The sequence below is a fragment of the Corapipo altera genome, unplaced genomic scaffold (assembly GCF_003945725.1).
Source record: "Corapipo altera isolate COAL_440 unplaced genomic scaffold, ASM394572v1 1, whole genome shotgun sequence".
NCBI classification, from domain to species: domain Eukaryota; kingdom Metazoa; phylum Chordata; class Aves; order Passeriformes; family Pipridae; genus Corapipo; species Corapipo altera.
Genome location: NW_020884873.1, coordinates 16,144,992 through 16,280,588, shown reverse-complemented (window position 1 = coordinate 16,280,588; position 135,597 = coordinate 16,144,992). Strand labels below are relative to the sequence as shown.

The window sequence follows — 135,597 nt, the reverse complement described above, 5'->3', positions numbered from 1 at the left end:
TGACATACAGCATCCATTGGAGGCAGATGGCAGTGCTTGGTGGGACAAAGTGCCCACTGCCCGTTAGCTCTTGGGAGGCTCATCACCAAGGAGTGAGTGTCCAGAGATGCCAGGCAAGGATGGTGCACCAGGGCCATGGGCATGCACAGCTGGAGTGGCTGAGGCAACAAAGAGGTCAGCACTACTGCTCCTCACGTCAGCTGGTGTGGCTCTTGGGGGAAAAATGGGAAAAGGTAGGTAAAGCTGAGCAAACAAGGATCATGCAGCCACGCTGATGTTCCAGCCCCTCCATGTGTCTGAACCTGCTGGCCCTTTTCATGTCGTGTTTGGCATCACAGTGGAGAAGACACTGAGGTATTGAGGAATATTCAGTTACCTGCTGTTCACAATAAAATTGTGAGAAACCTTTCAGTGCTGTCAGATCGTTAGAGAGGAGAGAGAGAAGGGGGCTGAGAGGAGGGGGCGGAGGGAAGGAGAGGAACAGCCAGAGTGCAAGAGAACAGAGATGATGGGTAAATCTCTGCCCACCAGACACTCTTCACACAGCTGTGCTGATGTTGCCGCACACAGCTCCTCCAATGACATGGTGCAGTCACTCCAGGGACTGTTTCTGCAAGTTGCACACATGTCCACAGGCTTTGCTGATGCACAGCTTCTGCACAGGAACTTCTGCACCTGCACACTAAAATCACAGAGTACTCATGTCCAATTACACACTGCACGTACCTACATGTGTGTGCCACACAATGGGGCATAATCCATCCTACACCACAACTTCATCCCATGAACACCCAATGACATACAAAAAAATGCCACACAGCAGCAGCATCTCAACAAAAGTCTTCTCTTGCTGTATGCTGGGAATTCTCTTACGTGCCTGTGAAATGCCACCAGGATAATCCATCTTGGAAGGCTGTTTGCTACAGAGGAGACTCAACATTTTTAAGGATTCTTCAAATCAGCACTCTATCCATAATCATAAACACACCAAGTATTTTATCTTTTGCGTACAGTATGTGTAGCATCATCTTTCAGGTAGATGACATCTCTTCGCCCTGTGCTCTCCAGAGAAGATATCTCTATTGAATGACAGAGCATGATGTCCTCCAGCTTCCTCCCTCCTCCAGGATCTGATGGAGGGACCACTTTCTCAGGCCCTGCATCTAATCCCAAGGGGCTGGCAGCTTGCTTTTCAGGAGGAAGACGCTGCTTCTTTGTTTATTCAACCACAATCTATATTTCTTTCCTGTCTTCTGAACTTCTTACTTGGCTCATTATTGAAAGCTATTCAAATACCAGAAATATAATGGAGAGAGGAAGGACTTCTTCCCTATGAATAAGATCCAGGCACTGGTTCAGTTCCTCTACCCCATGACAACTAACCAAGCTGTTGCCACTCTTGCCAGCTTTTAAATGAATGTTGTTGTTTGAAATGACACTTGAGAAGCTTGTTTCATGTTTTATTTTTGGTGACACTTTTGGACAACCCTTTTAAAAAGAAATCATCATTGGCACCTTTCAACTCACACAAAACTTGCTCAATGAAACATTTTGATACACACTGCAACTAAAAATATTTTCAAGAAACAGAACAATAATCTCAACTGGGGAGAAAATGGGTTTGGATTTCCAAGATTAGGAAATGGTGTTGAAAATGTCTGTGCTACTGAACAAAACACGTTAGTTTTCAAACAGCTCGGTTTCATTCCGGTTTTGCCCAGGAGTGGAGCAGGGCACAAGGCACTGCCCCAGCAGCTGCACGCAGGCTTGTGTCCTCTGCAAGAATGCCTCCTCTGTTTGCTTTGAGCTTTAGCATCTCTTCTTTTGGCTTTGCAGGAAGGCCTGAGGTCTCTCCCAGCTTTTGGACAGTGGCCACGGTTTTAAATATCACCCAAAAAAACTCCAACCCAGTCAAAAAGCCTTACCTTCCCAGGCCATTAAGGGCTTGCTCTTACCCCCGCGAAGTCAATGGGACTTTGGCATTGCCTATGATAAGAGCAGAGCTGGGCCCTAATGGAGCACCGCTATTGGAAAACCCCGCGGGCGCCGGCCCTGTGCTAAATCCGCAAAGCCGGGGCGGACTGTTGCTGCACGCGCAGGAGGGGGAGAGGAGGGAAAGCAGCCTAGTGGGATGCTGAACGCATGGGGTGGGGTAGGGTCAGCTGGGGCAGCCTCGCTGGGGCAGATCGAGGGGACAGCAGAGAGATGAAGAGGCAGGGAAGGCAGTCTGTCTCCGCAGCCACCTGCGACACGGGATCCAACGGCCAGGGATGTCACACCAGCAGGAGATGAGATGGTAGCCAGTTCTTGGAAAGGCTACACAGGCTTCTCCTCCTGCCATGGTCAGCAGGGTGGGGGTCCTTCCCTACCCAGCCCCGGTGTTTTTCCGCCTGTAGGACGAAGCACAAGGAGAGTGAGTGGTACTGAGACTGTAGAAGTCCGGGCATTGCCTGGCCTCAGAGCACCACCTAGAGCTGAAAGCAAGGCTGGCATCCCCGCGAGTCCCGGCGTCATAGAATCATACAATTGCTTGGGTTGGAAAAGACCTCTAAGGTCACCGAGTCCAATCGTTAACCCTGCACTGCCATGTCCACCACTAAACCATGTCCCTAAGTGCCACATCTACACGTCTTTTAAATACCTCTAGGGATGGTGACTCCTCCACTTCCCTGAACAGCCTGTTCCAGCGCTTCACAACCCTTTCAGAGAAGAAATTTTTCCTAATAACCAAACTAAACCTTCCCTGGTGCAACTTGAGGCCATTTCCTCTTGTCCTATTGCTTGTTAGCTGGGAGAAGAGACCGACTCCCAACTGGCTACAGCCACCTTTCAGGTAGTTGTACAGAGTGATAAGATCACCCCTGAGCCTCCTTTTCTCCAGGCTAAACAACCCCAACTCTGTCAGCTGCTCCTCATAAGACTTGTGTTCCTCCCTACAAGTCCCAGTATCCTTGCAGCTCCTGACCTCCCGGGCTCACCCAGTGCTGCTTCTGGCCCCAGCACTGGGGCACTGTGGGACTGGGGCTGAGCCTGACTCCCCAGGCAGTGCTGTGGGGCACAGCTGGGGGTCAGGGGAGGAAATATTTGATCGGGAGGGAAAGTAGTCTCTGAGAGGACCAGCACCCACCATCAACGCTGCACCCATAACCTGCAATAAGGGTCAGCCCACCTGACAGCCAGGCCATGGCTTTCATAGAGCAGCCACTTACTCTGAAAACAGTTTAGATATGTGCTACCACTTTCATTTCTTCTTGGGGAGAAGCCTACAAAGCTGTGCCAGCCCTGGGAAGGTAGCCGGAGATGACCCTTGTTCAGAGTCAGGTCCTTCTGGTTGCCACCTTGCTGCCTGCCTGTCCTTCAGTTGTCTCTCAGCCCTGCCTGGTTGTATGTGCTCAGTGTATGAGACTTGCTCCCCTTTTTTCCTATTATTCAGTCCCTCGATGGGACACGTACAACCTATGGCTGTAGCAGGGTGCTGCTGTCTCTCCCATGCCACAGGCCAACATGCTCCCATGGTGGAAGAGGGGCAGTGAAACTGCATGGAAGTGACAGCATGAGGGCTGTCAGATAGAGGGTTTCCAATGCCCCGAGAGCTCTTTGGGCAACCAACCTTTTCATACCCCCTTGGGATATTCAATAACAGCAACCTGGCTTGCAAACTGTAGGGAGCCTCAGCTCCTGGACTTCTTCCAGTTCCCGGGGAAAGCGACACCAGCAGAGCAGTCAGTGGGCTATCAGAATAAAGCTAACCTTTGACCATGTCCCCTCCAGAAGGGTGCATTTAGTGTGGGAGATGCCTCTGCCTTCTGGGAAGCCCAGGCACACAGACCCCAAGTGACTCACTGTCAAAGTCAGGTCAGCCAGAAAAGAGGTAAAGTGGAGTGATGTGATTTCACTGCCCTGACGCCTGCAAAGGAGTTCAGGATGAACACAAACACCATCCTGAAATAGTCTGAGAGATACAGGATATTTGAGCTTTAAAAGTTTTTTTTGCCTCTGAAATTAGCAGGATCATTTTGGTGCCGGTCCCAGATTTGAAATAGTATGTCTTGAAACCTGGGACCTGGTAATATTTGAGTCCCTGGCTGTAGTACATTGATAGAGTTGTTTGAATGTCCCAGCGCTGACAGAGTCAGCTGAGGGCCTGTAAAGTACAAAGCCTTGTTACAGAAACTGTGCAACCAAGAGAATGAGGAGCTTGAAATTGCTCCTGACGGGTGATTAGATGCTCATCCAGCAACAGCCTGTGTGTGTCTATCAGGGACCCAACACAGGCCTGCGCATCACTCCTGGGGTATCGAACAGAGGAGGACAGGTTGACGCAGGAACTCCAGAGAAGACTTTGAAGATATATATAATGTGACCTGCAGCCTGCACGTGCTTCTCTCAGGGATGAAATAATGAATCAGTAGGAGAGTGGGTACGAGCACATGACAGGCGAGGCAGACCTATAGCAGAACACTTGGTACCACATAGAAGGATCTGATTAAATGCAAGCAGAGCAGAGCCACGAGCCTTCTGGGTTATACGGTGTGCCTTTTGCTTTCCAGGATACAGTGTTGGGCTCACTAGCAATGAGGCCACCTTGAATAGAGAAATTTATGTGACCCTTCCAGTGTTGCATGAGGCTGTGGGGAAAGCAGGGAAGAGCAGTGATGAAAAACAGCTGTGGAGTGGAAGGCTGCAGACATAGGATGACTGGCTGTACCCATCGTGGCAGGGTTAAATAATAGGGTGCCCTGGAGTGCCCAAGGAGCCAGGAGTGCTCAGCAATCTGATAGGTGCTGATGGGACAGGGCAGTCTGAGGTCAGTGGAAGAGGCAAGTCAGGGTGAGAATAACTGGTAGGGGTTGCTGCAGAGGAGGTACAAGGTGCACTGGTGGAGTTGTACTGGCCAGATGAATCTGTGTGTTCCCTGCTCCTCTGTTTGATACACAGCTCTCCTGTGGCAGCCTCATGAGCTCAGAATGCATTGTTCATTGTTAAAATGCAAGAGTAATTTGTGAGAAATGTGGGATTTTCTGAGTCCTTGTGATTATTTGGTGCTTTGCCCCACGGAGAAGCCTCCAGAGTCATGTCTTTTGTCTCCATTCTGCTTGCTGCTGCAGTCACAAGAGAAAGGACAGCTTCTGTTCTCAGCCAGAAAGCAAGCAAAGGGGAACATAAGTGGCTGACAGCAAGGCAAAGTGACTTGTCCAAGATCACAAAGCAGTCAGTGGCAGAAGGACAAATTTAACCTTCTACTGTGGGTTGAACCTGTCACCTCCCTGTACAGCTGAGGATACTGCAAGTGATAAATGAACCAAGAGCAGCTCCTAAACTCAGTCTCTGCCCATCCTGCATCCGCAGCTGCAGTGAGGCCGTTGCCAGGACATTGCACTTTCCCTGGGTGTGTACACAACACCCATCACCTTTGTACCACTGCCCACAATTCCAATCAGCAGTTCTGACGGACCAAGTGCCATGTATATTCTCAACTCAGACACCCCTGCCCCCTAGATGTCCAGGTGTAGGAACTGGGAACCATTAGGCCACAGAGCTTCCCCAAATATAGCCTACATGGGGCCTTATAGATACAAATCATGACTTCCAAATCATAGCCAGAAGTGAATAGGAGGCCATGGCAGGCTCAGATGAGCATGTCTTTCGGTCCCTGATGAGCAACAGCACAATATGAGGCAGAAATGAAAATCCACAACCTCAGTCCTTACAGGGAATGAGTCCCAGCTGCCTCTCACCCTTCTCTGTGTGGGACGGGTGGTGAGATGGCCTTTTGTTAATTGGTGCCCTGTGCCTGGTGTTTAGCTGGCAAGGACAGACTGTCCCTTCCAGAGAAACCCCTTGCATAAGAATTAAAGAGGAGCTGGGCTGAGATGCTGAACTAATCCACCAGGGCATGTCGGGAAGATGCATTTTAAGGCATTCTCCCTGCCCTCCCATCTTCCAGTGCATTGTTTATCTCTCCTGTCCCTTCCAGAGCAATTTGTGAATTATTCTCACTGGGCCAACTGGTTTCAAAACTGCCTGTGTTACGTCCCGTCCCTTCACCCCCAGAGTCCCCATGGGAGATGCTCATACATGGGAGGCTTTTTAGCTATCACTGGTTTGTGCTGCTGTGAATAACAAGCCCACACAAACACTGCTCCCCCCCAGCCCACAGCGGCTGCATGCTGCACACACATTTCACTACTATGGCCATGTATTCTCTCCCCTGGCACTTGCATGCATGCTCCCACCGTAGTCTTACATGACAAGCTCCTTGCAAGCTCACTTGTGATGCCCGGTGAGCTCACTGGAACGCACAAAAGTGGCACAGTTGCCACAGGTGTTTGGAGCTACTGCCCCAGCTGCTTCCCTGCCATGGTGTGCCCCTCACCCATCACCCATCATATCTGTGATACCTTGTCCACCGTCAGCTACACCCTTCACATAGAACTCAGGCTTGCAGCTCACACTTGCCACGGACATGTGTGTGTAGCACATACCTACCTGGCACATGCCAAACACACACTGTACACAAATGGGTCACTGCATGTCATAGGATCAAAGCATAATTCAGTTTGAAAGACCCCAGAACATCTCTAGTCCAGCTTTCTGCTCAAAACAGGGTCAGGAAAGAGGTCATATGAGGTTGCTCAGAGCTTTATTTGGTCTTCTAAAGTACTAGAATGGAGACTGTACAGCCTCTCTGAGCAACTTTTTCCCACACTTCCCACACTGCCTTTGAGGACAGAAAGATCTTCCTTTATTCAAGCTGGACCTCTTCTTTCAACTCATGTTTGTTGTCTCTCATCCTCCCACCACGCATCACTGTGAAGAGCTTGGCTCTGTGTTTCAACAAGATTTACAGGTCCTTTCCCATACAGCTGCTCTGCATCTATCAGGTCCCCAGCCATATTGTGGCCAGGGCCTTTTCCTTCCCAGGTACAGGGCTGTGCATTTGCCCTTGCTGAACTCCCTGTGCACCTGCAGGCCCATCCCTCCAGTCTACTTATATCCCTCTGATAGCAGCCTTGCCCTCAGGCATGTTGACTTGTTTCCCATCCAACTGTCACCTGAAAGCTTAGTGGAATTGCACCCCATCACCTTCTCCATGTCATCAATAACCATGTTAAACAGGACAGGTCCCGGAACAGCCCCCTGAGGCACCCCACTTGGTACCAGCCTCTAGGTAGAGTACAACCCATTAACAATTAATTACTCCCTGTGCCTGACCATCCAAAAAATTTTTTTGCCCATCTGCTTGTTTACCTAATGAGAAACACCACCTTTACTTGGATATCAGAATGTTGTGGGAGACAGTACTGAAAGCCTGGTTGAATTGGAGATAAACAACTTCCACTACTCTCCCCTCACCCATAAATCCCATCATTTTATCAGAGAAGGTGATCAGGTTGTTCAGGCATGATTTACCCATGGTAAGCTCACAGTGGCAGTTGCCAGTCACCATCTTCTCCTTCATGTGCCCAGAAATGTGTTTCAAGAGGACCCCCTCCAGGGCTCAGATGAGTCTGACCAGCCACTATCAACATTTTGGCCTTTTTTAAGAAGAATGGAGGACCTCCTCTGACCCATAGTTCTGTATCCAGCATGTCCTCCAACCAGCCTTCCAAACATAAGTAATTTCACAGCGGCATTGCCTCCCACCTGACCAGCCCAGGAGAGCAGTGTTTGTGTGGGCTTTTTATTCACAGTCTTATATTTCATTTAGTCTGACCTGCAAATCTCCCCAAAGGGGTGATTGTGGCTTTTCAGTTCTCCACTGCTGTTCCTAAGAGAGAGAGAGAGAGGGCTGTGGCTCTGAGCCTCAAAGTTGTTTCTCTCTTCCTTGGGTTGCACATCCTCTCACTAGAGGTTTTGAGAAGGTCTCAATACTGCCTAAATCCATCCCAAGTGCCTCACAGAAAGAGAGGAGGGTACAGAGCAGCCTGATCCCACCTCCTCAGGAAGATGGGACAGGGCTGCCCTAGCTGATGGCTCTGCCACATGATGTTGCCATGGGGCAAAAGCCCAAAGATACAGAGGGACCAGATCAGCTCCTTTTCTCAAAGAAAAACCAAACCAAACCAAACCAAAACCAAGGGTTGGAGTATTTTAGAGGGAGATGTGCTACTTTCAAGGTAAGGAAGAATCCACAAGACTTGGCAAGGCAGTGGTGCCTCCCCTGTGACCCTTCATCTTGCCCACACTGCTGGGCCAGGTTCTCCCACCACCCCGTAGGCACTCAGGTGCCGTGGTGCCCACTGAGCACTCAGCATGCAGGCGAGCAGGATGAGGTTACGTGTCTTCAAGTAAAATCCTGCTGATTCAGCCTTGAGCGCAGCTCCTCCCAGAGAACCTTGTCCCTGTCCTGTGGTTCTCTGCGATGTCTGCCCTGGCCTGACACAGCTGTGAGGGTGCACCTAAATATCCCTTTTCTTTTCCCATTAGGTCCATCTTTTTTTTTATTCCCTTTTTTCTTTTTTTTTTTTTTTTTTACTACAGCAAGCCAGTATGGGTATAATAAAGAGAGTCAGTTGTAAACTGACAGAGGCTGGGAATATCATGAAGATAAAAAAGGCAAGGTATATGGAAAAAAGCAATAAATACCCTTAATTACAGGTGTGGCCAGGAACAGCTCCTATTATTAAGGTTGCTGATACTTCCCCTTATAAGACCCTGTTTTCACTTGCTTAAAACTTTGTCAGAGTTTCACTGTTGGAGCAGAAATTTTTCATGAAGTGATTGCCTCAGCTGGAATTGGGTACATTTATTTAGTTCTTCTTGAAAACATGGACCCACCACTAGGTTTCCTGGGCTGGAGGAAGTATCTTTGAGGCCCAGAGGATGAAAGCTGTGGAACTTCTGGGCTTCAAGCAGGGGCTTGGCCTCGGGCAGGATGTTGGTTTTTGTGTCACAGAGGCTGTGTTTTCCCAGCTCCCTGCTCTCCCTCACCAGTGTGGACAAATTACATGGTTTTGTTAAATGTGGAAAGAAGACTCATCACAGCTACAAACTTTTCAACCTCTGCTAACCTGCCCAACCCTTTCTTGGCTTCTGAGGCTGGCATGACAGCATATGGGCTTTCCCAGGTAGGAGTAATGCTGAAGGAAACTGGGAGGGCTTTCCCTTCTAAGGAAGTGACAGTCATGCACTGTCTGAATATTTCAATGCTCTCCCTTGCCCTGTACTTCTGGTCACCTCTCTTGCACCTTCTGGGAAGCCTAGTGGAGAAAAGTCCCTGATTTGAATAGGGAAGGGAAACCCAAAGTCTGGAGAAAAGCAAATGAGACTGGGAGGCAGATGAGACTGCAAGCTGCAGGGAAATGCCAGGTCTGGTTTGCAAAGGGGCTATTGCGTGAGAGCTGCTGGGGTGACTAGGGATAGCTAACCAGGAGAACCAGGAGCAGGAAGCAAGGCTGGCTGGGGCAGTGAGATGGGGAATGGGAAGAGCAAAGGCATGGTGATTAGAGATGTGGAATGGGAAGAGCAGAGGAGGGGTGATTGTCAGTGCAATAGGAAGAGGGGATGGAAGGGATATGGGCAGCACTCAGACTGTTTGCCTGGGGAGTGGGAGTTTCTGGTAACAGATGGGGACTGGTGATGGAGTGGAGTTCCCACCAACCGTCTACGCAGGAAGGCTTGGACTAGAGATAGGGAGCAGCTTGTGTGGAGGGGGACAGCATGTGGTGGGAAGGCTGCGGTTGACTGGCCAAGGACACACAGCTGAGCCAGCCTGGTATGTCTGGGCAGGAGACTCAGCCTGGGCATACAGAAGGGGAAGAAACAGGGAAGGGCAGGTGAGGTGGACCTGGGAAGGGGCAGTGGCTGAGCCCAGAGCCTAGGGCCGTGTGACAAGCCTTAAGAAAGGAAATCAAAAGTGGGAAACTTAGAGGGGACAAGGGAACAGGGAGGATGGCTATATCAGCTTGTGTTTCTCTGACCAGAGACTTCTCCAGTGCCTTAACAAGGGTCTCCTCCCAAGTCTTCCTCCCAAGCCTTACTGTTCCTGTACTGTTACCCTAAATGCCACCCAACAGCATGTCTCACCTCTTTCTAGTGCTACTCCTTGCTAAGGACAACAAGCAATTGCTGCTCTCTATCAGAATACACATTTCTCATCACTGAGAAATGTCAGCACCAAGGCTGGCTGTGCAACTGCCCTTAAATGTCCTCATGCATATGAGTTATGGTTGAGTCTTTAATTATGTGGCTAAAGATTTATTTTCCACAGGACACCTGCAGCACACAGGTTAGATGGTGCTCTGTATGAGTCTGGGCTATGTCATGAAAAAGGCTCTTTGCAGGGACTCAGTATAATTTGGGTTTTTGTTGTTTTTGTTGTTGTTGGGTTTTTTTCCCCAAAAAGTGTGAAGAAAAAGGAGTGACTCATTGTTGAGCCAGTTGTGTTTTGGCTTGGATCCCTGCCCCTGCTGCGGATTTCCTACCTGATGCTGAGCGAGTCACTCACAGCAATCTTTTCAGAGGTAGCTATTAGCTATGTTTTATTTATTTTGGCATTTTGCTTTGTTTTTAGCCTTGTGCTATCCTAGGATCCTGATGTCTCATTTGCGGGAGTATTTATTTCTCCCTCCTTCAATGGGGACCTGCACTTGACTCTAGAAAAGGCTTTAAAATGCAGAGCGTTCTGGCAAAGCACTCAGATCAGCATCCCCACCTTGTAGACTGCATTTGACCTTCCCTCCAGGAGTGCTAGGTCTTCTCTAAAATGCTACTCTCTTGCTTGGTATGAGTATTGAAAAGACAAATCTATTATTATTTGGAAAGTACTGAGAAACTAGAGCGTATATTGTGTGAAGAAGACCCTATGTACATCAATCATTTTTTTTGGAGTGGGGGGCTGCATATTCTGAATGAACTGTGAGTTAATGCTTTGAAGAACTCTGTCAGCCCTGTTGGATGTGTCAAGTCACAGGTACCTGCCTCCTCAGGTACCTTTGCTCTTGAATCGCAGGTGGCAATGCATTTGTTCTCACTCCTCATCTTTTCTTGCTTTCACTGGCCTTGCAGAAGTAGAACTTCAGCACAGTGTCAAAGTTTTCTCTGCTCTTTCCCTGATTACTCACACTTCCCTAGCACAGGCAAGTCTCCCTGTGGCGAAGTGACTTAGGTCTTCAGAGTAGTATGTCCTTCTCCAGATAGTGGTTGAAATGGGATTCTGCTCACTGTGGATCAGGCAGAGCTGCCAAATGCGACCTGGCAGTTAGCTGAGGTCTGCTAGGTCACTGAAGCTCAGCTTTCCCACGAGTTTTACTAGGTACTATGAATATCACTACCGTGATTCTGGAAGGCCACCCAACCATAACACTGTGAATAAACAGAGCAACTTTAGTCTTTCTTTTCCTTTCCTACCTGAGGAACGACATGGTGGGCAGTGGTGAGGCTGGCTGCGTGCACAGTGAGGTACAGCCCCCCTGGATACACCAGCCCACAAGACTCAGCTCAAGACACGTTGCCATGGGTTCCGTCTACAGTGCTGTAGCTTGACTGCTGGGGACAGCTTAAGGACCTTCCCCTGTTCCATGTGAATAGGACAGCAGCCAAATGTAGCCCCATGTAGCCCATCTTCGGCTTGTCTGCCTTCAGAAGCAACACTCCCTGTATCATCTAGGGATGCTTTGACCATGTCTGAACCCTGGGAAAGGTAGGCATGAGGTGTCCCAGGTGCAGGTCCCCCAGTTGCTGAGCTAAGGGGCTTGGACTCTCTTCCATGCTCTTACAAAGATCCCTTCCAGGCAAACCAGGGAGACAGGATGAGGTAAGGCCTACAGGATTTTCATCCTGGGATAGGGTTCTGAGTGTAGCTGTGTCTCACTGCTGGGTCTGGGAGGTTAGACAGCCTTCCACATGCTGCTGTTCGAACAGTCTTAGTGTAAATCGGTTGTTGTATTGTGGTGCTTCATTAGGGCTAAACCTGAGGGGGTGTTCATCTTTGGAGAAGTGCACAGAGGAGAAAAGATGCATGTGACTGCAGCTGCACACCAGTTTAATTACTGGAGAGGAACAGAGATGACCCAGCACAGATTGTGAGCATGGATTCTGCTTGTCCCACAAATTTCTTCCCTCTCCAACCGAATCCCAACCTCTCTCTAGTTGCGTTTCTGCTGCTTGTGTTTTATGTAACACTTCCCTTTTTCAGACACTGGGGCAGGAGTTACCTGTTGCATCACTGGAACACTGACATCCCTGACGCAGACAGGGTCCCCGCAGTACTGGCTGCTACACACATTGCCAAATCAGCAGCACCTGGACCGGGCTCCCTAGTAAAAATTACTCTATAAGAAGAGGTGTAACTAGGCAATACTTGAAGAAAGGTGGGTGTTATTAGATCGTGTGGTTAGCCAGCACTAAAAACTTGATTACAATTCAATTAAGGGAATGTTTCTAATTAAAGAGTTCTTATTTTAAGCTGTAAATGATTAAAATAAAGGTAACTGAAGTGTCCATGTGCACACTCCAATTTCATCCCCCAGGACTGTATCTACATTTGAGATTCTTTCAAATTCCTTCCCACTGCCTCAGCCAGCAAGAGGGGGAGAGCTGGCATGGCCATTGTCCTCACAGACATTACACTTGCCTGCCAGTCAGTATCACCCCAAACTCTGCTCCCACCATCCATACTGAGAGTTGCCTCTCCTGGATTCCGATTCAGATCTATCCTTCCAGGCTCTCTGTCAGAGCTCACCTCGCTCAGTGCCTGCATGAGCCTGCCACTCACAGCAAAATCGTGAGTGATGCTGTGCTCCAGCAAATCCCCTCTCGACTGATGTGCACCCACCCAGGGAAGGAGGGTAACCCAACCCTTGGCTGGATCTGGCAGTGGCTCATACTTTATTACCTGCTTTCCCATCTGCTCACTGTTACATAAGCTGTGAAACGACAGAGGTTCAATGGAGCATGTGTAAGGAAATGTCATTACTACAAAAACTCAATTAAATTTTAACTTCTCCAAGTGGAGGCAAAGTTCTGTGATAAAACTGGCCCACCAGTGAGAGGGAAACACCACTGGTTCCCAAAGGCTTGCATAAGTGAGGAACTACGCCCAGGTCTCAATGGCCCAACAACTCAGTGTGGGCATGAACTGGCAGAGAGATATAGGTCATTGAAGTCCACCATTTTGGTATGGCTTGAAGCAGAGACTGCTTTCTGTAGTGCAAGGTGCCAGCACGGCTGCAGCTTGGGCCTCTCGGTGCCAATAGCCCGTGCTTATGTTGTGTGTTTGGAAGTTGACATTGGGGTCCTGGCTTAGATGCACCCAAGGGCTGTACTGGTATGGGGGCTCCTGAGCTCTTCCCTATCACACTTATCTCCTCCTTCAGGAATCGTGGTTCTTGACTTTGGGATGACTGTGCTGAAGCATCTCCTGCACCGTGATGAGGCATCCCTACCTGTGAAGTTGGGCATCATCTGGCTCTAGCTGCAGGTCCTACTGCTGTTCCCTTTCCACTCACCCTACATCGGCCTCCAGTCTCTCCTACAGTCCTGCTCCCAGAGCTCACAACAGCACTTCCATCCTCCTTTGTCCATCCAGCCCCAACCTCCCAGGAGCCTGCAAATACTTCCCTGTCCTGGGGTCTGCTCCTACACCACCATACAGGTCTGATGTATGGCTGCTCCCCTAAATCAGCTGGCTTTCAGAGATGCTCTGGGGCTTGCTGTGGCCACCTGGCCTCCAAACACCCTGGGGGCTGTGGGGTACTCCCAGCTTTGCACCTATCTGCTGGTGGGTGCCCCATGGACCTTGTCCATCCAGGTTAGGGTTTATATGTGTGCTTCGTCATTCGCGTGGATTTGCAAGTGCTCCACCCAAGGTTTGTTCCTGCTCCTGACGGGTGCGGTCTGAGGAGCCCTGACCCTCTCTGTGGGGTTAGGGTGGTTCTGATGCCTCACTGGCCTTCCTGGTGGACTCCCGCTTGGCATCCGCCGCCAATGCAATGGTACCCAGCACCCAGGTTTGATCATCCCCATGTGGGGCTACCCTGCTGTTGCCCCAGTAAGGAGAAAACTTCAGCGGGGTCGCGCCCCCCAAAGCCCAGCGTGTGTGCATGTATGTATGCGTGTGTGTGTGTGTGTGTGCGTGTGCGTGTGTGTGTGTGTGTGTGCGTGTGCGTGTGTGCGTGTGCGCGTGTGCGTGTGCGTGTGCGTGTGTGTGTGTGTGTGTGTGTGTGTGTGTGTGTGTGTGTGTGCCCCCGTGTGCGTGTGTGTGTGTGCCCCCCTCGCCGAAGCCGAGGGCGGCGGGCGGGAAGGCGGCGGGAGCGGCGGCGGTTGCGCCTTTAACGGCGGGCGGAGGAGGAGGCGGAGGAGGAGGAGGGCCGGGGCTGCGCTGGGTGACATCAGTGGGTTTGGCTCCGGGGCTCAATGGAAACTGGGTGAGCGCCGGGCTGTGCCGAGCACACGCCGGCTGGAGGGGACGGCGAGCGGGCGGGAGGCGGCAGGCAGCGCCGCGCCGCGCCGAGCCGAGCGAAGGAGGGACGCGCCGGGCACGGCCGCCACCAGCCCTCCCCAATCCTCCGTCATCCTCCCCGCCGCGGCCGCCTGGCCCCCTGACAGCCGGCGGAGCAGCATCCCCACACGGCCCCCTTCCCGTCAGGGTGGGTATGGGGGGCGCCCGCCCGCATCTTGGGGCGCAAACCCCGGGGGAAAGGCGGCCCCTCCGGCTCTTTGTGTGCGCGGAGGGAGGGGGAGGGGGCGGGGGAGGGGAGGGCAGGGCGCGATGCGCCGGGCCGGGGGGGGGGGGGGGGGCAAACCCCCCCCCGCGGGGGGGGGGGGGGGGGGGGGGGGGGGGGAAGGCTCCCCCCTCTTCCCTTTCTCCGCCTGCCGGGGCCCTGCCTGGCTGCCGGCGGGGCCGATCGGGGAGGGGGGTGCCCTGTGTTCTCGGCGGGGGACTGCGGGGGTCCCGGCGGGGGGCCTCCCCCCGGGTGATTTAAACCCCCCACCCCTTCCGTTCACTGATGCTCCTTGTCTCCCTCCCCAACCCCCGTCTTTGCTTGTTTCGGGGGAGAAGGGGTGTCTGCGTTTGGGGGGAGGTTGTAGGGGTCGGCGTTTCGTCTTGTGGGGGCTCGGTACGGGCGGGGGTCGATGGCCGCGGCCGGGGCCGAGGTGGGGGGGATGAGGAGAAGTTCAGCGCCGTTCCCGGGGGTGGCAGCTTTTTGTTACCTACCCGGAAAAATAACAGCCCGGGTACGACTGTCTTCGCGTAGTGTTTTGCCTGTAGGGGGTGGGGGTGTAAGGGACATTTTTTTTTTTTTGTATGTGTCCCCCTCCCTCCCTGTTTTCCTGTTGCGGCTATTTCTTCCTCAGATGTAGTCCAAATGCTCTGTGCATGGCGTTTCTTTTCTCCCCCCACCTTATTTGCTGCTCTCCTTATTTTAAGTGTGAAAGGGTCTGGAGGGGTTTGATGTTTTGCATTTCAATCAAAACGGTGTTTTTTTCTTTTTTACATCCCATTTTTAAGCCAGTTCAAATTACTGTTTTGCCAGTCTTTTCCTTTATTTCCTCCATATACCCAGCCCCCCCCGCCAAAAAAAAAAAAAAAGGCCGTGTAGAGCCTCCATGGTCTATGAGCAAGCCAGCCCCCACTCCCCACACTTCCACTGAAAGCCGGAGCCGTGCTGGGATCGGCAGCCTCCATTATGGAACCGTGGGTTTTGTTTTGCGTGGCTTTTGCTAGACAGGGCATCTTCTCATTCCTGACCCCCTCGGGTGGGACAGAGGTGGCCCTCCTGTTCCCCAGCCCACTCCCCCCCGCCCAAGATGTTGCCTGCATCTTTGGTCGCCATCGTATCTGGCACAGCAGTGTGGTATCAACTCTTATCGTGTGTTTATATAATGGCCTTTGTGCCTGTACGTGGGTATTTTATATTATATAAAAGGGGCTGGTGCAAAATGGGGTGTGTGTGTGTAAGCACTGCTGACGGCTGGATAGTATTATTATTTTTCTGAGGCTGTGTAGTATTGGATATTCACGTATGCAAACGCTCATGCAGAGCACACACTCGCTTTGAGGTTGTATGTGTGTTAATCCCTTATGGAAAACTAAATGGTTTAACTAAATGATTGCCTTGCAGCCCCTGGGAATGCTGCCTTGGCTGTAGAGTGCAGGAAGGGTGGCAGGGCTGGGGGGGTTAAGCCTGCTGGGGGGGGGGGTAGGAGGGATGTTTTAGATTTTACACATATAAATAATATATAGGAAGTAATATAAACGTCACATATAAGAATATATATTTTATATGTAAAATTTTCTTTATAACAGTAGACCTGAAGATCAGATTATAGGAGTGGAAGCTGTAGATGGTGGGGGTACGTGTGTGAAGTAGAAGCAAATATGATAGGTGTTTGAACTCCTGGAGCAGCTGTTGAGGGGGTGGGATGTGTGTCCTGCCCCATGACCACGAATCCAGGCTGTTGCTCCCTGGCTATCCTCCACCCAGGTTTTCTACGCACACTTGTATGTGTGTGCTGGGGGGGAGATAAGGCAAAATGACAGCTGTGCGAGACCATGATTTTTTTACTCCATTATCCTGCTTCCCGCTTCCACCCCCGCGCCCCAGAGCATTTTTTAGATTCCCCTTTGGAGCCTGTTGCTTAATCAGCTAGAAGGGCTGCTGCCTCCATGTGTGAGAAACTCTTCTTAACCTGGCTCCTGTCTGTCCCAGAAGGGTGGGACTGAATTTAGGCTTGGGGCTGTGGTGTTGCAGAGCAGTATCCACTGTGCCCTGGTGCAGAGGAGACCCCGCAGAGACCTATTGCCCAGTCTCTGCCGTGTGCTCGGTTGTGCTCACCCCAGCTGGGAGTTGGACTCAAGTGGAAGTGTTCAGGGTTCACAGGCCTGGGTAAACACACCATGAAGGAAGGAGGTTCGAGAGCTGTCTTCTTGACAGTGGTGTGACAGGTTCCCGGGGACACAGACCTTTGATCGTTTATTGGAGTAGGAGTGTAAGCAAGTCTGATGTATGTTAATGTGGTTATACAGAACAGCAGGCAGCGGATAAAAATCATGTCTGTTTGCTGTGCCCTCGCCCAGGTCCTCCTGCCTCCTGGTTTGGTTCCCAAGGCTCTGCCTACATTCCTTGTAGTAAGAAAGTCAGAAATAGCCACAGGGTTTTGTAGACTTTAGATGCACAGAAACCCACATGCATAAGTAAATACTAGGTGAGGAGACTCCACCTCTAAGTGTTTTGTGTGTGGTTTCTGATGACTGGAGCTCTGCTTTCAGGGTTCACAATGTCCCCTGAATGCCTTGATAGGATTATTTCCCTGTACATCTCTACAGTCCGTCCATTCTTCTTTCTGTAATCCCGTCTCCTGGGGCAGGAGAAGCAGCTCTGGGTTTATAGTATGCCCAGAATCCTGTAGCTGGGATTATTTTTTTTTGTACTTCTGTCTCACAAGGCCGTTCCTCCCTTCTTTCCTTCAGTGATGCTTCCTTCCCACCAAGCTCCAGCAAGGGAAAGTTCCTCTCACCCACTTGTGAAAACATGAATCATTCCTCACCTTTCCTGTCCCCAACAGGCTCTGTGTCTGCATTTTGTATGCTAATAATGTGGCATTGCATAAATTAGGACTGTGGCAAATCCCTCTAAAAGAAGACGCATTGGCTGTCTTAGGAAGAGATGTGGTTCCTACAATAAATTGGTGGCCATAAGAAGGGGCGAGGGAAAGTGGTCTGCTAAGGGTGAACTGCTGGAACTGTGTTTGGGAGAGGTGTTTAGCAGCAGAAGTTGAGGTTGGCAGGGAGAACAATCTCTGGCTGTGGTCCTTCCACCTAGTTGGTTTTCTGTGGAAGGTGAGGAGGCTAAGCCTGGGCATGTTGATGGGGTATATCAGGTCAAAGGGTTAGCTAATCACCTCAGGTAAAGGGATGAGGAAAGGCCCAAGCTGCTAAAAACAAACAGCCAGCACACCTAGGTAGGCAGCAGAGATGGAAAGGCTCACGTAGACCAAAGGAGGCTGTGATCCCATCAGCAGAAGCCTGTGGAGATAAGCAAGTGCTGTTCCGAGTCAGTGCCTCGAAGGGTTCGGTTCAGCAAGATGTCTCTTCCCTGTCCCTTGTGCCAGCCTCTGCCTACGAGTGATACAGTCTGTCTGTCTCTTGCAGCTCTTGAGTCCTGTGCTTCACCACCACTGAGTGGTGGTTGGATTAGGGCTGGGCCAGAGAGCAACTTCTTCTCATAGGGTTTGTTATGCCTGTCCTTTTTGGTGTCTCATGAGGTTACTTCTGTCCTGGTGCCAGGTACTGTAGGGTACAAGGAGCGGTACCTCTTACAGTGGTGTGGCATGATCACCCACTGAAACCTTCTTAGGGGAGATTTCCTGATCCCTTCCCCAGTCTCTGAACAAAATGATGGGGAAGAGATTGAATTCTTCTTTCTAATAATGGGAACATGGAAAACATGCTTGAGAGGGTTGTGTTCCTGCAGCGTTTCTAGCTCATGCTGTCCCTGGATGTTCAGGAGATAGGAGAGATGATAGAGGCCATGTAGAAAGTGATGTATTTCAAGATTTAAAACTGTACTCAGCCTCTGGGTGAAGTGGAGAGGTCTCTTCTGGAGTGCTACATGATTCACTTCCTGTTTCTGCTCTGACACTGTTCTTTCTGTGCTTCTTATTCTCAGCACGACTGAACCATGGAGCTTCGAGTAGGGAACAAATACCGGCTGGGCAGAAAGATTGGCAGCGGTTCGTTTGGAGACATTTACCTAGGTGAGTGTGAGAGTCCGTCCTTCTACCTGACAGGTTGTTTTTCTCAATTGCATCATTGTTTCGGGGTTGTTTTTCTTGCCTGTTGGTATTTGTGGGCACCATGTAAGGTTGGAGGGGGTGGAGAAGAGATCTTCAAGGAATACTGCTAGTTGCTGCCAGTCTTCTGATGGCAAAGAAAGTGGGATGAGCTCAGCTTTGCCTTGCAGATGCTGGAGACACGGTGGTAGTTGATTAGACTGATTTAGATTTGGACTGTTTGGGACATATTTGACATATATGCTACTCCAGCATTCTCACTTCCTTTTCTTGAGCTTGGGTGCGTGTGGGTATTAACTCTGTAAAGAGTGGGTGGTGGAAAGGGAGGGCATAGCTGTCCCTTCAAGGGTAGAAGGAATAAAGTTTTGGGAAGATTAGTAGTGGAAAAAGTGATCTGGACCTTTAAGAGAGAGGTCAGAGACCAGGAGCTGTAAAACAGGTTGGAGAGCCTAGTGTGGTTGAACTCCTGGGCTTTAGATCTGTTAGATCTGTAATGGGATTTAGAATTAATGTCTGGAATGACCTGAGCTGGGAGCTCAGTGGACGGAGCCCATGAGGCGCTGGGTTTCCTGTTACTGCAGCAGGTTACCTGGGTAGAAGTTCTTCCAACCCAGTGTGCTGCTGTGTGCTAATGTTCCCTGATGCTTTGCCTGCTCATGTTTTTATTGGCTCAAACCATGTGGGGCCAGAGTGGCGAGACTACCCAGTAGCCTGATTGATCCCTCCATGAGAGTTGGTGTGGCTTTACCTGTCATCTGGTTCTCCCCACTACCTTTTTAGTTGTAGTCCTGCAGGCCAGCAGAACAACTGCCCTCTCCCTTGGTGTCTGCAAACTTTGGGGACTTACGGATGTGTCATGTGCTCCTTGACTGTTAATTTGCTTGGTTGAATTGTATTTTGCTTCCCAGTACATCCACCACTCCTCACTTTTGCTGCTCCTTCAGTTTTTCCTAGTTTGTCCATCTGCTGAGCAGCTTGGAGCCAACACTGCATTTGATGTGTGGCATTTCCAGTGCCTGGCAATGAAGGACTAACCCTCGAGTGATCTGTAATGTGATGCCTCCGCATAGGCTTCTTTGGGTCTCCTTGGCTTCCCCCATCACCAACACTATCAGGTTGCAGAATTGGCCTTAGCACACTGTCAGCTATATTGTAGAAGATGTCTTCTAGGATCTCCAACATCTTCCCATCCCTCCCTGAGTCCCTTTTGTTGAATACCTCTGGTTCAGATTACTTTTTCCTGTGCTTGTAAATCACCGTCTGTTTTCAGCCTCTGGCTTTTACCTCCAGTTCCCTCTTGCTTTATTATTCTCTCTTGATTGGTGTTGGCAGCCTCTCTTGATTAAGTGTCCTGTGGGAATCATCAGTAACAGGCTTTGTTGCCACCTTTATCCAGAGCATGAACAAAGATGATAAATAATGGATCTGGGATCCCAATTCCACTGTGTGCTGCCTTACTGCTGCCTACTCCTGTATGCCACTCCTCTGTGACCCTCCAGCCAGTTAGTGTCTGATAGCCCAGACACAGTGTTTTCCACCTATGGTAGTGCTTGAAGCCTTCCAGACCCTCTGTAGGACAGCATAAATTGCCAGGATCTTGCAAAACATCTGGGGGTACATGTGGGGTAAGAAAAGAGGTACTGAATGGAAAGGCCTGATCCTGTGTTCCTCTGCACCACGTAACAGGTCATCCACCTGTGCAGAGCAGGCATGGAAAACAGGCTCTGGTGAGGGGATTGTGCCCGCCTTGCCTGTAACCAAACAACATGAGAGGCAGAGGAAGCCCCAGTGCCCTAGTGTGGTGAGCACAGAGGGATTCAACCAGGTTACTTGAATGCAGTATCAAAGCCAATGATGTTCATTGAGGTGCAAGCCAGCATGTTTTGAAGCAGTGATAGCGAGACTTCTTGGAGCCTGGGTGACTCCCCAGCCTGGAGGGATCGGGCATGTACTCTCTGATGGTGCGTCTGGAGGACGCTTGTGCTCATGCTGTACTCTCGTAGCCTGCTCTGCAGACAGAAGGACTCATTCACGAGGACTTCTCTCCTGCACTAAATTCACCTCACAGTTCTCTCTCTTGATAATGGTGTAGAGACAGAGCAAGGACAGACAAGCCTTGTTTATCTCTGGGGATGAGCAGGGGCTGTATGGTTTATCCTCAGCTTCTCTCTTTCAGGATGTTACTGCCTTCACCTGCTCTGTAACCAGTGGGCACTGCGTGCTGTGCTCTTTGGGATTTGTTTTTGTTTTTTTTTTCTATCAGAAGGAAACTTGGATTTCTACATGGGTAGACACAAAGGATGGACTGTGTTACTGCTCAGCTGAGGCTTGAAGCACAATGCCTTCCTTCCCTGCATACTTTGGGGGATAGATGTGCTGCGGGGATGTTCTCCCTACATTGATTTGGGAGGGTGGGAAATGAGATCATACTGCCGAGGGGTCTTGGTTAACCCATTTACCTCTAAAATTGCTCATTCAGAAGAGCAAAATCAGTTTGCAGAGGAATTGCCAATACTTTTAGGCTGTCGGAGGGAGGTGCTTTGTCAGAGGTGTTGGCCAAGAGGCAGGGCAGGGTAGCTGGACCTGGTAGGAATCGTCTGGCCGGGATGCACACTGATGGTGAAGAGGAGCTGGGCAGACAAAGCATGCTGGGACCTGCGCTGGCTGGGGACAGTTCCTGGTGGCAGGCTCCTCCCTTGCTGGGAGGGGAGTGCCTTCCCTTTGTTTCCTGGCCTGTTAACTCTCTCTCGCCCTATCTGCCTTCTTCCATCTGTTCCCAGCCCTCCATTCTTCCCTCGACAGGCTGTCAAGAGGGGAGCGGGTGGTGGGGAGAGTGGGGGCCCCGGCCTTTTGCCACTGTGCACAGGGAGGGCGGTGTTTATTGTATCAAACATGCAGTCAGGCTTCCACTCTGAAAAGATCCTGTTCAGCCGGTGACATCCTCTGTCCCCGGGGCCCCGTTTCAAAGAGCTCATGATGAATGAGTTGAATTTGTGCAGCCCCCACAGCAGAGCGAGACTGGGGGTGGATGTTAGGAATTATCCCCGATCCTACATACGTCTCTCAAGTGGCTGAAGCTTGCAGGCTCTACTGCATTTGTCTGAAACACGGTGCTTTCCAGTCTAGAAAGAGAGCAGAGAACTGTTGCTTTTGTACTTGTATCCTTAAGAAAAGATGGTGGTTAAAGCATGGAACAAAGGACCAGAGAGATTCCTGCCCTTGGATTCCCTCCTCACTTGTGGTGGTCTCGATCTGGGTGGATCTCTAGCAAAGAAATGGTAGAGGGAGCAACCTGTAGACACAGTGGGGTTTGGGGATGGAGCAAGCCTAAAGTGTTCAGTCAAAGAATAGCTCCTCAGTAGGTCTGATTGGTCCAGAGAAGGACCATGAAAATGGTTAGAAGGATGGAGCATGTCTCCTATGAGGAAAGGCTGAGAGAATTTGGATTGTTCAGCCTGAGAAGAGAAGGCTTCAAGGTGACCTAATTTTGTCCTTCCAGTACCTGAAGGGAGCCTACAAGAAAGATGAGGAGAGACTTTTTGCAAGACCATTTAGTGACAAGACAAGAGGGAATGGGTTTAAACTGAAAGAGAGCAGGTTTAGATTAGATACCAGGAAGAAATTCTTTACTCTGAGGGTGGTGTTGCAGTGGAACAGGTTGCCCAGAGAAGTTGTAGATGCCCCTTCCCTGGAAGTGTACAATGCCAGTTTGGATGGGGCTCTGAGCAGTCTGGTCAAATGAAAAGTGTCCTTGCTTATGGCAGGGGGTTGGAACTAAATGACCCTTCCAACGCAAACCAGCCTATGATTCCACCTTTGCTTTTCTAGGCCACAGGGTTGTCTCCTCTTTTTGTTTGTTTGTTTCTTTGTTGTTTTGTTTTTTTTTTTTAAGTTTGGGCTATGGAGAGTGTGGGGCTGAGGGCCATCTGAGCACATATAAGTGGCATGTTCACATTTTGAAGAATCTAAGTCTTCTTGATGCCTACCCCTGCTTTCCCTTTTCGAGCTTTATGTGCCCACAGATAACACTCCCCACCTGCAGACAGCCTAGTAGATGGATGCATCGTCATCTTCCTAAACACCCATGGTAATGTAGAGATGAGAACTCATTCATGTTTCTACTGTTCAACTTCTGGGGTAGCATTCATTCAAAATGGTAATGCTGCCAAAAGTCAGAAAGACTCACCAATATTTGTGTGTCAGCAAATGGATTAGGAGAGGGAAAAATTTCCCCTGGGAAATGAACAAGGGAGCTGCTTCAGAGGATTTGGATGAAAGTCTTCACAAAAGCAGGGTAAAGAGAAAGGAATGAGGGAAGGAAGCACTCTTACCTTTTTTGGGTGTCCTGGGTGTTTCCATGCTGACTGAGGGCCAGTGATTGAACACTAATTTAAAAGACAGATACTAGTCCCTTTTCCTGCTTTTTTCCTCCTTGCACTCCTGATGCTTATAAGAAGGGTCTTGTGGTGCAGTGAAGGAAATGTACAGACTTGTTTTTCTGGTCAGGAGTTTTTAAGTGGAAAATGGCAGCATCTTTTCAAAAGTAACCATTGGCTCTACCTCTGAGGATGGCTTTTTGGCTTTCCCTTCTGCTGAATCCTGTGTTAAAATCCTTATTAAATTAATCCCATTGCTCCTCCTTCCCCTCCCTTATAGCACCCTAAATAATTCCTCTCCCTCCTTAGTGTTTACAGCCTTCAAATATTTGCAGACTGTTGTCATGTCCCATTCTTCCTCCCCACCCTTCTTGGTTGTATCTCTTGTCTATGTTACATATTTAGCTCTTTTAATCTTTCTTAGTAAATCAATCCCTCTAGGCCCCGAACAGTTTTGTTGCTCTCTTACAAATTCCTAGCAGCTTGTCTGTCTCGACTCGGCACTGTAGCATCTAGATTATGTCTTTTTGCTAGCAGGCAGCTCTTGGCTAAATTTGTGTACAAGCCAGAACTCTTCAACAGGAGATCCTTAGGATCCAGGGGGAGAAGGGATCCAGTTGTGTGAACAATTCCATTTTTTTTCTTTTGGTCCCTGGCTCTGGAGGAGGTGTGGGAAAGAGGATAAATGGAGAGATTTATCTGCAGCTGTCCTTGTGGACTCTTAAAATCTTATCACAGGGTTCAGGAGGCACAAATTAGCCAGACCTACTAAAACTAGCCATGGGATATCTACAAAACGTCACCTTTGACTCCAGCTCATGTTTGGCATGCGTGTTCTGGAGTAGTTTATTTTATGACAGTGTTCACAAGCTGCTCATGATCAGAGCAGCTCTCTGATTTGTGTTTGAGTGCAACTTCTAGTAGTTCCAGATACGAGGAAGGGCTTGTCTGTGTGTGTGTGTGTGTGAGGCCGGCATGGCGGGATGGGGAGAGAAGCAAAACTTGAGTGTCATTCCCGTGACCTGTGTACAGATATTCATTCTTTCCATTTTAGGATGATGTGAAACATCTGGAATCCTTTCAGCTATTATGAGGGAGAGAGCAGCCTGTTCCTTCTTTGACAGAGCACTTTGGGACCAGAGTGCTGGCTTTCACAGCTGGCAGCTCGGTTGTTTTTAGAGAGAAGTGTGTGGGGTGGTGGTTTAGTGTCGTCACAAAGTATCTAGCAATCCCTTCAACAGAGGTGTCTGGGCAGCTTAATTCAGGACTGGATTCAGTTTATTTCTTCACGCTTCTAATTTAGGATATAGCAAATGTTTCTGTGTTGGCAAAAGATAAAGGTATTATTGAAGCCCTCAGGAGAGGGAGAAGCTGGGGACTTAGAAATTGTCTGTATTGAGCAGGTCAGGGCTGTGGAGAAAACAGATAGCTGGGAATGTTAGTAATGTCTCCTCCTGAACTAATTGGCTCTGTTGAAATGATGTAACTGAGGTAACTAGTCATTTTGCTAGGGAAGAGATACTCTGTATCACTGCCTGGGGGTGACTTGCATTCAGGGTCTGGCTATACGATCAGAGGCAGCTACAACTTCCACTTAGCTTAGGTACTGTTGATAGGTACAGATTGACCTCCCAAAGTCTGGTATTTTTTGAGATAACAAAGCAGTTAACATGTTGCAAGATTGTTGTTCTAGCCTGGGTTGCAGGGTCAGACTTGATTTCCTATTCACATGCCTTTCTCTGGCCTTGCGTTTGCAAATGGCAGCGCTGGAAACTCTCTATGAAATAGCTGAATCTCATTTCTGTCACAGAGAATAAATTTCAGGGCAAATCTTAAGGTTTTGGCATTTTTACAGGCCTTGTTAAAAGTGTTTAACTTCAGTGGAAGCTTGCGCAATCTTCATTTCACTTCTCATTTCTATGCAGGAGCCAATATTGCAACTGGTGAAGAGGTGGCCATCAAACTGGAATGTGTCAAAACCAAGCATCCCCAGCTCCACATTGAAAGCAAGTTCTACAAGATGATGCAGGGAGGAGGTGAGATGGGGAGGAGAAGATGGGACCGGGGGAGTGGTTGAAGAAGGAAATTATTCTGGAGGGCCTTAGGAAAGAAATGATTTGGTGTTACATATGATCTTCTCAGCAGGGGATGCAGCATCTAGTCTCTGTTCCGAGGGCTTAATCTTTCTCTTTCCCCAGTGGGTATCCCCTCCATTAAGTGGTGTGGAGCAGAGGGGGACTATAACGTGATGGTGATGGAGCTCTTGGGGCCCAGCCTGGAAGATCTCTTCAACTTCTGTTCCCGGAAATTTAGTCTCAAGACAGTTCTGCTCCTGGCAGACCAGATGGTGAGTTTCCTCTGAAGCATTTGTGCCTACTCTCCTTTTCCATGCCTTTTTTTTTTTTCCCTCCCATCTCCTCTGCTTAAGAACTGCTATATCCCAAGCTTTCTTCATTTAGTGACAAGTGGCTGCCAGCTTTCTATTTCTTAAGGAAGCTGGGGGCCTGGAACCTAGACACTGATGACTTTTCCTGATCTCCATCTCTCTTTCCTTCCCCTGCTGCTCACCCTGTGTTAGTGTTGCACACATAGATACTTTTGCCTCTGCATGATGAATGATTGGCATCACTACCTATCTCAATTCAACTGCCCATGCCCTGTGTTTAAGATCCTTAGCTCTTGTGGATGGACCCCCTACCTTCCCAGCCTGTCTAAGTTTGAAAACTGACAGCTGTCAATGCTGAAGCTCAAAGTTTTAGTTCATGCAGATTTGCTTCCCACCCTTCCTTGTGGTGTTAACGATGACCTCCCCAAAGTGAGGACTGGGCTAGTGTGCAGGGTTGAATTCCATCTACAGATCCCACAGCCTCCAAAAGGTGTCTTTTCCTTGGCCGTCATCTCTGATATTCTCTGTGAAATGTCCTTTTCCCTACTCTGACAGGTCAGTGTCCTGGACAGGGTACTATTTTTAGCAGATGCAGTTAAGGTAGGTTTTTTTCTTGCTTGTCTCACTATTTATTTATTTATCCCCCACTCCAGATCAGCCGTATTGAGTACATTCATTCCAAGAACTTCATCCATCGGGATGTAAAGCCGGACAACTTCCTTATGGGCCTCGGCAAAAAAGGCAACCTAGTATACATCATTGATTTTGGTTTGGCCAAGAAGTACCGAGATGCCCGGACCCACCAGCACATCCCTTACCGGGAAAACAAGAATCTGACTGGCACAGCCCGTTATGCCTCTATCAACACCCACCTGGGAATTGGTGAGCCTGCTGTTTCCCCTTGGTGGGGCTTTCTAGGGGAGGTAGTGTCCCCAGAAGGAGGGAGTTGGGTTCTGTGCCTGATTCCGCTACTGACCCGCCTTGAGATGGTGGGCAAGTAACTTCAATGCTAGACCTGTGTTACCTGTCCTGCCTTTGGTGGCACTTCGAGCTTCTGAAGACAGAAATTGTCTTACCAGTATATGTTTGTGCACTCACTGCTTAGTGCAGTGGGGCCCTGTTGAGCGTCAAGGCTGTGACCTCTGTGACTCCACGGCTACTGAATCTGCCTTGCACAATTTTTGCAGGCTGATTAAATGTGTAAAGGAGACATTCACAGGCACTGAGCCTTTAGGAATGTGTGCAATTGAAACCTTTCTTGCTGACTCCCAAGCACCTTCATCAATGAATATTCTGTAGCTGTCAGAGCTGGAGGATACAGGCCTGCTGCAATATGGTCCACCACTGAAGGTGGGGCCAGCCATATGCTGAAAGTGTGCGGGAAGCTGGAATGAGGGAAGGCTTCCAGCTGGCTGGACATCCAGGTTTTGTGATTGAGAACTGGCTATCATGGTTCTTCAAAATACCTGTGTGTCTGTGAACCACACTACCCTGTTCACCACTGAGGCAGCTTTAGGGAGGTAGGGCTCTGCCCTCAGTGTCTATGGTTAGTACTGTGGGAACGAAACTAGGCTGGGAAAGCATGCTGAGAGCTCAGCCAGGTCTTACACTGGTGCTGACCATCATCCCAGGTTTTGTAAAAACCTCGACCAGGTTAGTGCCCACTGTGCTCCAACCTCCTGGAGTCACCCAAATTCTTGTCCTGGGAATCAGCCCCTGGTGGCTGTGAGGAACATAGTTGAAAACCTCTTGCAGTTTTCTCTTCTGTTCTCTGACCAAAAGCTTCTTTCCAATGTTTGACCTCCTTCCTCTGCTAAATTTTTGCTAAACTTCGTTCTCAGTATGAGGCTTCCTTAGTTACCATATGGTCTGTTCTGAGCAAGGCTGACTTGGTCCTGCTATTAACTGGCAAATCTGAGGAGCAGAAACACTGAAGCTGTCTTGCCTGTGAACCCAGGAAAATAGCTACTGTCTTTGCAGCTCAGTTTGTGTCTCTGGGAGACCTTCTTCTGAAATGTATAACCTGAGAATTTGAAAGTCAGAGCAAGGAACTCAAACCTTTTAAACTAGCAGCTTCCACAGGATTCCATAACCTCATTTTTCCTGCACTCTCCCCTCTTGCAGATATTTCTCAGATATCTGGAGTCAATACTTGACCTGCAGAAAATAAAGTGGTTTCCCACTGTCTTCTTTGTTTAATACTATATAGCTGTAGGTGGAAAATGCTTTATTTATATAAAAATGGGGAGTGTTGTATGTTGAGAGTGGGCTGTGATCTCCTGACCTCCTCCACGCTGTAAAAATACTTCTTGTAGAGCTTTCCAAGTTGGCCTTCTGTATTTTGGCTTGACCTGCATATATATAACTGACTCTCCATTGAATTCTCAGTCAAGATTTCCACAGCCATGGAAACTGCCACAAGGAGACATGCACAAAATAATTATCACTACTCTGTCTGTCGATTCTTATGTGTGTGCCTGCTCTGCCTGAACTGATCACGAGAGGCTAAATGTCTGGTTGTGGTTTTCAAATGACTTCATTATTCGTCCCACCCCAACTTAGCCCTTTACTACTGGCGCTTGGCTTGTGTGTCAGGATGAACAAACAATGTCTAAACCGTAATCCTAGGGCAAATTGCATATGCCATGAGTCTGAGCACAGCCACCACTCTCTTCATGCCCTTTGCTTCGGGAAAGTTTGGGTGTGAGTTACTTGGCACAACAGGTCTCAGATGTATTATCTCCACGTTGCAGATAGTTCCCCTGAACAGCATAAAGGTTACATGACTTGCCTGGAGGAAAGGGGATGAAGGTGCTGAGGTTTCAGCTAGAGTTCCTGTTTCTCAAGACCTCGCCACAGGGTGTATGACAGACACATTTGTGAGTTAGCAGCATTGCCATGGGAACCATGACTCTGAAGTTTTTGACTTTTCAGAGACTAAACTCTCTGTCTTAATGTTACATTAATGCGCTCTAGGGAGAGGGAAGGAACCAGGTGCTGGGGTATTTGTGTGACAGGAATAGCAAATGAATAAATGCCTTTATTTGAATGTGCAAGCTAAGGGTTGGACATTCCAATGTCTGGAGGAAACACATTCTTTTCCCAGTGACCAGGGAAAAAAGTAGGAGGCGAGATTGGGGAGGGTTTCCACAGCTGGAGACTTGCCGTTGGGGGAGTCACTGGTCTGTGCAGGCTTTAGTTCACACATTCCAGTCAATTTTCACATGCTCTAGGGATGAGAGTCCCCTGCACCCACTGTAGCTTGTAAAGTCTGAAATAGATGCCTGGGGTGCCCAGGAGACAGTCTTGGAAAAAGCCTAGTGGACTCTGTCTGGGTAACAGGAGGTGGGAGGCAGGGGACAGTGCCTTCCCAAGTGCGTGTCCTAGATGGCATCAGTGTAGGCTGTGCAGATCATAAAGTCCTCCTGCTCATCCTGCCCTCTGTCACCCATTCCAGATCTCTGTGTGTGTTTTTAAAGGCTGTTGCCATGCAGTGGGGAGAGAAAGGGGAACTGTAGTGCAACTTGTGCAAGATCAGATGTAGTGAGAAAAGCATTACTTGATTAAGTCTGCTTGCAGAGCTGGGCTGGCTCCAGGGAAAGCTAATTTCTAGGGAGTCCTGTATGGGAGCAGCATCACTTTGAACAGAATCAGAGTGGAGGGAAACACTGTCCGGACAGAGGGACCAGAAGGCAGTTTAGGTTGCAAAGAAACATGTTTTGTCAGGAACTTTGTGTCCAAGACAACCAGTCCTCAGTCTTCCGTCTTTGCCCAAGCATGTCTTTTCCTGTCCTGTTACTCACCCCTGACTTGGCTTTTGAGGACCCTGCTTTGTGAAGGGAGTGAGGGTGTGGGCTGGCTTGGATCCTCACTGGGAGTGGGAGGAGGGAACTGGCAGGAGATTGCTTGCAGAGTGAGAGGTTGGGTTTGAGGGGTTGTGCTGGCTTGTGTGGGAAGATGACCTTGTGTTTCTATTGGAAGAGGTTTTGGGAGGGAGGAGGGAAAGGATGAGTGTCTTATGAAAAATACATTTTCATAAAATTGTCTTTCAAACCTTCCCCCCCCCCCCCGTTGTAGGAAAACTGAGAGGCTGAAATAAAATGGAGAGAGGAAGTATCATAGGTCATGATTGTAATCCAGCTTCTGGACTAACTTGCTCTGAGCATGCGTTCACGTTACTTGTATTTCTCTTTCTCTTTTCAAACTGCAAAGTGAGATTTTTTTCTTCCTGCATCCCAGGGATGGTATGAGTGTTAGTCACTGGTTGTCAGACTTCTAAAGGTGGAAAGTAGTGATACTAAATAATATTTCTTTGGTGCGTTGAGGTAAAGTTTTATTTCTAACTCTTTGCTATTTAATGTTATCTAATATCCTGGGAATGTTGGTATATGAGGCCAGGGAAAAGAAATAATTAAACTTGGGAGCTGTGTAATAGTAACTGAAGATGAAACAAAGAAGCGGGATGTAGAAACTGTTGTCCTTCACAATCATCCAAGATTTAAATCAGGATCTTGTAGTTAGGGTTACAGATGAAAGACTGCTACAATGTTTTGAGGTAGCTGCACATCTGTGACCCATCGTGTTGGTACTTCAGGCCTATCATAGATTTGAATCTCAGTGAAATTGTTTAAGTGGGCTACAATTGCCACAGCATGTGAGGTACTAAACATTGGGGCTGCAACGCAGTCAAACACTTATTCATTTGGAATCTTAATAATTAGGTGTTTTGCTTGCAGTTGTTTTTCCTTGATCATGTTGCTGTATTAAGGCACAGTTAAGGTGTGTTTGCATGCATGTAATGGATACTAGTTAGCTTCCCAGTTTGGTTTTGTAACCCCTCTCATGGCCTTCACTAAGGCCTTGTAGCATCTCCCAATGACTTCAGGCTCCCTAATCTCAAGTCTTTAATTCAGGCCTTCCCCAAATCACTAGGACTGTGCCCAGGCATATGTTCACAGAACATATCCTGTTCTGGATAGGGTTGGTGACTGCGCTCAAAACTGCTGTGCTTCACACAAGTAGAGGTGTGTTATTCAGCCTGCCTTAAGCAGTTTGGAGTTCAAGCAAGATTTTGGAGGCAAAAGCCTGATTTATTCCTGAAAGGCTGATTTGCTTGTTCAGTAGGTTTCTCTGGTCCCTGCTCTGCCTTTCCTTACTCCTCTTGTCTAGAGCACGGTAGACGCTTTAAAGGTACAGCATGGATAAGTCAAGGGCTGCCAGATTGCAGGACTGAGATTACCCTTGTCTCCTGTACTTTCAGACCCTGGGTGTGCCTTCTGACTCCACATGCCTCCTGTCTAAGGATGTAGGTCATTACCAAATATTGTTCAGTTTTGTTTATTTGATATGCATGATGAGTAATTGCAGCCCTCTAAGAGTACACATATCCCAACCTGAGGCCAAATGCAACCTCAGTTTCTTTTCTCTGCTCCCTCCATAGCATCTAAGCATCTCCCAGACAATCGTGTAATTATCCTTGGCAGTAGCCTGATAAGATAAGGACATATTAGCCCCTTTAAAGTGGGCAACTTGAGGCAGTAAGTTAGTGAGGTCAAAAAATGCTGTTGTTTCTGCATGCTCAAAGTAAAACACTTTGGGGATCTGCAGGGCTGCTTTCTCCTCTACTTCTGTCTTGGAATGTGGTTTTTTTTATGGTGTTTCATGTGCTTTGACCCAAAGGCTCTCTCCTCTCAGTTATGAAGGAATAAGACCCTTTTCTTCTGCAACCCTTTTGCTTCCTTTTTTTTTCCCCCCCTCTCAGTAGTTTTAACTTGCCAAGCCTCGAGTTCTCAAAACCACTAGGAGATTATGAGAGAGATGCAGAAAGAAGAAAGAGCCATGTTGACCCTCAGGAGCTGGACATCTGTATCTGTGACCTGCTACAAGCTAATCTTTTGTCAGGGTTTAGCTCAGCTAACAGAATAAGGGGTAGCTGTAATGATCTACTGGCCTTTGAATGGGGCAGGTGGTAGCATGTAACTGATACTGACAGTTAACCCACAGACCAGCACATAATCTGCAGCATTTTCCAGGATGTAGCACTGAATCCAGCAAAATGTGCTGTAGTAGTGAATTAATCTAATAGGTGATTCTCTTTAGCCTTTCCTCTATCCCTGTGCTCTCCCTCAAGCCATATTTTGCCTGCCTGTTATCTGTGTCAGTGGTTGTTCTACTCAAGATGTAAAGTACTTTTTCCAAAATGTTTATTTTATTTGGGAGGAAAACAAGGGCAAGAGCTTCTTGGCAAGATTTATAGATGAATTTGCAAGCATGTTGGAGGAGCTGGGAGGAGTTTCACAAGTTAACCAGTCAACATTTGCAGTTGTTGAGATTCTGCATCAAATCCATCTTGAGCTAGCTTGAAACTTAAAATGGCTTGGCCATTCCAGAGAACAAGTTCAATGTGAAAGGGTTTTTTTTTTTGTGAGGCAATTTTTTTTGTTCCATAAGTAAGCATCTAAAAGCGAGCCCTTACAATAAGGGCAACCCTTGCTCTTAGTAGAGTTGGTAGTGCTGCCATTTACACAGTCATTTCCTATTTGGAGGGAAACCTTTTGTTCAAAGTATGCCCCTTTCCTCCACAGCTTGAAAAATGCCACCAAGCTGGAAAGACATCTTTGCACAGTATTACATGTTAGACTCCTCTAAACAATTAACAAAGTTGTTTACTACTAGAAGGGGTCCCTAGTTCCTTGTTTCTGCCCTGCCTAAAGAGTATCAGCAGTTTAATTAGAAGATGTGTTTGAAAGGGTTGTGTTGGGCTTACCTCTGTTAGACTTGTCTTTCTGTGACTACCTCTGTCATGACTAATCCCTGGGTTGAAGAATCATTCTGGGTGGAGAAGTGTAGGTGCCCTTCCTCTGGGACTGGAAAGAGCAAAGTAGGCAGTGTTGCTGCAGCACTTCTTGAGCTGTTAAATTCTTGTGTGAATTAAGGCTTGTCCAAGTGAGGAGGTAGTCAGAGTCATTAGTTATGAAGTGGGTGGGGCCATATGGGGAGAGGAGCACTTTAACTCTTGTAATATGACCGTCCTCACAGGAATTTGCACTGGAATGTCTTCTACAAGTTTGTCTATCCATAGAAATGTACCAAAGAAGAGAGAGGAGTGATTGTTCTGTTCTGTGTTTAGCACCAAAGCTATGTGATTGCCAGAGTACTTTTGATTGCTGCTCACTCCTTGCTGCTTTGTATCTTCTCACAGAACAAAGTCGCCGTGATGACCTGGAGAGCCTGGGTTATGTGCTCATGTATTTCAACCTGGGCTCGCTGCCCTGGCAGGGCCTCAAGGCTGCCACCAAGCGCCAAAAGTACGAGAGGATCAGCGAGAAGAAGATGTCAACGCCCATCGAGGTGCTCTGCAAAGGGTACCCTTGTAAGTGCTCTCATCTTGATGGCTGTCTTGTCTGCTGCTTGGCTTGTTCACCTGCTGAAACCCCATGGAATCTTGAATCCTAAAGGGCAGTGCCCAGTACCCCAGACCAGGATGTGCTGTTGACACCAGTGATGAGAAGGATAACAGGTGGTACAGTTCTGGTTCAGAAGTGGGAAATGTGTTTTTGTGGAGAGTGAAACCTTATGTTAGTAAGGGCGTGAGAGTCCTGAGGGGGATAGAGGGATCTTTAGGACCTCAGTAGCAGTTTGGAAGCAGGATGGACAATGAGCTGAGAAGGTACGCTGGTGATCCTGAGTTTTTACTGGTTAATGAAGAGTCCCAGAAATAACCAGGCAATGAAGTGGCAATTGGAGTTCTTTGTAGGTAAACATGGGTAATGTATGTGAGAACAGAGAGAAGTCTTGGTCCTCACATCATTTGCACAATAGTAGACCCCGACTGACCGGTGCCACTCATCAATGAGCTGTTGCAATTACAATGGGTGATTCTGTGAAAACAGAAATTTTGTGCATGGCAATTTTGTGCAAACAGCATGCATAAGCCCATGGCCTATTTGCACTTTGTGTGCACTGTGTAGCTCTGGTCCATCCTGGATGTGTTAGAACTGAAAACCGGTCCAGGAAAGGGCCAAAAGGGTAACCGAGGTGAGGTGATTTCTGCACAAGTAACAAGTTTGCTGGAACCTGGAAAAGAGGTGAATAGAGAGATGATAGAAGTCTATGCACTCGCTAGTCTATGCAGAAGTCTGGGTGGGAGACAATTATTTGGTGGCCCCAGTTTTTGTATTGGAAGAGAAACAAAGCTGGTTTCTGCTAGCTTCAAAACAAAATGATGCAGTTCTTCACACAGCCAGTAGTAGACTGTAATAGTAGTAGTGGAACTCATTCCCAGAAGTTGGTGTGGGTACTTAAAGCTTACTGGAGTTCAAGGAGAGATGGGACAAGTACATGGAAGAGAGACTCGTGGAGGGTTACTAAATAGTCAGAAACCACATCCAGATCAGGAAATTCCTGGAGCTGAAAGTAGGTGGGAGCTGGGCTAATGTCAATAGAAGTGTCAAACATGCTTGCCTCACGCTTTCTCCTCTGTAGCTGTCTACTTCTGGCTACTGCTTAAGATAGACTGCTGAACTAGGAGGACTTCTGATTTGAGCTGAAATTCCCAAAGCTGACCTCCACCTCTTCTTTAGGCCTGCATTCTTACTGTCCTTCAGCAGGCTCTGCAGGACTTGCTGAGTCTTGCTTGGAGAAACCGACAAAGAGAGATGCGTGAGCATTTTTCGTGGTAAAAATAGGGATGGGGTTTTCTTAGTGGCCAAAGCACTGCAACCAAACCAGCAGGCTCAGTTTTTGTTATACAGCTCTGTGTGTGTGCTGTCCTGGTCCAGCAAGCCACTGCTGAAATGCTGCAGTGGCTCCATGGCAGGGTGTGGAAGGTTGGATGGTGTTCAGCAGCCAGCTGTTCTCTGCTCTCTCCAGCTGAGTTCTCAACATACCTCAACTTCTGCCGTTCGCTGAGGTTTGATGATAAACCTGACTACTCGTACCTGCGGCAACTCTTCCGCAACCTCTTCCACCGCCAAGGCTTCTCCTACGACTACGTCTTTGACTGGAACATGCTGAAATTTGTGAGTGTGTGTGTGTGGCAAAAGGGCTGGAGAGGAGTTGGTTTTTATCATGGGGAGGGGAAGGAAAGTTGGAAACTGCCTGCTGTTTGTACATAGCCTTGGTGAACAACTTGAAAGAGGGGACGGGTAGAGTGAAGAGAGGCAGAGTTACTTGGTGCAAACTGGGGGTATAGCTACTCTTGTATTAGTGAGTATGTCTGATCTGTAGCTATAGGTAGGTAGAGATAATTTTTCAGGAGAGGACTATAATTGGAGGTGGGACAGTGGATTCCAGTAACAGCTGTAGTACCATATGCTTTCTTCCCTGTTTCTTCATGGAACAGAATGAGGTCCTCTCTTGGTGCAGTGGAAGATAGTGGGGGGAGACCATGTTTTGGGGATGGAGCTCCACTTCCTTGGCACGATGGAGTACCATGTGCTTTCTGTCCGGGGCTGCTGCTGTCTCTCCTGCCTGACAGCCATGTGTGGCGTGGGGGTTTCTCTCCTCAGGGAGCAGCCCGGAACCCTGAGGATATGGATCGGGAGCGGCGAGAGCATGAACGAGAGGAGAGGATGGGGCAACTCCGAGGGTCAGCCACACGAGCACTGCCCCCTGGCCCGCCTGCTGGAGCCACTGCCAACCGTCTTCGCAATGTCACTGAGCCCATGGCCTCCACCCCCACCTCCCGAATCCAGCAGTCCGGTGAGTGGGATGGGAGAGCTTGGGGAGGGTGCCACCCCTGCTGTTGGCTAGAAACCAAAATCATTGACTGATATTCTTGCCTCGATGGTTCTCTGCCCTGACAGGCAACACGTCCCCCAGAGCAATCTCAAGAGTGGACAGGGAGCGGAAGGTCAGCATGAGGTTACACCGAGGAGCTCCTGCCAATGTCTCCTCATCTGACCTCACAGGGCGGCAAGAAGTGTCACGGATTTCAGCATCACAGGTGAGTCCCTGCTGCCATGTTCATGGCCTTGGACTGGATATTCCAGAAGTGCTATGGGCCCCAGAGTAGTTTTTAGCTGATCTGTTGGAGCTGACATGAGCCTGAAACTTCTAGTGTGGTGAGGGGAGTGGTACCAAGTTACACCTTCACTCTTCAGTTACATATTTTCTGGAGGCCATGCTCGGTACTGTCATCTTAGCTCTGCTTTGCTTGGAGTAAGACTTTGTCTGGGTCTCTTCCAGACCACAGTGGTTTGGAGGAGTGGAATAGTAAACTCTTGGGAGGGGGGATGTCCTGAAAGAAACGTGCAGCCTCTCTGTTTTGGTGTCTTCTTTTTCCTCTCCAACCTTAGCAACTCTTTTTCTTTTGTAGACAAGTGTGCCATTTGATCACCTTGGGAAGTGAGGAGCAATTGCCACTGGACCAGTGTTTGCTTAGGTGAGCCTGTCCTCATGCCTGGGAACCCCCAAGGGTGGAATTGCTGGGAAAAAAAGCCTTAGGTTAAGACTTTGCTGATGTTGTGGGGGATTGGTACATTTCCTTTCCTTTCATCTTACTTTGAGATGTTTTTGGCTTCAGAGGGAAGAGTAAGGTTGGCTGCCAAAACCTTGAGGGGATGGATTGTCTTAAAGTGTGAAGGTAGCTTCCATTTCTCCAGGAGGGTAGGGAGGGTGGATAAGGTGCTGGGCTGGGGAGCCATTTTGTTAGTTCCTCATGAGTGCTTTTCTGGCAGTGTGATAGTGTTGGGGAGGAGGGTGCTGAGCGTGTAATCAAGTGCGTGAGACTTTGCACAGCTAGTGAGTGCCTCTTGTAGAGGAAATGACAGTAGCTGGGCAAGGTAACTCCAAGGGGAGGCAGGAGTGTAGAAGAAAGGGCTGATATGACTTGTGATGCTCCAGCTGGCATTGGAAGTGCTGGGAAGAATCTTTTCTCCTAATGTCTCTTCTCTCTTTTGAATTCTCTTTCTAGTGTCTTCACTGTATTTTTCTTTTAAAAAACAAAAAACCCAAAAAACAAATAAAAACTAAAAAAAAAAAAAAAAAAGACAAAAAAAAAGAAAACACCAAACAAAAAAACCCAACAGAATTTCTTTTTGCCAACGATGAGGAGTCGAGCTGTGCCCCCGCGCTGGTGTGAGCCGTTTCCGAGAGGGCCACCCGCGTCCTCCAGCGCGACGCCTCCGAGGAGCTGACAACGCGGGAGCCGTGCGGGATCACCTCCACTGCCCCCCCGAGCCCTGACCGCCGCCCCCACGGGCTACCCCCAGTTCCTTCTCCTGACTCTCTGCTCCTGGTTTTGATTTCTCTACTTTTTTTTTTTCTTCTTGGGTATCTTCCCCTGCTTTTTTTTTTTTTTTTGTTAAATATTATTTTGAAATCATATGGTTTGTAGCCATATAAATTTTAACTTTGCTCTCCTTTTTATCTGAGGGCAAGGGATGGTGCAGGGTGGGGGGTGAGTTTTTTGTTTGTTTGTTTGTTTGTTGGGGTTTTTTTTGTTTGTTTTGTTCTTTTCAGGAGCCTTGTGGGCCAGGAGCGAATCAGATTCCAGCCACACTTGATGGTAGAAGTCTGATTTTTATTATTATAACAGAATTTATTTTCTTGAGCATTAAACGAATTTTAAGCTGTGAGGGGAATTGTGGCAACAGCCTAATCATTGACTCGGGCTTCCTTTCCTTGGGTGGCTTCTCTGCGGTTTCTTTCTTGGATGTTGGGAGAAGTGCCAGCCTTCCCTGAACCGAGCAGTCCTCACACACGGAGGGATCTCTATGGAGAGGCACCTGGTGCCATGGAGGATGGGATCGTTGGAGCTGGAATACAGGGAGAAATATACTTCTCATCCCTGCAGCGGGGTCTTTTTTTCGTCTGGCTGTGCGTGTTTTTCTATTTTTATTTTTTAATTAAAACTTGTTTTAATTCCTGCGGAGAGAGTGTGGGACTTGAGGAGAAGAGAGGGGCGCACAGAAACGGGAGTTTGGAGTTCTGTCAGAGTGATGGCTCTTGCTCTCTCCTTCCCTCATGCAACCCCAAGTAAGATCCACCAATACATGCACAATCCCTTCCTGCCCTCTCCCATCCGTCTCCCCCCCTTTCCCCCCCACTTTAGTTGTTTTTAAATATAATTTAGGAATACTCAAGCTGCTTTGTGGCACTTGGGGCTTTGAAACACAATGATCACCACTGCGACCTATGGCCTGTAGCAGACACACTGTCACTGTAGTGTGGAGCCGATGGGTTGTTGGCAGGGCGGGGAGGGTGGGGTTAGTCTTTGTTTTGTTTGTTTTTACCCTTTCTATTTAACACTTCATTTTTCCTCCCTGTTTTTTTCCTAATTTATTTACCCCTCTTACTGTCTCTCTCTTTTTTTTAATTAAAGAGCAAAACTTTTTATTACTTTGTAATTTAAAAAAAAAAAAAAACCTGAAGAACTTTGGGGGGGATTTTGTACTTTTTTCCTGTGTAAATATTGGACTTTTTTGAGCTTTATCGTGGTTGTTAATTTGAAGTAATAAAGTAGAAAATGATAAAGTGACGCCAGCATCTGTCCTTTCTTCCTTCACTGACCCTGGTATCTTTGCTGGGAGTCACATCTTACATGCAGGAAGCACTGTCTTGCGGCTGAACCTGTTTTTGAGTTCCAGGAACAAGTTTGATCAGAATTACTGGAAAAAAGGCACAGGACTGGAGCGCCTAAAAATAAACCTGAGCTGATCTCTGCAGTTACAGCCTTGGAACAGGCAAGAGTTATGTGAAATCTGATTCAGGATCTCTTGGTTCCTGGATTTGAGCCTCTGGCGTCCCGTGCATCTGGCCTTCAGCAGGAGAGGGATGGGACTGTCTGCGCCGTTGGCTTTGGGTGTGCAGTGACTTCAACAGACGTGGACTCTGGATTATGTGTTTTCTTGCTTTCTTCTGTCTTCTAACTTAAATCCTGAAGGAATGGGAAGAGGAGGGGCCCGAGTATCAGCCCTGAGCACCTAACACCACCACTGTGCCTGATGAAAACAGGCTGAACTCCCTGTGAAGTGGCACCTGCTGCTTTGGTGTCTCTGGCGGTGTGGTTTGTTTGGGTTTCCCTCCTTGGTTGTCTGACCTGTCTGGCAGTAAATTACTGAATTTTAATACTGATTTACTTCTAAATTTCTGCTTCTGTAGTTGTGCGTCCCTGCATTATCCAGATGAGAGGCCTGTTACTGCCAGGCTCTCTAAAACTCTTGAAAATGATTTTCAGAAACACCTGCTAGGAATAAATGGACGGATCTTGGTGACTTCGGAAATTCCTTCCAAGCCTGTTCTCTGCCAGCTGAGCAGGAAGAGCTTCTCCTTAATTTCCCTGCTGTGTGAGGCTTCCAGCTTCTGGGATGAGACAAGAGCAGGAGGGTAGGGAAGAAGAGGGTAGTTCAGGGGTATTGTACTGCTGCCTCTAAACTGCATTTGTCCTGCCTCCATTTTGACTGTGGTTGTGATGGATCAGAATGAAACTGGACTTTTTTTCTTTGTAAATCCTGTTTTCAGTGAGAAAGAGGAACATTGCCTGTGTGGAAGACAACACCCCCATCACTGCAATGTGGTGCAGGCAGCAGAGCCATGATCTGGCTGGATTCAGGAGTGATTGCTGGGTTTCGGGTAGGAGTACTGTCCTGTGACAGAGGGGAAACATGCTGCCATTTTAGGAGGTGTGAGGTAGCAGCTCCACGGGTGCACCTGTGTTTCGAGAGGACAAGTGTCCTAAAGCAGTAGGAGAAAAGGAGAAAGTCATCAGGCATATCTCAGGCAGGATGTCACCTCCTCTTGCTCATGCAGCCCTCTGTGCAGGCACTTTGTGGGTTTATTAAAGGTTTTAGGGCTTGGTTCGGGGTTTTTAATTTTTTATTTTTTTAGATTGAAAATGCCTTGTTTTGGCTCGAATAGAGGCACCACTTTGGTTTCCAACACCCATACCTATATGTATGTTTTTTTCCTTGGGGAGTCTGGGGGACGTTCCCAACAGCTCTATGTTTGATTTTTTTTTTTTCCCCTCGGAGTGTGGGCGAAAACAGCGCTGAGATAGAGGTGGAAATATGCCTCGGGGGGAATCTTTCTCAGGGCAGTGCTGTCCTTAGCCGGCCTGATGGGGAAAGAGCGCTGCTGGAGCGCCCATCTCCGGGAAGCTCATCCCTCCTCCCGGCGCTGCGGCAAACCCCGAGTCACCCTCCCGGGCGGCCCCCGCCCCTTTAAGAGCGGGGCGGTGACGTCACCCTGCCCCCCTGAGCGCGGGCGGTGGGCGGGGCGCGCGGGGCCGTGCGCAGGCGCGGAGGGAGGGCAGGGCCGGGCCGGGCCCGGCGTCGCCATGGGCTCCTGAGGCCTCCGCGCCCCCGCGCCGGTGCCGGCGCCGCCCGCGGGGCAGCGGGGCAGGGCTCGACCCGACCCCTCCTCGCCCCACCGGGCTGGGCCGCACCCGCCCGCCCGCTGCAGGGTAAGACGTGGCGGGGGCAGGGTGGCCGCCGAGCCGGGGCGCGGGGGCGGCTGCGGGCGGGCAGGAGGAGCCGCGCTGGTGGGGGGGTGGCTCGGTGCGGCCCCCACGAACTCGCTCGCATCGTCCCGGCGTGGACGCGATCTCACTCCCGCCCCGATCCCTCCTCCCGCTCCCCGGCGTCGCCCCCCGCGATCCCCGCCGTGCGCTCCCCCCAGCCCTCCGCCCGGTTCCCCCCGGCGTGTCCCCCCTTCGTCCCAGGGTCGCCCCCGCCGTTCCCCCTCCGCGCACATTCCTCCCGCACGGTCTCCGTGCCGACAGACACGCGCGTGTCCCCACAAGCTCCCAGTGCAGCCCGCACAGCCTTCTCCGGATAGTACACCCCCGACGGGATAGTCCACCTCCCCCAGTGCAGCCCACTCAGTTCCTTCCCCCGCCCGCCACGTGTCCTTGCTTCAGCCCACCCGCCCACTCCCCCTGCACACACACGTACTGGCACAGCTCCCGCGCTCCCCGGTGCTGCCACGCTCCTGGGTGGCATTGGGACGATGTCACTGTCCTGGCGCTGGGTGGGCTGGGAGCACAGTAGCCCAGAGCAGGGTTGTGGGCAACAGGTTTGTTTTTGCTGTGCCTCCTGTGGTTCAGGCTGAACGGACTGACAGACACGGTGTGCATGTGCTGGTGTGGTAGGTGTGTGTGAGCAGACTGTTGCTGTGCCTGCGTTCTCTTGCGTCTCAGGTGAGTTACAGTGGGTCTTGTTTGGATGCTCGTGGTGTTTTGAAATTTCAGTTGCTCCATGAGGGCTAACTCAGCCTTGACAGCTGCAGTGTGTAGTGGAAGGAGGGCTTTGGAGGAACGTGTGCGTGACTGGGTTCTGATGAATTGTGGAAAGGGACTAGAGTGGTTTCAGGCACAGCTTTATGAAAGCTGCCTGGAGCTCTGTGAAGCTGTCAAAAGTGGGAGGACAGGAGGAGTGGGAAATCTAGAGGAAATACTGAAGATGGTTCCTGCTTACAGAAAGTTTGAAACTGTTCTTGCCATGTAGGGAGCTTGAACAGGAATAATTATTGAAGACATAAAGACAGGTTTCCCCAGAGAGAAGACTGTTTACCTGTGTCAAAGATAAAAATAGAAAGTATTGATCAATAATGGAGCGAAGGCTAATAGGATGAATAGAAATGTCTTTCTTATCCTGCAAGAAAAAGAAAACAATCGATGAAAACGTAATAAAGCATACATCCCACTAACAAAGACTCGCCTCTTTTAACACAGCAGTTAACTGTGCCTTTGAACTTGTGTTGCTGGATGTTACCTTTGACTCTAAGAGCTTAGCAGCCTTCTTTAAAGGGAACACAGATTTCTCTAGAAATGTTTATGTCATTCAGGTTTCTAGTACTAAAGGTTTGTATTTGTGTGGTGCTGTTGAAAAAAGTAAACTCTCATGCTTTTAGGATGTTGGCTAAGTGCCAAACAATAGGGCTTTAGGGAGAGCTTTTCTTACGGTGGGTGCAGGTATTCTCCAAAGGCCTACTTCAGGCTTTTTAGCACCATTGCCCCCAAGAAAATGGGCTTCAAATCTGCTCTGGTCTAGTGGAGCACATTTTTAGGTCCTTGATACCATCATTGTTATGGTTGTGCTGTTAACCCTAAGTGGTATGTAAGCAGCAGGTGGGTACCTCTGCATCTGGAGCAGGAGTGATGCGGTCTTGCTGTAAAATGATCGGGAAAGCTTTACTGCTGAAGTCAGTGCTTGTAACCAGCTCGGGGGTGTGGGCAGATGTTTTCCTTTGTATTCTGTGCAGGTTTCTACAATCAATTCAGAGCGCTAGACAGGTGGTGTTTTGGAAATGTGGGGCAAGGGGAAGAGCACCTTCCAGCCACTCAGACAGCTTTTGTACTTTTGCTTGTCTGTCTCCTTGGGACGCGTGGCAGTTAAAAGAGGAAAGTTCTTAGATATGCACAAGCCGGTCAGAATATGAAGTTCAGTGTGACTGGCTGGTTTGGCATAACGAAAACATTCTGAGCTGCCTAGTCTCTAACTATTTGACAGAATCTAGCTAGAAATCCGCCTTATTCTCTGTCAGCTTGTTTGCCTGTTTGCTAGTAGCAGGCTGGGAGGTGAGCTTTTGCGGTTTACAGTTGTGGGATTAGGGTTCTTCTCATGGATAAAGGAAGGGTGTGGTGGTTTCTTTTCCAGCTCAAATTAACTTTTAAAACACTATCCCTCTTCCAAAAAAATAAAAAGGTAGTCCCTAAAACTAAAACATCTAATAATCACAGATGACAAACCTTTAATTTCCATGTGACCCTTCACTCCCTCTCCCCTCCTGTTTTTAGTTCATGTTTAATTGGCTTATGTTTGCTGTGATGGAGATAAACTCTTACCTGCTCCTTCTAGCAGAAGTGCCTATTTCATTTTCCAGCAGCTCAAAGGATATTCTTTGAGCTCTTGCAGCTGTGGGTGGTGGGTGCAGTGAATTCCTCAGGCAATGTTTATTGTTTGGTCCTAGCCGCTTCAAGAACCCGGTATTGTATTGTTCAGAGTACTGAAGGTTGAGGTGAAATACGAAGTTTCAAATCAGACTTGTTGATTCTGAAGAGCCACTTCTATGACTAGTTTTCTCAGTGTTTTCAGCCTAAAATCGAGGAAACCAAGGAAAGCAGCAGTGAATGTACAGGGTGGCTTTTCTACAAAACGATGAGGATGGTGCAGCCTCAGAGAGAAATTGCGCTTATCCTTTGTACAGTCGAACTTTTCTAGTCCAGGACTGCTGCTGGCTCTCTGTGTAACAAAGCAGCTGTGTATTATTGAACGGCCAGGGCTGGGGGCAGAAGCTTTTTGCTGTTTTAGTGGTTGTGATTGATTGTGCTCGCCGAGGCCCTGGAAATTTAAGGTGCTGTAGAGAGCAGCATTGTGTTTGAGTTTTGAGTGCTGACTTGCCCAGCTGTTTGCTTGGAGCAGTGTGTGTGTTGTGTGCTGTTCTCAAACTCTTCTTCCCAAACTCTTTGGGGTTTGCTTTCTTGTGGTGGAAGAGTGGTTTCCTGCCAAGACGTTACACCCCACCAGAACACCTGAGACTCTGAAAGCAGTTTGACACTGATAAAATGGATTAAAACACTTAGCTAAAATAACTGTAAAATATTATTGTGAATGGACTGAAAACACCCTTATGGAAAGGGTTTTGATGGTGGGGGTTTTTTTATGGACTACTTTTGGAGAGAGCAGCTGGACATGCTCTCAGAGCAGCAATTCCCTGGGATGGTTTTGGAAGGGAAATTCTGCCAGCTAAAGCAGTGAGTTGCAGCCACCCTCAAGGAATCTCACCTCAGAGTCTCCCTCCTTTAGGGAAAGACAGGGCACTGGAGTACTTGCTCATAGCCAGGTTCTGTCTAATCTAAAAGTCAGCTCAACTTCCATCGGGTTTTTGAGACTGTGTAAGTAACATGTCTGGAAAAGCAACAGAGCAAGCTGTCTCCAGGGAAAGTGCAGTGTATAGGCAAGCTGTTCAGGAACTGTGCTGGATCTGTGTTTGACCAGGTCTTTATAGCCTCTGAGGGGCATAATTGACAGGAAACCTGAAAAGGGAAGTAACTGACATGCTCTCCTTGCAGCATTAACCCACAGAGTACCTGGATATTTGTCTCGCCACTGTCAAGTGTGTCTCTGCATTGAAAGGATGGGAATATTGCTATTATTATCTTATAGTCACAGTGCCTGGGAGTATGATGATGCTGAAAGGATCAGCCATTTGAGGATGTTGTATAATGGAGGGTGACCAAGAGCATAGAGAGATGGTGTCATGGCCTCAAATTTTTTGTGTCTAACTGGTAAGTGTTCCTCTCTGCCCAGGTATGATGTACATATGGCCCCTGATCAACTCTGTGGCAAAAAAGTGAAAAAAGGTCCTTCTGATTCAGCAAAGAAAATGACTGCAACATGTTATGTAGTGCAGCAGTGAGGCTTCAAGAAGATGAGATGAAATAATACCTTAAAAGCTGACCTTGCCAAGCCAGTGTTCCCTCCTCAGGCTGCAGAACATGTCATGGATGCGATTGGAGGCTGCTGAGCTGATTGCTGGGAGCCTGCAGCTGCCTGGTCATCTCCAGCACAGATACAGCCTAGGCAGCAGTGCTGAGCATAGCTGTGCCTCTGTCCAGGTTGCTTAAAATGAACCTGGACAAGTCAATCACCTGAAGAGGCAGATTGGAAGAGTGAATTTCTCTTCATGGCTCACCACACCTTGTCTCCTTGCCAGTTTTGCTAGGAAGGGCTGGTTAGTGGTGGGTGAAGCTATTTGCAGCTAATTGTCCCATGGGAGCTGGGAGTGACCTCACTCCTTCTCCAAACTCTCCTTACAGACTTCCTTCCCCCCTCCCAATGACTTTGTGATGGTGCTGATTTTACAAGAGTCTTAAGATAGAAATTATTTATATAAATTCCCATTTAGGCAACTTCCTGCAATTGGGTAATTTAGTATTTCAGTGTCTGGAAACATTGGGTTGAAGTTTCATTTTTTTATAAGTGCACCCTCTCAGTTAGATGTGTGGAGTATTTCTTTCTGTATAGAGAAAATGCCTTGCTGTTGATGGCTTTTGGGATAGAGAGGGCAGATGTTGGAATCACCTTGAACTGTGTTTTAGTAGCTGTTGACATCTGTCAGCTTCTAACAGTACCGGTGACTTCTCTACAAAGCTCTGTGGTCAGCTTTGGTGCTGAGTCAGGAAAGGGGAGCAGCTCCTAGCCACTCCTGTGCTCTAAGTAGCCTTTGGAAGACGATGCTGGGCAAGGTTTCCCCCTCTGATGCTGCCTCTTCTTCCTGTGCTTTAGCATCAAGGGTGAGAATGGTTTCCTCCTCCAGGCATTGCCTGTGAACTTCCAGAGGTAATCTTTCTGTAAGAGAAATGCTGTATCTGGGCTTATTCTTCTACTAGCAAAGCTGTAATGCTGATATATCTAGGACTTGGCATTTTTGTGTGGGGAGGAACTCTCCCATGAATCCAGGAATACAAAGGTTCCAATCTTGCTTTCAGAAGTTTGCCTCTGTAGGATTTTTATTTTTCTCGAGGGAGTAGTAGGACACGAGAGAATGGAGGGGGTAATGTCAGACAGGAACCATGAGATTATGAGTCCATGATTTTTGGGAATTGAGAAGGATATATGTGCCTAATGGTCAGAGTTAAAAAAAAAAGAAAAGCAACAACCCATAAACAAAAATAAGCCAACCAGTTGTTATTTTAGCAATAACAGAATGGCTTCATAGAGAGTCGCTTTGGACACTTTGTTGAGAATCACTGTTTTTACAACACTGCTGCATGTCTGCGTCAGAGAATGATTGTTAGGGAAGTCAGATGTGCCTCTGCCCTCAGTGCACCGCTGCACAGTTGCCTGGGCCTGTGATAAGATGTCTGGGTTCTTCCAGCACATTTGCTTGGTACATTGAAGTATTGATCTAATCTGAAAGATTCTATATGTTATATTCTGTGTGGAAAAGTATACTTCAATATATTAAAAAAACTCCCTTTGCATGTGACTTCCACATGTTTAATACCTTTCCATGCTGCTGTAGAGTTTGACTTCTGATTCTTCTTAGTGTAACTGTATACCCTGTGGCAAATTCAAAACTGTTCTCTCCTCTGTCTTGGCATGCAGAGGTGGGGAACAATGAATGCAAGTGGTGGTGGAATAAGTTCTGATTTGACTTTGTTCTTGAGAATGTTCTTGGAAAATGAAAAACCAACTTCCTCTGTCATGCTGGACACAACTGTTTACAACACATCCTTTTCCTGTTGTCTCTTTCCCCTCTGCCAGTTGCAGAATATCTTTGTAGGCTTACTGTGTTTCTCCACTGGGAACAGGGGGCTTGACTAGTTTGTGTGGAGTGAGGCTGCTGGGAGTATGGGAAAGGGATGCAGTGCACAGCCCAAGTGTGTTTGATTCTGTTCTCAAAGGAGCAGTTGGAAGGTTGGGGAACATGCCTTCTCCTCATCTCCCTCCCCCTTTCTCTCTTTTTCCTGTCCCCTTCCAAAAAAGGGACTGGATGTTGGATGTTGACCCATCACAATGTTGGTCAGTCCAAAAAAAAAAAAAAAAAAAGAGGAGGAGGAGGATGGGGAGAGGAGGGCTGTGCTAATACAGTGAGACAACAGAAATTAATAGAGCAGAAAAAAACTCTGGAAAGAAGAGTGCATGGCTCAGGGTAAAAGGGTTTTATTGTTGATTCTGGGTTTTTAAATGGGCACATGGGGAGGGGAAGCTGCTCTCTCTTCGGATGACTACAGCTTAGCAGAATGGGTGGGGGCTGTGTGAGCTGCAAGTGGAGAAGATTTTTGTGGTATTCTCAGATATTTATTTCCTCAAAATGAGAAAAGAAGTATGACCTTGTTGAGGTTAGATTGTTTATTTGTAGGATGTGCTTTTATGTGCATCGGATCATCTCTTGAGTATGGCTTAGTGGGTGTGTACCTTGCCCTGGAGTTTGGTCTCCCTAGTGGACTGACTCCTCTGCCTTCTGCTTCTGAGGCTAATGTTTCTGCTCGTGCTGATGCTACTGGTTTTATGTCCCAGTGACTCTTTTCTGTTGTTTCACTGACTGTACCGACAGCTGTGAAAATTGTGACTGGGACATCTCTTCAGCGTTCAGACTGCTCACTCCTCTGTAGAAATAACATTGACAAGAACTGCCTTTGGATCAGAATTTGTTGAGCAGACAGAGCATGCCATGAAGTGCAGTGACTGTAGATTCAATCACTTCGTATGTTTGTAAGTCTTGCCTGTCTTCTGGCCGAGCGCAGCACAGCTCACATGCGTTCGGAGTTACCTGCGTGTGCCTTTGTATGAAGTGTGTGTTGTGGGGTGACTTTCACTGCCTTGGCGTTCAGGAAGCTTTGCCCAGCGTGAGTAGTAAAATGTAAATGAGTTGTACTAGTTAAAATTGCATGCCAGGTCACATACTTAACTCAGATTGTTTGGGGAGCGCTACTGGAGAGCTTAAAAATGCACGGTTGGGACCTTTTCATGTCTCATAGCTAAGTAAACTAGATGCCACCCCAGAGAGCAAAAGCAATTTAAGAAGTAATAAATGTAGAAGCATTTGATTTTTCTTGGATTGCTATCACCGACTTGAGCTGTGCCAGTGATTCTCTTATTGTGTAGAGTTATTTTGTCCTCTTCTCCTTTTCTGCCTTTTGCCATATCAGCTGGTGATGCCATACCTTTGGGTGTTGAAAAGACCATAAATCAATTATCTATCAATTACAGAATTTATCATGGATGCCTAGCACAATGGAAAGAGTTGATCCCAGTTGGCAATTCTAGGCATTTTTATAATTAAAATAGTCTAAAATAAACCTTGAAACATTTTATCCTGTGGTTTTTTTATTCCTTGTGAGTCTAGGGCACATTCTGAAAAAACATTAAGCTCCTGCTTTCACTAATATAAAGCTCTTGCTCGTATCCTAATAGATGCAGAAAGTTTGGACATTGATTAAGCTACTGCATGGAACTTCTGTGTTGGTCTTTTTGGATCCAGAATAAGGATAATTTAGTGGAGAAACTCTTGCAGGAATAAGGATGGTTTAATGGAGAAACTCTTGGAGTACTAAGAACTTAAGAGGGGAGTGGAAAATGGTTTTGTGGTATCTTAACAGAAACAAAGGTCATCATGGTGGATATTTAAAGCTCGGGTAAGTGTGGAGTAGGTTTTAAGGAGGAACATTTTCTTATCTTGTAGCTCTCCAGGAGAACCTTGCAGCCAGGCCGTGTGTGTTTTAGTGGATCGTGTCTTGTACAGCAGAAGGAGGCTTAGCTGTTAAGACTCTTTCATAGGATAGCTTTGTGTATCATTCTTTGCTCTCTCAGCAGTTTAGAAATTAAATACTTTCAGCCTTGGATGAGATGATCTATTTTAAAAACACAGACTGTGTTTGCAGATGGGACAGAATGGCTTCAGAGTCATGTTGTTTGGGGTTCTTTTGCTGCCTGCACCACGGTAGGTCTTGCTCAGAGCAGCCAGCCACCTCCTGCTTTACTAGACTGTGGTTGAATATGTGTTCAGAAATACTCCACGGAACTGAAGGACCAAGCTGGAATCTTTCTTCCCTCCTCTTACACCACTTTTGTTGCGTCAGAAATGAGGTTTCCGCATTTATGTTTGTTTATGTAGAAATAGCTCCTCCTCAGTGGTAACATTTTCCATGCCTTTATGCAAGCCAGAAATGAAGTTTTTTGTTTTCACTTGTGCCACATCCTGTCTGTTTACTGTTCTGAGTTTATTTTCAGTGGAAGAAGCTGCCATGTTAATGTTGAAGACAGAAGGTCTCTATTTCTAAAAGATACAGGACTGGCAATCTGCTCCTGGTGGAGAATTAGTGCGCTGTTGTTCTCCTGTGGATGCAGGCCATGTGGACACATCCCTGCTGGCTTTATGTCGGTTTGCTGTCTCTAACAGAATCAGTCCCCATCCAGTTTAGAGCCTCTTCTCTGTCTAGAGTCCTAATAACAGTGTTTTTCATCTCTAGGTTTTTATCAGGATAGTTATCTTGATAGAAATAGCACATGCTTTGTTTTGTTTTCTTTCCCCCTTTTTGCATGAGAGCAGCCCCTAATACTCCTAAAGTGCTTTCAGAAGATCTGTTAGATAAGTTTAAGCTGGTACTAAGGTTGATGTTTAAGCTAATGCCCTGGCAGTACAAGGTCCTGTCTTGCTCTAATGTGCATAATTTGTAATGACTTCTGGGCAGGAACAGGTAACAGCTTGTAGGGGATGGGAGTGTGATCTCTGCCTTCCACGTTCGAGGTTTTTGGGTATAGACCTCACACAGACCTAGGCACTGCCTGAAGCTCATGTAACCCACGTAGAAGAATCGTACAGCTCTGATCCAGGTTTCCTGTGGCCATCCTGAAATACACCTAAGCCTGTGTCTGAAGGCCCTGGGAGTGCCTAGATGTACTTTTACGTGTGCATGTTTCCAGTTTCCAAAAGTTTGTCACTTTTCCTGGCTCTCTGTTCTCCTGGTCCTGTTATATTTCAGGTTACCTCCGGGGGGAGCAAGGTAGTCAGCTGGAAATGGGGAAAGCTCCAAGAGTGAAATTTAGAAGTGTTGAAATATTTTCCTTTGATATATTTAGGAGTGTTCTCCAGAGAGGGAGAATAAGTGTGCAAGTAACTTTATTCTCCCTTGAACTGGAAGCAATGAGGTAGAGATGAAAGAGTGGGCAGAGAAGACAGGATATGGCAGAAGAGTAAGGAACTCTCCAAAATCTATTATGCATTAGATTGGTTTGTATTGCATTGGTAATTCATGTTTCTAAATGCCCCTGATTTGACATATGGTAATGTCAAGCGCCTTCCTCATGATTTAGTACCTTGCAGTGCTGGGAACTGTATGGGGCAGAGAACAAAAAGGCAGTTGTCCCAGGGAGCTTAAAATGCGCAAGAAACAACAGAGGAATACAGCCAGCTGGGAGAAGCACTGGAAAGAGATCACAGCCAGGAGCCTGACTGATGTCAGGTCATTGCACAACTGGAGTAGCAAAGTGGAAGAGTGGAGAAGATGGAGGTGAATAGGGAATAGCTTTGTGGCTGTTGGGAAGTATCTTTTTACCCAGGTGTGAGAGGAAGCAGGAAGGTATATTGTGGCACTGATTTGGGCTGTGATGGAGGTAGGTGTCCAAGAAACAAGTGCCAAAACACGTTCAGAGGGAAGCTGTTTATGCCAAGGTGCTTGATCTGTAGCTTGTCAAGACAACATGTTTGCTGTGATGTGCTCGCAGGCACCACCTCTATTGGAAACCTGTTCTAATGGTTTGCTAGACTTGTGTCCTGTTGCACAGGGGAAGAGGCCTCTCAGAAGAAAGGCCTGTTAAGTGAGTTAACAGCCCACCCTCGTGATGTTCTTTTTAACAAAGCAAAAGAGGAGCTCAAAGGCTGAGCTGGTGGTAGTGAATGAGCTGAAATCCACTCACCTGGTTAAGGCTCTATTTGTCTGTGCTATTAGCTGTTTTTCTTAAGTATAGACCAGATTTGCTCTCACAGCTTCAGCTTCTTGCGTTCGGTAGCCTTTTGTAACAGCTTTGTGCACTGCTTATACCTGTCACTGTAGCTATGATGTGTGGGACTTGAGAAGATTAGAAGGGATAATTTGGAAGGTGTATGTTAATTTTGCAGATTTGGGAGTACAGCATTCCATCATGTTTCACTAGCAAGGAGAATGAACTGCCAACTGATGCACAGAACCAATAAAAAGTATCAAGTGAATAAAAGGCTGTCCTCAGGGGCGACCCTGAGGAGCAGGGGGGGTGAGGTGAATTGGGTTTTGGTGTAGGAGGAATGTAACCCTAGTTTGTAAGAAAGTTTGTATGTTTTCTTTCAGAACACAGTGCTGGAAAGAGTTATTAATTTCAATGACTGTGTCAGTTAAAGTGGGTTAGATTAGGAATGATAGACAATCATGTAATTAATGGTGGTTGATGTATAATCACAAGGGGGCAGTGTTAAGGTTACATACACAACTTGAACTTATAAGTGACCCTGCTTCTGAATACATAACCCTTGTCATGTCAAAATGCTTGTTGATCACTTTTTGCTATTTCCACTTCTTTTAAAATGAGTGCAGAGACGCAAAAGCATTCCCTTTCAGATCTTCACGTCTGCTGATCTTACTGACGCTGCATTTGGCTCTATGCTATTGATGTGGTTTGATCAGCTGCAGTGTGAATGTCCAGGTCCTGTTCCTCCTGCCACTTGTGGTCTGATGTACAGATCCTCTCCCCCATGAACTTTAGGAAGGGCTTAGCAGCTTCCCCTCTTCATATCTCCCAAAGTGCACTAGGATGTGCAAGGTTGCAGCTGGCTGGACTTTATTTAGACCTAGGTTAGCCACAGATGCATCTGCTCTGATTTCATTCTAGATGTGCCCTTTATGAGCTTAGTGGAAGCACTCTCTCAGCACTGTGAGTGTTCAGTTGCTACCTTGTGACATCCTCATCCGGCCTTCATCTCTCCAAATTTTTAGATATAGTATAGGTAATGAAGTGTGCATGTGTGTGTGTGTGTGTATGTATGTTTTGAAGCTCAAAACTGAACAGTTGTATTTCCTGTACTGATCAGGACTGAAAAGGAATTACCCTGCTGTACATGTGGTTATGGAAAGTTGTAACTCAGAGCAGAGCTATTTTGGAAAAACAACAACTGGAAAGAACGAAGAAAAGCCAAGTTTGACAATTAGTTTGTAAATTAAACTACAGCAGTTGTGCAGTCCATGCATAGTAAGATAATATCTGCTTAAAAAAGTCTGGGTATTTCCCTGGATTTTTCTCTTTCCCCTGTGGAAGAAAACAGAAATGGGGTAGACTGTGGCACAAGTAACATCAGAGTGCTGCTCACCATTAATGCAAGTGTGTGTTCTGTAAAAGCCTGTGCTGGAGGGGCCATTTGCACACCTTAGTGTGCATGTGGAATGGACTTGCTACTGGCCCTCTGCTTTTACTGGGTACCTGTTCCCCAGTTTGTGCTGTGGCTTCAGGTGAAGCAGAGCTGGGGCAGTTCATCTGCAAGTGTATGCTCTTGTTTGTGCTGTGTAATGACCTGTCAGTAAATGACAGATGTGTCCTTCCCTGCTGCAGCTGCAAACTGTGGTGATGGATCCTTGGCCTTTCTAAAGCCCTTTCCATCTACCGATCATAAAGGCCTGTGTAAGAGCTATGTCTTGTGCTTTTACAGAAAGGGCATTCCAAAAAGTATTAGGAGGTTATCAGGAGGAGGCAGCATTATGCTGTTCCCCTTGATAGGCACGTCTCTACTGCAATCACATCAGGAGCAGCTCTTCTAATGGGTAGAACCAATGGCTGCCTGCTTGTGATCTTGGTTTAAGTGGATTATCGTCCTGCAATCCAGAGGTCACACTAGAGCCTGCTTACAACCAAATTGAAAATAATAGCTACTTTAGATCTTAGACCTTCAAGAATTTGTTCCATTGAAAGAAGATAGCTTTTTATTCAGGAAATGGCCAAGGGTCATGCTGCTTTGAGATCTTGCATGTTCTGGGTGTTTTCATGGGTCAGCTGGCTTTTAAAAGCCAATCAGGTTAAATTCACATTGTGCAGAAAATAATGCTAAGTTAGTAGAATTACTAACAGGCTAAGTATACCATGCCATACAATGTTTGGTAGAAGCATGACTTCCATGCTCTCAAAGCAAGGAAAGCTTTCAGTACATATCCTTCCAATGAGGGTGCTTTGCACTGAGTGTGGTTTTCAACATGGCAGTAGGAGAAGGGTATTGCTTGCTGAAGGAATAAGGATACTCTTCCCCTTGCCCCCCTTGCTGCATAGTGACACTGTGGCACATGTTGTTGTTGCCTGTTGCTGCTTGGCAGGCTAACCATAACACTAAGACACTGCAGAATAGCCCATACTTTTATGGAAAGCAGAGCTGTTAACTTAGTTGTGCCTGTCATCTTCCAGTATGGATGATTTAGATACCTCCTTTTTTTTTAGATATCTAAATTTTTTTTAGATATCTTTTTTTTAGATACCTCCTTTTTAGATATCTTTTTACAAGGGCATGCAGTGATAAGAAAAGGGGGAATGGTTTTAAACTAAAAGAGAGTAGGTTAAATTAGATGTTAGGAAGAAATTCTTTACTGTGAGGGTGGTGAGGCACTGGAACAGGTTGCCCAGAGAAGTTGTGGATACCTCATCCCTGGAAGTGTTCAAGGCTAGGTTGGATGGGGCTCTGAGCAACCTGGTCGAGTGGAAGGTGTCCCTGACTATGGCAGGGGGGTGGAATGAGATGATCTTTAAGGTCTCTTCCAACCCAAACCATTTTATGATTCTATGATCTCAGGTAAATGCTCTATTCATCTTGTGCTGAAATTATTGCAGTAGGGAGGTGACAATAGTGGTGGCAGTGTTTCAGGATGTCAGGGAGGATGTGAAAGGTTCCTGAACACCACATGATTTGTTGTGTCACGAGGGGTGGCACTGGCAGACTTATCTAGGTCCTGTTCCTAAAACATGTGAGCAGCCTGGTGAAAGGCATGTGAGAGATGCAAAGCACTGTTACTGTTACGCTCCTGACTCCTTTCAGCTGGGTTCAAATGCTTTTTGGTCCTCTTCCTTGGCAGGTCTTGGCTCGTGGGCAGCTCTTCAGCAATCCCATCTGGAACCTCACACCAAAAGGCACCATGATAATGATGACTGATGTCACTGCAGCCCCCAGATTGGGGTCAACTGCCACCACTCCAGCTGTGGCTCCTAACTTCTCCTGGATGCCGGAGGATGGCAGCCCCACGGCTGTGGAGCAGCCAATATTCCTCATGACCACTGCTGCTCAGGCTATCTCAGGTTTCTTTGTATGGACAGCTTTGCTCATCACCTGCCATCAGGTAAAACCCCGTCACTCGTACTTCTCATCCTTTCCTTTTCCCCACATGGAGGAACAGACCATTTCCACAGTATGAAAGGAGAAGAAGCACACTCTGTAAAACATTTGGCCATCTCTTGAATGTTTGCAGTAAGGTGTGTTATCTCAGGCCATCCTTTCACAGGTCTTGTATCTGAATCCAGCCATTTTGTTATTGTGTCAGCCGTTGGCTAAAAGATTGTAGTCACCTGTTGTTTGACATTCTTCCTTTGATCTCCTGTGCCAGTGGATTCCAAAGGCTGAACTCCACTGCGGAAAGGAGTAGCAGGAAATGTTTTATTTTAATTTTTCTCTTCTCCCCGCTTTCTGGGCCAGTTGTCCTGGGAGCCAGAACAAGTCAAACCCTGCATCCTGTTCTGTACCTCCCTTTCATGCAGTTGTCATGTGAACTAAAAAACACAGTAGGGAAACAGGAGCCCTGTTATTTATCAACCTGTGTTTTGTACCTGTTGGATCATAGATTCCAGAGTGATGACTGGAATCTAGAAAACTACAGCCTATTGATGGAGTACAGGGGCTAGTGAAGTTAAAACATGGATTAGTCACAGATGAATAAGAGTAACACCTGCAGTTTCACCAGCTTGGGTAACAATTGCAAGTGCCATGGATCCTGCTGTCAAATTGATTGCCTACTGAAGGTAGGAAGAAATTTTCCTCCGCAGTATAGCATTGCACAGTTAGGCATTAATGTCCTTCTCCAAAGAAACTGATGGAGGTCAGTGCCACAGAGACACTGTTGATTGAAATGTGCTGTTGTCCTCTCACACGGCAGCAGCTCCTGTGCTCTCGTAGGCACATGGATCACAGGGCTCTTTTGACATCCCAAGGGCAAAGCTTAGAGTCATCTGAACTCCGGTATCAGCTGTCCCTGTGCTGGGTGAGATGTGTCACTAGGATTGTCAAAGGGCAAAAATATCCCTAAGGTTTGTTAGTTTATTTTCAACCTGTTCTCCCCAGGAAATGAGGTTTTTGTGAGCTCTTCATGGGTTAGGGAGAGGAAACGGAAGTATTTTTGAGCCCTTCAGTCGATTTTGACCCGATCTGGCCAAGAGGCAGGGAGGGATAAGCAACAGACTGCTGAGGAGAGAGAGACAAGCCCCTCTCCCTTACGAGGGAAAGGTGAGATCATCAGTGTATGTTTTGTTAGATCCTGCAGAATCCTCACGACATCCCCAAATGCAGGGTGAAGCTTCAAACAAACACTTGTGCCTCTTCAGGCAGCAGAATCAGTCAGTCATGAGGCACGTATGTAATAAACTAGCTGTTACTCATTCCAGCAGTTGGGGCAGCAGCTCGATGAGAATTGCCATTCAGAGGCTTTGCCTCTGTTGACTCCATGGTCAACAGAGCGTACCCACAACTTACACTGAAGCTCTGGCTGTGTTATTAGGCCATTGCATGAGCTGTACTTATCTTCAGGGTGTGGTTGTGGTCAATGCCTTTTTCAGGAGGTGGGTATTCTGTGAAAAAGCATCTTAGGTGTGGGGTTTAATGATGGCTAACAAACTGTGAGGGGTGGGAGCAGGTAAGGTGGGGACACTGTGCTCCCCCAGCCCGTGACTTAGGGGGATTGGCATGTGTGCAAACAGTCAGACAAAACAAACGCTGTGGCTCTGTGGTTCCTTTGAGCACGTTGTGTGACCTCAGTGCTCCTTTGATGGCTGTCAGTTTGTAGCTGGGCTGTCACCAATGTGCAGAATGACACTTTTTGAGCGTATAGGCTGTGACTTATCAGCTTTTTGGCTGTACTCTGAAGGGCTCTCTTAGGTTGTTTCAGGTGAAAGTCTTGAAAGCATCCAAAACTGCCAAGAGAGTGAGTGTTCACAAAGAGCATATGCTTAAGCGCATGCACCTTCCCTCTTCAGAGAGAAGCAGCCTGCAAGTGGTGTGAATCTTAGGTACTTAAAAGAGGATAACAGGAAGGTAGGACTGATAACTGGAAAAAAGATGTGAACAAAAGAATGTGGGCAAGGTAATGTAACAGTAGATTAATTCCCTATAAGAAACTAGATTAGAAATGCCTCCATTTCCTTTTCCTTCTCCTTCCCCCTCTCTGCAAACTAAGGGTTGCTGTATCAGTGTCTTATGATAACAGTGATTTATTTTTTCTTTTATGTTCATCACCTTGAGGCTGCTGGAGGCAATCAAGAGGTGATTTACTGAGTTTGTTTTTCCTGGCCCAATTGACTCTCCAGTTCTACTTTCCCTCTCTACTCCATATTCCGCTGATCCTGGTCTCCCCTCTCCGTCCTCTCAGATCTACATGCATCTTCGCTGCTATAGCTGCCCAAACGAACAGCGCTACATCGTTCGGATCCTCTTCATTGTGCCCATTTATGCCTTTGACTCATGGCTCAGTCTCCTGTTCTTCACCAATGACCAGTACTATGTTTACTTTGGCACAGTGCGGGACTGCTATGAAGGTAAGGAGGGGTCAGACAGAGGTGGGAAGTCTCTGCCCTGAGAGAACTTTGTTTCTGGTTGAGAACATGGAGAAAGCATCACTGTCACCTACTGAAGCAAAGTTTTGTGGTGTGCCTAACTGGATGACCATGGCTTGCTTAGTGACTGAAAATCAAAGGATGGTTTGGGTCAGGAAGGACCTGTAAAGATAATCTAGTGCAGCACCCCTGCCATGGGCTAGGACAGGTTTGCTCAAAGCCCTGTTCACCCTGACCCTCTTCCTCATTGGCCTCTGAGCAGGACAGGATATGTTGAACCTTCCCTTTACAGTGTTCTGTAAAGACCAAGTTTATGGTTTTCTTGGGTCCTTTGTTTCAGGAAGGTCTAAAGCCAAAGAGTCTGATCGTATCCGGGTGTTAGAAAGCGAGGTGTTGCTTAGCTCCTGGCTCTTCTGACAGCACCTACTCAGCAGCCAAACGCTTGCTTTGTCCTGTTTTGCTGGTGCAGTGTGTTAGCAATGTATTCTTCTGGTCCCATCCTGTGGCCACTTGTGTGCTTGCACAGGGTAGCACAGCCACCACATGCTGAGGCTGGTCAGGTGTAGTGCTTTGGGGTCCTGCAGGAGAGAGGATGCCACGTTCAGGATGAGTTACCAATGGCTTGGTTTTGGTTACCTGCTGCAGATAACATAATAGCAGTAATGCTGTATGTGAGGGAAGCGGTTACTCTCCAGTAAATGCTACCTTAACTTCCCTCCTGATCTTATTCTGAAAGAAGCCTCTACCCACCTGGCAGGAGAGACTGCACTCAAGCAGTGTATTTTTGAGGACAATTTATCACCATCCCCTCATTAAATCATAACTCATTGGTACAGTTATTTTGGTGAGATCTGCATTGCAGAGAGGTGCCCCTGGCCATGTGATCAAGTTAATCAGCTGAAGGGACCAGAAGGCCCTCCTCACATCCACAACAACACTCTGAGATGCAGCAGCAGATGGCAAACGTGCACACGTGATGCAGGAGGCATCTTTGTTTGGGCCTGGTTTTATAGTTTCCCTGCCCTGTGTGCGTGTAGGTCTAGCAGGAAGCCTGCTGCTCTGGGAAACTCCTCTCCTAGCAACAGCCAGTGTCCCTCTGCCTTGCTTGCTCAGGGAGTTTGCAAACATTTGAGCATCTGCTCAGGAGGCAGCCCGTGCACCAGAGTTCACCTCGGCGCATTGGCCTGTGTGAAAACTACAGGTGGAGGTGAAAGCACCTTTGGAAAGCAGGCTCTGTCCCTCACTTTTTCTGGGGATCGCTTCAAAACAGCCTTTTTGTTCTGTTCCCTCCCTTGACATCCACCTTATCCTTTCTTTTACTGAGAAGGTTTTAGGTTGTGAGGTGGGGAGGAGCTCTATTAGGGAATGGGAGGAGAAGACTCTACTAATAAATTTTGAAAACTGTCTTGAGCCATATGTAGACTACATTTCATAGTGTTTTGGTGTTGCTCTTTCCTGTGACTCTGTTTCTGTACAAACCTGAGTGTCAGTAACACTGACACAAGTAGATTTTTTTTTTCTATTACGTCGATATCATGAGTATCATCTAATGACTGTGGATCAGGAATGGGAGAAGTGTTCTTTTGCTGATGTGATGAGTTTTGATCACTAGCACTTACTTCTTTTGGGGAGGGACAGGCAGATATTTCTCCCTCCCTTTTATTCCTTTTGTTTTGTTTTGTCTTCTTCCTCTGATGTCATCTCTTCCCTAGTGCTTGTGGAATGGCCTGGTATTGTAATGACCACATCAGAGGGCAGGGGTCACTGGAGGAAAAGCTCAGCTTTTCTTCCTCTGGGTACTGGGAGCTGTCAACTAAGTTGCAGCAAAATTGAAGGCAAAAGGGGTTACCACAGTTATTTAAATGAGTTTTCCGTGGTTGGTGTTTTGTCTCCTAATTAAGGCTTTGGTAAAGTAGTTACTGTGTGAACTTTGTTCAATAATAACGATTACAGGTGGAGTAACAGTATACCAATTACATACGTAGAAGCAGGTATACCATTTGCTTTTAGGTGCCATAGCATTCTTGCCAGCTAGACACATCTACAAGCCATAAATACAATGTTTTGAGACTATGAGAATTTTGGGAAGTGTTGAGTACCTCTTTGCCAGGGCATAGTTTGGATGCTTGTAGAGGAATTAGAGTTGATGTCTGACTTCAGAAGTTCATCTATGTGGAAAAATTGACCTCAGGTCTAATAACTGGCTGCTTGAGGAGATCAGCGTCTCTGTGCTGTATGTTATTAGGCTTCTGTTCTTATTTCAGAGTTCCTCGAGACTTCTGTTTCTATCCCAAATTGTTTGAGGCAAAAAGCAGGATTTGGGTGTTGTCATTCCAGGGAATGTCCGGGTACAGATGACCGTAGAAAACAATGTTGAAAGAAAGGTCATCTGGTCTGTCCTTTTGCCCCAGGGCTGTATGTAACAAACTCAGTAGTACAGTCCTTGCCCTAAGAAATCTCACAACTTTGAGGGTCCAAAGGCAATTTTAACAAGTCGAGAGAGTATCAGACAGGGCACATGCAGGCTTACTCCATGCATTAAAGTGGGTTTGGATCCCATGAAAAGGAAATACATATGTAGTTGTGGAGAACTGAAATGGGACAAACTATTAATGGTCAGTTCAAGAAGGCTGTTTGCTGTCAAGAAGGCATGTTGCTGGGGAAGGCAAAGTGGGCCAAGGAGAAGTTTATTCAGTAGACAAGAAATTTCATCATTCTGAGGAAATGAAGCACAGTCTGTTTTTCAAAAATCTCCACTAAACATGAAAACAGTGTTTCACTAAAACCCCTCTGTTTCTCCAACTTTTATGTCTGTAGTCTGGTTACCTGGCAGAGAGAAACTGTGTTCATCAGCTAGAAGGTTAAATACAGGAGATAACATATATCTGATCCATTAACCGTATCTCTCCCAGATTATTTAGTACCAGCGTAATGTCCTAGAATAATGCAGAGGAACCCTGTAAAGAATGGCATCTTACAGATGCCAAGTAATACGGAGACTGACCACAGTTTTAAATGGTTCTGTGACCCTTTTGGCATGAGTCATGGAACTGGCGTGGGACCATGGCCAGGCTCCAGTTCAGATAGTCTTGTGAGTGCTGAGGTAGAATGATAAATGCAGTGAAAATAATCTGGAGTGCTTTGAAGGGGAAGGTGCTGCATAAGCAGTCCCTGCTAATGTTTGGTCTGTTGCCTGTACTCTTGGTCCTTGCACCTGTTTTGAAGTTGGTTGTCATTTTACTCTGATTGATGTCTTTGCAGCCTTTGTAATATACAACTTTCTCAGCCTATGCTATGAGTACTTGGGAGGGGAGAGCTCCATCATGTCTGAGATCAGAGGGAAACCAATTGAGTGAGTATTTATTGTGCTTACAGCATGACTCTATCCTCCTTCTGAGCCCATCCACTTTTCCTCTTATCCCTGCCCTGAAAAACTGTGTCATGTGGCAAATGTCTGCTGGGACTGGGCAGTGTGGATAGTGATGATTTACCAATACCCTGGTCTGAGACAAATCAGGGTGATCACATCCTCTTAGGCAAGCTGGACTGATACACAACTTTTCTGGACACCTGCCTACTCATTTGTTTATTTTCTTATTTCCTTCTCCTTTAAATCTTTTCTATCTTTAGTTGATTGTGCTTCCTTTAGGATCTGTGTTTCTCCCCATGCTACTCGGTTAAAGGAAAAATATAACTGGAGTGTATAGTCAGGATGTTGTTTTAGACATTTCTCTGAAAGAGAGTATGGCTGTAACTTTAATTATGGTTGGAGGAAGCACCAGTCCTGCAACTTTGCTACAGAGAGATAGATAAAGAGGGTAGGAATCTTGCACTCCAGCCCAGATCTTGCTTCTAAACCCTGTCATCTTCTGTTGGCTCTTTCAGGTCCAGCTGTGTGTATGGAACTTGCTGCCTGTGGGGAAAGACCTATTCGATTGGATTCCTGAGGTTCTGCAAACAGGTATGGGCTGGAGGGACTGTGCCATCCTGCAGAAATGAATGAAGTGTGTGTGGGTGGCAGTGGTGCCTTTTGCTGCTGAACTTCTGAGATGAGCACTCCTTTGAGGGGGATCATAATAGCATTTTGAGAGGCCTGCAGACTGCTGAGAAGAGGAGGCGCTTCAGGGCTTTTTTGTTTTGAATGATTTTAATGTTTTCTACTCAACCCTGCATCAGGAAGGCCTTAGCAAAAGATGTACATTATCTCCTGGAACTGATGTTAACTCTGAGAAGAAGCATTTCCCTTTATGGATTGCAGAGATCCCAACTTTAAGAAACTGATGTCTGTGTTGCGTTGCAGACACCTCAGTTGTGTAACAGCCTCCTGAATTCCCAGAGCTGCTGTTGTGGTTTGGAGTTGAGGAGGAGGTGGAGGTTAAGCATGACACACTGCTTTGTAGGAGGAACTGAATATTGCTCATCATGTGTGTCTGTCTGTGCTGAACTGGGTATGTCGAGTGGGAGGGCGGGAGCGAGGGAGATCTAAACCTCAATACAGCCCTTGTCTGCTCATCCCAGGTCAGTCACCTCTGGCTGTCACCAAACAGCAGGTGAATGTCAAGTCTTTGCTCACTTGCTGAAATGAACACACAAGGTTTCTTTGGAGACAGTGTGAAGCAGGTCTGGTTCTTTGAAGAGGCTTAGGTCATTGTAATTCCAGTCACTGGGTCTAGATCTTTGCCCTGGCTTTTCCTGTACATCATGACCTGTCTCCTGTGTTTTAGCAATGTGCAGAAATATCAAAGGTAAAATGCTGCCTCAGTAATATCCAGTGTAGCACAAGTGACCATTTCCAAAGGATGACATCTTTTGCTTATCTGTTCTGTTTGTCCCTGCCCCATATTTTGTCCTTACAGCTTTCCTGGATTTTTCCCCTGATACTTTATTTTCTACTCTGCAACCATTATGCTGCTTCACCTGTTTCTCTTGGGTTTCATTTGGACACCCTGTGGTTGATTCACTGCATTACCTATTCTTTGTGCTTCTAGTGTTAACTTTTACCTTTCAAAGATGTCATAAGCAAATGTAACACCCATGAAAGGTGAATGAGTGCTGGAGAAATAATTTCCCTTAGACCTCTTGTTTCTCATGTCCCACGGCCTCTGGCAATTATCGCCACGTGGGTTTGGCAAAGGCCGTGTTTGGAAAGTTTGTTCATCACAATGAAGACTAGAAGCATTCTTTGGGGAGGGGGAGGTGTGTTTTTTCTGCTGGCCTCCACAAATCCTAGCTCATTTGGTAACTCTGGCTAAGGTGGATAATTTGCTTTTCCCTTGCTGCTATCTAGCAGCATTTCTTCTAGTCAGGCCTGCCCTTTGCTAACTGCTAAGACTGCTGTGGAGGCTGTGAGGGAGATGTCTTGCACATGGATGTTTAAATACTTCTGTCCTTTTTGGCTTGGTGAGAAATTGTTGATGCCAAGACTCACTTTCTGGTACTTCTAGACTTCCAGGATTGCCAAGGAAGACTCCTCAAGGCAAATTCATGGGAAGCCTGGTGCAAAAGAGCAACAGAGCACATGTCAGTGCTGATCTAGGCAGTATCCATCATCATGATGATCAGGGGGAGGAATGTGCTGGAAGGAACACCTTGTCCTTTTTAGCATTGTTCTCAGCATCTCTAGCACTTCTGTTGCCTCCCACCCCACCTGCCCGTTTTCTGCTCTTTCCAGCCCCTTTCATCCTGAAGGAATCTGTACTATAACCATTCCTTTTTTCCATCTTCACCCCCACTACAAGCTTTTCTCAAGCAGGTGCCTGGTTTGGGTCAGCGAGTCTGCCTGTGTTGCCTGTGGCCCTTCAGCAGTGTGGTGGCTGCAGCATAAAATCCAAACAGCTTGTTTCCTTTAGGATGTCTTAATTAAGATTCTTTACTGGGCCTGTGTCTGATGACCCTCACACATGGGTCACACACCATCCATGTGCTTCCCATATGCTGTAGCATCTTCTAGGGAAGCAACTAAAAATAGTACGTGGTGGTTTGGATTGCAGGGAAATGGTTAAAACATCCCAGATCGGAAGAAGGGGAAGCTCAGAGGATGGAGTTGTTTACCAATTAGCTTGACCTTTTCCAGTTCACATATTTACAGTGACTCACTAACTGGCATGTGCTGGGGTTTTTAATCTCCTTGAAGTCTTATGACCACTAACAAATTGCATCGTATCCAAAGCAATTATTACTGTTTGGTTTTGCCTTCTTTCTTTACATAGCCCTCCCCACATGTGCACAGGTCAGCACCTGCCAAGGCTCTTCCAGCCTCCTTCAGGGAGACATGGATCGTGTCTTTTCAGGGAAACATTTTTTAGGGTCAGAAACCTTCACTCCCTTAGGACTTTGAAATTCAGCATCTCCAGAAAGTTGAAGAATGGAGTGGCTTTGAGAGAACATTTGTTCCAATAGGAGCAGTGGTTTATACTGGCAGAATGGATAGAGTTGATCCCAAGTGCCACAGAATCTTTGGGGAGATTCAGTAAAGGTCACATGGATGACAACAGAACAGGTCTTAACTTCTGTCTGTCAACACACATCTCTGTGTATACAAAACACCTTAATATTGTGGCAGCTGTCAAAAGTTCCTCCTCGGAGAACTAAGTTCCCCTCCGATCCAGGGGACCTTCTTGCCTACCTATGACAACTATGGATTGGAGTTTGCTTTCCTTCCCCAGTATGCCTCTGTTAAACTTGCTGTGTCCATACCATAGCACAGTGTGGGATTTTTTGTTTTTCATACAGTTGCCATGCATAAGTGTGCTGCAGCACAGCCTGTGAAAAGCAGCTCTGGAAGAGAGGACCTGAGCAGCTTCTAGAAGCAACCCTCCAGAGATGTTTTTTTTCCCATTCTGGACAAGTAGATAGCACACATACTGCTTCTGAATCTCCTGTATCTCCTTTTGGGTGTTGCAGTCATCAAGCACAATTGATTAGGAAGTGACAGGATCAGACTCCTTGTTGGTGCTGGACTGTGTTGCCTTGCTGAGTTGTCCTAGTGGACACTACATCGTGATGCTGGTTTGGGGACTTGGCCCCTTGCACCTCCTGCCTTATCATTCTTCCTCTCTCATTCCTGTAGGCTACCCTGCAGTTCTGTGTGGTGAAGCCCCTCATGGCAATCAGCACAGTCATCCTTCAGGCCTTCGGCAAGTACCAGGATGGTGACTTTGAGTAAGTTTATTTGTCTGGCATGCAAGACTTGGTTGCCTGTTCTCTGCCTGGCTTTGCATATTGTCCGTGTGTGTGCTGGGCCATGGGAAAAGATGGAACAACATGGGCTGATGCACATGAGAAAAGAGGGCAGGGGTAGCCCTCTTAGTTTCAGGTTTTTTCTACCTAGTTTTGGGGGAGGGAATGGGACAGGGAGGCAGGAAGGAAATGGACTCTTTGAACTCCCCAGTGACAGTGGCAAGGGGAAAAGATCATGCTGAAGTTTCAGGCATTCATATATCTTCTCTTTTCAGTGTGACCAGTGGCTACCTCTATGTGACGATCATCTACAACATCTCTGTCAGCCTGGCACTGTATGCCCTCTTCCTTTTCTACTTCGCCACACGTGAGCTACTCAGTCCCTATAGCCCAGTCCTCAAGTTCTTCATGGTGAAGTCTGTCATTTTCCTGTCCTTCTGGCAAGGTGAGCTGCTTTTCCCTTCCCTTGGTAGGCACAAAGAGCTCTCTGCAGGGCCTCAGACACTAGAGTTAATAGAGCAGATGTTGATGAATAGACAGAATGTATTTCTGTATTCTATTTGTTTTATAGTCATTCACTGCTTTTCTCTGGGAAACCTGTTTTGCTCATTTTCATTTTGTTTCTATGCTCCTGAATCCTCACTATCACTGTGTGTGTGTGTGCCCATGCATATCTACCTGGCAAAATCAGCTGATAGGGCGAAGAGTCCTTTGCATTCCTGGAACAGTCATAAAGCACAATCTGCCAGCATTTTATCTCATGCTGCCATTTTATTGATTAAAGCGGCACATCTAAAAATTTTTAGTACTTTTTTTAGCGCTCCATAAATAAAACTTTAATGGTATGTCTGTGATTTATGTGAAGCAGCAAGCTGGCTGAATGCGGTGTGTGCTGCCACAGACCCACCGCTGAGCAAGACATTCAGAATTCATGCACATGACGCAGAGGCACGTTCAGAAAGTTGAAATTCCACCTAAGCTTAGTGCTTCTTACTAATTGGCTCTAAGCATTTCCCTGTTCAGTGTCCTACTTAGGTTTACTGAGTTGCACTTCAAAGACTAATTGAGTAGGAACTTGGGTGGAATTTAGGCTGTTGGAGTATGGCCCATCCTCCCTGTCTGCGGACAAACTAATAAGCGTCTGTTTTATCATCTTGAGCCATTTGGTCACATACTTTCTGTCTTCTTTGGAACTCTTCGGCCACCATGGTGTTGTACAGGGAAAAACCTTTTTCTTGCAGTGGTTTGTCAAAAATACCATATGCTTAAATGAAAAATTCTGTTACTTGAATTTTTGCTCTAGCTAGTCGAAGTGCTGATGTTGCAAAATGTGGAATACGTAAAAATTTTCTTAGGGATGTTCTTTGATGTTTGATCTTTGTATACTTTCAAGTCTAATCAAAAAGAAAAGAGATTTAATCCGTGAAACAGAGAGCAGCTAACAAGCTCTAACTGATGTCCAGGTGTTAGAAAGACAAATTACTTGTCCACAGAATTACTTTGTTAAGGTTTCAGGCTCAATGTGTTTCAGATCTCAGACCTAGGGGGAGGTTAACAAAGTTTGGGAAGAAGGATGTATCACTGACAAGGGACACAAAGAATGTAGAATTAACGGGCACCCAGGTCATTAGGCAGAAGCCCCAAGATAAGGAAGAAACTAAGACAACTCAGCAACTGTGTTGAATCAGCTCTGACTGGGTAAAAGGTAATTCTGGCAGGGGGAGATCATGACCACGGACCCAAAAAACCCACTGACTTGAAAGAAAAGAAAGACTGAGCATGAAGACTAATTGGTATGAGAAGTGAGACAATTGATAACCAATAGAGGAAAAAATATTGATTAATAAGAGAACTAGGAAACTTGTAGCCAAGGAACATTAATGGCTTTGTTTGCTAAAATGTATAAACAGTGAGTTTTGGTAGTCATTGTGCTGGCTTTGTGGCTTTACCATGCAGTACCCTTTTCTGCACAGAACTGTAAATAAATCAAATACATCGACTGTGTGTGTGGATTGCACACCATGTGAAAGAACCTATTTTAGGACAACACAGATCACAGGAGTGCTTGCAGAAATACCTGACTGCTCTTACTGTTTTGGACTTGAATAAGTCCTGCAAGCACTTAGTTTCACAGTTTATGCATCAGTTGAGAACAGAAGAGGGTCAATGTTTGAACATGCTTTGCTTAAGCATATTTATCTCATTTTATTCCTCTTTTCTCTGTTGTACAAGTGGCTTTAGGTGGGTGTACGTAGCCTGCTCTATTTGTAGCTCATGTGTTGTGGGGACATACAGGACAAACAGCTATTCTTGACAGTTACCATGCAATCATGTTTTTTGTACATTTACGTGAGCTTGTTGCTTTGTTTAGGGATGCTGTTGGCCATCTTGGAAAAGTGTGGTGCCATCCCCAAAATCCACTCTGCTGATGTGTCTGTGGGTGAAGGCACAGTAGCTGCTGGGTATCAAGACTTCATCATTTGTGTGGAGATGTTCTTTGCAGCCATTGCCCTGCGCCATGCCTTCACATACAAGGTGTATGTGGACAAGAGAATTGATGCCCAAGGTAGGAAGTGTGCCAGTGCATATGGTTTGTCTCTTCAGTAGTGAGACTGGGTGGAGACTGGTCCCTCAGGCAGCCAACACACTGATATGACTCCGAACCTGAATGCTTGGAAAATGTCACATCCCCTCCTCTGTGGTGTCTGAACAGATTCATTGTGCAACAGCTCTGCAGGGCAGAAACCTTGCCTGAATTGCACTGTTCCCTTTTCAGTTCCCCAGTATACCACCCACGACAGCTTGTTGCAGACTTGAGGGCTGCAAGAAGTTGCATCGTTTCGGTGGAGTGGGTTTGTCCTTCTTCCTGTCTCACCAAAGGGGAACTCCATTGCTCCAGGTTGTGCAACAGACTGAAGACAAGAGGGACGGGGCCTAAAACAGGCTCTGTTTTGAATCTGGCTTGGGAAAATGAGACTGTGCTTTGGCAATATGTTTGTCATGGAGGAGGAGGATCTCCCTGTAATGACTTTGTGAGGGTTGGGCTGCTAGAAGTCTTATTCTAGGGAAGAGGAAGGTGGATGTTATCTCTGGGAAAAGGGGGTTTTTGTGCCCAGTCTATGCATGTACATTCAATGTTTTCCAAGTAAAGGGGTTCTTTCTTGCTAGGGGAGATCTGTGATGAGGTGTGGGAAGATAGCAGCCTGTAGATGACCTCTCCATCCCAGCCAGCCCCAGAGGTTTTGGAAGGAGAGTTGTTGCAGTGGGGAGAGATGAGATCTGTGGGTGATGAAAGGGTAAACTGCTGGCAAGTACAAGTGGGGAATGTTTCGGTGGTGGGCCTTGTTCAGTTCTTGTTATTTCCTCTTTCTCTCTGTCTCTGTCTCTCTGTCTCTCTCTCTCCTCTTCCTTTTATCTCTCCCTTCTTTGGCCACTGGTCCCTGATGCAGCTGTTCCATCATATGGGCCATACGGTAGGTACAGCATGCTTTGTGTGCTTGTCTCAGTTGGCTTTTAGCTGAGATGCTGTTCTCTCCTGATTCCCAGCTTGCCTACAGCCTGTCCTGTCCCTTGTTCCCCCTTCCTTGTAGGTCTGTAACTCTGCTGCCTCACACAGCTGCTTTAGGGTTGTCTGGATTATAAGTAGTAAAATGGCTGTGTGGGCAGTGGAGTAACATGCAGCTGCAGAGTGTTCCTGTCAGCTGTGCAGGCTCAAAGGAGCTGGTTTGTGCTCTCACCCCAGCCTCCCCTCACTTTTGTAATTGCCCAAGATGATCATCATACTTTGCTTCTCTGGGGAGCTCATCCCCAGGTTTGAGCAGAGCCAGAAACCCACACTGGAAATGGAACCTAAAAACCATGAGAAATGGCATTTCCTAGAAGGAGACGCTGCCTTCCTCTGTGCTCAGCACTTGAGTGGGACAATCTCCAGCTGTTGTTTCCTTCGTGGTATCACTGTGACACCCTCTACACAAGGGCTGGTTCTGCCTCTAATACTGCCTGTTCCCCTCCTTTCCCTCCTTTGTGCTGCTTTCCCACTTGTATGGTCTCTTTCCTGTGGACACTTTGATACCATCCAGCAGTGTAATTTTCCCTGAGTGGGAATGGCAAATGACATTTCTCCTAGAATTTTTAGAATTTCCTTAGTTTTTGTCTTCTGAAACCCTTTACAGGAGTACCTCCCTACCTGACTGTCTTCATTGCACATTCAAGCCAGCACTGGTAGCATGTAGTGGAGGTTGTCACTGTGAGTATGTCCCATTCTCATGGTGTGTCCCCCATTTAGTGCTGAGATGGATTCAGTTGGCTAACAGCGTCTGAATTTAGGAGCACCACTGGTAAAGCCATTTGTGTGGCTTTTCCTCAGCAGCTGCTTAAGGAAGTCTGTAACATACCATCTGCAGGACTGGGGATTGCATGTTCCCTGTTCTCCTTACCTTCACGTTCAGGGGCACGGGGGAAGGCAGCAGCGTTCCTCACTTGTCCCTCCCCGTCTTACCCAAACAGGTCGTTGTGCTCCCATGAAGAGCATCTCCAGCAGCCTCAAGGAGACCATGAACCCTCATGACATTGTCCAAGATGCGATCCACAACTTCTCCCCAGCCTACCAGCAGTACACCCAGCAGTCAACGCTGGAGCACGGTCCACCCTGGCGCAATGGCAGTCACGTTATCTCGCGCTCCCACAGCTGCTCCGGCGCCCGTGACAACGAGAAGACCCTCTTGCTGAGCTCTGACGATGAATTCTAGGAGGGGAAACTGCCAGCACAGGCTGTCAATTTCCTCCCTTTTTTTTTTTTTAATAATTTATTAAAGCAGAAACACACAAGTCATATCACTTCCTAGAGAGTACAGATTGCAGAAGTGTGGGCACTTCCCATTAGCTTTTGTGGGTACGGACATGATGAGCAGCGTGGAGGTGGTGGAATGGCCAGGACTCTATTCTCGAGCCCATTCCTTACAGCAGCAATCAAATTAATTGAAGCAAAGCTCCAGGGTTTGGGGCTCTGGCTTCCCACACCTGCCCAGCTTGGTGTGGAGCGTCACTGGCCAGAGCCTGGAGTTGTGGCCAAAAATGTTTTTGGTTTTTTTTTCCAACAGGACAACCCAACTCCTTTGTATTTTTTTTCCTGAATGGTTGATGTAGGCATAGTTTTCTCCCCAACTCTCTGGTACTAACATCTCTGTGATCCTTGGGAAATGGGATTGGGATGCAGCGATAAGCATTCCTGAGGATCAGACCAGAGACTGGTCTATAGAGCCATTGCCTTTAATGCTAAGTAAGGAATATCTGCCCCCACCCTCCCGAGCACCTTGTTTTGAGCCCTGGAGTCACTTGAGTGAGTGAGGGGGAAAAAGACAGGACTTTTTTCTTTTCTTTGGCTCCCTACATCCCCTGATCACCATCAAAGCTGATGCTTGTTGAGGCTCAGTGGGGATGGAATTGCTTTCTCACAAGGATGGAGTTTTCTAATCACTAAGTGTCCAAGCTTCCCATCTCCCTTGTTTTCCTGTGGCTAGAAGCCTCCCTGGGGCATGTCTCCTGCTAAGAAGACGGAGGACTGCCCGTGATAGGCGGTGGAAGTTTGTAGAGCTCTGGCCCCTTCACTCCTTTTTGGGAAGGGAAGATATGTAAACACAAAACCAGTTTTTTGTTTTTGTTTCCTGTCCCCCAGCATCACAGCTGCCCCTCTTAAAGGTGTGGGTTGCATCAGGTAGGTGCCAGAGCAGGTCCTGGTCTCTCACAGGTATCTCTCCCCATGCTTTTTATCACTGACTTTCCCTGTGAGCTGCACAAATTTTGCTCTTAGGCTGGAATATTCAGAAAGGAATGTTGCACACTCCTTTGTTTTTTATCTCCGTAGCTGTTCTGGGCCAAACTGGAGCAGACTTGAAACCTGACATGACCTGGCTGGTCGAAATTGTCCCTTTTATTCTCCCAGGCAGCAGTTGCTGCTGCTGCTGCATACTTCACAGACCTTGCTGCAACTCAGTGCTATCAAGGGTGGAACCGGCATCCATGAAAGTGGGAGAAGCTTTCCCTTGCTACTGTTGGGTTTCGGATGGGCCCATGGGTACTTAGTAGAGCCACAACAGAAGTGATCCCTCTGTAGATCTATCCAGGGACCAGAAAATGCCTCTTGCTTACTTAAAATTATCTAGGGGAAGAGTGGGCAGCATGCTCAAGTGCTACAGATCAGATGCTCCTACCTGCAAGCAGGAAGCAAAACTGAGAGATTGGAGCGAGCTGCTGTGTTCTTCTTGGCTGTAGTTTCTCCGTTCCTCTCCCACTTGCCTTCCCTGCCATCAGCAGACCTGTGTGGTTCCACACTGCCCCTCCTTACTCTGCTAGAAGCACTGGAGGCTGGTTTACTGCCTTCAGGTTACCTCTCCACTTGTTTCCTAATCCATCTGCTTGTTTGTTCAGTGTCTCAGGAGTGGCAGTGAGTGAAGAACGTCTCATTTCCTCAGCACCCCTGCCCAAGCTGGGCAAAAGGGCTTAAGGAGAGGCAGGTTTGCTCCCCGCTGTGAGAATAAGATAAAGGAAGGGCTTAAGGACAATGTCTCCTTCTGTACTTGTGTCTGGGGGGATGGTGAATCAGGTGGGAGCAACAGTGCTGACTGTTGAGGGAGCTGGAGGCAGGATCCAGCAGCTTCTGTGCTGTTGGATTTCCCCATTTGCACACGTCCTGCGATGCCATGCTGTTAGTTACTGCTTTTCCCTAAGTCTGTCTGCTTAAATGGACATTCAAATACGCTCTGCCAGGCTTTGTGTGGGCTTGGTGTAAAACTTCCTCATGCGTAAGCTGCCTGGAAAGCAGGGCTGAAGATTGAATGGGCTTTCCTTCTGTCCTCGATGGCTTTGATTAATAGTCCTTTAAACGTGAGGTACTTACGTTAAAGTTGCCCTCTCTCTTAGGAAAGTAGGGTGTAGGACATGATCTTACCCTCCCCTTTCTTTGCATTTGCAGGTCTTGATGATGTCCCAGTCGCCCACTTGGTGACTGTTCCCAATCTTTGTTGCATCTGGGTAGCTGAAATCCAAAATCTCAGTTATTGCCTCTTTGAGCATGAAGGTTGTCCAGGATTGGAGAAGCATTTCTTAGAACTTACTTTGAAATGTCTCCTGCATATATATGCCGTGCAGAGGATCTGGGTATTCTCAAAGCATCCTTTATGTAGTGGTTTCAATATAATCCTTTTGCACCAGCTGCCTTCAGAGAAGCCTGATGAAGAACTAGTGCCCAAACAACAGCCAGCTGCCCTGCTTTATAATTTTATATACATATATATTTTTTAACACCACACAAAATCATCCAGCACAGAGCTTGCTGCTCTCCCTCCCGACAGGCAAGTGCCAGAGCAAGGATTGGCTCTGAAGCCGCTCTGGCTTGGAGGAGCAAACATAAGATTCAGAACTTGAAACCAAGAAGGCCAAGGTATCTGTGGTCTTGCAGGTCTGCTCATGGTAGCCCAGGGCCCCAAGAAATGTGTCAGTTCCAGGAGTAGGCCCTTGGAGCTGCTCTCCCTCACCTGCTTCCGCTCTTCTTCCTTCCTTCCTTTTTGTTTACCATGTAACATACCCATGGGATTTGTTTATTATTTTTCCATATAGAGTAGTTCTTTGTATATAAATGACTGAAAAAAAAAAGTATGATAAATAAGACAGAGTCACCTAGTTTTGTACCTATCGTGTTTAACTGATGTGAGCTCAGCGACAAGCCGCTCTCTCTATTTTGGTCTTTGTGACGTTATACTCCGCAGAAATGAGCAAATATGATGACAAATAAAAAATATAGAGATAATATAGATTGTACTTAAACTGCCTCTGTGTGGTGGTGTCTGGGTGACTTCTCTGAGCTGATTTTAAGCTTTTGCTCAATGCAGGGACTGATGCTTGGTGGGTCGGGATGTTTTGTCCTCAGGAGGAAAGGTCCAGGTGTCTGTAGGAGCTGATGGAGCAGCATTACTACAGCACTCTGGGCTGAGACACCACTCATGGCACAAAGCATGTGTCAAAAACCTGTAGAAATGAATCCTACCTTAGGTGCTCAGTGAGGAACACCCGTGGGAGAGAAGGGGCTGCTCTCTGACATGGGCCCATACAAACAGTGACTCTGGGCTTTTCTTCCATGAGCAGCCTTGGGGCCGGGGCAGAAAATGACAGAGGGAAGGGGAATGTTAAACCCCCGAAACAGCCTGAGTGCTGCAACCTGCTGAGGACCAGGCCCACCTGGGCATCAGGGGAACATGCTCATCACTTCCACCTCAGCTCTAAGGTGGTTTTCCACACAAGGAGGTCAGGCTTCAACTCTGGGTAAGGTGCCTGCAACATTTCCTTCCCCTTCTGCCATCCACAGAGACAAGCTCGCTCCTTTCCTACTTGCTGTTCCTAAGTCAGGCAGTGAGGTCACTTGGCAGGAAAGATTTTGGGCAGAGCTGCCCTGATTGCACCTGCCTCTCCTCCTGCATCCAGTCCAAGGGCAGCCCAGAGGGAATTTTTCTAGTGAAAAGCATTATTTTTCCTAGGAAAATCTTTATTAAGCACAGCTGAACTGCTCCTGCAGTGATTTGGGGAGTGATGTTCAGCATTAAGCTTGCTTTCCAAGCCTGTTTCTTTCAGGGACTATAAATCTGTCTTAATACTAAAGAGTCATGAGTGGTCCCCCATCTCATTTTTTTGGGCACGTTCTTGAACACGTCCCGCAGCAAAGCTAGAGGGAGCTAGAAAATCTGGTCTCACTGAAACACAGCTCTGTCCCAAGTTCAAGAACGACTAAACACGCTCTCCCTGTGGAAAAAAAAGAACTTGCTTTATTTGTAAAGTCTACAAAATACAGAGAAGTCGGGTAGGACACATACTGTAAGTCAGAAAATAAATAAGTTTTTTTTTGCTCTATATAAGTATAAGATAAAATGTGATTTGCATATATAAAATATAAAGTACGGCTCTGTACCAACATCCTGGCTGTGCCGAGAGGCGGAATGGCAAAGAGGACGTGAAAATAACTTATGTTCGTGCAATAAATAAACCCAAGGGGAGTTGGGGTGGGGGGATGCTCACCACAGTGCCCCTCCATGAGTGGCAGGCACCTCTCTCTGGGGAGGGATGGAGGCTGCAGCCGAGGGTGGCTGGCGTGGCAATACCCAGGCAGGGGCAGAACGGAGGGGCAGGGGAATCATCCACAGCAGCAAATGCCAAGACAGGTCTACCTCTACCTCCCCTGTGCTGCCCATATTTTGCAAACCCAGCTCTTCCCCAGCATTTCAGCCTGTCGAAGAGCCCGTTGTCCCACACCAGTGTCCAAGCTGGAGGAAAACCAAAGGGAGGAGCCTACCTGCCTGCTAGGCAGCTCCCAGGAGCTCTGTCCCTCCTTCCCACCTCCTGTACCTCCACCTCTCTCTCTGCCTCCGCAGCTCTGTCTCTTAAGGGCCAGAAGCACCTTTCCATGGGCTTTGTAGGCGGTGGGGCACTGGGGAGTGCTTGGTGGGGCTGTACAAGCTGGCCTGTGCTGAGCAAAACAGTGTTTATCTCTGCTCCAGCTGCCTCCACTTCCTTCCTGCCAGTGCTGCTGCATTTCAGAGACACCCAGCCAGGCTGAGTGTCCCGTCAGCAGGAAGAGGCGTGAAGGATGTGCGTGATAGGGAAAGATAAAACAGCACCACTGCTTCTCCCCTTTGTGGAAAACAGCCTGGGCTGACCCACTCATGTCCCCCAGCTCTCCCCTGCCCAAGGGACCCTGAATCATTGTCACCTCTGGGGTCCCCATGCACCACAAGCTGCCACAGTGCTTTCCCATTCCATTCACCCATACCAGACATCAACCTGCAGCCACTTTCTCTCCCGCCTTGACCTACCAACCTTCCCTCGCCATCTCCATCCCCAGAGACTCCAGACATGCTGCCACCTCCCTCCCTGCTCCAGCCATGGTCCAAGTTGTGTGCCCAATGCTGATATCCCTCTCTTATGCCTTCTTCCCCTGCACCACAAAACCTCTCTCCTTTCCTTTCCCTCTCTGGCTCCTGGGACTGCCTGGCCTGCATTCAGCTCTCCCATAGCCCCTCCCTAAAAGGAGGCACCTGGTGTTTTCCCGCCAGCTTGGAGCCATGGGATACTTCCCCATTGCTGCCTGTGTGGGTTTGCTCTCTCCTGTCTGAACCTCCAGGAGGGGAGGGGGCTGTCAGGACCATCAGTGGGGTCATGTCCTCTACTCCAGCACCCACATTGCAGCAGCCCTCCCCACCTGGGGGAGGTGGAGGTCAAGAGAGAGGAGAAGGAGGATTTTGGGTACAAGTCCCAGCAGGGAGGAGGCTGAGGAAGGGCTGGGAGACAATTCATGGGGGAAGGCGCCCCAGGGAGGTCTGTGCCCAGCCGGGGGACGGAGGCCAGCACTAGGAGTAGGCAGCCTGGTTGGTGCCGGACTTGACGATGGTGATGACGCTGGCGGTGGCCACCTTGGCAGTGGGCCCATGAGTGGCCACAGTGCGGGCGAAGCCCTGCAGGGCCTCGTACTTGCCACGGAGAGTGTCGAGCTCCAGGCGCATGGCAGCGTTCTCCCGGGCCAGCTTGTCCACCTCCCACTCCAGCTCCATCTTCTGTTTCTGCAGCTCTTCCTTCTGGCAGACGCGCTTCACCCGACAGCTGGCAGCGTAACCCCGGTTCTTCAGCGTCCGACGGCGCTGCTTCAGCCTCGCCACCTCCTCCTTGGAGAGGCCCCGCAGGTGGTGGTTGAGCTCCCGCACTGAGAGCCCCATCAGCTCCTCATCTGACAGCAGTGGCGTGTTTTCCCCCAGCTCCCGCTTCACCTGCCGGAGAAAGGGGCGGTTGCCTGAGGCACCCCAAACCAGCCCCCTGCCTCCCAACCCCCCGTTCCCACTGGCACTCACCTTCAAGGCCTTACTGGAGAGCCCGTCTGCAGCCATCGTTCCCTTGTGCTGGCCCTGTTGAGCAGCCAGGAGAAAAGCTGGTTACAGCCAGCCCCATGGCCCTCACCACAGAACAGAGGACACCAGCCCTGCTGGTCCCCTGCCCACTGCCCACATGCCTCCCCACCCAGGGCCGTGTGACTCATTCCACTCGTTTAAAAAAAGTACGTAGTAATAATATTAATAGCAACGATGACTGCAAGCAATAATAATAATAGAGGAAGGCGGGACTTCCTCCTTCATCCCATCCCGAGATGGTGGGGATGCTGCTCTGCCCAGGGGACCCAAAACGCCCCAGCCGGCTGCTGGGAGGCCAAGGCTTCCCCGCGGGGAGGAAGCCCGGGAGGGATCCGCTAGAGGTTGAAGGGAAAGTAAAAGTAGCAGACCCACGGAGCGACACCGTGACGAGGCCACCCAGCCGGGACCCCCGCGGAGGTGCCGCCCCCTCCACCCCTGTGGCCCGGCGGGCGAGGGCACCGCGGCTCCCGGCCCAAGAGTCGGGCATCCACACGCTCGGGGGACGAAGGGTCGGGGCCACGCAGGTGGGCGGGCGAGAAGTGCCCTCCCCGTGATTCAGCAGCACAGAGAGAAAGTCACCGAAGCAGCGCCTGTCCCCTCGTCGGTGTCCGGTTCCTCCCCGTCCCGGGGCTCGGAGAGTGGGAACGGGTTCGGGACGCCGGGCTGCAGCCCAGGAGCCTCTCCCCACCTCGGGGAGCTCCGTCCTCGTCAGAGGAGCCCTCGGAGGGGCGAGTGGGGCCGGGGCAGGGCAGGGAACGCCCCGCCAGGGATGAGGGGCTGGAGGGGGGCGGCGGGGAAGGTGGAGCCGGGGCGGCTGGAAGCTGATGCAATCCGGGCCGGGGAGCCGCCGCCGGAGCCGGGGGAGCGGCGGCAGATCCCCCCAGGGCGGTGGCCAGGACTCGAGAGGAAAGCGCGGACACCCCCACCCCCCCAACCCGTCCGATCCCGTCCCAGCCCCAGCCCCAGCCCCGGTCCCCGCCCTCGACGTAGGCAGAGCGGCCTCCAGCCGGTGCCGGACCCCGCCGCCCCCCTGTCCCGGCCGCCCCGCAGGGGGAGAAGCGGAGCGGGGAGCAGGGAGGCCGCCCGGCCAGCGCTCACCTGGCGGCTGCGGCGGTGCCGCGGGGCCGGTGCCGATCGGGGCGTCGGGCGGCGGCTCCAGCCCCGCTCCCCACGATTACTCACCCGCGGATTCTTTTCATTCATAAAAACACAGTCATGCGGTGACGTCACCCCGCCGCGCCCCCTCCCCGCCGCCGCCGCGCTGGGCGGACGCTGCTCTTAAAGCGGCCGCTGCCCCAAGAGAGCCCCGGCGTGACCGCCCTCGTGGCGCACTGCCAGCGTATTAAACATGTTGTGTTACGAACGCAGCCAAGTTCCAACAGCGCCGGTTATAACCCTAATTCGAGGACTACGCACGCCCGGTGAACGGCCGTGCCGGGCCCAGAATGCCGCACCGCAATGGGCCACTGCCGCTTTAAGGGGCGCGGCTCCACCCCTGCCGTCCCACCCCTCACAAAGATGGCGCCTCCCGCCCTTCCGCCCTCCTCTCTTCGGGAAAGCGGCGGGTGTGGCGCGTACCCGGCCCCCACGGCCCCGCCCCGGCAGCGGCGCCGCTGATTGGCCCGTCCTAGGGGGTGGTGTCGCTGATTGGCCCGTCCTAGGGGGTGGTGTCACTGATTGGCCCGTCCCGGGGGGCGGTGCGGGCCGGGGATTGCGCGCGGGGGGCGCTGGGTCCCCGTCGTCCTTTGCCCGTCCCAGTATCCATCCACGTTCCCATCCATGTTCCCGGCCCCGTGTCACCCTGGCGATTCTGGTTCTCCTACTCAGGCGCTGAGTCACACAGCCCGTGGAAGGGTAGCGGCCGGACGGAGCCGCCTGAGGCTCCGGGAAGATGCAGTTCCTGGGGCGGCTGGTGAACACCATCAACAGCGTCACGCAGATATTCAGTAACCCGTACCGCGTGAAGGAGGTGCCGGCCGCGGAGTATGCCGGTCACGCCTGCCTGCGGGAGGAGGGCAGGGTGGCCCTGTACAAGAACAGCATCGCTCGCTCCTGGGACTGTCTCCTGGTGAATCCACAGAGCCCGCAGGTCGCTTTCCGGTGAGTGGCAGACCTTTAGCCGTCCCTTCTGCAGAGGGAAACCAGAGGCCCATGGCTGATCCTGGGACTGGTTCACAGCTGCGGGGTGATGTGTTTGAGCAGCAGGTGGCTGTGCGGGCTGGGAGGCCCTTGGGTAGGCGGGTGGCCAACGAAACGGGAGAGGGTCCAAGCACTGTGACAACAGGCAGCTCTGAAATAGTTCAGGGCATCCATAGGTACATGTACTTCAACTCACACCTGTTACAGGTTCAGTATCTGGAACATAGGGTACTTCGGACCAAAACCTAACATTCCTCAGGAATGGGACATGCTCTCAGCTAATGAAACATTTTCCGTGCTTCTCTTGGAACAAGCATGATGCCAGTTGAGGAAAAACAGGGACGTTCCCAGCATTGCTTGTTCGAGAAGAGCTGTTCCTCTCATAAACATGGGGTCAGGGTTGTTCCTTTGAGCAGGACCGACCCTGTGCTTGCCTTTCCTCCAGCCTCTTCCAGCTGGACAACGAAGCAGACGCCCTGGTGCTCTTTGAGCAATATGCCCGGCAGCTACGCCCTTTCTACGAGAGCTCGTGCCAGCCCTTGTCCCTGGAGGAGCTCCAGCAGCTCAGCGACCTCCTCCGCAGCCACCCCAGCTGGTCCGCGGCACATGTCGCTGTGGAGTTTGGCCGCCGGGAGAGCTTCCGGCACAACCATATCCTGAGGCAAGGAGCAGGGGGTCTCCAGTGCTGGGAGGGCAGACTGGGCCAGGCCGTGTTAGAGTATCTCTTCCTGATGTGCCAAAGCAGCAGGGGCTGCTTCTTGGGGTAGCTTAACGCCTGTGGTTCCTGCAGAGATGAGTTTGGAAGTGCTGGCCTTGCTGCACTGTGCCTTGAAGGCAGCAGTGGTGGCAGAGGGCCCTGGTGGCCGCTGTAGGGCTGCTTGGTGGGTTTCAGGCCCCTGCTGCAGAGCCCAGAGCTCTGGTGTTGGAGGGAAAAGGTTGAAGTGTCCTGCTAGAGATGCTGGTCAGATTATCACAGCACTTGTGGGGTTGCTCTTTGGAGGGGCTTGTGGCTGAATTTGTAAATCACAGGAGGACTGTCTGGCAAGTTTTTGGCTACAAGCCCTTGCTCTGTTTCCATAAAGAGTTCACTGATGATAGGGGGGACTAGTGAGGAGTTAGGGGACTGGAGGGCACCACTAGGTTGCTGACTGTAAGCTGTCTCCTGCCTGCCTTTGTGCAGGGGGAACCAATCCCATACGGAGACCAGAGGAAGGAGCACCAGGTCAGGGATAGACTCTGGGGCAGGACTGCCTGATAGCCCTTCCCTGTGGTTCTTCCCTGGCAAGAGGCTGGGCTTTTATGATCCTCATGGTTCACACCAGATGGGGCAGATAGAGCAGGTACCTCTGTATCGGCTCCTGGAGCGGCTGCGCATCCTCCTCCTCGCAGCCACTCCTTGTCCTCACACTGACTTGTCTCTTGCAGCTGTGTGAACAGCACGGACAGCGAGGATGGCTGCACCCCACTGCACCTGGCGTGCCACAAGGGAGACATGGAGTGTCTGCTGGAGCTGCTGGAGTGCCACGCGCGGGTGGACATTACCGACAGGAATGGGGAGACTGTTTTCCACTATGCTGTGCGAGGGAGCAACCCCCAGATCATTGAGGTGGGGGCGATTTCTAGTCTGGGGAAAAGCGGGACCAGAACGGGTCATCTCTGTGCTGTGAGGAGAGAGACAGGAAAACAGCTGCAGATGGGGGAGGTGAAAGTCAGTTCCCCCTGTCTAGATAATGCTTGAGTCTGATACTAGCCTCTTATTTCCTCTCTTTACTGGTCCTGTTTCCCATAAAGGGGCTCCAAATTCCACCCTACACTGGAACAAGAATATTAAGCAAGTTTTCTCAGAAAGTGTCCTTCGCTGCTATTTACATTAGACCTTTCCTTAGGCCCGTGGCTGTCCCTTCCCTCTCTCCTCCCTGCAGAGTGTTTTGTTTCAGGCAGAGTGCTCCTGTAGGGAAATGTGTGTTCACATTGCCCTGGGGGATCATACCTTGCCCACAGACTGAAGGACAGTTTGGAGCTGCCCTGGGCTGTCCTGAGCTGCAGGACTTGTTGTTTGAATTGAGTGGCTTTGCACAGGGGATGGCAATAAGAACCTTGAGGCAGAGACACACTGAAGCCAGAGGTGTTCTCAATTGCTGAGATGTGCTGGGCAGAGTGATGGGGTTTGTAAGGGTGTGGGTGGCCTTACATGTGGTTCCTGAGATCCGTCAGCTTCCCAAGACTCAGTGGGAGCCCGAGACTGACTCTCTGCTATGGCTGCAACTTTGACGTTTGCCCAGTACCTGTTGTGACAGCCCTCCCTCTGCCCTCCAGACTGTGCTGGGGTTTTCTAATGCATGATGGTGGAGGAATGAGGATGAGGGCTTGCCATGGTGTGGAGCAGGGCAGTTAGGAACTTTGCGTTAAAAAGGTGTCCTCTTTATTTCTCTGAAGGCATCAACTTGGCTTGTTGTTACAGAAATACTTCCAGGTCTGATCAGTCTCTTGTCTGTTTCTTTTCTCTGTTGATTTCTTGCTAAACCAGAGAAAAGAAACTTAAATCCCAGTTCTCTCTCTTGTGTGTACCAGGGCTTGCAGGGTTTCCCCAGTACAACAGTGGGATGTTTTCAAGTAACAAACCAACCAGCAGGCAACAGGTCTAAAATTTACAGGGAAAATAGGAAAATTTCTTCAAACATACTCCCACATGCATGTTTTAAACAGAATCCTGTTTTCGTCTGAAAGCAGCAGTGGGTTTGGAGGGGAGATTGAGCTCCTGCCAGCTGATGGGGCTGCAGCAGGAGGGAAGGCTGCTGGTTTCAGTTTGTGCTGTCAGTTGGTTGGCCTGTGCTTGGCTCGTGGTGAGATGGTAGGAGTCTGCTGGACTGTCTCAGTCAAAGTGATGTGAGCCCTTTTTGGCTGAGGGGTGTCTCAGAAGCACCTGGGCCAGAGGAAGAGGGCACAGAGAGCTCCCCTCTGGGGAGACAAAAGAAGGAGTGCATCCATATCTACTGTGTTGCAAGCAAGTGTGGAGAGAACACTCTGTAGCATCATGAGGAGACCAGTGCTCCAGAGTCTGTCCTCGCAGCTCAGGAAGAGAGACAGTGCTCTTCCATGTCTCTCTGTCTGTTTGTTTATCTACTCTCTCCTCTTTCCAGCTCCTGGGCAGAACCCCAACTACCGGCTTGGACCACCTGAACCATGAGGGGCTGACCGCTCTGCACCTCGCGTGCCAGCTGGGCAAAGAGGACATGGTGCGGTCCCTGCTGAAATGCCGTGCCAGCTGCAGCATTGTGGGCGTGCTGGGATACCCCATCCACACAGCGCTCAAGTTCTCCCACAAGGGGTACGTAACTGCCTGGGCTGCCAGAACACGGCTCTCCCTCCAGTCTGGGAACCTGTCTGCTGGCTCAGCACTGTCCAACACTGGACCCCTTTCAGGGCTGTGCTCAGTAGGAAGATGTCTTGTGCAGTCTTCTGCTGCATCACTGAATTGGCAAATGAACAGGGAAATGCTGGTGTGGGAAAGAAAGAAATGCCTTCAGAAAAGAAAGGCTTTTCCCTGAATTAATATATTATTCAGTATTAGACATCAGGAGAAAGACAGATTTCAAAAAACCTTTTGTGAAATACTTTTTCTCAAAATGAGCTGTGAGAAAATGATTCACTGATGCTTAAATAGCATTGCTAATTGATGGACCTCTGCCTTTGAGTGCTCTGATCCTAATAAGCTCTCATTGCAGAGCCTAGTTTTTCCCATCTCCTATAGGCCAGAAGTACTCTTGACTCTTGATAACACACTCTGGAACTGAATCAAAAGAGGGACAATGTTTATTCTCTGTTTGGTTTTCCCTGGAGAAATTTGATTTGCTTTGTGTATACTTTACAATACTTAATGTTTATAGGGTATCTGAGCTCTGAAAATAGGGCTCTCAAGCCAACACTAGCTGCAGCTAGCTGATTTTTCAGCATTTTAAAAAGCAATTCCCAACATTAGAGGCACATTCACAAGCCCAAAATATGCTTAGGTCACTGAGTTTGCACTGGGGCTTGATCTCTTGTGCAGGGTTTGTTTGGTGGTGTTTTACAGAGGAGAGCATATGCTTATATTTTCTAAGTCTACCTACCCCGCTTTCTAGGTATCAGATACTGGTCTGTTCACAACAGGTGTGATTTTTCACTCATAGAGAAGTACACAGATTCTTAATTTCAGCAAGTGTTTAACTATTTCAGTTTTATCCCCATGTTTCCATGCAAAGAGAGAAGAGAATAATCTCCTCTCAAGTCTTGACTTTCCAGAAATGGCATATTCCTGTATCAGAGAAGCACCCAGGTGTTGCTCCACAGCTTGAAATTGGGAAGAGATTCTCCTGCTCTGAACACTGTACTGCTTGTATGCTTCCTGTTGCACCCACCCTTTCTGTAAAGAGCAAAATAAAAGTGCAGCTGAGGAACTTGCAGGTGTTGCAGAGACCCTGCTGCTGCTGAAGGGTTTCCTGGTTTTCCTCTGGGTGGAAGGCAGGTACTGATGTGGGCAGAGGTCTTGAGTGAAGACAGCAGCCACCCATCCCGTCATGTCATTGTCTGACAGGTGTGCCCAGGCCATCCTCGAGGTAGATGCCAGCCAGGTTTGCTCCAAGGACCCACGCTATGAAGCTACTCCACTGCACTGGGCGAAGAAGGCAGAGGTAAATGGAGCCAATCCATGGTGAGAACCTGTGCTGCCACCCAGCATGCAGTTAATTCCTCTTGCTGCTAACCTGTCCCTTTCCAACTGCGTGTGCAGAGCCCTGGAAGTGTCAGAGCCCAGCCAGCCCAGTGTTTGATTCCCTTTGCCCTGTGCCAATCAGTGCTGTTTGCCACGGGGGACAGAGCAGTGGAGCCTTGCAGTGAAATAAACTGGTGGAGTCATCCCTAGTACTTCATCTGTGACTGTGAAACTGCCACCTTGTCCCTTTTCCCTTTTGTTGAGGAAATTGCAGCACTGTCCCTGAAGCACAATTGCCCTGGGAGGGAGCTCTTTTCTTGTTACCTGACAGCTTCCTGGAAGCAAACAAATCAATGCCTTGAAGACTGCAGGGGAAGTGTGAGGTGGGGACAGGGGCGTGGCATGTGCATGACAGTCCATGTTCTACCAGAGATGAGCAGGTCAGTGATATGCCATGCTGGAGCCACCTAAATGGTGCTTTTTGCAAGCAGAGGGCTTTCCTATAACAAGACTCTTCTCCCTCCTCCAGTATCACATCCTGCTCAGAAATGTCCTGTAGAGTTTCAGAGCAGACCTAAATTTGCCTGGCTTATAAAGAGAAGTTCAGGGAACAAACTTTTTCCTTCCAGTCTGAAAGGATCCTGGCCTGAGTAAGAACTGGTTTTTTCTCAGTTGATCTCAGCCAGTCATTACAGTTGCATATAAATCCCAAAGCATCCAGAAGCTCCAGCAAAATTGCAAAACCACCAGCTAGTTCTGTGGTAAAAGACCCAGAAACCACATCTCCAGTGCTTGGAAAATTCAGCTGGCGTCTGCCAGCCAACTACACCCAGGCTAAGGCTCCCTCCTCTTCCCCTGCTTTGCTTGCCGTGAGACCTGGATGGTTTGAGCACCCAGGCGGTTGTCCTTACGATTGCTTTATCTCTTCCTGACCTGGCACCTGCACGTTGGGCACAGATGACACGGCTGCTGCTGGAGTACGGCTCCCAGGTGAACGTGACCAGCCGGACGGCTGACATGGCTCTGCACATCGCGGTGCAGAGGGGACGCTTCGACTGCGCCATGGTCCTGCTGACACACGGCGCCCACACCAATGCCCACGGTCAGGATGGCAACACACCCCTGCACCTGGCCATGAAGGTGAGCTTTCTGCAGAGGATGCTGGGAAGGAGAGAGAGGGTTTTCCTGAAGGGCTGAAACAGAGACAGACTCCTTTGAAATTCTGGCTCTTGCCTTCCATGTGGTGATCCCTTGTGGGTGGATCTGGCTAATAAAAGGAGGAGGGAAGGAATGAAAAATCACGTAGTGGCTCTTGAGCTTTCTCTTGTCCCTTAGCATGACCACCTGGATATGATCAAAGCGATCGTCGTGTTTGGAGGAGATATCGAGATCCCCAATGATTTTGGGGAGACACCAGGACTGTTGGCAGCCAGGAGCAGCAAAGGTGAGGGAGCATGTCAGCAGCCTTACAGGGTGAATCTGGCACCCTGTCTCCCCTTGGTGGCTGAATGGTGTCTTGGTGAAAGCCTGCCACGCATGGGTGATGCTTCTCCAGTATGCTTTTCCAGTATGCTTTTGTAGTCGCTCACAGGGTAGGTGCTTCCTTCGCTAGCGGTGTAGGCTTTGTATTATTAGCCCTTGATCGGTTTCTTTTCTGTGAGACAGATGCAAGAGGAAAAGCTGGCATGCACTTGCACTTCCCCTCTTTTACACCACCATGTCAGGCACTGCAGGCTCACAACAGGATGACGCAGTGCTGCTGAACTGCTCAGGTGGGAGCAGACACGGGTGGTTCTTCAGTGGCAAGAAGTGTGTGGCACACACCTCCTTTGAAGCGGCACAGCGCTGAGTACTCCCGCTGTGCACAAGTCCTGCTGCCTGGTGTTTGGGAGAGATACCCAGGATGTGCTTTCCCCTTCCTCGGGTCGTCCCAGAGGTTTTGTGAGGCTCAGGCCTGCTATGAGTTTGGCAGAGCACATTATCCCCCGGTGTGTGCGTGCACTGATTCTCTTTCTGATCTGTGACTCCCCCTTCCGTCACCTAAGGTGCGAACCGGAAAGTGCTCTTAGACCTGCTGCAAACTGTAGGGACCGAACGCTGCCACCCACCACCCAACCCTGACTCCCCAAGCCTGGCACCATCTGCCGCCTCCTTCCTGGAAGGCCAACCTTCCTCACGGAGCAGCTTCAACAGCTTAGGTAAAGCCTTCCCTGGCCCTCTCTTGTTCTCCTTCCTTCATGCTTCACAGTGCTGTCTTGGATCTCTTCTTCAGATGGGCCACGCTCTGGGAACTGTCTTGGCTCTCAGTATCTGGTGACTCTGTCGTGACTCTGTCCTTGTTCAGCTGTTGCAGGATCCTATGTCTTTTCTCTGCTTTTCCTGTGTGTGTACTCTAAACTCTTGTACTCCAGACTTTTGTTTTATAGAACTGACAGATGCAGCTCTGTAAAAAGGAGCAGGAAGACTGATTCCTTCACCTCTCTGGAAGAGGTGTAGCACTTAGTTGCTGGCATGTACTTTATCCACTGGGTCATGTACTTAGTGGTCTGCCTTGAGGACCACCCGGTGTTGTGCTGGGCACAAGGAGATTTAGAAGTGTGACTTTTTCAGATCCTGGAGGCCAGCAGCTGGGAGAGGGAAGGGGTGAAGTCTGAGGATAAGTAACCCTGGTCACAGGTTTGTTATGCAGAGGAAAAGCCTACTTTAGGACATACAACTGTGTCGTAGCTTGTGCTTCATACTGCCCAGACTCTGTGAATAAACACATGGGTCTATTCTAAGTGCTGGGCTTTCCACCTCCATTGAGCTCAGGCAGAAGCAGCAGGAGGGGTTACGGAGTAGTGGGTGAGTTGACTTGGAGGGAGGCTCTCACCTTCATGAGAGGAGCATGGAGGCAGCTAGCAGCTTCTTGTGGACCTCTTCCCGTCTCAGGCTGGAGGTTTCCTTCACAAAGGCTTTCCTGTGAGGCTAGAGCACAACCCTGGAGTGTGTCTGTCACCACAAATCTCACTGGCTGCTGACACCAGGACTTTCTTCTCACCATGGCGTGGCAAAGGCAACCCCTTCCCAGTTTCAGCTCTGATACAGTGACAGAGCAAGACCCTTTTTTGTCTTGGACTCTGGCCCTTGAAGAAACTCCTCACCACATTCATTGTCTCCACGTGCTCTAGACACAACCACCTTCCAGCCTGGGTGATGGCAGGAGTATGTAACTTCTCTCCCTCTGTTTTCTTTTGGTTTTGTAGGCTGGCTTCTCACCTAGCCTGGATCGGTGCCCTGCACCCAGGGCAGCCTGGGTAAACATCAGCTGAGGGGTAATGACAAGCCACCCTGTCTCCACAGCTCTCCTGCCTAGGTTACCTCGAGGAGTAGATTTAGGTTTTATCTTAGCAGCTTGCAGTAAACTGCTTAGTGGGCACACTGCTAGGCTCTGCCTTCTCTCTCACCCACTGTGCTCATCTTCTGCTTCTACAAATCCTTTGTCTCCGCCAGTGCATCACCAGCTGCACACTCTAAAGGATGGTGTTGCACTTCTTTGGTGTGGAGTTTAATCTGGGGGGTACCTGTTGGCTCTGGGTAAGATGGCTCGTGTCTCCTACAGGCAGCATTATTCAATGGGGAAGGGATTTGGTTATTCTCTCTGTGATTATGGTGGAAATCATTTACCACACTGATGGTCCCTAATATTTCTTTCCTTTTGCATGTTCATGGCCCTGTAGGGTACCAGGACGTTCTGTATGTTTCTGCAACTCTCGGGCAGTTGTTGAAGGCACCAGATGTTGTGGACATGCCCAGCGAAGATAGAAGAAAGTAAGTGAGGAGCAGCTTCTGTCCAGGCTCCTGTGCAACTTGAAAGTGAAATCTGTGTGTGAATTCTCCCCTCCCACACCCGTGGGGGTGGCTTCCTCATAGTTGATATTTAATGTCTGTTGCTGTTGCAGTTTTTGCCAACACCTTGTGATAAATTTCTGTTTCTATAAATGACCGCTGCCTGTCCTGTGTGCAGCCCTGGAGCTGCAGTGGAGCCTGAGCTCAGCAAGTGAAACCCCTGCTCTGTCCCTTTCCTGTGCCACTGGGCACCCAATGCTACTTTAGCTTTGTGATTACCCCATCTCCACACACTGCCCTGATGCTCGCCCAGCTCCTCAGGACCTCATCTTGCATGAAGTGGAGGAAGGGTTGGCACTGAAGTGCTGCTGGCAGGATTTAGGGCTATCTGCTTTTTATTTATGACACAATACTCACTAGTGTGTAGTAAGGGACTTGGGTGCGGTTTCAGCTGGTACTCTCTGGTGCATAGGTTAGAGATGGCTATGCAAGAGCAATGGGTGTTGCACCAGCTCTGGCAAGGATTATTGGATGTGTCTTATTTGCACCTGAGAGACCACTGCTGAATTTATTAATTCACTGATTACTCTGTCTGCAGCAATCTAGTAACTGGCATAATTTCCTGCTCCTAAAGCCACGTTCCTATGCAGTGTTCTGTGGTTTGTAATTTGTCCCACAGTTGCTAGTCATCTGTGTCTGTCTCTCTCCAGTCAGGACCGCCTCCTGTGCTTGGATGGAGGGGGCATCCGGGGCCTCGTGCTCATCCAGCTCCTCCTGGCTATCGAAAAAGCTGCGGGCCGTCCCATTCGCGAGATTTTTGACTGGATCGCAGGGACCAGCACTGGAGGGATCTTGGCCTTGGCTATTGTACATGGTAAGGACAGTGCAAACAATGGGCCCCTTTTCACTGCTGTGGGCCTGAGCACACCTCTGTGGGGAATGGGTGTGGGGTGGGAGCTGCCTCTCTGAGTCCTGACTGAGATCTTTTGTACCTGCCTGCCAAAGGAGGGATGGGATGTTCGTTAATGAAGGAAAACCTAGACCTGGCTTTGCGCTTGCTTCTCACATCAGCTGACTTGGAGCAGCTTTCTGGGTTTTGGGAAGTGAGTGGTGGCAGAATGCAATATTCTGTTCTTCCTGTGCTCTCCACAGGGGCTTCAGAGCAAGGTGGTTGACACTTTCTGGTGGTGGGAAACTGTGCTCCAAGTTTGCTCTTCCTCTGTAATCCTTCCCAGTCATGCTGCTGAGGACTAAGCAGATGACAGGCAGCTTGGGAAGGGGGTGGGATTGGGAGTGATGCCTCCCATCTCCTGCTTGTTCTGGAAAGTCCTAGCTCTGATGTGCTGTTTGTTCTGCCTGCCCTTCCTCTCGCTCCTGCTCCTGCCAACACTGTTGCCTGTCTCAGGGAAATCCATGGACTACATGCGCTGCCTGTACTTCCGCATGAAGGACATGGTGTTCCGGGGGTCTCGGCCCTACGAGTCAGAGCCCCTGGATGAGTTCTTGAAGAAGGAATTTGGGGAAAACACCAAAATGACAGATGTCCGAAAACCCAAGTAAGTCTTGCCTGGGGCTATGCTAGTTGATGCTGTCCTGCATGTGCTCTGGACCCCTCTCAGCAGAGATGCTCAACCTCTCCTTAGAGCAGATCTGCAGGAGTGTGATGTGCAGACTGTTGAAGCCTAAATACTTTTTTTTCCATTTTACTCTTATTCTCTCATGTCCTCTTCCCTAGGGTTATGGTGACCGGGACGTTGTGTGACCGACAGCCAGCTGAGCTCCACCTTTTCCGGAATTACCCTGTACCAGAGACAAAAACCTCCACTGAATACAAGACAAGTGCATCTTTCAAACCACTCACTCAGCCAGAAGGTAAATTGTGGTGCACAGAAGTCCGTCTGGTTGGCAGAGAAGGTTGACAGGGACATATTTAATGTTCTTCCTCCATCGCTCTAAAAATCAGGGCATCCCAGCAATGGCTCATCACTGGTCTTGACTTGTAGTTTGGTCCTAATGGTGCTTGGCTTTTCTCCTTTCTCTTCGTCCCTTGGCTTCTCTTGTACCAGGAACAGGGACTGGCTGGCAAGGTTCATGAGGAAGGGGTCTGCTAGAGCAGTCCTGCGTACAGTCAGTACCTTTCCCTGGGCTCTCACAGAAAAACATGGAAGAGCTGTGTAGCTGAAGCATGCAGCCCCCTCCAGCTTGCTGCTTTGTCTAGCATACACAACTGGTTCATTATCAAAATAGCAGCAATGAAGCGGATAGAGAGTGAATTTGACCCAGGATATGTAGAAAGTTTTGAGAACATCTTTTAAAGTCCTCCCAGTCATTCTGTGCATCCAAGCAGAGGCCCTGCTGTTGGGAGGAAGAAGCAAAACTGTGCAGGGCAGGGTTTTCGGGGACTGCAAGCCCTCCTGCTTAGTACTGGTGAAGGCAGCGTGCTCCTCATGCACAGCAGGGTTGCTGCAAGAGGCCTTTTGCTTCCTCCCTCTCCAGACCAGCTGGTGTGGCGCGCTGCCCGCTGTAGCGGTGCGGCTCCCACTTATTTCCGGCCGATTGGCCGCTTCCTGGATGGAGGGCTGCTGGCCAACAACCCGACCCTTGACGCCATGGCGGAGATCCACGAGTACAATAAGACGCTCATCAAAAAGGTGAGGGAAATCCTAACCATGTCTGGTAACCAGGGTTTTTTGGCCCCACTGAGCCTCCCTTGAAGAGGAAATGGGTTTGGCAATGGATGCATATTAGTGGATAAACTGGGTAGCAGTGCAGCAGAATGGTGGCTGGGAGGGGAGATACCTCTTCTGACAAAGGTGTGAGACATGGAGACAGCGTCGTCAGCCTCTCCTTGCTACTTTGAACAAGGATGATTCAGTTGGTGGTTGTGTGTGGCCCTTGATGCAGCTCTGCAGGGCCTTTTTCTGCCCAAAAATAAATGGAGAAGACAAAGGTAGGGTACTCTGTGAGGCTGAAGAGGGAATGCCTTCTGTGGTATGGCAAGTTCTTAAAAAACATGAATAACTGGCAACTGTTGTTCCCTGTAGTTGAAAGGGAAGGTGTGTTGTCAGAATGACTGAAGAGTTGTACTGTTTCATGGTCATCTGGTCCCGAGACTCATCTCCAGGGTGTTCCCATGAGTTTGGGTGCACTCAGGGGGATAAGGGACAGAACAGTGCAACTGTTGAACTCCTGTGGGTTACACACCTGTCTCACCAGGCTGTACTTAAGGGGAGAGAAAAGGCTACTGAGCCTTTTGCCTTGGCTTTCAGAGCTTCCCCAGGACTGCTGTGAAAGACATGCTCTGCCTTCATTGTTGGTTCTAGTAAACAAATCTTTTGTTTGTCCACAGGGTCGGAGGCAGGAAGTAAGAAAATTGGGGTTGGTGGTCTCCCTGGGGACAGGGAAGCCTCCGCAGATCCCAGTGAGCTCTGTGGATGTTTTCCGCCCCTCCAACCCTTGGGAGCTTGCGAAGACTGTCTTTGGGGCCAGGGAACTTGGCAAGATGGTGGTGGATTGTGTGAGTACTGGGAGGAGGGGATGGGGAAAGACCCCTGGGGTTGCTTGCAGGGAGGGAGAAAAAGTTTCCAGTCTTCAGCTTCTTCCTTTTGGAAGTAAATTCTATTTCCTTGGAACTGCTCTGACCATGGATGTAGTGGGTAACTTAAGAATTGCGGGAGCACAGCAGGTCTGAAGACCTGTCTGCTTCTTTGGGGTTTTGAGTTCCAAGGCAGGTTCTTGCAGCGGAAAGGGGCTGAGGACAGGATGGTGGTCAGTGACCCTTAGGAACATTTGCAGCATTGATTACCATATCAGCAGGCCGGGCCAAAAAAAGCCAAAGAAGTCATTCCTTGGAAAAGAGCAATTAATTTTTGTTTAGAAAAGCCTTGTTGTCCCCACTGGGGAAATTAGTAAACGCTAGAGAAGTGGAAGAGTCACTAATAAAAACCAGTTTTTGAGAGCTGTGGTTAGGAGTGTGTAATAGGAATAAGAGCTTGCGTGTTTCAGAAAGAAGATCATGAACTGTTGTGCATGAAAACACTCCAAATGAATGAAAGCCAGAAGGATCAGAACGGAAGTTCTGACTGTGATCTTAATTCTGTTGCTTTATCTCCTTTTTAGCTTCCTAAAGTCAGAAAGTGCCTGGAGTCCCTCTGCTTCCCCTGTCTTTTATTTCAGGGCTCCCAGGGAGCTGTGCCAGGATAGCCCAGGAGGCCTGTAGTAATCACAGGCTGTGCTGTTACAAGGCTTAGACAGAATGAATAAAATCCCAAGGAGGCTGTCATTCACGTCCTCCTGGAAGTTTCTTTAAGGGAGTCTACTCAATGCTGTGATGTATGGAGGATCTGTAGGGTGCAATTCCTTGTGTCCCAAAGATCAGGAGCACTGTTCTTATGTTAAAAATAAAAATAAATAAATAAAAAGCTGCCTCACTCTTGGTGGCAAGCAGGGCCATCCAGGATGAACTTGCTCCTGGTTTTCCCTTTCCCTCTGCAGCTTGTGCAGTTCAACTTGGTGCCGGGGAAGCGTCTTGCAGGCAGGGGAAGAGCAGTCAGGCTGTAACTGTGGGCCTGTTTCTCCTGCAGTGCACTGACGCAGATGGCCCAGCTGTGGATCGTGCCAGGGCCTGGTGTGAGATGACGGATGTCCCATATTTCCGGTAGGCGCTTCCTTTCCACTGTTTGCACAGATCTATTTTTATCCCTCTCGCTTCAGACCTGGCTGTGGCATGCGTCATCCCAAACAGCATCCCCTCCAGAGGCATGCCTGCCCAAACCTGTCCCCTGCCCGCTACCCTCACGCCTCAGTGACACAACGGAGGATGCCCTGGCCTCTGCATGAGCTGATGCTCCAAGCACGCCTGATCTGGGGACACTTAGTGGATGCTTGCGGGTTGCTGTCTTGCATGGTCCTTTGGGATGTGCATCCTGCCCCATTCCACCACGCACAGCCTGTTTTAGATTTGTCCCTCGTGTGCTGCGGTTGCTGAACTGTGGCTCTGCAAGTCTGACAGATACAGGGCCAGTGAGCATCTCAGTGGTAGGAGCCCCTTGGCAAAAGTCTCCTGCTTGGCAGGCCTGTGCCTGACCACCTCCACATCTGTGCCCAGCTGGTGATGCTGTCTTGGTGTCTGCAGGCTCAGCCCTCAGCTGCACACGGAGGTGATGCTGGACGAGGTGAATGACACAGTGCTGGTGAACGCTCTCTGGGACACCCAGCTGTACATCTACCAGCACCGGGAGCAGTTTGAGCAGCTGGTGCAACATCTCTGCCGATGACTGACCTGGAGGTTCCCATTCTGCATGCCAAAGGCAAGGGGCAGCAGACACTGAAATGGCTCAGATTTGCCCTTCAACCAAGGTGTTGAGCTGGGGGAGGGACTAGTGATAATTATGAGGAACTAATAATATTTAATAGACAACAGTGCACATACACATGTATTCCCAGACAGCTATGAAATGCTGACAGTTATCCTTGTTCTGTAGCCCTCTCTCTGCTGCTGTGCTTGGTTTTGCTACCTTGCTGTCTGACTCAGAATCCAGAGCCCCCACCTACCTGTCTTGAGTTGTAGCAGCTGGAATGTCTCCTGCCTGTGCAGTACCTCCACTGACAAAGCACCGTGCACCTTCCCATGTCACAGAACGGGCTAAGACCTGATAACAGCTTCAGGGATTGCTTGGCCCACTGGAGCCAAGTTATTTCAGAGCGTATAGTATGGGAAAAAGGGATTATTTTTCCTTCAACACACCCAGTTTGAAGGGAAGCAGAAATGCTTCAACTTTTTGGAGTAGATATGACACAGAATGTTGCAGCTGGCCTTGGGAGAAGGGCAAACCTTTCCTGAGGCAGGTTTTCTGTAGCAGCTTCTTTCCCCTCTGAGATGGGCTGGCAACACAGGTACTGACTGTGCCTAGGGTGGGAGCAGACCCCTCCCACCCAGGGCTTTTTGTGCCACCTGATTTGCTGTGCTGCTCTTTGCTCAAGGGCTGAGATGTGAAAGCCTGACTTTACTTGCAGCAAGCTCAGGGTAAGGGACAAGAGCCTTGGCCTAGTAGAGAGTCATTTATCTTAGTATGGAACTGAAATGCTCTGAGATTGGTTCCCTCCAAAGAAGCTGACCCTGTGACAATTGGGGTTTACTTTTTTTTACTACTGGAAATTTCACTGTGACTGCTATACTAGTCATTGTTTCTGTTGTAAATTTTGCATATTTATAAATAACTTATGTATGTATTTGGAGGCATTTTGAGGAGTACCCCAAAAAATTGAATTTTTAATCCTTTGCTTTTGACTGAATGGACTGCTGTTGCCAACAGGGCTTCTGTGAAAAACTGACATGATCTGAAATAAAGAGGGATTTGCATTTGTTTTTTCTGATGTCATGCAGTCTATGGTTGTCCTCTCTCTCTCTTTATCCTGCAAGTTCCCAGAGGGCTTCTGAGCTTGCAGCCTCTGAATTTCTTCCAGGTACACAATCAGGAATAGGGCTCCTTGAGACACAGGATTATACCAAGAGGTGAATGACCTGTCCTTGTAGACAGCCCTGGGAGCACATATGTGGTGTGAGTGGCTGATAGTTCCACAATAGTTGCAACAAGAGGAAAAAGGCTTTGGACCAGCTGCAATATGAAGATCCTCTTAGAGCTGGCCAGGCCCAAAAAGTAGAACACTGAAACCCTTTGGGATACAAAAGGCTGGAGATGGGGCTTTAATTTTGGTATCCCCAAGTGGTTCCTTGACAAGGTAACTGCTGCAAACCTGCTGGACCTGCTGCCCAGTGGTTCCTGCAGGAGGCCACTAAGGTGCTGAGTCATGAGTAGGTCTAAAAACTGATTATCTGCCTTCTGATCTTCAATTTCACAAATGAGATTGTGGAATTAGGAGGATTTTAGGCAGAGTAAAAGTCTTGTTTTCCTGTATAACAGAGGGCCTTACCTTCTTGTAGAAAAACAAAACTTAAGATGGAGAGACCCTAAGCTCCTTTCTGCTTTTTGCCCCTGGCTTGCACTCTGCCCCCCTCTTTATAACTCTGCAGGGACTTCCTGGAGCAGGTTCCTTGCATGCAGATGGGGTGATCAGGAGGGTTGCCACGTTAACCCCAGATGGCAATCAAGTACCATCCAGCCACTCACACCTCACCACACCCCTGCTGGGGAGGAGACTCAGAAAGAAAAGGTAAACCTTGTGGGTTGAGAGAAGAACAATTTGATAATTGAACCAAAGTATAATAATAATAAAAATGATAAGGAGAGGGAAAGAGAGTAACAGGACCCAAGAGAAACAAGTGGTGCACAACCCAGTTGCTCACCACCTGCTGACCAATGCGCAGCCCATCCCCAAGCAGTAATCGACCCCTCCAGGTAAATCCCCCAGTTTATATACTGGACATGATATTCTATGGCATGGAAAATCCCTTTGGCTCCTTCAGATTAGCTGTCCTGGCTGTGCTCCTCCCGAGTGTCCTGTGCAGCTCTTCACTGTCAGAACATGGGAAACTGGAAAGTCCTTGGCTTAGAGTAAGCCGCTGCTTAGCAACAACTACAACATTGGTGTGTTATCAACATTATTCTCATACCAAGTCCAACACACAGCACTGTACTGGCTACTGGGGAGAAAATTAACCCAGTCCCAGCCAGAGTCAGGGCAGCTCAGGGTGAGGGCCCTGTGAGCTGGTCAGCTGTTGTGTCCTTGGTCTGGAAACCAGAGGAGCATCCCTGCTCCCCTGCTGGCAGTAGATGTTAGGGAGTGCAGGGGCTGTGGGCTGTGCGACCCAGTCTGCATCCATCAGCTCCTCAGCTGCCTGAGCCAGGCTGTGACATGGTGCCCATGGAGACCTCCAGACCCATCCTGAGCAAACAGTTGTGAGCCCTTTGCCTGCCGCTCTGGACTGGGACAGGTGCTGCCAGGGGAGGCTCTGACTGGGCTTTGCTTTGTCCTTCTCTGCCAGGTGTGTGCCAGGAGCACTTGCAATGGCAGTGCCAGTCCCAGCTCACCAGACATGAAACCTGGGAAAGGGTTCAGACAGAAGCCTGTTCCTGCTGTTAGGGAGTCTCTGAGACTGGGTGTGGTAGGGAGCCTGGTGAGGGGGAATAGTGGGCAGGGAAGAGTTTACATTTGTTATGAGCTTTCCTTGCATTCTCTCTACCTGCTGCTATTTGCTGCCTGCCATTGCAAGCTGATGGGGATCTCCTGACTCCCAAGGTGTCTGCATGAGAGAGACCTGAGGATGCTCCACTAGCACAGCAGGGCTGGATAAGCCACCTCCGAGCAGCGGCAGTGATGGAGGCAGCGAACCATGAACCATAAGGCGGATATTCAGGCAGGTGGCTGGCCCTGCAGGTGTCAGGACAGGGAGAGCTGGGTACTAAGCTGGCAATCAATAATGCAAGGAGGCAGTCACATGTCCTTACTGGCTGTCACAGGATTCCTCTCTCCCCAGAGTCTGGTTACTTCCAGAGATCAAGTTCCAGTCTCTTGGCTGGTGAATTATTAAACTCCATCAGTGCTCCCTTTGTACCACATCTGTGTCTTCCTGCTGTCCTTTCTTGCCAGTGAAGGGCTCTTTCCATCCAGCTGGCTGTGCAGAAGCAGCGCCCTCCAGGCCATTATAGCACCTGGTACTCTCCTTTGCTCCTTGCTTCTCCGTGGGAAAGGGAATAGGCTCCAGAGATGGATCTGTCCTACAGATCCACCATCTCCATCTATAAGGTGAGTGCTGGCATCAAAGACTGCTCCTGTTGGCATAGGGGAGATGTGTGGGTGGGAGAAGAGCTGTTTTCTGCCAAAGGCTCCCTTGGGTGGACAGCTGAGGGCTGAAGCCCTTTGCGGGCAGAACTCCAGCAGCTCCTGTGGGCTCTGGGCTGTGTTTGAGAGCAGATGGCTGGCAGGAAGAGATGATGATGTGGGTCCTAGAGGCAGATTTGGGAAGGAATTGCGCAACCAGGGTGGTTGGGGCATGGAGCATGAAGGGTGAACCACCTTGGTTGCTGGTAGGAAGAGGTTCGATCAGCTGTTTTCCCCCTCACCGGAAAGAGCTGCCTGATCTTTATAAATGTTTCCTTGCACACTTTAGTGCTGAATCAAGGTGATGGGGGCTGGCAGAAGGGGGAATTGCTTATTCCAATCTCTGGTCTTCTCTGTAGTCAATGAACACCTTTGATAAACACAACAAATAAAAACAGAAAGACTGGTCTGAAGCAGTCTATCCCTTCTCTTACTAAGCTCCTGAGTCTGGCAGTGCACCACATCCTGGCCAGGAAAGAGTTGTGTTCGTGCCTGGATAATAAACAGTGGCCCTCACCCTGGCCAGCTCTGGGATGAGGGGAAAGGCTGTTCAGATCCCCTTGCACTTACTCCCCTGCCTGCAGTGGGTGTGGGACCTTGGGAGAAAGTCATATTCAGTCAGGCAACCCCTTGGCTCTGCAGTGGGCTATCTTGCCCTCTGGCACTGCTCCTCTCCTGGCTGGCTTGGGAAGGCTAAGGGCAGCCAAAGTTCCTAGCCACCTCCACTGCAGGGAGCTGACTTTGTGCTCAGCTGTACATTCCCACAGCCAGCCTGTGCTGAGGCTGGGGGAGCTCTCGTCCAGCCAAACTGCAGCAGAGGGGCAACAGCCTGCTGAAGTCTCTGGGGTGTGGGGAAGAACAGCATTAACGTGCTTCTGCCTGACCACAGAGTATCCTGGAGCAGTTCAACCCTGCGCTGGAGAACCTGGTGTACCTGGGGAACAACTACCTACGTGCCTTCCACGGTGAGTGGGGTCCTGCCCAGCCAGGGCTCCAGACCATACTGCTGCATCCATCCTGAGCATCTTCTGTGCTGTCACCCAGGACAAGGTTGCTGATCCGCCACCTCTGACATGTCCTGAGCTGCCCTTAAGTACTCTTCTACTCCAGGACCTGCTGCTGATGGGGAGAGATGGGTGCCTTTGCCTATAGGCGACGTACCAGGGGGTGGCTGTTCTGTGTGCTGCTTACTGGAGCTGGTGATGGTGGGAAGGCAGGCCAGACCCTTATCTCCCTCCTCTCTCCTCTTCTCTCCTCACAGCATTATCCAAAGCAGCTGAAGTGTACTTTAAGGCAATTGAGAAGATTGGGGAGCAAGCTCTGCAGAGCTCCACCTCACACATGCTGGGTAAGGCTCTCCTGCACACCATACTCTGTCCTGTGATGAGCCACAGTTAGGTTTTTTTGGCCTTCTCCCTTAGCTGGTCTCTTTCTAGGAATAGAGGGAAGAAAGATAGCTCCTCTAAATGGTGTCTCACCACACCAGGCCCTGTCCAGGTGCTGAGAGTCAAATTTATTGTGTGTCCTTGAATATCTCTCACAGTCTCTGTATCTCTCTGAGATCAATGACTGAGCCCACCTCTTGGGATGGAGCTCCAATGATGGGCCTCTTATAGAAACCTCCTTCCCTGAGAGATGAAATTTTCATCAGGGAGGAACCATTTTCTTCCTCCTTGGAGGTGTGGGGGAAAAAGCTGGAGAGCATGCACTGACAACAGCTGATGAGGTCTTGTCCTCCTGAGCCTGCAACCAGGTGGAATGGCAGCTTGGGGCTGAGGGGCTTACACTCAGCAGTGCAAATAACTCTGCAACCTAGTGGCAACTGCTGAAAATGTGCTCAGGGAACTGTCTACTGCTGAACATTTTAGTAAAAAGCTTCCAGCAGATGTGTCCCTTCTGCAGACTCCTGTTGTCATATGCACCTCCCAGCTAGCTCCTCTGCTCTCTGTCATCAGTCTCTTCCTTTCCTGGTTTCATAATACTGACACCGGTGAAGCAGGACCGTGCACAGCATCAGCAGCAGGTCTGTAGCTGCTTTCCCATAGGACAGCCATAACTGTGCACAGCAGCTGGGGTGCCATTGGCATTAGAAATGGCACCTGTAGGGGCTATGACAGAGCAGAAACCCAATGCCCAGAGCCCATGGCAGAGGCGAGGCTGCCTGCTGGTACCTGGTGCCAAAACAGAGCGCTGGTCCCACCACTTCGTGGGCTGGAGCAACCCTGTGTTGTTAGTGCCTGGGGAGGAAGGCTACTACCCTCTCTCAGGGTGCAGAGAGCAGTGCTTTGCGATATCTCTTGGACTTTCATACCTGTGTTTCATCAGCCTGAGTTGCATCATGCTGGTCTGCCTCCTTGGGCACACAGGGAAATGGCCGCAGGATTTTTAAACCTTCTCCTGTCTTTTTCCTTGAAGGTGAAATTCTTATGCAGATGTCTGATATGCAGAGGTTACTGAGCTCTGATTTGGAGGTTGTGGTGAGTGGTTTTCCTGAGGGCTGGTGGAGGTGGGAAATAAAAGCACTTCCTTAAGCACAGCTTATCAGCATTTATTGCATTCACCTGCCCTCATATGAGCCTGCAGGCAGGTGCCTGCCTCCCTGCTATCCCACGTGACAGAGGAGTGTTACAGAGCTGCCACTGCAGCTGGGGTGGCAGAGCCTGGCTGGTGCATCCAGGTGGCAAGGGAGTCTCTGGTACAGCAAGTTTTATGAGCCACCCCTCACCACAGTGCATGCAACACCCCGCTTGGTGAAGGGACAAGAGTGATGGCTCCTTCACCTCTTTCAGGCTCAGACCTTCCACGTGGACCTGCTGCAGCACATGGAGAAGAACAGCAAAATGGATGTGCAGTTCATCAGTGTGAGTTCCTCAGCCCTCCTTGTTTTCTTCTCCCATCTACCCAAGGGTTTTTGCTTGAGCACTTGAAGTGTTTCCTTGACTTTTCTCAGGAGGAGCTGGGGTGGCTTTTCTTCTCCCATCATGGAACAAACCCCTCTTGTTTGGCTGATGATGGAGAGCTGAAGAGGGCAGGTGGCTGTTCTTTCCATAGTGGGAATTGCCAAATGCTTCAGCGGGGCTGAGAGACTTGGCATCCCAATAGCAGAGTTCCCAGCTTTCCCAAATCACAGCGTCTGCATAGCTGTGGGTCCTCTGCCATTATGGCCCAGCTGGCCATGTTGGTAGGTAGTGTCATGAAGGGAGATAGAGGCCTGGGGCAGCTGGGTGCCAGTTCTTGCTCCTGAGGTCTTGAGGTTCATCAGCATTCTGAGGCCATTGAAAATGAAAAGAAAGGTAAAGAAAGACTTTTTATAAGAGGTCCGGGTGAAGCCTGATTTCAGGAGGACTCAGATGTACAACCACGCATCAGAGCAGAACCCTTGTTGCTTCACAGTGTGTCTGGGTCTCTGGTTCCTCACTGAGCCTGGTTTCTCCCTGGCAGGAGAGCCAGAAGCACTATGAGCTGGAGTACCAGCGCAGAGCCACCAACCTGGATAAGTGTATGGCAGAGCTGTGGAGAATGGAGAGGGCTCGTGATAAAAATACACGGGAGATGAAGGTAAGCAGTGATTCCAGGAAAGGGAGCTAGAAAAAAGAACTGGATGATTTCTGTGGAGCCAGGGCTGATTTTTCAGTTACCTTAGCCACAGAGTTGCCCCCAGTATTCAAAAGGCAGCAGGTTTATCTGTAAAGTAGGAAACTCCTGTTCCACAGGGTGCTACTGACCTGTGGTACTCACTCCTGCCAAGCCTTTTCCTCACTTAGGAAGCCTCAGTGTGCAAGGACTTAATCCCTGGCACTCTGCTCTATCTCCTCTGTGGTGCTCCAGCACTGCGAGTGAACTGGGAAGCTCATTGACATGATGACCCCTTTCAACCCTTCCCATGCAATGTGTGAGCCCACTCTGCTGGATTTTCACTGATCCCTTCCTCCCTTTTTTCCCTGTGGTGCAGGAGAATGTGATGCGACTGCGCTCAGAGATGCAGGTGTTTGTTGCTGAGAGCCAGAGAGAGGCTGAGCTAGAGGAGAAACGCCGCTACCGCTTCCTGGCTGAAAAGCACCAGATGCTCTACAACACTCTCCTCCAGTTTTACAGCAGGGTATGGCCCTGACATGTGGGGGAGCAGAGCTTGGGAGCAGGCAGCAGGGCTGGAGAGGGAGCATGTGGGCAGAGGGAGCCAGGGCTGAGCTGCCCCTTGGGTGAAGGTAACATCTGTGCATGGACTGGGCAGGAAACTATTTCCTTTCTTGCTGTGAGGTTCAGGCTGCCTGTATTAGGCTGGGAGAACATGGCTGGGGCTGAGGATGGTGCTGACACAGGGTTAGTTGGGTGCGTGAGTGATGGAGGAGAGAAGGGTGATGTGTTTGTAGCAGTGTCATTTGTACCCCAGGATCTCTGCCATCCTGAAAATTCACTTCTGTAGGATACTGTTTGGCCATTCCCACAAATCTAAATGTGGGAGAACCTGTTCCCTAATTTAACACATGTGTCAGCCCTGGCTCCCTTTGTAGCTGTTCTGCCCTGTCCATCACTCCCTCTTCTCTCTTTCTGCCCAGGCTCGGGGCATGATCCAGAACAAGGCACCGCGGTGGAAGGAGCAGCTGGAGGCCAGCCGCAACCCCTCAAACAGCCACTCACAGGGTCTGCTCGGAGCCTCCCACGGCCAGGGGTATCCATCAGGACGGCTCACACCCACTCACCTTGAGACGGTGAGGCACCCACAGCTTCACCTTGTTTGATGCACTATTGGAACAGGTTGCCCAGAGAAGTGGTGGATGCCCCATCAAGGTCAGGCTGGAGAGGGCTCTGAGAAACCCGATCTAGTCAAAGATCTGGGGGGGGTCTAGAACTTTGAAGGGGGTTGGACTAGATGACCATGGTACTTGCTACCTTGTCCAGCTTCTATGACCTTTCCTGGCCAAGATGAAGAGAAGCATGTGTATGGGCTGCATTGGGGAATGTGCTGTGTTTGGCTTTCTGAGTGGAACTTCAGACCTCTCAGAGCATCATCTGCCTCACACAGCCCTTGTAGATGTGTGTTCAGCCTCCTTTCCTTTCAACAGCCCCAGAGACCCCTCGGGGACTTTGCCTCTTCTATGACTGGTAGTAGATCCAGCATCTTCTCTCCAGACCCTCCAGAAATGAGACTGCCTCCTCAGCCGGAGTCCCCCAGGCGGCCACTGCGGAGGACACCATCAGCCAGTATGACCCATATCTGGGAGCAGTGTTGTGGGGAGACAGAGGGGTTGGACCTCTCTGGGAAGAGGGTTGGGTTTGGGAAGGGACTACCACTCCATCAGACCACCAGTCCTCAGCCACATTCCTGGGCATGGTGAGAGCAGAGTGCTGGGAGATGGAGAGGGCAAGGCTGAAGTAGAAGGTGAGCTCAGCCTTCAGGGCAGGGTCCAAGGCCAGGGCAAGGCCAAGATTCCTGGCTGGCTGTATGAAGTGGGGGACCCACAGATGTGCAATTTTCAAGGCTCCTTGGACCATAAGAGCTGGCTCTTGCTGGAGTTCCATTTTAGTAAAGCACTTTCCCTCATGCTACAGATTTAATATTAGCTTGCCCTATGAAACCCAGCCACTTGCCTCGTGACACACCTTCTTTTCCTTCCGGAGAAATTTCAGCTTTAAGTGTTTAAAAACTTAAAAAGGGGCAGGGAGAGAGAAAAATTATCCAAATAGTCAGTAGCTCTAACAGGGTCAGGAAGAGGACTGTCAGGCAGGGCATCAGCCGTGGCGTGCAGTGTCTATGTTCTAGACATTTGGCAGAAGAGGACACAGTGCAAAGCAAATGGTTTTGACTTCAGTTGATTTTCTCCTGCAAGATGCTTACCATTCTTTGCCCATGCTATGCCCTGTTCTCTCCCTGAGAGAAAGTCCATCTACTCCTCCTCTAGAGTAATTACTTGCCTGGGGAAGCACTGGTCCCTTTGAGGCAGTGTGGGTCTTACAGGAGGATGACAAACTCCAGCCAGACTCCTTGGATGCCTCCCCGCAGGTTTGCTCCCTACGGGCCGTACTTCCCGTTCGGGTTCCTTCAGCGAGGCCAGCAGTGGCAGCGAGGGCAGGAAGAGGAGTGGCATGGCGAAAGTGCAGGCTATCGTGCCCCACGCCACGGGGGCCAACCGGACTCTGCTACGGTTCGACCCCGGGGATGTCATCACAGTGCTGATGCCGGATGCACAGAATGGCTGGCTGTATGGCAAACTGGAGGGCTCGTCCACGTATGTGACTGGTGCTGTAAATTGACCTGATGCAGGCTTGTTGGGTCTGGAGCTGGGGGGGTTAAGCCAAAAATTTTCATCCATCCTCCCCTCCTGGTGTGGCCTGGGCACTATGTCTCTCACCCACCATCTCAGTGGGACATCACTATGTCCTCAGGAATGGAGGCTCTCCAAGCCAAGGAGATGGGGTGGGGCAGGGCTAGCATAGATGAACTGTCTGAGGAAGCTCCAGGGACTTTGAGGAAGAGTCATGGATGCAGTGACCCTCCTCCTGGCTTGCATGACTGAGTGACTCCTGTCATGGGATCCAGCTCAGGGCCATGAACTGCTGGAGTTACCTGAGAGGCCTTAACTCACACTGCAACTGCTGCCACAGCCTCCAGCACAGGCAGGACATGGAAACTGCTGCACCCAGCGCTTACTGAATTACTCCCTGTGGCACTGCCGGCCAACATGTGTGTGCAAAGCCTGCCCCATTTCACATGGGATCCCTGCACCGGGCTCTGCAGGAATGCTCAACCTAAGATATGAGATGAACAAGAGCAGTGCCTCTCTTTGTGAGGGGGGTTTCTGGAGTGGAGCTGTTGCAAAATCCCAGGAAGAGTTTTCCACAGCTTCCTTGTGATTGCAGTTAGTTGGAGTGTCTCTTCCTGTATTGTGACAACACTGCTCCCAGGAGCACAGATTTTGCACGGCCCCTGAGATAAGCAAGTCCTGCTCCAAGCTCAAGGTCTGTCTCAGAATAACACTGTGCCCCACCTACGGGTGAAAGAAGTTCAGGAACCCTGTCACACATGGTAGCATCAGCAGTGGCTTGGTTGATATGTGGGATGGGTGTAGATCAGGAGCGCTGGGCAGCTGGATCTGAAGAACCACAGACCGTGGTTGCCTGGGCCTCATACGTCTGTTTCTGTGCCCTAGGTGTGGCTGGTTCCCTGAAGCTTATGTCAAGCCTCTGGAGGATGCGCGGGAGATGGAAGAGCCAGACACCAGGTAATAGGAGGGCAACTGGCCAGGCAGGAGGTGGAGTGGCTCCTGACACATCAGTATATGCCAGTGGGGTAATTGTTTAGGATGTACCCCATGGAGAGCTGCAGGGCTCCCATGCTGGAACACCTGCCAAGAGCCTCATTATGCCCTGAGATCTCGCAGGCTTCCCCAGGTGGCTCCCCCAACACATGCAATGTCTTCTCAAAGGTGCTTGTGAGTGGGCCAGTCCAAGCCATGTGTATTTCCTCCAGAGGCATCCCGTGTTGTGGCTAGCACTGGTGGTACTCCCTATTCCTTGCTCTTTGACTCCTACCCCATTGTCTTCTCCTCTTGCTCAGGTCTTTCCCACTGCGAAGCAGTCACAGTATGGATGACATCCTGGACCGTCCCAGCACTCCCTCCTCTAGCAATTACTGGCCTGCTGCTGCCCAGCCCAGTGTGCCGAACCCACCTCCCCTCTCGGTGGGTGCCAGCAGTCACCAGAGTGGGGCAGTCACCCCAGTCAGTTCTGGCTCCAAGGTGAGTGCAGGAGAAATGACTGGTGGGTGTGTATGGAGTGGGCCACACTGACTTTCATTCTCCAAGGCACACCTTTTCTGCTCTGCCCGGTAGAGAGAGAAAATCACTTTCCAGATGTTGGTGAAGGACCTGCTCCCTTCCTGAGTTAAGGGGTCTTGTTAGCACCAGCCTTTCTCACCCAGTCTGTTTGCGTGTCACCATGTCCTGATGACCCCTGCCAGCTAGCCTTGTGGGTGCAGATCCTCAGTGCCTGGCTTTGCTCCCACCACGGACTGAATTTCTCCCCCTGCCTTTCTCATTTCTCTCTCTTTTTGCTCACTAGGGACCCTTCAGTTCGGTCCTTTTCTCCATGACTTCCCAGCCTGATTTCTGGTGGCTCCAGGGCAGCACCTCTTTCTGCTAAGAGTAGGACCATGGAGTGATCAGGCTGGGCTGGGAGTGGGTGACCAGCTAACAGAGATGCCATCCTTCATCTCCCTTCAGAGAATGGAGAGGAGTTTCATAGGGCTCCTCTTCCAAGTTCAGGCAAGCGCTGAGTTAATGTCACAGCTGGGATAGGGAAAGGCTGGGAGTAAAGGCTGAGGGCACAGCCATTTTTGAGAGCCTCAGAACAAGTTATATGCAACCCATGGTTTATGGATGGCACACTAAGAAGGAAACCCTCCACTTAACACTATTCCAGTTGTGAGGAATTGACTGGGGAGAACAAAGTTAAAGACAACTAAATGTGAGGACCTGAGAGGGGGAAGAAGGGTGCTGCCCATGGTCTCATGGAGGACTGGGAAACTTCGTCTCTGATCCCTGGTTCCAGGCCAGTGCAAGGTTGCAAACAATTGGGTTGCTCAATGATCTGAAACTCACAACATTTAATTACTCTTTTTTTCTCCTTTGTGTCCTGCTCTGTGGTTTCAGGTAGCCTCAGGCTGCACAACACTGGGGAACAGACTCGCAGCCTCTCTGTCCCTCTGGGTCACTGGTTTTCATCCAGTCCCAGAGCTTGGGTGTGGGGATAGACCTAGGATTGAGCAATAAAGCATGTGGAGCATTTGAAGTGGCATGGCAGAGTGCATGAGCCGCATTAGAAGTTTGGAAAGAGTCAGCCTTGCTTTAAACATATGCCCGAGAAATCCCCTAGTTAAGCCACAAGCAAATGGGTGTGCATTTGACTTTGCAACTGGTTCACAGATAGACACATGTGGCTTCCTTGTCTGCCACCAGCTACAGAAAGTGGTGTACTTTAGCAGGCCAGTTGCCACTGATCCCTCACTATCTACTGACCAAGAATAAGGGCCACAGGGCATAAGATCCATCTTTCTCTATTGGGTTTGTCCACATTTAAGCAATATGTTGTGTAGGGTAGGGAGGTACAGTTCTTGAGTTCCCCATGGATGCAGGAAGTATGCGAGGGCACTGATGATAAACTCTTTGCCATGGTGTGTGGGCAGCATGAGGGGGGCATCTCTGGCTGTGCTGGCAGGGTGAAATGTAGCTCAGACTGTCACTGTTTGCTGTGCTCTTCAGACAAGGCGCTTCGGGGATCTGAACTGTCTCCTTTCCTCCCTAAGACAAAGAGAGGTGTCCTAGGGGAATAAGGAACCTCTGGTGTAGGGACAACCCCCCCACCCACAAAATTCAGGTTCTTTTCTATAGCAGGGAATTTGTGGGCTTTCACAAAGCTTGAATGAATGAGTCAGAACCCTGTTAATAGGACTTAGGCTCCTAACTCACTGGAAGTGTTTTGTTAAATCTTCCTCTGTGTGCTGTGTCTCCTGCCCCACTTTTCTGTCTCCATTTCCCCGCACCAGATTGCTCACTGCTGCTTTTCTCTTCACTGCAGAAATCAGGAGTATTTGACCAGCCCCCTGAACTCTTCCCACGGTGAGTGAGATGTGGAGCTCTGCTATGGAATCCTCAGATGAGGGGAGCATTTTTACAATGCTATTATTATTTAATCTTTTGGGTTATCAAATGTGGGAGGAACAAGGAGGTGTCTGGAGGAAAGCAATGCACAGCCTGCCTTCCAGGAAGGAGGCAGAGGTTGTCCATTCTTGGCCTCTGCTGACTGGAAAGGCTCTATCCTAACTCTGACAAAACAAGGTAGGCTTGAGCACCCTGAGCGTGTGTTCAGACCTGTGTGCTCTCTCCCATCCATTTTGCAAGAGCCACAATAGCAGCTCACAGCCTGAGCGTGGAGCTATATGACTGGGGAACTCTGCCAGCTGGGGAAAGGGCTGAGGCATAAGGCTTTTAGTTTTGATGAGTCAGGTCTGTGGAGATCAGACTTGCCATAAATCCCTGCTTTCCTTCCCCCTGCAGTTGGGTTGGTGTCTCCATGTTTCTGGCATGGTGCTGTGGCCTTTTTCTGCTCCCTGGCTCCTTTTCTGGAGGGTCAGGGGGCTACAAGTAGAGAGTGCTATTGGAGGGACAGCTGTGTGCTAATGTCTCTTATTCATCCTATGGAAGGGGAAGGGTGAGAAGCCCAAGGAGAACCACATGGGAACTTGCAGCAGGGTGTGTTAAGGAGGGTGAAAACATGCTCAGCAAACAGCTTTACCGCACTCTCCTTGGCATGGAGGTGACTGCCTGGCAGGACTAATAACCTCTGCTTGGTCAGAAGGATCCCTGCATAGCATTTGCACATTTTTCATGGTTGCCTGTTTCCTTTCCCTTTCCAGAGGCACCAACCCCTTTGCCACAGTCAAGTTGCGTCCCACAGTCACCAATGACCGCTCAGCACCCATTATTCGATGAGGCAGGGCTGCAGATATTGAAGAATTTCAGCAGAGAAGGAGGAAGAGGACAAGGACCACACAAGGACTGCCCAGCTGGGCAGCAACCTAGTGCTACCACTCATGGAGTGACCTCTCTTTTCCCCTCCCTTACCTCTGGGACACTGGGACCTGTCTCACCTGGGTTTCTGGTGTGCTTTAGCCAGCAGAAGATCCCTGCTGCTCTTTTTTGACTGATCCTCATCCCCCCTCCCCATGTGGTGTTACTGTACTTGAGTGGGAAAAGTCTGATTTTACAAGTGTTGGTGGCCTGGGAGAGGGGATGCTGCTGTTCTGGGAGGCGGGGGATGGATGGGTAAGAATATCTGCAGCACAGGGCACTGCTATTTTAATATTGAAGGTGAAGCTTTGCTAGCCCTGCTGTGGGCAGAGAAGGACTCTCACCAAACAGTTCCTTTGCTACCAGAAAAATGAACCCCAAAAGGAGGTGGCTGCAAGGTTTCCAGTGACATGGTCTGGCTGACGGGGTTTGGATTTAGCTCCTTTGGCAACCATGTCCTTTTGTAGCAGCACCTGCCCCTTCTCACCCCCAGGGCAGCCCCTTGCCTTGCTAAACAGCCCTGGGGCAAGGCAGGAGAGGGTGACAATGTCCAGCACTGCTGCTGTGCTCCCTCCCTCGCTGTCCTGTGGAAAATATGTAGGTTTTTTTAAATAAAATGGAGAACATGGCTTGTGTAGCCATTCCAGCACCTGATAGAATGCAGGAGGAGGAGGATGGGTGGTGCCCACCAGCACTGGGGCCATGACAGCTGCCCATGGTCATGGCATTGGACACTGCAGTGTTGTAGCTCCAGATGGGGCAGCTGCCAGTCCAGGGGTCCAGAGTGGATGTAGAGGGCACCAGCAGGGCTGCACCACGCACTGCGCCAATAGCTGCCCCTTGGGCCCCCCGGCTGTTGTGCCACTGGATGGCAGCAAGGCCTCATTTCCCGGCTGCCACGTGTGGGCAGGCATGTCCTCCCTGGGAGGCCATCTGCTCCTTGCCCACCCCGGTGCTGCTCAGTGCAGGGGGAAATGCTCCCCTGGGACCTGTGGGGCCTCACCAGCCTGGGAATACCCTACGTGTTCTGGGGGAGCCCTCACGGGAGAGGCAGCGTGAGCGAGGGAGGGAGCGGGAGCAATGGCCGAGGCTTAGCCGATTAGCCTTATTAACAGACATTAAACCCCAGCCGTGAGTGCTGCCAAGTTCCTGCAGCCCCCCTGCTGAGAGGCTGAGGAGGTTTACAGCCCAAGCTTTTCCCTCCCCAAAACACCAGCTGAAGTGAGCCCCAGCCCCTTCCCTGGAAGTAAATAGGTTCCCCCACAGTTGCCAGATGCTCTTTGTAAGGCAGCCACTGAGAGGGGTGTTTTGGAGGGGATTATTGAGATGCCAGGAGTGAGCTGGATCAGGTAGTTTGAGCCATGACTGGCAGTGATTCATCAGCCGGTGCACCTTGTCTTCCTTTTCTGCTGGGCACATGCCCTGCCAAACCTCTCCAGCTCTTCTTCATCCTTCTGGCTGGCAGTTGAGGAAGTGGTGGGATGCTTCAAAAGCAGCACCTTCCCCCATTTTGCCCCTTATTGAAGCATGAGCCCATGCTCTCATCCTCCACTGCCCCCTCCCCAGCACTCTCACTCCTGGCTTGGTCCATCAGCAACAATCCCTGCCTTCACTCTGCTTCTGCCTGACTTGATCACTGAATCTAGCCCCGCCAGCCTGCCCCACTCTGCTGGGGGAAAGGCAAGGAGCCCCTGGGCAGCAGGATTACCAAGGGATTCGGGCTGCGGCAGGCAGCCACCTCGTCCCCATTGGCTGGAAAAGCCTCTTAAAAGTGCAGAAGTGCTTTCTGCCCGCTCAGCACCTGCTGGTCTCTGCCGACCTGAAACCATAAGCAGCTGCTGACCCACATCCACATTGGGAGTGCCATAGGGCACTACTTGCACGCACAGTAGGCGAGGGGGTCCTACACACAAAGCATCCTCTCAGATTGGCCACGGGCAGCTTTGCTGGGCATCACTGGAACTGGAGGAAAGCAGGCTGAGAACGGGATTAGCTGTCTTGTGAGGACATATCTGCCCTGAAGGAAGAAGCGGAGCACAAGAGACCGCTCGACAGGTGCTAGATTCCTGTAGGCCCACCATGGAGCAAAGATCCAGCAGGACCATCTAACCAGGTATCTTCATCTAGAGGTGGGAAGTGCCAGCCAGAGGGAGAAGGAAACACTGCTGACGGGTCTGCCCAGCCCTTGGAGGCTCAGCTTGTCAGGAGGTCATCACTTCATTGCACAGGTCAGTGGTGCGGGGAAATGCTTGCATCCTTGCTCTGACAGCCTTTGGGACAGCTTCACCTAGGCCTGCACTTATTTAATCCTCTAAGAAATGCTTTCCCAGAGCATTGTCTATAGGCTGGGGAGGCTGGTGGCATGAACTGTGACCCATGCACATGATAAACAGACCCCCCTACCCCATTCGTACTGTGTGGAGGTACTAAGAGCCATCTTAGCATTTATGTGGATCCTCCTGGATGCAACTTGTCTGGCACAGTGGGGCTTTGCTGGGCACCATCCCGCACTGGCTGCACTGTGCTCTGTGTGTGTCCAGGGACTGGTAGCCACATCTCAACTTCCTGTGGTCTTCTTCCTCCTAACCTGGGCTTGTGACTTCTGGTACTGGCACACGTCTTCTCCTTGCACCCACTTTAGCAAGCTCTGTGGCAGTGCCAGATCTGCGGTGCACTGGAAAGGATAGGTGCCTTGCTGATGAGCTTTTAGGTGCATGTGAACTTATGCATGATATTTTTACCTGTGAATAAAGCTCCTTAACTAAAGAGAAAATGATAGCAAGCTGTAGAGCTCACAAAGGCAGGTGCAGGGTACCTGGTGTGTCCACTGTGTGCAGCCGTGAGCTGAAAAGCATATGTGTTGTGTTAGGAACAAGGCAGCTCTGAACTGCCTGGCTCAGCACTGGGATAAATCTCCAGCAGAGGCATACTACAGCATATTGGCCTTGGAGGCATCTCCACAGGTGAGCTCCTCTGTTGCACTTCAACTTTTTCAGCCAACATACAGCTGCAGGCAGGTAAAAACGCTTTAATCCTTTGCTGTACAGTTGTGTAGCACTGAGTAAGTGGCTCCTGTGGAGGTACCCATCCAGCTCCAAACTCAACAGCACTGATGGATATTTGTCTACCCTGCTCTTCAAAATGAGACACCGTGAACTCACCATTGACAGGCGATGCTACAGAAATCTCTGAAGAGCATGTCACAGGCAGACAAATATTTTCTTGCTAGGAAGCTGGTGGAGGGCTGCGGGTTTCAGGGAAAGATGAATAGCAGTGGTTTGATTCATTTGATTTGTGGTGTCGGGTGCAATAAAGAAGAGCGAGACTGGGAGAGGGGCTTGGATAAAAAGCGTCAGGGTATGTTTGGTGGTTTGGCAGTCGCTCTTATTTGAAGTAGCTACGTGCAGCACACGGTGCAGTGGTGGAGCACCAGCAGTGATTGAGAAATCAGTGTGCTTTGGCAGCAGGTCACCTTTTGTACAACCGGATCTAGTTTATCGGTCAGGTGGAGCTGGGAGAGGAACAGCAGGCAGGTAATGGCAGAAGCTGAGGAGACTGTTCAATCTGGTTGTCAGGGTACCAGTGATCCAGATAACACTGGGAAGGGTATGAGGGGGGAGTTGGAGGTACGGGTATGGTATGGGAGTATGGGTAGCTGGAGAGCATATAATTATTCTTTTCTTCCTTGTAATTATTCTTTGCCTTAAAAATGTCCTTATAGCACTGTGTTCTCAGTTCATGCCTTTGTCCCTTGCCACAGTCTCTGGGATCTGGGATGGGAGGAAGAGGCTGAAGTAGCCTGTGCCAGCCCCTGTTGTTCAGCCTGAGAGCTGCAAGGATATGGCTATCTAGAAGAGTTGCCCCAGTCCATGCTCAGAGCCAGATTCTACTCCATTTTTTTATGGCTGATGGGGTCTTGAAAGTTTGGGGAACTCTGGTGACAGGCATCTGGGTGCTGCACTGAATAACCACCTCTGTGTTTTCAGGAGAAGGGCCCCCTGCGGAGGGGAAGGAGGGATACAGCTGAAAGTGGCTTATAGGGTAGGTTCACCTCTTGCCTAGCAAGGGCCCTTTATGTGGCTCTGCCCCAGCTTTTGCCCTCCACACTTTTGTCTAAAGGATTTGCACTTGTTTGACATGCAGAGCAACAGCAGCTATGGGAATCAGATCAAGTTGTCCCCATTGCTTGGAGGACACTAAAAACAGGTACTTCCTGAGAAATGCACCCAGATCCAAAAGTATCAGGTTCTAGCCATGTGTGTCGCATCCACAGGACAGTCCCTGTCCCCTTAGTAGTCTCTAGTTGATGTGTGACTGCTGGCATTTCCCACGACTGCCGGTGCCAAGGGATGGCGACATTGCTGCTATCTCATAGTCCTTCAGCCAAGGGAGCTGGGGAGGAGGGAGGACCCATGTTGGAAGTGTACTGTCAGAAAGACGGTGATGATAGAAGACAAAATGGACCCAAAAAGCCCAGCTCATGCATGGAGAATGCTTGTTTGATCTTACTCAGGAGCATCTATAATCAAAGTCCAGTGATGGTTTTGCATACAGGTGTGAAAATAAGCCTGAATGACCAAGAAACTGAGGCAAATGGTGCTGGAAGGGGCATGGTAGCTAAGGGAGACCTGGTACCTAAGGGAGACCTGGTATCTAAGGGAGAAATGAGAAATGAAAATGAGAAATGAAAAACATACCCACAGCAGCCAGCTGGAGTGAAATTCCTGGGCAGCTTAAGAGCCCCGAGAGCAACTCACAAGACATCCCCTTTAATTCCCTCCTTCGCCCCACTTAGGCTTTGTTCCGGCCCCTCCGTGTAGGTACAGAGCCCTAATCTCTCTGGCATGCAAATAACCACCGGTTTTCTGTTCTCTCCCCCTTCACCTATTTCGAAAATCTGGCCCCTGGCAGCGGGGAAGCGAGGGCAAAGGAGAGTGCTGTGCACCGGGGCCTCCTAGAGGAAAGTACAATGGGCTTAATGGATCTCCTTGCCTCACTGCTGGAGGTTTCTGTAGCAGGGCAGGTCCAGGAGGGCTCCCAGCTGGAGCAGACCAGCATGGGAGAGGCTCAAAGGAAGATTTTGGGAACCAAAAGGGTTCACATTGCTGGTCTTCACCTCGCACCACCTGCAGGCAAGGCTGGATATGGAACAAGTGGGGTGCTGCAGATCCTAATGCCACATCAGATGCAGCTCTCCAGGCTCAACTGGGAGCTGTGACAGTGCTCAGCTGTGCCTGGTTGGAGGTTATGGAGCTGCCCTAGGCTCAGGGGGAGCTTCCCACCTTTGCCCAGCTGAGGTATGACCTTGCACCCAGAATTAATCCTGCCTTGCCTGGCAGGATGAAGGTGCAAAGAGCTGATGCGGTCCCTCTGGGGAGGCTCTCAGAGCTTGGAGATGGTGGGCATGGAGACAAACCTTGTAGTAAATGTTTGCCTGCTCTGTTTTTCTCTTTTCTTCTTTTCTTTCAGCCCCTGCAGATTTTCTCTCTCTCTCTCTCTCTGTTGCCCTATTTCCTTCCTTCCCGCCTTTCCCTTCCTAGGCTAGACGATGGGGAGACCTGACCCAGAGGAAGGGCAGCTCCCAGCTCCCGTGAAGCCCCCAGATGGTGGATGGGGCTGGATTGTGCTCTTTGGCTGCTTTGTGATCACCGGCTTCTCCTATGCCTTCCCAAAAGCCGTCAGTGTCTACTTCAAGGAGCTCATGAAAGATTTCCATGTTGGCTATAGTGACACAGCCTGGATCTCCTCCATCATGCTGGCCATGCTCTATGGAACAGGTGATGCTTGGACACACTTCCCCCTCCCCAGCTTGTGCCTTCCCTACTCTGCCATGGGCTCAGACCATGTCCCCATGGACCCTTCTCATGCTCACTGGCCCGGTCACGAACCAAGATGCAGAATACAATTGTCCCATCACTTCTCTTCTAGAAGTGTGCTGCATTTCATGTCCCTGTTTCCTCTGCCCCGGGAGACCTCAGGGGTCACCCCACCTGCCTCTTAGACAGTTGTTTGCTTCCACTGCTGAAGTGTTGTCCCTATCACACCATAATCCTCTTGTTCCCAGGGAACAGGGGTCTGAAGGCAGAGAAAAGCAGAAGTCTCCACACCACAGCCTCTCTCCCTTGGCCAGGCCCCTTGGATGTATATCTAAGCAGCCAAGTAGTGATCTCCATTATTACTGTTTCATCTTCCTCAAGTGCCCTGCTTGAGTTACCTGCTGTTTCCCAGTTGTCCTGTCTCCTTCTTGTCTCCTACTCTTGTCTTCTTCTTCCTTCTAGGACCAGTATGCAGCATCATGGTGAACCAGTTTGGCTGCCGGCCCGTGATGCTCATTGGCGGGCTGCTTGCTTCTGCTGGGATGATCCTGGCATCTTTTACCACCAATATCATTGAGCTTTATCTGACAGCTGGTGTGCTGACAGGTGAGAGTCCCAGGAATTGGTGAGGGACAACACAGACTTACCTGGGGAAGAGCCAAGACGATGCTGTATTTCCCTTTAGCATTGCCACGTCTAGCATCAAGCCTCCCCTCACCTATTGGCAGATGCTAGGGGAAGCATCTAGTCCTGAATATTGCACTTGTGAGGGATTCATCTGCTGGATCTAAACAGGCAGGGCCTGTGGTTGAGGGGACAGAGACAGGAGAAATGTAAGTGGTGCTCAGCAAACATGGCAACTGGGGTGGTGTCAGTATACAGTGGTAGGGGAGAGAGGCAAAGCTCCTGTGTAAGGCACAGGTCCTGCCTAAACGTGGCCACAGTCACCTGATTCAAACACATTTCAGGCAAACAGGCTGGTTTGGCCTGTCTTCTGCAGGGGCAACCCACCAACACAAAGGCACAGAGGCTTGTGAGGAACACATTCATGCCATCATGGCACTTCAGACTAGGATAGTCTGAGGGGAGTTTTCAGCTTGTTGTAAACCACACTCATGTTCTTGTACTCCCTGTCTCCCTCCTGGCTCTCACTTTCACATAGGTCTGGGTATGGCGTTGAACTTCCAGCCCTCACTGATCATGCTGGGCACCTACTTTGACAAGCGTCGGCCTCTTGCCAATGGACTGGCTGCTGCTGGGAGCCCTGTCTTCCTTTCTTCCCTCTCTCCATTGGGGCAAGTGCTGCTGGAGAAGTTTGGTTGGCGAGGAGGGTTCCTTATCATGGGGGGCCTTCTGCTTAACTGCTGCACTTGTGGGGCAGTTATGAGACCCCTGGATATGGGCATGAAGCGGAAGATGGGGAAAGCTCAGGACAAATATGAAGCCAAGGAGATGCTGCCCATAGGAGGGAAATCGGAGGAGGGAATCAGCACCACTGATGGAACCAAGAAAGCCAAGAAAGCCAAGAAAAAGCCCAAGAAAGGAAAGAAGCTTTTGGATTTTAGTATCTTTTCCAACCGAGGGTTTATCATTTACACTATTTCAAAGTTCATCCTGGTCTTGGGCCTCTTTGTGCCCCCCATATTGCTGGTCAACTACGCCAAGGACACAGGTGTACCAGACACAGAGGCTGCATTCTTGCTCTCCATCATTGGTTTCATAGACATCTTTGCCCGCCCAGCCTGTGGCATGGTGGCAGGGCTGAAGTGGGTCCGCCCGCATGTGGCGTATCTGTTCAGCTTCTCTATGCTCTTCAATGGCTTGACGGACATCTGCAGTGCCAGGGCTAGCAACTACACGGGGCTGGTCATCTTCTGTGTCTTTTTTGGCATCTCTTATGGCATGGTGGGGGCACTGCAGTTCGAGGTGCTGATGGCCATCGTTGGCTCCCAGAAGTTCTCCAGTGCCATCGGGCTGGTCCTACTTATCGAGGCTTTTGCTGTGCTCATCGGTCCACCCTCTGCAGGTAGGTCTTTTGCTGCAAAACAAAGGTGATTCATCTGCCTGCCATTTCACAGTATTGCAGGTATTGGGCATGGACACACCATTTTGAAGAAAGACCCTATTTCTCAACTTTAAATTTCCTCTGGAAGCTGAGAGCTGATCTCTGCCTTCATTGTCAATGTTGCATAAAATCACGTTATGGACAGGGTCAGGTACATGCTGCAGGCAAACCTTTGAGAGTCTTCATCAGGACAAAGCAGGGGTCTTTCAAGTTCGCTGTGTGTCTACGGCCTTTTAATTGGTATTGTAAATAGCAGTGTCAATTTGTGATGGCCCCAATCCCACGACACAGGTGTTTTGGTGTCAGTCAAGTCAAAACAGCTTGTACAGCCCCCTGAGGCATTTGCTGTTACTTTTTTTTAAGAGGATTAAGATACCCACAGCTTTTCAGCCTGCCTAGTCTAGGTCACAGTTTCTGGTAAGGTCTGTGCCCCACAAACTGTCCATAAACTGTTGAATGGAGAGACCCTTCACCCAAAAGGTTGGTATAGGTTAATGTTAAGTGTCCGATTAGGTCTAAGAAAGCCAAATCATGCCAAAGGCTTATTTCCAAATGAAGTGCAGTTTCCTGCATGTGTGATTTGTGGGGAAGAGTCAGGGACAAGACCATGGGCAAATCCCTAGGCAGGAACTACTCCATTGCTTCCCGCACTCATTTCCTTCAGCTGTAACACATGGGCTAAAGCCCATCAGTGAAGACCTCAGTGTGAAAGGTCTATATCCCAGCACATATCACCAGTTATGAGCAAAACCTGCCCTCAGTAACTCCACCCAGCTCTCAGGTAAAATTGGTGGCCAAGAGAAGACCTCTTAATGCTAACAATAATTCATGTCTTACCTTATAAGCTGTGGGGCAGTTGGCAGTCCCAGGCCAGGGAGGGTCTAGAAATAAGTGTCTTGGAGTCATCTGTAGAGAGATCATAGGGGGAGAGGAGGATTTAACAGTGCCTTGCTCAAAGGAGCAAGGCACACCAGTGGGTGGTGACAGGGGACATCCCTCAGCCCTCCTGCCTCAGTTCAGCTGTGCCTTGGAACTGGGCGCACGCACAATGGGATGCAGACTGTGCAGGGTCACTGAAGAATGGTGCTGGGAGCAGCCAGGTCGTGGTTCCCACCTTCCTTGCTGCTGCAGCACCCCCCTGGTGCAGGAAGCTCGACTGTGCTGACAAACCTGACGGCTTGGACTTGGGGGGAGCAGGACTCAGGGGGAACAGTGCTCGGCTGGGAGAAGGGGGTTGTACAAAGTGGCTTTGTTTGGTGTAATCCTCCTGAGCTGCTTCCCAGTGGGGCTGAGGAAGTTTGGCACAGGATAAGCTGCACACGCACACACACACACACACACACACACACGCATGCCCCCTTCTGCATGCAGGCTCCTCACTCGCCATCTGGCTTGGGTGAAGAGGGGCACATTCACCTGGGGGGGAATTCGCCACATGTCTCCCATGACTGCTCCAGGAGGCACCTCAGCATGTCCTGGGGCTGGTTTCAGGTCATGCACTCTAGCGCAGCAGGGACTGGGGATCACATGCACAGTCAGGAGCATGCAGGATTGGGGTGAAATCTGCAGTCCCATGGCCACATCCTGACTGCAGTAGGGCAGCTGCTGAGGCTCCCCAGCATCAAAGACTAGGAACCCTCCCTCCGTTGCCAGCCCCAGTGCATTCAAAAGATACATTGAGAACATTTCTTTGGCAGAGAAATCATCAGGTGTGGGCCAATCAAAGGGATTTCTCTGCCAAAGAGAAGTTTCTTCTTTCCTTCAGAATGTTTTCCGGACGTAATAGCTTAAGAAATAGCAATGCCTCTCAAATTTTCTTTTCTGAGACTTGACCAGCCAAGTCATGAGAGGCTTTGCTCACCTTTGCAAGAAGAAGGTGGCCCACCATGGTGCGAGACCATAACATCAGTGTGTCACAATTAATTAAGCTTCTTCAAACATGGGAAAACACCATCCCTGCACTCTTATGGAACTTTCCCTGGTGGTACAGTGTGGCTCTTGCCCAGGGTGATTTTTAGACATTCAAGCTTCTTGCTCTTTCTTTGAGGAATGGGTCCTCAGCCAAATGCAGGTGCTGCCCACCTGTGCTGGGCTGTCTGTGCAGAAGTGTGTGGGCTGAAGCTGACCCTCTCATTTTCTATTCAACCACCAGGCCGCCTGGTCGATGCTCTCAAGAACTATGAGGTGATCTTCTACCTGGCGGGCTCAGAGGTGGTGCTCTCTGCTCTCTTCCTGGCCGTCGCCAGCTACTGCTGCCTGAACCGAGGGAAGAAGAAGGAGCCTCCCCCAGAGAACAACCCCTCTGCGGGAGGTGGGAGTGACACCGAGGAAGCAGAGTCCGATGTGCAGGAAGCCGAGGAGCACAGCAGTGACAACCACCAGCCGGCCCACAGCACTGACAACACCGTGGTGGCAGCCAACGAGGAGGCCAACCACGTGGCAGAGGAGCAGAGTGGGGAGGGAGGTGGGTGTCCTGCGGGGGACAGGGAGGTGTTGGCACGAGATGGCTGCAATGCTGACCAGACGGTGGAGAGGGACAGTTTCTAGCCAGAGCAGGGGAACAGGGATGTATAAAACTGGCCTTGTTTGCATGCACCTCAGCATGGGAGGGTAGGTGGGATATGGGGAGGAGAAAGCTGGGACAAAGGCAGATGTAAGAAGTAAGTGGGAGAGGTATAATAGCTGGTCCTTAAGTACATATGTCCACACACCTACCCAGTGATACATCTACTTGCATCCTGTACTCATGCTGGTACAACACAGGCTCAAAGCAGCCCAAACACCAAAAAGAAAAAAAAAAAAATCTTTCCTCACTTTCAAAACAGCCCTGGAGAAAGTCTTCTGAAGAGGCTGCCAAGGACTCTCCTTTTCCTTCTGCATTGTCACAATACTGAACACAAACAATTAGAGACTCTTTGTAATCAGATCTAGTATGCTTTGTTCTGGTGTCAGTGTTTCCTTCACCCCATTTCCAGTCGTTGGGATAGCGTCAGTCTCACTGGCAGTGGGTTTAGGAGGTGGTGTAACTCATAGCTATTACCTGGGCCACCTCCAGCTGCCGCCAGCACGGGGGTAGACACCACGTTCTCTGTGGTATCTCCCTTGGGTGCTGCCAAATCGGGGGCCACCAGCTCCGACCACCTCTGTCTGGTGCACCTTTTGTGGATGGTAAAGTTGGGGCAGTGACACTGATACTGCTTTTCCAAGCAGTGAAGCGCTGTGCTAGAGGCTGCTGCTGAGGTGTAAGGAGAAGACATCTAAGAAAAGCTAATGCCATTAGGTGTGCAGCCACAATACAGAGCCTTGCTGACAGGAATAGCACCAAGCCAGCTTTATCTAGGCTCAAGTGAGTCCTATTGACGTGTGAAGGGAACAACTTGGCCCCTATGGGGGTGGGGGTTTCAGGGCAGGTAAATAACGGTGTCCCAAGTGATTATCCACTGAGTAGGAATGGCACCAGACGTGCCTGTGTTTTCCTTTTAAATAGAGAAAACCCCCTTACATAAAGGAATCAAAGGTAAAGCAGGAGGACAAGCCCCAGCTCCTGGGTGCCACTAAAGAGAGTGTTGGAGCACGTGGTAAGGCAGGCATGACCCTCTCACCCCCCACTGCAGTGGTGGATTCAGAGAGGACAACCTTCCCTGGCATGCTTAAACCACTTCTAATCTGCTTTAAGGACTGGATCTTTTATAAACACCCCTGACCAAAGCTCTTTCTTCCGGTTTCCTGAACTGCTTCACCTCAGAGACCCTGGGGAGAACCTGTGACTATAACGAGGGATCAAAAACTAAGCAGAGGGCTACAGGGAAGGCAGCTCATGGGGCCATCAAAAGAGGTGTTTCATTCCACACCAGACTGACTACAAATTAATTGGTAATTGGCCAAACCTGCAGGACCCATAAAGCCATTTAAACACAGCAGGAGCACGAAGGAAAGGGTTTCATTATAGATGCTCCCGAGGAAAGAGCAGTAAATGATGAGCAAAATAAAGCTGTTGAAGAACGTCAGTTTAAGAAGAGACAGAAGAACTGGAAATTGGAGGGGAGATGGTAAACCCCATGGGGCTGTACCCTGCCCCACCTTGGGTAACACTACTGTTAGATCTGATTTTGAGCCAGTCATAGTGGTGACTTTGGGCTTTTTCCTATTCAAACTCACTTAGAAATATTGCAAATCATAGTAAGTACCATGATAAACCGCAGATGCAAAGCCCTGTGAGAATGAGAGCAGCAGCAAGAGTGATGGGGTCCTGTAGGCCTTCATTCACTGCTTTGCAAGCTTGTTTCTCCCTCCCCACAAGGTAAGATCCACGTTTTTGTTCCACCAAGTTGCTCTGCAGCTCTTTCCCCAGCCATCCTGAACCCCTGTCCCCCAGGCTGCATTTCCCTTATTCACTAGTGCCTCCTCCAAGAAGGAGCTCACAACTTCCCAGAGGTCCAAGGTCCACAGTATGAAAACAACTGCCCTTGTCAGCAAGGCAGGTCGCTAGAACAAGGTCCCCTCTGTTTCCTTGTCACCAGTCAACATTTCCCACTAAGCCTCCCGCTCTTAAATCTTCTCTTAAAAGCACATAGAAGTCCTTAGGGTATGAGATCTCAATACAAACGGTGCTGCAAGATTCCCAGAACTCTTCCTAAAAACCTGGCTATGCTGCCTTCCACTTTGCCTTGCTGGCTTTTAGACAGGCTCTGCTGAAGCCTGTTCCTCTCAACTGCTCCATGTTTTGGCACAACAACCAGCTCTGAAAGAGGATCAGGGACTTAAGCATCAGCTGAAGCTTGTGATGCAACAGCTGAGCTGTGTGGAAAAGCTGGCCCTGGAGGGGTGCAAGGATGGCACCTTGGCAGGACTGAGGCAACTGGTGGCTTTAAAAGGCTGGTGTTCCCCTGGGAAGCCAAGATGCAGAGAAGCTGGTGCTACATGGAAGACTGCCCTTGCTACAGTTTTTATAAGCCTCTTCCTCGAGAAACCTGTGCTGCAGTGACCACCACAGCTTGGTATAAGGATTATGCACCACTATGAGCAAGAAAAAAAATGGCCAGCACATGACACCCATCTTCCCAACATATACCCATGAAGGACAGAAAATGGAATGTCACATTTTTCTTTATTAGAGACAACAGTCAGTACACCGGAGTCCATCTAAATTTTTCAGAGCAGCTTGACCATGGATGGCTTTCTTGCAGGCACCCACTGAGATGAAGAAGCTCCAATGACAAATCAAAGAGAAAAACCAAACCAAACCATCTCGATCATAAATTAATGCCCTTACATAACTTCTCTCATGACCACTAGAATGTAATGACAGAGAAATCAAAACCCTTGCCCCGAGAAGCACACCACTCCTGGCAGTTGTGCTGCCCACTAACAGAGAAAGTGCCATCTGCATCTGGGGTTGGCCCACAGCGATGGAGGGAGGGGAAGAGAAAAGGAAACAAGGAGCCTCACCTACCTCAGGTTTCCTTTTCCTTCTTCCCTTGTGCTGGGAAATGGGATGTTAGCTACTGTTGCTGGCTGGTCCAAAGGCAGCACAAAATGGTTGTGCAGAGAGGAGAGCATGGGGTGGCACACTAGTAATGCTTTGCACTAAAAAAATCTCAAAGCCTCTGCCTAAAGTGCATGTCTTCCTCTCTCCTCAAGGCTTCCCATCTCTCCTCTGTAGTTTAAGGATGGGATATTTCCATCACAGTTCTAAGGTGGCTCCGTAGAAGGAGCTTGGAGACAGCGAGTGGTGGGGTGAATAAAACAATGCTGATGCTAACACTTCCCAGAGCACAAGGGGAGGACAGAGCTCCAAACCATTAGCTGGCTTCCATGTGCCAGAGGGGAGCAGTGCTTCCCACATGCTCAGCAGAGTCCTGTCTGCCCAGAGTCACATGGCAGTGTGGTAGGGAGTTTTCCTCCCCACACCTCGGTACCCAAGTTGGGTAGTAGAAGTCTCTGGGGGCAAAAAAGAATATCCAGGCAAACAAGCAAAGGAAAAGTGAGGAAAGCAGAGGTTGGTTCCAATCCAACCAGCTACCCTCACCCAAAGCAGAGGAGGAATCCCAGGCTGGACATACATTGAAATCACAGAGGATGAATCGCCACGTGAAATACATGTTTTCATAACAGTCTGCAAAGTCTTTCCTCTGGCCACGCCGGCACACTCAGGCATCATCAATGAGCTTTTCTCCATTTGCATCCTCCTTCCCGCTACCCTCTCTCTCACTTTCTCCTTCTTCTTCTGCCCCATCTGTGTATGTGTCCTTTTGCCCATAGTTAAGAGTTGTGCGGGCAAGGTCCACCTCAATGGGAAAGACATCTGCATCTCGGAGCACAGCATAGCAGTCGTCGTAGTACTTGGACATCGTGGAGACGAAACGCTGGAGCTGGAACACGATGTCCTGCACTGTAGTGGAGACACGTTAGGAAAAAAAAAATCATGTGAAAACCCTCTTCCCAAACAGTGTGAAGGCTGTGATCAAGCCTCCCTTGCCAGCATTAGATACAGTCTCCTACGCACTAATCCCTTTTGGCCCCCGAGGGTGGATGTCTGGGCACAGCCACAAAACGGTTCTTCAGCAAAGACTTCTGAGCCGAGAGGAAGGAGGAGCATGAAGGCCAAAGCTGTGTCTGCCTGACCCCTTCAGGTTCCAGACTCACCGTGTTTCTGGTCCAGGAGCTCTATTTTCTCCAGCACATCCTTCCTCATCTTGGCAAAGCGCGTGCGAGCCTCCTGACGGCAACGCAGGATAAGGCGGTACTCGTAGTTCCCAGTGCTGACCCGGTAGAGGGGTTCACCCAGAGCCTGCCAAAAACACAGCACCATTTTAGAGACTCCCACAACAGTGCTTATACACAGTTTGCCTACAGGTGTGAACTCACAATGACCTTGGGTTATTACAGAACTCTCAGGCTCATGGGAACTGCAGTTGGGAAGCAGGAAACATGAGGAACACTGAGCCACATCCACAACTGGCACTCAATTAGGTCATTCTCAAGGCCAAATACACACCAACCACAGTAAAGAAAAGTACCACTGCTAAGCAACAACAGGTACCTTTCAACCCAGCATGGAGAAGTGGCACGGCTTATCTGGACTATTAAGACAGGCATTATGAACAAACACGTTTATATCAATCACACAAAAAATTCTGCCCTCCTCTACAAGCTTTGCCCTACGTGGACTGCACAGGAAACCCCGTGGTATCTACAACCATCCAGACACAATGCTGGAAACCATACAGGATGGGACCTATATGTTGTCCCACAAAACCCTCTTGAGGAAAAGGGGTTAGGTCTGGCAGCAGAACAGCATTCTGCCCCTGCACCTGCAAATATAACATATGTAAAAACCCATGTTATGCACTATGGTTCGCTAATGCACACTGCATCTGCCAAAACCCAGAAATGTTACTCTGCTGGGCAAGACTGATATTCTTTCCTCCCTACTTAGAAGTAAAGATACAATGAAAGATTGTGTTAGGAAAGTTTTATTTCTTCCTGGCACTTTGTAGCCAGGCATTCAAAAAAAATCTAATGCCTGCTCTGAGATCCATACCTAGGATAAAAAAAAGATCTTACTTTTATGCAGGAAAACTGGGATGTATGGGACACCTGTAGGTATCTTAAACAGAGCTGTCAAGGATTAAAGTCATAAAACCCTAAGCTACAAAACCCCTATTGTTAAGAGAGAGATCCTTTAATCAATTTTCCTCACTTACAAATGCAGTTTCACATGAGTTTTGCTGCAGAGAAGCTAAACCTCCATTTCTCAGAAACAAACCCAGAATTAATGATAAGCTGTACACTACACACAAATGGAATCTGTGAAGATAACACCTTAATCCTCCTTACATAACCTAATCGTTCTTAAACACTCAGGGAGGCAGCCACTGAGAGAACAACCTACAGAGATGTCTGTTCCTTCTTCTATTCCACAGCACTAGTGACTCATGGCAGTTTTTGGCAGTGCTTCCCAGGTAGCATTTAAGGATCCCCAGTTTCTCGTATGTTATGAACAAATGTGTGTAATTCTTAGGATGCATTAACTATTTTGGGTGCTGACAGGCACAGGAGTGCTTTTGCAATTTTACTGGTACTCACAATGCAGCTGTACTCTTCATCATCCATCTCTTTGACTTTCAGGCAGTAAGACTTTGCAGAATTTAAAATAATTAAAAAAAAAAGCAAAACAAGAAGGAAATATTAAAAATCAGAGGCAATTTCATCATCACCCATACCCATAAGGGTTGTATCGTTTCAAGAGTATCATTCAATGCTAGAGCCACTAAGGAAAGCACAGTGGGATCAGAGTATATTAAACATCCAAGCTGGAAAGAAAATCTATTTAGAGAAAGATGGGGAGGGAGAACAGTGGGGGAGAGAGAAGGTGCTTAGTATTTTTATTACAGAGGCAAATACTTTATGTAAGTATAATCTAGTAAAAGAAAAATCCTGTGTTCATCTGCTATCTGGGAAAACACAGAACAACAAAAGTATGAAACAGGAATAAATAAAGAGGAGAAAAAAAGATTAATTGCAGGAAGGATTGAGGTAGGAAGAGATGCTGCCATATTCTCTTGCCTTAGGGCTGCAGCTCCAAATATTTCTCTCAACAAATAAAAGGAAATAAATTCCTAAAGTTATAGAACAGGTGCACTTAGCAACCTTACTCTTTTTGGGTGTAAAAAACAAGGGGGGAGTGGAATGAAGAAAGGAAAAAAAAGGCACGGTCTAAATGAAAGCAAATATGGCTTGACAGTCATCTACTTTGGCTAAAGAAGACTATCCAAAATTACCAGAAAACTATGGACTGTAGATCTTTTTAGAGGAGTTCAAGAGCATAAGTTCCATAGGAACTCTTTACAAATAAATCAGGAAATTATTTCATTTAGAAAATAAATCATCTGCATTCTGGGAGATCTTTCTTACCAGTGAGAAGTATTAGGTTAAAAGCAAGTGTCTGAATCTGAGTAATCTGGCAGTAAACAAAGAACTGGAAAAAATAATGCATTCTCTCATGGACTGTGGAAGGATGGATATGTGATTGTATAGGCTATATGAGACTTTCAGGATGATTCTATGAAACTTGATTTCAACCAGTACTTAAAATCCAAAAGCAAGCAGCTCACCAGATATTCAAACTTGACATCCAGGTATTTTTTGATAGTCAGCCTTGTGTCAGGAATGGCTTTATTCAGATACGTATTCAAGTCAGTAAGCATCTGCAAGGGAAACACTCTGTTGCTGAATATAAAAGTATGACTACAATTCATCAAGTAACCTTCTACCCAGAGCAGGTCATGAGACTGCCTCAAATTAACTCTTTTTTGAACTACAGTATATTTGAAAGAAAATGTTTGATCGTGACTCAGAATTGCCATGATTACAGCTTCCATAACTGTCACTGGCAAGTGGTTCAAGTGTTAGAAATGCATTCCTCACTTCTAGTCTGAATTAATCTGCTTTTGACTTGTCTTGTTTCATTTTCAGCTGGTCCTGAAAACAGCTCTGCTGGACTCAGTCTCACTACCCAACACTGTCTACCCAACATGGAACTAAAAGTGGTGCCCAAATCGACACCCTCTTTGCTAAACTAAGTGGATAGATCCCCTGGAGACTCTCTAATATATTGACTGAAATCCTTAACTTGTTCCTGGATAGCTTATCTAAACTCTTTGAGTGACATCTTTAAATTATGGGTACCAATATCAGGTACTACACTGATCAAACTACCCCCTCATTCCCAAATGGAGAGGAATATATTCATATGCAAAAGTCACAGGGACAAGATTGATACACTCACTATGTTACCTCTCACATTCTTTTCATTATAAAGAGTTCCCTGAAGGAAAGCAGACAAGGACCGTTCTTCCCACAGTGAATAAGCTTTCAGATCACACCTTCAAAGACAGGCTTCTGCCTTGCTAGATTCCCCTCTTCTCCTGACCCTTTACTCCCATGGTTAAATTCTTTACCGGCTTAATTGTTTTCAGAAGGTGAATCCCAAACTTCTCAATGTTGCGATGGGCATCAGCAAATTTCACAAAGGCTTCACTGGCAGCTGGTTGTGGCTCCCTTACACCAATGACAGAGAAAACGTCTCCAAATGCTGGATGAGCAGAATAAATACAGACAGATAAAAGAAGAGGTCAGCTCTGGAGAAAAATCTTGCCTCCAATACTACAACTCCCTCCCATAACCTTACAATTAGCTGGGGAATGATGCTACATATTCCCCAAAGACCAGAGGTCAGCAGGGCATTTCTTCAATGTCTCATGTGAAAGACAGGGCCTGTGTTAGCACCATGACTGCTAATGTAGGCAAGTGGCCCTTCCCAGCTGTGCAACTCTTTGTTTTTAATGAGTGTGGGAATCATGCATCTAAGTACTGACTAAAACTCCCGAAACTGGAGGTCGGAGATTTCTGCTCCCTTCGCTCAAGATTCTTTACCTCTATGTGTCTGAGACAGCTCAAAGAAAGCCCTGAGAAGACTCTTGGTGTGCTCTGTCAAGCCTGTGAAGGAAGCCAGAAAAAACATTTAAGTCACTTCACTGAAACATAATGGAGGCATCCTTCTCTCCCATCTGGTGTCTGATGGAAGATGCAATTTACCTTTGTATAACTCTGCTGTCCTCTCCAGCTCCTCTAATCTCTTCACTAGCCCATCTGAATAGAAACAGAATACAGAATTACAAAAATCCAATTCAGGACACAGTTAAGACCTGACTGAGTGGAAAAACACCAGTTTAACATATTCGGTTCAAATTTCCCTCACCCCTTAATGCCTGTCCTGTAGTACAACAGCAGGGGAAGCTTTTAAAATATCTGCAAATTTATTTTATAGTGTGGGGTCATCACCTATTGGCATTCACTAATGGGTCCCTGCTTTAAATTAATTTCACCTCAGCTAACATTTAAATTGCCCCAGTGACAGGTTATATCACTCAGGAAGGGCAGAGGCAATCACAACAGTGAGGCAGAGCAGAATGCAAGAATTATAAGGAATAATGTGGACCATGCAAGTTACAATAGAAAGCAGGTAAACATCTGAGGGTGAGTATTCCCTTGAGGAAATGTCCTCCTAGACAACACTTACCATTGCAAAGTATGGCTCGGCTTAACCCCAGGGCATCCGCTGTGCCTGAGCTCATGTTCTCCACCAGTCGATGCTTTACCTTCTTCAATACTGAAGGCCAAAAAAGAGTTGCAAACCAGGATCAGGGTCATTTCTACAGGCATGAAAAGCTCACTAGCACACTTCACTGGTTTCCCAGGCACTGGATAAAACCGCACTTAACCCAGTATTGAGGTGGCAAGCAGAAGGAGAATACCATAGAAACAGGACGTTCTGGTCCAGCCATGCATAACACATCTTCTAACCTGCCTATTTGTTCTGCTCTCACATCCTACATACCTCAATCAATAGAGCTGCAGTAATTCTTTTGGAAGACTATTCCAATCAATCACTTTGCTATCAGCGACCTAACGTGATATTTGGAACTAAACTTTGCTTGTGCTACCCACTGTATTACTCAAACTGAAATGAGGAGACGAGGTTGAAAGCAAGATAAACAAGATTTCATGCTCAGTGTTGCCCCTTTCCTTACTTTTATCTTTTGAATCCTAGTTAAACCTTTTCATCACCTCTTGATGTAATGGTGCAAATCATACCCTGCAAATTACTAGGGACAGTTATGCCCTCTTTGGCATCAGATGACTCAGCCACATTTATTTAGAGGCAAACTTGCGGTGCCTGCAGATCCCAAGAACTCAATTTAATCCACAGTGTTCAGCATCTCTGGAAAATTCCATATTCTTGCCACACTTCTGTTTCCTCAGAAGTCCATCTCACTACTCAGGATTTTCCTGAATCCCTGTCAATTCATTAGCACCATAATCACCATGAAAAGAAATGAGAACAAACAAAAGAGATGGATTTTTTCGAAAAGTGAGAGACAGCTGTGTAGGCTTAGTTCAAAACAAACAGTTTGTTTTATCAATAAAGGCTCCCCCCTCTCCCACAAAATCTATGTCTGTACAAAACCCAGTGTAGATAGGTATTTCATCACTGTTCTCCAAGCTGAGAAATTGCCACCAGTGTTTTTTGATTGACACATTGCTGTGTACAGTTAAAAATCTCAATAAATCAGCATAGCTCACATGTATTAAAAATAAATTAATCAAACTATGCAGTTGAGAGTCATCATCCATGCTAAACACAGTACAGAAAAACAAGCCTCCCACAACAACAGTCAAGCCTCTACTTAACTTTCAAGACTATCTCAAGAAGTTAGGAATGGATTTTTTTAAGCCTATAATTCTCTTTGACAGTATCCATTTGAAAACAACTGAGACAAGAGCAAGAAAGGACACAGGAAAAGTTTTGTTTTAGCTGGGACCAATTTTTCATCCCTCCCCATCATTTTAACGCTGTAGAGTGAGAGGAACCAGTCTTACCAATATCCAAAGACTTGCCCTGCTTTGGGTCAGCCTGAAGCTTGTTGTAGTGTATAGTCACTTCTCCCTGTAGAAAGAGCAGATCCAAAACTGCTGTGCTGGAAGCAAGGAGCAGTGGCTTCCTTAACCCAAGGACAACAAACTGTCAGCTACAACCCAGAAGCTCCAGTGGCCCCCTCCTACCTCTCACCTTTACCATCTGTATCATCTTGGCCACCTCCACCTTGGTCTTCCCTTTGACAGACTTCCCATTCACTCCTGTGATTTCATCGCCAGCTGCTACGGTGCCATCTAAGGCTGCTGGAGTGTTATCAAACACCTAGCAGAGAGGAGAAAGAGGATGAAAACAGAGTCTGGAATCAAGAGGAAGAGAAAGGTGAATGCAGGGCTAAAGAATGAAGCCTGAACAATTACATCCCTCCTATTTAATTTAGTTGTACTTTGCTCATGGTGAAGCCACAGTTTTCCCCCTTCCCAAGCTAAGAGGTGGGCTGATCATCTTGGTCTCTCAGGAAGTTCTTGCCTCCTCAAGTGTATGATTTCCTACGTTGAGAATGTCACACTGTTCCCCCGTGAATTCTAACGTGCTCTCCAAAGAGCAGGATAACTCCAGAAGTCTTAATTTAATTCTTCCACACCTATTAGGTACTAGGATAAGGAAATCTTATTCACTGCAAAGTGAGATGTCATCTCCCACTTTGATAAAAACATACAGCATAGGTTTCTCCATGCTTCCCATCTCTCAGGCCAACAAAGATGGTTTATTCCTCCTCCCCGAGTGCCCACCTGGACAATGTAGAGACAGGGGCAGTACTGTGCTCCTCCCCCAATACTGATCCCAATCAGGTTCTGAGAGTCCTTCTTCAGGGTCACTGTCCCAGGTACAGTGGGGATGCCCCTAGAAGGAAAAAGGAATAAATGAACACATAGGCAGGGCTGCCTGTGTATGAAACAATTCCTGTATCTGAGTTGATACAAACCAAAAACATAACGGGCACTGCACATTTGAATTCATCCCTTCATCTCTGCTACACAGTCTATCAGCATTGACCAGCAGGAGCACCTTCTGGGCTATCTTTTTTGGGACTTCATGCAAGGATTAGATGTGTGAGAGACACCCTCATCCATTGCTAGGCACTGAGGAAACACTATCATTTAGTGTTGGAGTGAGATAAAAACTTGCACAGCATAAATGAGATGCAAATCAAGTGCTCGATGCTAAATTAATTGCTAATCTCATCAAACCTTTTACTTGCTTAGGAAATGACAGTGTTCTCCTCCTTATAGACCAAAGGACTCCAGAGTTTCCACTTATTCTTGCCTCTTGTTATCTTTCCTCTATTGTAAGTGTTTTTTTCTCTGGTTAAGGCCAGTAATTTACAGAAAACCTGTCAGGACTACTTTGCAATCAGAAATGCAAGGCAGCCATTGCAGAGTAACACAAACTTTCTCCTTTGTTTACCAGCACAGTGATGCCTCATCCCCAGTCTCCAGACAGAGCAATAAATTGGGACTGAACAGCAAATATGACGTGCAGCACACAGTGACAGGAGCAGGTAGATTTATCAACTCTTGTTAGGTCTTGGCTGCAAAGACTATTTCTATTGTTAGAAAAAACATGAAAAACAAGCAAAATACTCACAGCTTATCTTCCTCAATATCATAGTCCAAATCTGCAAACATTGTTTTGGTTAAGTGGAACCTGTTTGTCTGATGCTGCTTATTTCAAACTCCCTGGGAAGAAAGAACAGAATAAATCCCAATAAATGAGCGCTCTCAACAGAAAACTGCAGAGAACCAACCTGTCACCCTTATCGACCTCCTTCTCTTTGTTTGGTTTTTTTTCTGAATGCCACACTGTGGTCTCTGCTCTTACATCAAAGATGACAAATATGTCAAATGTCTCTGGTTCTCTGCTCTGCATAAGACAGGAGAAAGTCCTCGAGTTTAAATGCTGCATATTTCAAACTCCGCATGTTTAAAAAAAACCCTGACACACATGCAGCATTTCCAAAGCACAGAACAAAAGGTGGTCCTTTCTGGAAGCTGCTTCTTCCCACGTTCGACCTGCACCACGGCTGCTAAAGACATTTACAGTTCTATCCCCTACATCCATCACACATCTCCATGTGGTTCCTGACTTCGCAGCCAGCCATGTCACTTTTTGACGTTCACCTCCTGTAACGGGAGGCCGCGCTAAGCTTTTCACAGAAAAGCCACATTATTTTTCCCGTGCACAAACACCGTTTCGTTTCCCATTTATATCCGGGCAGCAATCAGCAGACAGCCTTTGCTTGTGGCCTCCTAACTGCACCACATCTGACCCCAAGGGGCGAGGGCTTCACCGGCAGCCCTCCGTGCCGCATCCTTCCCGGCGGCCGCAGCGCACGGACCCGGGGCAGGGGAGAGGCCCGGGGCACTGGCCCGGCCGGGGAAAGGGGGGTCGCAGGACCCCCGCTCGCCCCACAGGGACCGTCCTGGGGCACCCGCGGGGGCGTCACTGAGGGGCCCGAGCTCACCGGAAGCGGCCGCGCGGCGCCGTCAGACCCCGCCGACACGTCACCGCCGGGGCCGCGCGAAACGCGCGACGGAGCCCCGCCCCCTGCGCGCGCGCTCACCCCGTTGCCATGGGGATGGGTACCGCCGCGCGCCTGCCGCCATCTTGGGAGCGGCACCTCCGTGCCTCCTTCCTTCCCTCCTTCTCTCTCTCTCTCTGTCTCCCTTCCCTTCTTTCCTTTCTTTCCCCCTCCCTCCCTTTTTTTCTTTTCTTTCTTTCTTTCTTCCCTCCTCCTCTCCTCCCCCTTCCTCCCTCTCTCTCTCCCTCTCCCTCCTTTCCTTCCTTACCCTCTTTCTCCCTTCCTCCATTCCTCCCTCCCTCCCTCCCTTCAGCGTTGCCCTCGGGTTCAGTGAGGAGCCGAGCGGAGCTGCCCCGGCTGCGGCAGCAGTAGCAGAAGGGGATGGGAACTGCGGAGTTGAGCACTTTTTGTGGCACAGCACTTATGGGAAAGTGTTATTAGTTATCAGTGGATTGTGGCATCACCGCGATGTCACTTTAGATGCCAGCACCAGGAGGGGCATCCGAAGTGTGCCCATCTCGAGGAAAACACGCTGTCTTGCACTTGCTACTTGCCAAAATAAGAGAGCTTTTACCTCTGGAAGGTGATGTACCCCACACAAACACCTGGTGCTGTCTGGGTCAGAAAGACGTTTGTGAATGTGAACATGTCGTGGACTGATGATTCAGGTGACAGCAGAGACACAAAGAGCTTTGAGGTTTAACAGGACCAAGTGCCAGGTCCTACACTTTGGCTCCCAACAACCCCCTGCAGTGCTACAGGCTGGGGGCAGAGTGGTTGGAAAGCTTTCCAGCAGAAAAGGACCTGGGGGTGCTGGTCGACAGCTGGCTGAACATGAGCCAGCAGTGTGCCCAGGTGGCCAAGAAGGCCAATGGCATCCTGGCCTGTATCAGAAATAGTGTGGTCAGCAGGACCAGGGAAGTGATTTTTCCCCTGTACTGGCACTGGTGAGGCCACACCTTGAATCTTGTGTCCAGTCCTGGGCCACTCAATTCAAGAAAGATGTTGAAGTGCTGTAGTGTGTCCAGAGAAGGGCAACAAAGCTGGTGAAGAGTCTGGAGCACAAGTCTTATGAGGAGTGGCTGAGGGAGGTGGGGTTGTTTAGTCTGGAGAAAAGGAGGCTCAGGGGAGACCATCACTCTCTACAACTATCTGACAGAAGGCTGTAGCCAGGTGGGGCTCAGCCTCTTCTCCCAGGCAACCAGCGATAGGACAAGAGGACATAGCCTCAAGCTGTGCCAGGGGAGATTTAGGTTGGACATTAGGAGGAATTTTTTCACAGAAAAGGTAATTAGACTTCGGAATGGACTGGACTGCTAAGGGAGGTGGTGGAGTCACCATCCCTGGAAGTGTTCAAAGAAAGACTGGAAATGGCACTAACTGCCATGGTGGTGTTGACTCATAGATTGGACTTGATGATCTCAGGGGTCTTTTCCAACCTAATTTATTCTGTGATTCCATAAAACTGGTTGGCACAATCACCCCTACTGCTGACAGGCCCATGGTGACCTGTGGAAGCAGTGATGTGGGAGCCAGTCAGCACAGCCATATGAAAACCACTGCGCTCCATGTGGGTGGCAGGATCCCACATTTTTCTCCTCTGGGATGTGTGTGGGGGTAGTAGTCGGGTGTTTTTCTGCCTCCATCAAGGCATCACCATAACTGGAAGAATGCTTTGATTTCCCAGAAGCATGTGGTTGCCTTGTTGCTTTATGTGTCATCTCTTCCAGCCACTGCTGACTTCTGAGCAATTACCAGGCTGCCAAACCCAATTCACTGTCACAGATCAACCTCCCCCAACACTGAACTTTTTGAACTGGAAACACCTCCATGACTAGGAACAAGGACTGGCCGACGACGATGACCTCTCTTGCTGTCTGAGAGGGTGATTAGTGTTTGCTGTGTGCAGCCCCATGAGCCTCTTTTCTGCATACATCAAAAAACCAGCTGAAACCACCCACAATGCTGGAGTACAAGGGCGAGAGCATGTTGCGAATAATCATTTTGAAGTCCTGTGTCTAAGAAGTGATTTATTTATGAAGAGAAGCTGAATGAGAAATGCAGTCCTTCAGGTGGGAGCTCTGTGAAGAGAAGAGACTGACATCCTGACCCTGGCCACTGACAGGAGTTTTACATCAGTGAAGCTCTGAATTGATGGGCCAGGCCCTGATCTCTGCATGAGGAGCTCACTGGGACTCAGCAGTGCAACAGTGCTTGACTGTGGCTGAGGATGATACAGAGAAGACAGAGCTAGCCTCTTCCCAGAGCTTTTGCATAGCAAAACACAAGAGGCGGGGGTTGCAAGTTGTAAGATGGAATTACAGTACAATAAAAGGGGGGGGGGAATCACTGTGAGGGTGGGTAAACACTTTTACATCAGCCCAGAGAGGTGGTGGAATATCCATCCCTAAATACAGTGAAAATTTAATTGGTCAGAGTCTGCCATGCTGTGGTCCTAAAAGAGACCCTGGAACACAAGCAGAGGTCACCCTGCAGAACCCTCCTCAGAGCTGACAGCTAATACAGACGAGAGTTCATTAAGCAAACGCCACACTGCAGATCGTCGGCAGAGGCACAACTCGAGCCTGCTGTCCGCCCCATGCCCCGGCAGGACTGTTCGGTGCGACGGGGTCCGCCTGTTCCGCGCTGTCCCTGCGCTGTCTCCTGTGGACTTTGCAGGGTCGCTTCCCTGGGCACCAGCTGCGTTCCATTTCTAAGGGGGCATCGCCACCGTGTGGGCAGTTCCTGGAACTGCTTCTGCGGGAAGGGGCCTGGATTCAGGGTTTGCAAAGCTGGGATATTTCTCCTATTTTATTGCAAGGAGAAATAGAGTAAAAAGAGTTTCCCCCCGCATCTAGAAGAACACTCTTATAACGTAAATAATTTGCTTGTGCCCAAGGGCATTGTGCAGGGCCTGGTGCATGGCTGGACAACAGTCTGGTTAAAAGAAGTTGTGAACTTCATTTCTCCTGCCGTCCACTTCTGCTCCCAGAGCTGCAAGGGAGAAGAACGAGCAGTGAATGTCTCCTTTGCTGGAAGCTCCTGCCATTAGAAAGAAAGACAATACACAATACTAGCCTGAGGTGAAAAAACAGACTTGTTGACACTGACAAGGCCAAAACCTGTAGGTCTGATGTGCCTTACTTTTGTGCTCTTCCAGTGATGTGTGCGCGTTGTGCATGTCCTTCAGTATGTCCCTGAACATTGGCCTTTGTATGTGTGTGCTGACTGACCCTGCCTTTTGTGCACAGCTGCCCCAGTGTGTCCAAGATCGATTGGATTCTCTTTGTGTGAGATGGAGAATGACTCTGCATGTGCCCTACAGCCATGTCTGTCTCAGTATTAGAAATCCAGCTGATTGCCTCCTCCAAAGGGAATAAGTAATGAATTACTGATGAAAATGGTTACCTAACATCCAAAAAAATAAGGCTAGCCAACCTGTAAAAAAAAAAAAATCCCAGGAACCTGTTAATTTTCAAGAATAGGTCTGAGTAATTGCATAAAAAATGTGAAAAGCAGCTTTTTCCTGAAAATTGGGCTCACTCCTTACAGTTTACCAACACAGCTTGGATCAAGAGTGCTCAGTTTGCACATACAGACGTTTTTCAACCCCCAAATACACAATCCATGAAAAGTTTGACTCTGAGAGTTAAAACTCCCTTCTGCTTGTCTTTCATCATGTGTAATAAGGAGTCTGCAAGTAGATCACACGTTGCATGACTGGCTAGCTTCTTGGCACTCAGATGCATTTCTGTGTACTGGGGCTGTGCTGAATCTCATGTTTCTGGCTGCTTTTCTGCTACTGTTTTCAGTGTCAACACAACTAACTCTGAGCTAACATCCTCCTTGATTGCTGTCCCTTGTGCCGTGTTGTCCGTTTTGGGGGCAACTTTCAGTAAGTGTGAGGATTTTATTCCCTGCCCACCACTCCATAGCCTACTTACCTTGTCCCTGCCCCACTTCTACTGGGTACTCCAAACACCTGCAGTGGCCTCTCTGTGGTGCAGATGGGAGATGGCCTTACTGAGGTGGACTGCTTTCTCTGGGTATTTTAATTTTCCTTCCTCTGAAATTTCTTGCATTTAGGATTCTCAGAGATTTACCCAGAGGGAAGTCGGGTGAAATGGACAATGCTCTGTGGCATTTCCACATGCACCAAACACGTTTCAGTACCCCACAGATTTCTCCTTCTAGCCAAAGAGATAGATCTCAGGAGCATCTGTTCTTACCCACTGCTAAACACTGCTCAGTACTGACCCCCCAGAAGGTACAACTGTTACCTCTATGAAAGCATTACTTGCATAGGCAGTATTTGCAACCTGAAAAAAACAACAACTTAAAGCCTAATAGGTTTTCTGAGACCTTGCTGGTGGAAAGCATGAGCCCTGGCTTGGTTGATGGGTTTTTATTCGTAAGGCAACTTTCAGCCTTTCCATACCAGAGGCATGACCACACACTATTGCACAGCCCGGGATCACTGCTGGTCTGGCAGGGTGCTATCAAGCCTTGTGGTCCTTGGGATGAGCCCTTGGGGTGTTGAGCTCCACAACGGAATGGCAACAGGGCATATGGGGGACCACATCTCATGAGCACTGGCAGAGTGAAGGGTGGGAAACAGGCAGAGACTTGCCCTCTTTATGCATGGGTCTAACATGCCCAATTACTCCCATCCTCTCCTCACCTCTGCAATGTAAAAGACTCTTGTTGAGAGTGGTCATAATTCATGGTGAACACCCTGCCTCCCCCTTACTCCCTTCACACCCACTGCTCTCCATTTTCCTTCCAGAAAAAAATGTGTCTTTGATGAAATGAAATGGCTCAGTCAAAGAACCCCTCAAATGGTTGGAGACCCCTGCAGTTGGCCACCCGTGCCCACTTCCCAGCTCTATTTCTGGCTGAGTTTGGAGTTTAAGTGGGCTGACCTTGTGCCCTGATAGCCCTGGGGGTCAGTGATGAAAGCGGATGGAGGCTTCACAGTCAGGTCTCTTGTGTGGGACTCTTTTGTTCCCTGGACAAGGGTGTGCAATGCCTGAGACAGTGCTTAATTGTTCAGGGGCACTGCTTTACCCGTCATGCAGTTACCCGGGTGGCCCCAGCCCTTCTCGCTCATGCGTGGGAGGGAGGCAACTTCCCTACTCGGGGTAGGGAGGAGGAAGCAGAGTCTGCATTGCTCAACATCATTTCTGGCTGTTTATCAATCTGGGTAATAAATTTTGTGGAGTTCCTGAAAGCAGAAAGAGAAAGAAAGTTAAAAAAAAAAAAAAAAAGAACTCTTCCCTGGCATTTTGTGACTCCCACCTGTCACTGGGTGCATCCTCCATTGTCCTGGTGTGGAGGTGATGTTGTCACCTTATCCTGGCCAGCTCCTGTGTCCATCCATTGTACTCCATGGGATGCACCATGTCACCAAGAACTCCCTCTGCCCTTCTGCAGGTGTTTAATGAGGAAAAAGCAAAGTGTCAGGCCTGAGGCACTGGGCTTAGTCTGAGTGGAGGCAACATGTTCACACCAGGAAGTGCAGAAGCTTTGCATTGGTATTGTGGAGGAACAAGCCCAGGGTTGGGTATGCTGAGGCTCATGGAAAGCTTTGCTAGACCTGAGCTGGGCACCACACCTGGCACTGCTCTGAGGACATTCAGAGGAGTGGTGGGTTTTCTCTAGGTATGCTTGGGCAGGGGAAGGATGCTGGGCAACCTGTGGGCATGATGATAAAGAACTAAAAGTTTACAAAAGCCTTGCCTGATGGAGGTAGGGACAGCAGAGCTCAGCACCTCGTACCACTCAATACCTCTTTGGCAGCCCCTTCAGCATCTTTCTTTTTCACAGAAAGTCCTTCCTGTGCTTTACATCTTCATTACAGCTGGAGACTGAGGCAGGAGCCTCCACAGCAGGCCCTCCCCTCTGCCATTTTGGGGAGTGACTGTGCAGAGGAAATGGATAAAAGGAGCCCAGGGTCAGGGTTTAATTACCCCATTGCGTGCAGAGACAAGTAGTGAACAGAGACTGTCAGTGGGTCACCGATTAGCTGCCACAGAGCAGACAGAGAAGGGGGAGATGTGATGAGCCCCTGGGACAGACCAGTGTTGGGGAGAGCTGCAAGACATGGAGATGGCAGCTCATTGCGGGAGACACTTTTTCTTTTAGTTGTTTCCCCAGCCTTTCATCCCACTCTTTGTCCCAGCTCCATCAGGAGCCCTGCGGGCTCAAAAGTCTCCTCTAAGGCCCTGGCTGCTTCACTGGTTTGGGATAAGTGGGGCTGGGGTGGCAGTCCCCTGGGGGAATGGAGAAGAAAGTGGGATGTCTCCTGCCAACTGTGCTGAGCTCTTGTCTCCCTGTGGAAAGGTGGTGAGGAAGGATGGAGGGAGGGAAGAAGGGAAGGAGGAACAAACGGATGTGAAGGAAGGAAAGGGAGAAGGCTGAAGGAAATGGCTGCTGGCAGGTGAGGTGCAATACCCCTCTCTGTAGGTGTGAAGGTCTCCTGCAGAGACATCAGCCCAACCAAAGTGGAAACCAGACTGCCTGCCTGTCTTCAGCCACCCTGCCTCACCACTGCCTCCTCTGGACACAGCTGAATGCCTCAGGTAATAAATCTATCTGGCATCTGCTGGCTCTGGGATGGAGAGAGATAAGGATTATTCTCTTGGCAGATTTGGTGACCTGGTTTTGTTTAGCTGAACGTAGAAGTAGCAAGTTTCAGCAAGTCCTAACCCCATAGGTATTTCCCCCTCCTTTCCTTCTCACTGTCATATCAATCCCTATTCATCATCCCACCACATTACCTCTGAGCCCAGGCTCCCTTTTCCTGCATTTTGACAACTCAGTCCACTCTACCCTGACCTTCCCTCAGTCCTGCCATACAATGTCACACCTAACCTTCTTCCACTAGTCTTGTTACCCTTGGCCTCCTGACTCCTCTTTCTTCTTCTTTTCTCTAAAATCCCTCTACACATTCTTTTTTGGATTGTGACCTCCAGAGTCTACCTCCATTCACAGTTGCCCTCCAAGGTCCTGATTCCCATGTACCCTCTCCCTACTACTTCTAACCTTTCTTCTCCCTTTCTCGCCTTAATTCTCACTCATCCTGTACCCCTCTTTCCTGTCCCCTTCACCCCTGATCTCCCAGGGTTGTTTGCGTGAATCGTTTCTGGAATCATGAGATCATTGTTTTTTTCTGTCTCTGTCAGTGGGAACATCATATTAAGTAGCGTGGATAAGTGACCAGGGGCCATTGGGGTGACTCTGGCACCCCCTCTCCCCACCCTCCCTACCCCCTCTTCTTCTGTATCAAAGGAAGCTTTGTTGTCCAAAAGCAGAAAGAGAAAAGCAGATAAAAAGGCAGAACATGTGATCTCATTGGCTTTATTTAGCCATCTAGCTATCCCTCCTCTCTTTTCTTGATTCATCCAAAATTATCTAAGTAAGAATCTATAATCCATCCTTGGGCTTCTCATCTGTGAAAGAGATGGTGGTAGATTTTTTTTCCAAGAGACTTCAACAGCTGACCTCTTGGTCTCCATGGGGTGCAAAGATGACCCTGACAGGGTTCTCTAGACAGTGTAATGCCTTTGACTGTAGTAGTGTTCATTTGGGGAGTGTGGGATCCCACCCTGTGAAGGAGAATTGAAATCAGGGAGAAGGAAAACCTTTCCCTTAAATTTCCAGTGTTGCTTAATGGGGGTTTCCAAGAGGATCCGGCAATGCATGGCTTCATCGGGGGCACTGCTTGGTGGAGAGGTTTATGTTTGTAGCATTAGATGCACAACATTTGAATTAATGAGTTTCTGGATCTTCCAGAGACTTGGTTTTTTGACAAGAGTAAAATTCTTCATCTCAGGGTCCTTCGGTTGTCCTTTGTGATGGAGATGATCACTGTTTATCTACTAAGGCTGACTGGCAAGCACTCTGTACACAGAGCTACTGTGGGAGTGCTGGGGCACAGCTGGGATTGTAGTAAGGATCTCTGTGTCTGTAGTGGGATTCATTCAGATGCTATCAAGCCAGGAGGCAGGAAGAAGGATTATTATATGTGCCTTAATTGTTACACATTAGATGGAGTTTGAGGCTTTACAGTGAAAGCTGCTCTGCACGCTGTTTCAGAACACATATGTTTGACTAAGCACAAATCTTTATTGTGGGCAGTCATATGAATAGAAAGAGTTGGTCAGTGCATCGTTTTCATGATGTTTTAACCAGCTTGGTTAAAATCCACCAGACAAGAAGTCCTTCTAATGCGGGAATATAATGGCCCTTTTATCTGTATAGTCCATTCCCCTTTGCTACAGGAGTAAAAATTCTCCGCATAACGCCTTACGTCCACAGCTTTGTATCTGTGTGTGCGGGACGTTGCTAAGGCTGAAATTTCATTATTGTTTCTAGGACCTTCCAAAACAGTTAAGGCACTGAATGGGAGAAGACTGCAGAAAGTTTGGCAGATGGACCCAAGCAGCATATGCTGTGTTCACCTAAAGCATGACATGGACTGAAATGAGCTCAGGACAAAGGGTGGTCGGAGGAGTCAAGAGGGTGAGTAGAGAAGGTGAGCAGAAAGGCAAGAGGATTTGCTTCAGGTGAGACTGAAGAATTTTATTGTTTGCAGAAGACAGTATCAGTGAAGTATATACCCAAATGCTTTAAAAGGCAGGGAGGTGGGAATGTGGCTAAGGAATTGTTTCTGTTGCAGAAAGGTCACTGTAGAAGTTGCAGTGACTTCGGTGTCATGTGATCTTGTGCATATCTGTGTACGTGTGAGGTGACTCAGTGGAGCAGCGTGTGCAAGGAGACTGTAGCTAGAAGGATGCCTATGGG

The 135,597-nt window shown here is 49.0% G+C and overlaps 7 protein-coding genes across 17 annotated transcripts; 5 read left to right on the top strand and 2 right to left on the bottom strand.

Moving 5' to 3' along the window:
- Positions 1-14,276: 14,276 nt before the first annotated feature.
- On the top strand, positions 14,277-37,079 carry CSNK1E (casein kinase 1 epsilon). Of its 2 annotated transcripts, none has more exons than XM_027661216.1 (11): positions 14,277-14,591; positions 18,615-18,702; positions 25,040-25,150; positions 25,313-25,461; positions 26,154-26,382; positions 32,702-32,872; positions 34,372-34,520; positions 35,010-35,202; positions 35,307-35,446; positions 35,819-35,884; positions 36,416-37,079. In XM_027661216.1, the coding sequence occupies exons 2-10, from the start codon at positions 18,627-18,629 to the stop codon at positions 35,849-35,851; spliced, it is 1,251 nt and encodes a 416-aa protein (XP_027517017.1). In that variant the 5' UTR covers positions 14,277-14,591; positions 18,615-18,626; the 3' UTR covers positions 35,852-35,884; positions 36,416-37,079. The 2 variants fall into 2 exon arrangements, with proteins under 2 accessions (XP_027517017.1, XP_027517027.1); XM_027661226.1 differs by having other exon boundaries at positions 14,278-14,369.
- A 2,714-nt stretch (positions 37,080-39,793) lies between these two features.
- Positions 39,794-70,770, top strand: TMEM184B (transmembrane protein 184B). 2 transcript variants are annotated; one of them, XM_027661191.1, is made up of 10 exons: positions 39,794-39,904; positions 53,027-53,287; positions 55,583-55,748; positions 59,028-59,118; positions 59,652-59,727; positions 62,836-62,927; positions 63,221-63,390; positions 65,317-65,511; positions 66,395-66,418; positions 67,452-70,770. In XM_027661191.1, the coding sequence occupies exons 2-10, from the start codon at positions 53,087-53,089 to the stop codon at positions 67,691-67,693; spliced, it is 1,257 nt and encodes a 418-aa protein (XP_027516992.1). In that variant the 5' UTR covers positions 39,794-39,904; positions 53,027-53,086; the 3' UTR covers positions 67,694-70,770. The 2 variants fall into 2 exon arrangements, with proteins under 2 accessions (XP_027516992.1, XP_027517001.1); XM_027661200.1 differs by lacking the exon at positions 66,395-66,418.
- Positions 70,771-71,736: 966 nt separating this feature from the next.
- On the bottom strand, positions 71,737-75,142 carry MAFF (MAF bZIP transcription factor F). 4 transcript variants are annotated; one of them, XM_027661279.1, is made up of 3 exons: positions 75,071-75,142; positions 73,832-73,885; positions 71,737-73,750 (listed from the first exon to the last, which is right to left on the bottom strand). In XM_027661279.1, exons 1-3 carry the CDS (start codon positions 75,089-75,091, stop codon positions 73,337-73,339), a joined length of 489 nt encoding a protein of 162 aa, XP_027517080.1. In that variant the 5' UTR covers positions 75,092-75,142; the 3' UTR covers positions 71,737-73,336. The 4 variants fall into 4 exon arrangements, with proteins under 4 accessions (XP_027517080.1, XP_027517089.1, XP_027517107.1 ...); XM_027661288.1 differs by lacking the exon at positions 75,071-75,142 and adding an exon at positions 74,987-75,027; XM_027661306.1 differs by lacking the exon at positions 75,071-75,142 and adding an exon at positions 74,577-74,603.
- A 467-nt stretch (positions 75,143-75,609) lies between these two features.
- Positions 75,610-90,920, top strand: PLA2G6 (phospholipase A2 group VI). 3 transcript variants are annotated; one of them, XM_027661122.1, is made up of 17 exons: positions 75,610-75,988; positions 76,473-76,688; positions 77,453-77,633; positions 79,168-79,355; positions 80,601-80,697; positions 81,675-81,857; positions 82,053-82,161; positions 82,763-82,915; positions 84,437-84,527; positions 85,256-85,419; positions 85,951-86,101; positions 86,281-86,417; positions 87,042-87,196; positions 87,895-88,062; positions 89,129-89,202; positions 89,680-89,854; positions 90,029-90,920. In XM_027661122.1, the coding sequence occupies exons 1-16, from the start codon at positions 75,780-75,782 to the stop codon at positions 89,819-89,821; spliced, it is 2,418 nt and encodes an 805-aa protein (XP_027516923.1). In that variant the 5' UTR covers positions 75,610-75,779; the 3' UTR covers positions 89,822-89,854; positions 90,029-90,920. The 3 variants fall into 3 exon arrangements, with proteins under 3 accessions (XP_027516923.1, XP_027516915.1, XP_027516932.1); XM_027661114.1 differs by having other exon boundaries at positions 89,680-90,920; XM_027661131.1 differs by lacking the exon at positions 82,763-82,915 and having other exon boundaries at positions 89,680-90,920.
- Positions 90,921-93,010: 2,090 nt separating this feature from the next.
- On the top strand, positions 93,011-104,519 carry BAIAP2L2 (BAI1 associated protein 2 like 2). The gene is made up of 14 exons (XM_027661165.1): positions 93,011-93,251; positions 94,216-94,291; positions 94,588-94,674; positions 95,742-95,803; positions 96,116-96,187; positions 96,768-96,884; positions 97,279-97,425; positions 97,883-98,035; positions 98,390-98,528; positions 99,328-99,553; positions 100,475-100,546; positions 100,882-101,062; positions 102,900-102,940; positions 103,738-104,519. The coding sequence occupies exons 1-14, from the start codon at positions 93,213-93,215 to the stop codon at positions 103,811-103,813; spliced, it is 1,488 nt and encodes a 495-aa protein (XP_027516966.1). The 5' UTR covers positions 93,011-93,212; the 3' UTR covers positions 103,814-104,519.
- A 2,797-nt stretch (positions 104,520-107,316) lies between these two features.
- On the top strand, positions 107,317-114,705 carry SLC16A8 (solute carrier family 16 member 8). Of its 2 annotated transcripts, none has more exons than XM_027661143.1 (5): positions 107,317-107,424; positions 109,361-109,668; positions 110,170-110,313; positions 110,870-111,733; positions 113,925-114,705. In XM_027661143.1, the coding sequence occupies exons 2-5, from the start codon at positions 109,440-109,442 to the stop codon at positions 114,317-114,319; spliced, it is 1,632 nt and encodes a 543-aa protein (XP_027516944.1). In that variant the 5' UTR covers positions 107,317-107,424; positions 109,361-109,439; the 3' UTR covers positions 114,320-114,705. The 2 variants fall into 2 exon arrangements, with proteins under 2 accessions (XP_027516944.1, XP_027516953.1); XM_027661152.1 differs by having other exon boundaries at positions 107,328-107,424; positions 109,370-109,668.
- Positions 114,706-116,860: 2,155 nt separating this feature from the next.
- Positions 116,861-126,803, bottom strand: PICK1 (protein interacting with PRKCA 1). 3 transcript variants are annotated; one of them, XM_027661238.1, is made up of 13 exons: positions 126,736-126,803; positions 125,859-125,950; positions 125,003-125,114; positions 124,407-124,535; positions 124,217-124,283; positions 122,856-122,945; positions 122,372-122,425; positions 122,210-122,272; positions 121,735-121,868; positions 120,889-120,981; positions 119,861-119,911; positions 118,418-118,562; positions 116,861-118,163 (listed from the first exon to the last, which is right to left on the bottom strand). In XM_027661238.1, exons 2-13 carry the CDS (start codon positions 125,897-125,899, stop codon positions 117,922-117,924), a joined length of 1,221 nt encoding a protein of 406 aa, XP_027517039.1. In that variant the 5' UTR covers positions 125,900-125,950; positions 126,736-126,803; the 3' UTR covers positions 116,861-117,921. The 3 variants fall into 3 exon arrangements, with proteins under 3 accessions (XP_027517039.1, XP_027517056.1, XP_027517048.1); XM_027661255.1 differs by lacking the exon at positions 126,736-126,803 and adding an exon at positions 126,610-126,729; XM_027661247.1 differs by lacking the exon at positions 126,736-126,803 and adding an exon at positions 126,036-126,593.
- Positions 126,804-135,597: the final 8,794 nt, after the last annotated feature.

Bases quoted from the DNA above. Each gene is read 5' to 3' on its own strand.
- TMEM184B (XM_027661191.1), top strand. From the start codon at position 53,087: ATGATAATGATGACTGATGTCACTGCAGCCCCCAGATTGGGGTCAACT. The intron at 59,119-59,651 runs GTGAGTATTTAT...TGGCTCTTTCAG, and splicing joins ATCAGAGGGAAACCAATTGA to GTCCAGCTGTGTGTATGGAA. The intron at 65,512-66,394 runs GTAGGAAGTGTG...TCCCTGATGCAG, and splicing joins CAAGAGAATTGATGCCCAAG to CTGTTCCATCATATGGGCCA.
- PLA2G6 (XM_027661122.1), top strand. From the start codon at position 75,780: ATGCAGTTCCTGGGGCGGCTGGTGAACACCATCAACAGCGTCACGCAG. The intron at 80,698-81,674 runs GTAAATGGAGCC...CGTTGGGCACAG, and splicing joins ACTGGGCGAAGAAGGCAGAG to ATGACACGGCTGCTGCTGGA. The intron at 82,162-82,762 runs GTGAGGGAGCAT...CCGTCACCTAAG, and splicing joins GGCAGCCAGGAGCAGCAAAG to GTGCGAACCGGAAAGTGCTC.
- BAIAP2L2 (XM_027661165.1), top strand. From the start codon at position 93,213: ATGGATCTGTCCTACAGATCCACCATCTCCATCTATAAG. The intron at 98,529-99,327 runs GTATGACCCATA...GCCTCCCCGCAG, and splicing joins GCGGAGGACACCATCAGCCA to GTTTGCTCCCTACGGGCCGT. The intron at 99,554-100,474 runs GTATGTGACTGG...TCTGTGCCCTAG, and splicing joins AAACTGGAGGGCTCGTCCAC to GTGTGGCTGGTTCCCTGAAG.
- PICK1 (XM_027661238.1), bottom strand. From the start codon at position 125,899: ATGTTTGCAGATTTGGACTATGATATTGAGGAAGATAAGCT. The intron at 125,115-125,858 runs GTGAGTATTTTG...TTTTCCTTCTAG, and splicing joins GATATTGAGGAAGATAAGCT to GGGCATCCCCACTGTACCTG. The intron at 122,273-122,371 runs GTAAATTGCATC...CTTCCTTCACAG, and splicing joins GACAGCAGAGTTATACAAAG to GCTTGACAGAGCACACCAAG.
- MAFF (XM_027661279.1), bottom strand. From the start codon at position 75,091: ATGAATGAAAAGAATCCGCGG. The intron at 73,886-75,070 runs GTGAGTAATCGT...GCTGCTCAACAG, and splicing joins TGAATGAAAAGAATCCGCGG to GGCCAGCACAAGGGAACGAT. The intron at 73,751-73,831 runs GTGAGTGCCAGT...TTTCTCCGGCAG, and splicing joins TCTCCAGTAAGGCCTTGAAG to GTGAAGCGGGAGCTGGGGGA.
- CSNK1E (XM_027661216.1), top strand. From the start codon at position 18,627: ATGGAGCTTCGAGTAGGGAACAAATACCGGCTGGGCAGAAAGATTGGC. The intron at 25,462-26,153 runs GTGAGTTTCCTC...CCCCCACTCCAG, and splicing joins TGCTCCTGGCAGACCAGATG to ATCAGCCGTATTGAGTACAT. The intron at 32,873-34,371 runs GTAAGTGCTCTC...TGCTCTCTCCAG, and splicing joins GCTCTGCAAAGGGTACCCTT to CTGAGTTCTCAACATACCTC.
- SLC16A8 (XM_027661143.1), top strand. From the start codon at position 109,440: ATGGGGAGACCTGACCCAGAGGAAGGGCAGCTCCCAGCTCCCGTGAAG. The intron at 109,669-110,169 runs GTGATGCTTGGA...TCTTCCTTCTAG, and splicing joins GGCCATGCTCTATGGAACAG to GACCAGTATGCAGCATCATG. The intron at 110,314-110,869 runs GTGAGAGTCCCA...ACTTTCACATAG, and splicing joins GACAGCTGGTGTGCTGACAG to GTCTGGGTATGGCGTTGAAC.